Source organism: Archocentrus centrarchus, chromosome 11 (genome assembly GCF_007364275.1).
Source record: "Archocentrus centrarchus isolate MPI-CPG fArcCen1 chromosome 11, fArcCen1, whole genome shotgun sequence".
Taxonomy (NCBI): Eukaryota; Metazoa; Chordata; class Actinopteri; order Cichliformes; family Cichlidae; genus Archocentrus; species Archocentrus centrarchus.
Genome location: NC_044356.1, coordinates 25,284,650 through 25,406,574, shown reverse-complemented (window position 1 = coordinate 25,406,574; position 121,925 = coordinate 25,284,650). Strand labels below are relative to the sequence as shown.

General features: G+C 41.6%; 6 protein-coding genes and 1 pseudogene across 6 annotated transcripts; 4 read left to right on the top strand and 3 right to left on the bottom strand.

Moving 5' to 3' along the window:
• Positions 1-7,678: 7,678 nt before the first annotated feature.
• trak1b (trafficking protein, kinesin binding 1b) lies at positions 7,679-28,824 on the bottom strand. Its single transcript, XM_030741487.1, has 18 exons — positions 28,672-28,824; positions 27,718-27,912; positions 19,313-19,389; positions 19,067-19,183; positions 18,889-18,989; positions 18,626-18,731; positions 18,458-18,536; positions 17,070-17,200; positions 16,891-16,965; positions 16,643-16,780; positions 16,488-16,564; positions 15,134-15,382; positions 14,721-14,998; positions 12,778-12,896; positions 12,254-12,461; positions 12,028-12,133; positions 10,614-10,739; positions 7,679-10,356 (listed from the first exon to the last, which is right to left on the bottom strand). The coding sequence occupies exons 3-18, from the start codon at positions 19,361-19,363 to the stop codon at positions 9,762-9,764; spliced, it is 2,556 nt and encodes an 851-aa protein (XP_030597347.1). The 5' UTR covers positions 19,364-19,389; positions 27,718-27,912; positions 28,672-28,824; the 3' UTR covers positions 7,679-9,761.
• Positions 28,825-37,375: 8,551 nt separating this feature from the next.
• Positions 37,376-52,502, top strand: LOC115788283 (solute carrier family 22 member 13). Its single transcript, XM_030741254.1, has 10 exons — positions 37,376-37,702; positions 38,866-38,969; positions 39,534-39,688; positions 48,839-49,007; positions 49,168-49,282; positions 50,465-50,571; positions 50,678-50,889; positions 51,005-51,113; positions 51,197-51,409; positions 51,573-52,502. The coding sequence occupies exons 1-10, from the start codon at positions 37,376-37,378 to the stop codon at positions 51,673-51,675; spliced, it is 1,614 nt and encodes a 537-aa protein (XP_030597114.1). The 3' UTR covers positions 51,676-52,502.
• Positions 52,503-55,198: 2,696 nt separating this feature from the next.
• On the bottom strand, positions 55,199-63,890 carry LOC115788465 (digestive cysteine proteinase 1). The gene is made up of 11 exons (XM_030741499.1): positions 63,722-63,890; positions 63,060-63,119; positions 62,883-62,975; positions 62,325-62,497; positions 60,823-61,084; positions 60,543-60,738; positions 60,239-60,432; positions 60,042-60,133; positions 57,472-57,633; positions 56,334-56,523; positions 55,199-56,242 (listed from the first exon to the last, which is right to left on the bottom strand). Exons 1-11 carry the CDS (start codon positions 63,765-63,767, stop codon positions 56,055-56,057), a joined length of 1,656 nt encoding a protein of 551 aa, XP_030597359.1. The 5' UTR covers positions 63,768-63,890; the 3' UTR covers positions 55,199-56,054.
• Positions 63,891-68,704: 4,814 nt separating this feature from the next.
• Positions 68,705-80,023, bottom strand: LOC115788456 (SH3 domain-binding protein 5-like; annotated as a pseudogene).
• Positions 80,024-82,397: 2,374 nt separating this feature from the next.
• mturn (maturin, neural progenitor differentiation regulator homolog (Xenopus)) lies at positions 82,398-88,752 on the top strand. Its single transcript, XM_030741614.1, has 3 exons — positions 82,398-82,845; positions 87,193-87,315; positions 88,313-88,752. Exons 1-3 carry the CDS (start codon positions 82,687-82,689, stop codon positions 88,418-88,420), a joined length of 390 nt encoding a protein of 129 aa, XP_030597474.1. The 5' UTR covers positions 82,398-82,686; the 3' UTR covers positions 88,421-88,752.
• A 2,051-nt stretch (positions 88,753-90,803) lies between these two features.
• On the top strand, positions 90,804-98,208 carry LOC115788223 (E3 ubiquitin-protein ligase znrf2-like). The gene is made up of 4 exons (XM_030741170.1): positions 90,804-91,516; positions 92,966-93,061; positions 95,364-95,469; positions 97,296-98,208. The coding sequence occupies exons 1-4, from the start codon at positions 91,210-91,212 to the stop codon at positions 97,351-97,353; spliced, it is 567 nt and encodes a 188-aa protein (XP_030597030.1). The 5' UTR covers positions 90,804-91,209; the 3' UTR covers positions 97,354-98,208.
• A 1,888-nt stretch (positions 98,209-100,096) lies between these two features.
• On the top strand, positions 100,097-107,942 carry txnl4a (thioredoxin-like 4A). Its single transcript, XM_030741281.1, has 4 exons — positions 100,097-100,246; positions 100,457-100,636; positions 102,714-102,817; positions 107,451-107,942. The coding sequence occupies exons 2-4, from the start codon at positions 100,484-100,486 to the stop codon at positions 107,620-107,622; spliced, it is 429 nt and encodes a 142-aa protein (XP_030597141.1). The 5' UTR covers positions 100,097-100,246; positions 100,457-100,483; the 3' UTR covers positions 107,623-107,942.
• Positions 107,943-121,925: the final 13,983 nt, after the last annotated feature.

Below are 121,925 nucleotides of genomic sequence, written 5' to 3'. Positions count from 1 at the left end.
GAGAGGCGGGGTACACTCCCGATGGGTCGCCAAGCTCTTAGCTAACACAGAGAGACAGACAACCATTCGCTCTCATAGTCACACCTACAGCCCACAGTTAACCTAACCCATGCATACCTTTGGACTGTGGGAATAAGCCAGAGCACCTGGAGAGCACGCACACATACGCAGGGAGAGCATTTGAACCCAGGACCTTCTTGCTGTAAGAAAACATTGCTAACCACTGCACCACTGTGTCACTGTGCCACCCTTCTAAGTGGAATTTACCTAAATAAAATAACTCATTGCCTCATTTAAGCAAAATGAACTTGAGATATTATAGCTGGTATAATTTATTTTGAGTTGCAATGCTTAAAGTATTAAAGCCCATGAAAGGTGGATGCGGCCACTGTGATGTCACACTGGTTTTTTTGGACTCACATTTTGAAGCTGCCTCAATGTTAGTTTCAGAAGTTGCTATATTTAGTGGGTTGTTATCAGCTAGCTACATTGGATAGCAAGCTACATCTATATACTCTGCAGGTGCAACACGCAGACGCCTGCTAATCAGTGCACAGCAATGGATTAACTAACTACTAATGAAATACTAATTACTCACCACAAGAGAAGTATAAACTTCTTGGATGCTCTGCACTTTACAACAGGCCATATTATCTGTCAGATAATTCCACTGAAGTTCTTCAAAGGGCACAAATGTCACAAAAAATGATGGAGAGGTCCAATTCAGTGCCTCGTCTTAGCGGAGGTCAAACCTGCTACAGCTGCCTCTCAACCCGTGTCCTCTCCCCTAACTCCAGAGTTTTAATAATGGGGATGACTTACTCACTTACTCAAGTGCAGATTGTGGCTCTTCATTTTTGAAGAGCCAAAGGTTGGAACTTGAACAGAGAGATCAATGAAAATACAAGTAACACAAACTTAATACACTATTCCAAAGAAAGCAAGCTCTACTTAATGTACTTAATACATAGCAGTTTAACTGACTCAACGATCAATCAACTTAAAAAAGACTTCATTTATTTATTCTGCGCTACATGGCGAGAGGCAGGGTACACCCTGGACAGGTCACCAACCTATCGCAGGGCCAACACAGAGCAATTATAACATTACTAAATTAAATATTTGACCTTAAAGAGAAACAGCACTGGAAGTCTTTTCAGTTGCCAGTGTGAAACTGCCCACATTCAGGAAAACAAAGTATAAAATTATTAAATGAAACTCGGCAGGAAAAAGTACATGAGTCAGTGTAAGCAAGTAAAGTTTAAATATTAGTGTAAACTAAGTTTAAAGCATTACAAACAGGGTAATTATTTCATTTATAGTGCATTTTTACTGAAATGGGAACTTTCAGGATGAAATAGTGGAAGTGAGTCCCTTGGAGTTGGTGATACAGAAAGACAATGATGATTCTGCCTGGAGAAAAAAAATACACATCACAACAAGGCTGCAGCGATGGCCGTGGTGTGAGGGGTGGGGCTGAATAAATCAAAGCTGGGAGTCTGGGGTCTATCATTCCCCCAAAGTGCATTAAAATTTCTGCAAACATTGGCTCATCTCTTTTTCTAATATATGCTTTTATTATCAGACTTTGTTCTTTTTTCACTGTACTGCTCCCTACTTACTTTTCTCTGTTTTCTTGCTCATGATGAAACTCTCTGTGAATGAAAGCTGGCTGCAATAAAGCTGCTTGCACTTTCAAAACTCTAACAATTCTGTCTATTATAAGCAAGTGCAACTAAACAGTACACTATATGAAATCTACTGTTAATTACATAAATTACACATGCAGGGCAACATAAATAATCAGACTTAATGTCCCCTTTCTGACACAAAAGCCTAATAAATCAAATTATCTATGGCCTCTGACAGTGGACTCATTTCTGTACTTGTCCTACTAGACCTCAGTGCAGCGTTCAATACTGTTGAACACAATATTTTATTAGATTCTATTTACATTACACATGCTTTCATTGCTATGCAGATGATACCCAGCTTTATCTATCCATGAAGCCCAGTGACACAAACCAATTAATTAAACTGCAGAAATGTCTTAAAGACATAAAGTTCCGGATGACCTCTAATTTACTGCTTCTAAAGCAGGAAATTAGATTAAATTATTAATTATTGTAGGGTCTTTACAATATAAAGCACCTCAAGGTGACTGTTTGTTGTAATTTGGTGCTATACAAATAAAATTGAAATTGAAATAAAAATTCAGATAAAACTGAAGTTATTGTACTCAGCCCTTCAGGAATTAGAAACATCATGTCTAACCAGATACTTACTCTGGATGGCATTACCTTGGCCTCCAGTAACACTGTGAGGAATCTTGGAGTCCTTTTTGAACAGGATATGTCCTTCAGTGCACATATTAAACAAATATGTAGGACAAGTTCATGCATTTATTACTTCTAGGCTGGACTATTGTAATTCATTATTATCAGGCTGTCCTAAAAGCTCCCTGAAAAGACTTCAGTTGATCAAAAATGCTGCAGCTAGAGTACTGATGGACCAGAAAGAGAGAGCATATTTCTCCCATATTGGCTTTTCTTCATTGGCTCCCTGTTAAATCTAGAATTGAATTTAAAATCCTCATTCTAATATACAAGGTCTTGAATAATCAGGCCCCATCTTATCTTAAAGACCTCATAGTACCATATCACCCCAATGGAGCACTTCACTCTCAGACTGCTGGCTTACTTGTGGTTCCTAGGATAATTAGGAGTAGAATGGGAGGCAGAGCCTTCAGCTTTCAGGCCCCTCTTCTGTGGAACCAGCTCCATCTGAAAAATATATATTATCAACTGGTTGTGAGTTGTTGCTGGCTGTGCAATAAATTGCTAAAGCACCATTCAAGAAAGCTTAGAGAATGGTTAGTGACCCCCTGGGTCACCTGGGAGAAGTTTGTATCCTGCAACAGGTTGGCCAGTTGTTGTTGGAGGTTGCTGCCAGTTGCAAATGTGAAACTGGACACAAAGAGGTATACAGTGCTGGACCAAAACCTTGTCATGATTGCTTTGGTCACTAGCAGGTTTAGAAGTAATAAATGCATGAATTAGTTTTTCAGCAGCAGTTTGCATGGAAGATGCCAACCTGGCTGCAAACACTCGTCAAGCAGTAGCGAAATGGAAAAGTGTAGCGCTTACTGGAAATGGAGAATGTTTGCCTTTAAAGTAAATGTTGCACTGATAAGGCACAACTTTTACTTTGAAGGCAAACATTTTCTGCTTCTGGGTTCCACTCCACTTTTTCAAGTTTCACTACAGTTCAGTGACCGCGGCAATCCGCTAGCAACCAAAGCAAGGAGGTGCTTGGCGTAGCACTCTCTTTGCAGCCGATTTCATCCAGGAACTGCAACCTCTAGGAACCACACGACAACTTGTCCGTGAATACATATTTTTCTCTACCAACCGGAGGTTGTCAAGAGGGTAACAGAAAGGTGTCTATTATTCCCCATTCGGTTCAGTTGACTTTCTTTTTCATATTTATTTTTGCTTTTAACAAATGAATTGTGTTAATGTAATAAAACTTCACTCTCACATCACTGTTATTCAAACGGAAAGAGAGGTGTATTGCATGTATTGTATAATCCCGCTAACACCGAGGTCATCCTACGCAGAAGATAAAACAACTTGCTGGAACACGATGAGTTAACGATGCTGGCTTAAGAATATGATGAATGGAAAGGAGAAAATGTCTAATGCTGAGAAAAAGGGAGAGCTTGGAGCAGCCCGAAAGAGATGAAAGTCAGTGAATGCATCATTTAGGGAGCCAGCTGGAGAATGTTCAAAAATATCTTCAAAAGAACAGCAAGATAATTATGAGCTTTAACGTCTGCGCTAAATATTGAAATGGCTTGAAGCGTCAGGAGAAACTGATATCGATTGAATTATTAAAGCAGGTTCAAATCTAAATCCTAATAATTGCTTTTGACTTCACTTGAGAGGCAGGAATGGCTTTTGGCGCATCTGGTATAGTTTGGTGTGTGATGAAAACAATGTACGCAAAGAGAAAAGTTGATTTGATAACTTGGTATTGACATTTAGCCTCATTGTTTACTTCAGTCTACTTGACATTTTGGTTGTTTTCTTTGAAATTATCTTTGACGCAGCACTAGCCAAAGCCAGCGGTTACAAAAGGTTATAAAGTTCAGCCTGTAGAAAGTATAAGCAGAGACAATAACCAGAGTGGTGTTGAATTGTAATGAATGATGCCCATTATGCTGCTCCTGACTGCGTGTGTTAAGTGAAAGATGTGTCTTTGTGAGTGAGAGGTGGAGAGGACGATCAATGAACAAAGCAGGTTTGGTGAATTATTCAGAGAAGGGGGTTTGGATACCCTGGGGGGGGATGAAAGTTTGGTTTTGCTGTGTGAGTATGTGTGTTTCAATGTTTGTGTGTGTGTTGGGCATTAAAGCCACTAGCTTGGACTGAGGTCGCACATGAAGCAGAAACCTACAGAGCCTTGAGATTCATAGTGATCCATGGGAATCGATTCAACTTTCTGTTTAAAGCGCTGAGGCCAAAAAGACTACAGAGGTTAAAAAAAGGCTTAGGAAAGGTTTAAAGGCTTCAGCGGAACAAGCTATAAATGTCTCCTTGTGTATTGTGCACGTGTGTGTGTGTGTGGTTTCAGAACAGTTAGTGCAAATAACAGGACAAAAGGCAAATGGATTGTAAACCTACCACATCTTACACAAAGCCATTCAAGCACTGCTATATGCATTAGGTTTTGCTTATGGGCAAAGCCACACACACACATGAAAGGAACAAGAGTGAGGCTGTAATGAAGTTCCAGCCACGGTGATGAGCAGATGGTCTGAGCTCTTCCTGAAACTGGCTGAACATGCTGTGTTTCATTCTGTCCCGTTTATCTCCAAACTTTCCCTTCTTTGACTTCAGATCTGTCATTCTAAATACGTTTAACGGGTGCCTAGAAGAAAAGAGCTTGTGGTAAAAGTAGGAGTCTTTAATATCTTTGATGTTTAGGACTGAACTCTAAAATGCTGCAATTCCAAGCATGCATAACAGAGATTCACCTAACAGCACCACCACCTGACACACTAGCAAAGACAGTGATGATAAAAGCAAAGCAGCGCATTTTAAACTGTTGGACAGATGCTTATTAGTGTTCTTGGTAGTTGGTAATACATGTGGCAGGGGCCAGTTAGATTTAACTGGAAATAGGACTACATTTGACCAAGCTCTTAGCTTTGAAAAACTTATTAATAGCCTTGTGTGATCCTGCTTTTTTCATTTTGCCCACCTCAGTCAAATGGTGTCCAAATCTGAATTGGAAATTATTATTCACGCTTTTGTCACCTCTCGATTGGACTACTGTAATTCGCTGTGCATTGGTCTCAGTAAATCATCTTTGGATTGATCTTTGGAATATATATGTAGACTCATGGCTTCATTTTAAGGTACACCCATTCAACTGCTCATTAGCACAAATATATAATTAGGCAATCACCAGACAGCAGCAGTGCATTAAGGCATGCAGAAATAGTGAAGCTGACTTACTGAGGTTCAAACTGAGCACCAGAATGGAGAAGAAAAAGTTACTTTGAATGTGCCATGCTTGCAGGCTGGTCTGAGTACTTCAGAAACTGCTGTAATACAACCATCTCCGGGGTTTATAGAGAAAGGTCTAATACATAGAAATAATACCTAGTGAGCGGCAGTTCTCTGGGTGAAAGTGCCTTGTTGATATCAGCACTCAGAGGAGACTCGCCAGACTGCTTCAAGCTGATAGGAAGGCAACAGTAACTCAAAATAAGCATTTATTACAACAAAGGTTTGCAGAAGAGCATCTCTGAACACACAACACGTCAAACCCTGATGCAGATTGGCTACAGCAGCAGAAGACCACACAGAGAACAGGTAACTGAGGCTACAATTCCCATGGGCTCATCAAAACTGGACAACAGAAGATTGGAAAAATGTTGTCTGGTCTTGATATCTGCTGCAGCATTCGGAGGGCAGGGCCAGAATCTGTCAGCAACATGAAAGTATACCCTTAGTACCAACTGAGCATCATTTAAACACCACAGCCTCACTGACTATTGTTGGTGACCATTTCCATCCCTTTATGACCACAGTGTACCCATCTTTTCATGACTGCTTCCAGCAGCATAACGCACCATATCACAAAGCTCAAATCATCTCAAACTGGTTTCTTTAAGATGAGAATGAGTTCATTGTACTCAAATAGCCTCCAGTCACCAGATCTCATCCAACGGAGCACCTTTGGGATGTGGTGGAACGGGAGATCGGCATCATGGATGTGCAGCAGACAAATCTGCTATCATGTCGATAATGATCAAAATCTCTGAGGAATGTTTCCCATCAATAAATAATGTCTTCACTGAAACCCAGGCACTGCACGTCTGCATTATTAGGGAGAGCCGCTGATTCCTGATATGCTCTGCAATGCCCCATTACTCCTGAGTATCGTCTTGTTTTTCTTTAGTTTTATACTTTAACATTTTCAGCCTTAATGTCAGCTTGTTGGTGATGTTTTTGAATCTATGCCACAAAGAATTAATGCAGTCCTGGTCTGGCCTGGTACTAGCAAGGTGTACAGTACCTAAAGAAGTGACTAGTGAGTGTATATGGTGTCGTATGCTATGTGTGTGTGTGTGTGTGTGTGGGTGGGTGGGGTTAAAAGGGACACAGGCGCAAGAAAAATATGTTTATTTAAATGTTTGTGATTCCGGGGCAATTATTGTATGTCCGGACTGCAAAGCACCAGAAATTGAGTTTTAGATGATCGTCAGTACATCATCGGGTTAACAAGCTGACTGTAGTGAGCTCCAACCACAGACCAGCATTTATAATGAGTACTACACACTGGAATCCATGGGCTACGCAACGAAGTTCCAGACAAATAATGCCGTACGGTACATAAAAAAAAATAACAAAAAAAACAAACAATCTTGAACCCAGCCTTTAACAAAGACTTGTGAGAGGAGTGTGGGTGGTATCTCAGGAGATCAAGGGTCAGTTTTGCATAACTGATTGACATGCATCTGTAGCAATATACTCATTTTTGCAGTAACAATAATTATAGAACATTTGTCAGCCAAGTCGGTGTCGAGATAAGTTACTGAGTGAAAATTCTGCTTGCATACAGTCATACTGTTGATACGTCCTGTTTAATATCACCTAAAATGAACCTGTCTGGTATATGACGGGTACCTAAACTCATCTCCTAGAGCTGTGTCATTACGGAAAATAAGATTGTCAAAATGTTTTTCTAAGATGACAAATATCCAACATGAACGTCGTCACTGACATTTGAAACCATTTTATTTTTTCTAATTAGACCCTCAGCCTGCCATTGTGACATTTTTTGGTTATTGCTCACCTCTCATTCATCTGTGGCCAGCCTAAGTTTAATAAGCAGCCTTCGTCATATCCCTCCATGAGATACAGATGGTGAATGGGTAATGGATTATGATTGTAGACAGACAGATGAGGGCAATACACAGCCTCACCGTGCGTCGAGTTATTTGTGAGCACCATCTGCTGGAGGAGGGTAAGTAATAATTTCCTGTGCGTGGCTCTTCTTCTTCTTCTTGTCATTATTGCCCCAGCTCTGAGTGAATCATGTTTTTCAAACTGCATCACACAGAAAGGAAAAATCCTATTATTAAATTATTGTTTGACTACTTTTTATTTGGAAAAAACCCTGATTACATGCTCACCCAGATACTTACAGTGATGTGTGGTTCTTGGTTAAGCACTACACGTAACGGTTTGTCTTTACATGTGCCATTACAGACATTACAGTGACCATGGACAGTATATATATATATATATATATACAGTGTGTAAGACAACGGTATATTTATGAAAAATTGCTTAAATTCAGGATAGGATTTTAAAAAATAAATAAACACAAGTGCAGTTTATGGTTGCGTGAGCTCCTTCACACCTGCATGACAAACAAAAACCATTAAACAAAAAAAGGCTGAGGCACTATATTGCTTCATTTCTCTGATAAAACCATAACGAAAATAGCTGAAAGCTTCCAACCACAATAAGCCAATCTCTCAGCGTATTGATCTCTCCAGTTCAGTGGAACTGGATCCATCAACTTCCCCGGCTAACGTCCATTTAGGAAATGAAACTGAAGTACCTTTAATACTGACATGAAATCTATTCAGTGATTTAGTGAAAGTGACTCGTCAGACTCACACTTGGTCCCTACGAGAAGGATTAATATGAGGCGCAAAAGAAAAAGGGGGAGAGAGTGAGGGTGGCAGGTTTTATGTATATGGTGTAAAAATGTTTTTTAATGTCTTATGAAATCTTAATCTGGTAATATCGAAGAAGAAAGGCATGTTTCAGTGCTACAGTGACTACAAATAGCCAGCCAGTGCAATGGAAGATTTAACAGAGTGCACCTGTGTGCGTCTGGATGTGCGTGGGATCCTGTGGCTGTGTTTCAGAAAAGGCAAGAGTGGGAGTACTACATCTAGCCAGCAGAGTCAGTCTCCAAAGCAGGAATCTGAGTGATATTTCAGTAGTTCGCTTTCAGTATATTCTGTTCTTAATGGGTCAGTTCATCCATTTATGTAAAATTAAATGACAGAAAAATGAGTTTGTGTGTCCAGAATTTTAGATATCTGAATATCAGAGTGATCAGAGTTTACAGCAGCTCGGTGAAGAATGCTTTGAACTACACGCTAACAATGATGAGGAACAACTTCTAAATGCTCAGGAGCATTTGATGTGGGGGCGCTTGTGAGATCCATCCATCTTCTTCTGCTTATCCTTTTCAGGATTGTGGGGGCCCTATGGTATACTCCATCCATCCATCCATCCTCTGCCACTTATCTGGGTCCAGGTTGCCGGGGCAGCAGTCTTGGCAGATGATGGGGACCTCCTCCCAGTATTATAGGGCCTGTTAGAAACACCTCACCTATTAGGTGCCAAGGAGGGATCCTAGTCTGATGCCTGAACCCCCTCAGCTGCTCCCTTTTGATGTGGAGGAGTCCCGCCTGAATCCTCACCCTCTTTCTAAGGGACAAACTAGAAACCCAATGGAAGGACACCAACCAAGCTCCAACTGCATTTATCCAGGGACAGAATAGCTGTAACAGCACATGTAGACATGTTGATCAAACTCCTGCGACTTCTTAAATATTCCTGAGAGGATAAGGAGCTGGTCCAATGTTCCACAACCAGGATGAAAACTGCACAGTTTGCTGTAGCCCCAAAAATGTTAGATTTGCAGGATGAACATTTTTCTTTTACAGGAAATGTTTTTGACAGAAGGGGTTGAGTTTCAGCTTTTGACTGGAATAAAATACCTTTCTTCAAGCATTAAGGTAAGATACTGGACCCCGAGTTGCTCCCGATGCATTCATCGGTGTGTGATTGTGTGTGTGAATGTTAGATATTAAGTGATTGTATGAATGTGGGTGTGAATAGTTAAATGAGGAATGCTGTGTACTGTAAAACTCTTTCAGTCTGTTTACCAGCAGATTTATGTCAGAGAATATTTTGTTGTAGTTTGGATGAACTAACCCTTTAAGTTATTCAAACATGAATCACCACTGAAAAGCACTATAGAGTTGTAGTATTCATGTAAAACTGCAGCTGTGATTATAAATAGGTCAGTAGTGCCATGTCGTTGTTGTACAGTATGAACATTATTAGTCCTCTTTTGGGCTCCTGGTGACTGATCTATAGCCAGTCCTTGGCCCTGTTGGGCTCCTACTTGTCTACCCTCTTGGCCAGCAGCAGTCCAGACTACTCCTGGGGCCCTGGGGCTTTCATGGCCATGCTGGCGCCAACCATACCTGGATAACTCCGGTTCCTCCTCATTCCATCTGGCCCAAAAGGGGAGCCAGATCTACGCAGTCCACCCAGAGGCCCCAAGATGGGACCAGTACTCATTGCTCTGCCTCCTGGAGCTCCAGCCACACCCAGCCGCTTCACCTTGTCTACTAGATTCAGACTGTGGACGGTCACACTAACGTCTGTCTGGCTTTCGCAGTCCCTCCCTCTCTGTCTGCCTCTCATCCCCCCCGTCACCTCCTTCAGGATGGAACGGGCCGGTTTGGAAGCCAAGAAGTTCTCATAAGAAGGACTCTTGAAGTCAAAGCCGGCAGAGTTTGGCACAGCTGAAGCCCCCTGTCTTGTGGGGGAGTTTGGAGGGGTGGAGGGGCGCAGAGGATCAGGAGTGAGTGTTCTGTTGGGGGCAATGGTGGTGCTTAATAGGACTCCTCCGCTGCCCTTACCCTGCTCCAGGCCCTGGCTCTGGTGATACATGGCTGCTGAGATTCCTCTCTCCTGGAGAAGACGTACTAACCCCAGGGAGGTGCTGGTGGTGCGTGTTGCATCTCTGCACGGGGATGAGACAAAATATTCACATAATCTGCTTTTTTTAAAGGAGCACTTCACTCCTTCTGCACAATGATACAGTGGTAAAGTGCAGAGCAAACTTACTTTGGCTAGCTTTGAGGAAAAAAAAACAATACATACATTCAATGTGATATGAAATACAACAATTAGCTGAAAGAAGCCTTTGATTTCCCAGTGTAGCAAGATTTTTATTTTTTTTAAATAACAGGGAAAATGTCAGAATATGCAGCGTCTTGCCTGAGATTAGTTGAAGATTCAGAGGGCCTGAGACTGAGCCTGCGTGATGTGCAGGGAGTAGCAGCAGGAGTACCCAGAAGAGTGCTGGTCATCACACAGGAGGACGATGCAGGCACTGGGTTTAAACTGGAGGGAATGAGAATATTTCGGGTAGGTAAAAAAATACATAAATAAATTCATACTTTCAGGCCGTCTCATCATTAAAACCAGAACTGCAGCAGGTGTTCGAACTATAAGCAGTTGCATGTATTATTCAGCAGCTTCCCACTGTCTATCAGAAAACTGACTAAGTGTTCCTGCAGAGACACGTCCTGCGAGATTCAGTCAAATTCAGACTGAGTGCACATTTAGCACTCTTTAGGCTTCTAGGAGCATGATATATCTAAATAGCACATATCAAATTAAGTTGCATATTGTTTTTAAACTGCATTTGCATTTGTCCCTTAATTTTTATTGTGATTACAGTGTAAGAAATGTCATTAAGTGCACTTTTAACTTTTTAAAACCGCACACTTCTCAAAGAAAAACAGCTGGTAATTCTTACAAAAATGTATTGTTTCTAATAAATGTTGTAACAGCTGTTCATATAAGGCTGTTTTTTAGCAGAAAAGCAAAACTCTGCAGTCAGGGCCACTCTAGATTGAAAAAAAAAGTGACATTTCCATTTGGTGGCATAGCACAGCAAGGCCCTCAGCTCAGAGCAGAGCACCATCATTGATAACTGATAATACTGATTAAGTCAAAAACAGCATTTAAAGGATATGCTAGGGTGAAAGTGGGCTGCAAAGCGGCTTGCAAATACGCAGCAGCTGTAGGCAGGCTAAAGCAGCTTTAACAGCGTGTCTATTATGAGAAATGAAGCTTAGGCGTAGGTTCAATAAGGAAGATCTGTTTTCACTCCTCTGTTGGCTTTCCTGGGTATTTGGCTGCTAATTTATTCTTCACATCACTTCTGCTTTTCCGTGCTGTCAAACTCAAAGCTGACGTCATTGCTCTGGTCCAGCTGTCTTTCTGCGCACGTACTTCAAGCCAATCAGATTCCTCCCATCTTCACCTCATCCAAATCACTAAGTGCGCCATCCAAGCCTCCATCTTTATCTTCACCACCACCAGCGTCTCGTCTTCACTCTAATTCCTGGGATTCCGTTCTGATTCGATAGGCCATCGGAGATAGCCGCCAATTAGATTAATTGAATTCCGTATATCAATAAAAAATGTTCAACTTTTCAAAATGATTTCTCCTTATTGAACTGCCAGTTGAATGTGTAGAAAGGTATCAGCTGAGCCCTCAGCTGAACTGCTGGGATCACGGCTGAGTTTCCCTGAACTAACATTATTTGTGACATCTGGTGAATCAAATAACAGCAAAAAGTTATCTCTGATCACGGGGCAGAGACTTAGTGATGCTGCTCACCTTGGCGTAACCCGCGTCTGCTCATCAGTTGGATGGAGGATCCGACAGGTTGTAAAGGTGTAAGTAGAGCTGGTGTGGGCCATGCATTTACCTGGGTAGTACGCCGCTGAAAGCCAAACGCACACAGGCCATCACTTTAAATTACAACAATGTGGCGTTTTAACAGATTCAATAATGTGAAAGTATTCATACAGACAGTACATCTAAATGTACTATATGTCCTCACCCAGAGCATCAGTGTTGCTGAGGTGTGGTGACGGTGATGGAGAGGGTGGAGAAGGTGGAGCCAGGGTGACTGGAGGCTGTGTGAGGTTGGCGTCACCTGTGCTGGAGGTGAGGGACACCGCCGGTGAGGCAGAAGCTGAGGAGGTGGGAAGATTCTGGAAATATTGCTCTCCTGGTTCATCCTCCTCAAAACCGCCCCATGGATACACCTTAACACACACAAACAGTGATACGAGGATGGTTGTTTATCACTTCACCTCTTGACTTGTTTTAGTCAATATGTATCTTATGAATCACTTTTTTATTTGAACTCTCCTCCAGCTAACAGAGATGACAGATGGCAGAAAGCTATTTGATAATATGACAAAAACAATTCTTGCATTTTACTGCCATCTGGTTTGATTACCTTTACGGGGAAAGAGGACAGTGAGCCTCTATCAAAACCAATGCAGTTGCACATATAATCAACAGAGATTCTTTTGTGTGAACATAGTAGATATACGCTGAGAAACCTCACACACAGACCTGCTCCAGCTCTAGTTCTAGGGGTCTGTAGCCCTTTGGCACAACTCCTGGCCTTGCATCCAGGATCACACCCAGGTGAGGCTGGGCCAACTGCTGCCAGTGGTGCAGGGTGGCAGAGCCTGGTGAAGAGAAACTGATTTAACTGCAATGTACTTAAATGCACCTACACGATCTTTAGATTTAGAGGAATTTTAAGACATTTTAACTGGTCAGCTGATTTTTTTACACGTCACTGTCCTGAAAATACTTGTTAGTATTGCCTAGTTTGGCTAAGGCTTAAACGCCCGGCCCACATTAATAGGTAAAGAATTATAAGTAGTACTTATTATAAATGAGGAGTAACTACTTTTGCAATAGAAGTGCAGGATCAAATGGGCAAAAGCATGACAAATAACCAATAAATTCATGCATTTAAGGACAAAAATATATTTTCAATCTCTCTCTCTGAAGATGAACGTATTAATATAAGTGAACAGGATGGCAAAGAAAGATGAACATAGAGACAGTAAAAAGCAACGGATGGCAGAGGAATGATATGAAAAGGAAATGAGATGAAAAAGCAAATCAGAATGAGAAACTTTTTATTAATCAGCCACATGGATTAATGACAGTTAAACAGAGGCAGCAAAGAAGTGGCAGAGTGAAGTGAAAAAAAAAGAGAAAAACCATAAAAAACTGAAAGACATGAATGAATAATAATGAATCACAGACAGAGCAATGCACATACATAACTTATATAATAATGCATATAAACAAATGTATGTAAACAACAGCAGGGCTTCTATATGCAATCTAGGTGTTTGCAAGGTGAGGGGTAGATAGAGTTTAAATAAAGTATAAAATATTACCAGCAGAGGGCAGCACAGGCCAAAGCAGCCTGTTTTGAGGCTTCCCCTTATTTTCTGTCACATGCAGAGTACACTGTTACAGTAGTGGCTGCTCATATTAAACATGGCTAAAGCTTTATATAAAGACATCAGAGTATGAGCAAACTCAAGCTTCAGACTGCTCTCAATGGTCAGTTAGAGCAGACGTTCCTAATATCATCCACTCAGTTTTAGACCTTCTGTTTGTGAGGGACAACCAATCAGAGGAAAGGTGGCTTAAAAGAAGTGGGGATGGAGCCACAAAAGGACAAAAGGTACCAAGGTTCAGTAAAAGATAAACAAAGTTATTTTGAACTGAGAATCATGTAAAGCTCATCTATACCTATAATAAATATTTCGCACTGAGCTGGGAATGAGCACAATCTCCTTTAAGGTTAAATCAACACAGAATCACATGATGTATGATACAATGCAGGTGTGACTTTCTGTGGTCAAATTGAAATCAACTGGCCACGCCCTCTTCAGTGAAGTGACACCAGCTCTCAAAGTGTCAAAGTGTACACTACTGTGTGGATACCACTGTGTCTCTATCATACTGCATTGACCCAAAGGTCAGTTTGTTTCCCTTTTAGCTCAAAATCTGTTAATGAGTAGCAGCAAATAATTTGGACAGACTATGCTTTTTTTTTTCCTCCACGTAGTGCGTGAGTGCCTACAGCCACCCTCTGGGTTGGGTTTCTTTGTAATAGGTGTGTGGAGATGCAAAGCTGCCTGACTTGTGATGATGCATCAGAGACCAGAAAGAGTTGAAGAGCATCAGGGACAGGGGCTTCTCTTTCCTCTCTTGTGCACTCCTCATCTTCTTGCTCCCAGCTCTGTCTCTGGCCCACCTCCTTCCTCTCTCCCTCTCTATTACAGCTCCGGTCTTCCTCACCCATCCCCACACTCTCTCCCTTTCCCCCTCAAACATTCGCGTGTGTAGACCATCATGCCTCTTCTCCCCGGCTGCTCCCAAGCCCCGCTTGCTCCCTTTTTTTGTCCCGACCCCTTGGTGCCTCTCTCCTTCCCAGTTCCTCCCCGCCTTGCAGCTCGTTTCACGCTCCCTTTCTACCTCACCTTCGAGTGGTTTGACGATCTGAAGTTTGTCGGGGAGGTAGGGCCCTCGTGAGGCCCAGAGGTGGAGGTTTCCGAGGGACATGATGCTTTCCGATGGAGTTAAGAGAGTCTCCTGGCCGAGGGCATCGTGGAGCCCAGCATGTCCTCCCCGCCGCCGCTCTCTCTCTTCTTCAAAGAAGCGCCTTTCACTCAAATTGTTTTGCCGGCGCAGAGACAGGCGGCGCAGAGCAAGCCGCAGGTCCTCAGCCCCACTTGTCTTCTTCTCTGGAGCCTCCGTGCTGTTGACAGAGCAGGGTTGAAACACGAATCAATCAAAATGTTTCAAAAGCAAATAATTTGTGAGAAAAGTGACTTTGATTCATGTAGATGACAGCAGCTGTTCTCAGTCTTAACAGGTTTCCTGGTTGGCTCACCTGTCCTGATTGGATGCTGTCTCCATTAGGATGCTCTGTGTTCGGTTATCAAGGGCTACACTTTCTCCACAAAGGTCACCACCGTATATGCTGGAGTGGGGTGTGGAGAGGCCACTCGATTGGGGTGATGTTCGAGCTGATAGGGACTGGTTGGAGCCCGGGATGTTGGCGTTGGTTGGAGTCAGAGAACGCTGACGAACTGTCTGGTTAACATTCTTGACTGTCTCAAACACACGTTTCCGATGGATCCTGCACACAGCCAATCACAGGAGGATTACAGTGGCTCTTCTACAGTGATTCTCAAACTTTTTAATCTAATGTACTCCAAAATGCTACCAGACAGACTCAAGAACCTTCATCAATATTACATCTCATGTTTGAATTTTTTTTTTTTCCTCTTACCATTGAAGCCTTTAAAGTGACTAACAGTGGGAGTAAAGAATACCATCCATCACAAAATCTTGTGAAAAAGAAAGTTGTCGTGTGATGCTATGGAGTCCTGTGAAAAACTAAGCACTCCGCATGATTCAACAGCTTGTAGAGCCATCTGCAATATCTTGAAGCAATTGTTTTCTGTATGACATTATCAGTCTCTCAAGTCGCTGTAGAGGAATTTTGGCCCACTCCTTTTACAACATTGCTTCAGTTCATCGAGGTTTGCGGGCACTGATTTATGCACAGCTCTACAACATTTCAATTGGGTTGAGGTCTGGACATTGACTAGGCCAGTGCAACACCTGTCACTGTCCTGTTGCATAACCTAATTTGCACCAAGATTTAACTGTTGGCCAGATGGTCTCATATTTGACTTTGGAATACTTTGGTATACAGAGGGGTTCACGGTCGAGTCAATGACTGCATGGTGCCCAGGTCCTGGGAAATATGGCCAAACATCGCCACTTTGGTCTAATCTATCGAAAGGACGTTGTTTCAGACATCTTGTGGTTTGTTCAGATGCAAATTTGAAAGCCTAAGCTATGTTGCCTTATTCTTCACCTCGAGGTGAGCTCCTCCTGGGAGCTTACCAGTTATCAGTTACGCTTGTAGAAATATCTCAACCATTTATCCATTACTATTTACATACTATTTTAGCCAGTCTTTGCCTACCTTTAGCTACTACTTTATTTTAAATATATTCATTAAATTTAACCGTTATTGCTAACAATTTTAACTGTTAGCAGTTTAGCTAATATTTCCAACTTCCAGCTGTGTCAGATCTGTTATTTAGCACTAATCTATTTCTGTCGCCTATACATTGCTTATTGCTAACTGTTGACTCTTCTGCTCAAACAGTTCCTAAACTTGTACCCCTGGTTGGGAATTGTTGCTCTGCTCTGCACACATCCATACGTACTTCTGTTCTTCACACTCTGGGTCATCAAGACTCAGCTCCTTCCTCATCGTTCCCTCAATCTCAGCTGCCAGAGAGTCCTGTAACATAAAAACTTTTTTTTTAGGAAGGCACACACAAGCAGAGAAACGCACACACACATTTTTGTTGTAGCTCACCATCGGGAACAGCCCCAGCGGGTGGTAGCGGCGTGGGGTTCCTGCGGGGTAGTTTCTGTTCCTCAGGTTCTTCAGCTCCTCCTGAGCTTCATGCAGCATCTCAATGCACTCAGAGTACTTCTCCTCTAACTCCTGGAGCTGTTGTATTATCGACATTGCAATTAAACTTTGTAACCAGCACTCGCATTCACGGTATTTAGGCAACAATCTGTGATTGGAGACAAGCTTGCCAAGCAAAGGGAAGTTACCTCTGCTGTGAGCTGCCTTTGGGCATCTTTAGCTGCCAGCAGGTGTTGAGAAAGCTCCTCATTTTCTACAGCATACTAGACACAAACATGCAGCTTTGAGTGAGCAAACAGCTAAGTAGGACTATAATATAACAGTAAAAATATAAGTGAAATCTTTTCCTGTGTGCTTATATACTCACAGATTTGGCTTTCTTTTGCAGATCTACTATCTGAGACAGGAGGTGTGTGATCTCCTCTTGCTGTCGCGATGCATCTTCAGTCTTACGGGCCAGTTCCTCTGCTATAGCAGAGATCTGGAGACTGGACAACTCTTAAAGTTTGAAAGGAAGTTCAAGAAGAGAACAGAAAAGGGTGAGAAGAAAAACTGCTGAGTAGTCTAAGAAATGGAACCTTTAAAATCTATATTTAAGTAAAGTAGGTCAAAGAAGTACTGAAAGTTTTTTATGGGCTTTTTTGTTCTGTTTTAAATAGGTGGACATTTTGACTTTGTCACCACTAACACTTTGCCACTGTAATTCAATTCAGTTCAGTTTATATACATTCACAACAGCTGCCTCAGGATGTTTTACATTGCAAGATACAGACCCTACGTTATTATATTGAAAACCCCAGAAATCAGATGGAAAAACTCCTTTTTAACAGGGAGAACCTTTACCACAGTGCCGTGCTGTTGAGTGTCATTTGGTATTAAATAAGGAAGGCCTTCCCTGAAAAATCATCATCTGTATGTGTTTATTCAAACCTGCAGCCTATATAGCATTTAGTATTAAAGGTGCCTTCTCAGATATACATGTCAAAGTTACCATAGAACAATTCTTTGCAAATTTACTTTGAGAAATGCTATTCTTAAACTTTTGAACTATTTATCGATACAGTTTTCCATAAAAACCAGTGAACCCTTCCCATCTTTAAAAGTAAAAGCTGTGATATTACTAATTAACCGTTACATTAACAATAACATTCTTCTGCATCAATAAGATATGATTTCAAATGATTCCCATCATTGCCTTAGACAGTAAAAGAGGTGGAAGTAGCTACTGTGATATCACCCGCTGGCTTCTGAAGTCCCATTTTAAAACCTCAAGATCAGCGTTTCCGCCATCATGGTTGCAAAAACCAGGATGTGATGAAGAAAATCAGGTCTGACTGTGTGACCTACAATCACTGGCTGACGACTTGGCAGGACATGACAAGATGTGACTGCCAGTGAGTGTGCAGTTTCATACCAGAGGTAATTCTCTATTTTGAATCACAGTGTGACTGAGATTTGCAAAACAGACTTAAGTTTTTAATTCAGTACGACCCAAACTGAATGAAACTCCAGACACTTTCTCAGAGCAGAAGTCTTTTTGCAGCCACAGCTATCACCATCTGGTGGCCTGCGGCTAGAATACAGGTTTAAGGCTCCTATTTTTTTAATCTGGAAGCTAGCCCATGTTTATCTACATTTTCCACAGCATACCAACTCTTTTTTTTATTTTAAAGGAGGTTTTGAAAATAAAAACGCATAATTGAAAATTGTATGTGTATGCATACACAGAGGAACGAGTGGCAAGACAAGACTCACTGAGCTCCTTGACACAGTCGTTCACGAGCTGCTGCTCCTTTTCTTCATAGGTTTCAGTCTCTGACTTCAGATGGTTAGCCTACAAGCAGACGTCCACAGTTAGACAAAATACCTGGAGCCCTTTTGGTTTCTCACATTCCATGTTGGTCCTATTAATGTGTGTGATACCTCTGAGCGGAGTGACAGGTTCTCCTCTTCCAGCTCTTTGAGTTTCTTCTGGAGTGTGTCACTCACAAAGCCTCCTGAAGCTGTTTCCACTTTGCTTTTCTTACCCCTTTGGAAAGATAAACACAAAGTTGGCAAGAAACTTACAGCCAGAGGGTCTAGTTTGGTTCTAGGATTTTGGTTATATTTTTACACCTGTGAAATGGTAAATGGCACTATTCACAGACTTTAGGAGTGACATTAAGTAACAAAGACAGGAAACTAACGTTGGGGAGATGCTGGATTCATCCTCGCTCTCTTCAGCTGCATTGGTGTAAAACTGCAGCAGCTCATCCTTCAGGTTCAGCTCATGGTGCAGCTGGGCCACCTGCAAGAGGACAGGTACTATTCAACACTTAACCCTAACGCAACATTTTTGTTGATCTAAAGTTCTGTGAGCCACACCTCCTCTGTGATTTGCCCCACTTGTTCCTCCAAATACTCGTTCTGTTCTGTGAGAGTTCGGTTCTTCTTAAGAAGCGACTGGCCAATCTTTGCAGCCAACTCCAGATCTCTCTCTTTCTATTGGTTACAATGCAGGAAGAAGAGAAGAGAAGAGAAGAGAAGAGAAGAGAAGATTCATTATGATTTGGTTTCATAAAAAAAAAGCTAACTTACACTCATAGAATAAGCAAAAATAAAGCACCTCACCTCCTCCAACAAACGTGTGACAGCATCAATGTCATTGTAGGTCTTCGTCATCTGGCCCACTCTGTCAGCACACAGCACTGTGGAAATAACAAAAACATCCCAACCGAGTGTCAAAATGACAAAACTGCAAACGACCTTCTCATCATCCCATCACTTCAGCTGTGATCTGTGAACATGTATGATTGCATGCAAAAACAGCCACATTATGTAACACAATTTTTTCAAACTCAGTGGTCATGTATAGTGTGCAACACTTCCATCACCACTGATATGTTTGTATATGAACCAGCAGGGGTTAAAGGGGAAAGGGTCGTGTTCCATGGCGCACAGCATGTGGCTCTGCTACCCTCGGGGTGACAGTAATTATTGACTTCAGAGCTCAAATCGATGACATGCTGTACAAAGTTATTGAATCCATTATGGTAAGCCTCTGTAATACTGTTACTACTCTAACGAACACACAATAATTTAAATAAACTCCCTGAAATGTCCCATTTCTGAAAGTAAATTTAGGTAACAGTGTTGAAACTGTGATCCAGTTTGACTCACACATGCACAACAAAGAACCATGGGAAGTGGCATGTGGCCATGTGACATGTTAGCGAGGAGAACAAACTAAGAGACAAGTACCAGAGCAAAACTATCAACCAGAAAAGACACAGTTTCGAGCCGGTTTTCTGCATTAGTGGAGCTCTGAAATAACAAGACTGCAACCTGTCATCTACTGCAGTCAGGAAGCAAAATGTAACAACAACCTTCAATGTGCTGTGAACAAAAATCAAAGCACTAGAAAGAAAGAAACACCGCAATAATTTGATTGCATCTCAAGTCACATTAAGCAGACCTCTCTTTTCTGATTTTCACTTTACGTTTCTTGTCTTACTTACAGCAGCATTCCTCCAGCCCACGTTCATCTCTTTCTAACCTCCCTATCTCGCTCTTTCTAATATCCATATCCTCCACTTGCCTTGTTGAAAGTCGATGAGCGCACACGACCACTGGTCCAGACACCGATCCATTCCCTTTCTGCCTCTCTCACTGCCACTGTTCAGCTACTGTATGACAGGCTCACAGGCTATAATACCCTCCACCCACACGGACATCCCTGTGAGTGAGCGTGAGGTGGGAAGAGAGATGAGAGCATCCGTTTTGGCTTTGCAGCTGCGGAGGTGAAGTGGAAGTTGTGTTGTGATTGGGCAGGAGAGGAACCAGGATGCAAGATAGAGCCAATAGAGATGACTCCCACTTCTTTCTTTACCTCTCTTCCTACTCTCTACCACCCATCATGCTGCTAACAGCTCCCTAACACAATAGACTAGGAACCTGCGAATGAACTTCCTCCTCACTCCATACAGTAAGTTCCTCAGTAACGATTAAACATCTGATCTCTATGTTCAGGCGTCAGAGCTGAAAAATAACACACAGAAATCATTAACTCATTCACTCAGAGCACAATGCATTTAAGAAACAGAGACATCCTGGCTACAGCTGAATAGTTAATTTTGCTTAGGAAGGTGTCACAGGGCTGGATCTTCGACTTGGGTTTTTGAGTTTCTTGGAATTTTTTGGATTCTTGTTTCTTATTTAGTGGGCTCTGCTGTTTTTCATTCTTCTTTTTGCTCTTAAAATAGATGAATATACTAATGTATTAAATCACTGCTATTGGTACATCATTACCACAAACCCTTCTGTAACCTACGCAGTGCAGCTCCCTGGAAATGTAACTAACATGTTGCGTCGGTTCAGCCCACAGCTGTTCTGAATGGCTTGTTCAATGCTGTCAACTCCTTCTGTGCCTTTCTCGTTACTTTTTTTTGCAGCACTTTTTGAATTTGTCAGCGAGAGAATAATAATAACTACTGCCTGAATATAAGGACTCATAGATGTCAGCAAACTCCTTGAGGGAGATTGCCTAAACTATCGGAAGGGATGTGAGGGAATGTACGAAGAAGTGGGAAAAATTATTGTGGCACTGCCACAATAATTAACACATAATGCACCATGAACATGCATGAATGGTGGTAATGGCATCAGCCACTTGCGTCGATTACACCGTAGGTCTACAGCAGTGACGTGCGGTGAGGGTCGTGACTGGTGAGGCACTGACGTCATCACATCAGATTTACAAACATATAGCTTATTCACCATTTGATTGGCAACAGTTGTTTTGTTTAACATTAACATAGTCTGAAGCAAACCTTTTAGCTCCGGTGTTGGTCTTCCTTTAATTATTATCTTCTGCTTCGATTGAAAGTCCAGTTTAGAAAATTCTTTCAGTTGAGTTATGTAATCTTCCATGTTGAACATAAGGCCAAGCAACAGGAAAAACTAACTGGCCTTGCTAACTGTTTATGGTAGCTTGCCGCCGAGGAGTCGTAGAGTCCCTGGGATCACCAGCGCCCCCTACCATGAGGCACGAGAACTGCGTGCCTCACCTAGTGTCTCTTCGCAGCAGTTTCATGATCGCTCAACACAAGAATGCATTACACACACATACAGTTGTTAATGAAAAAAACAAAAAATAAACTGTGCATTATATACACCAGCTAAAATATGGAAATTTAGTTCATATAGTAAAAGTGCAGTGAGACCGGAAAGTAATCCGGTCTCACTGCATAGCATGCCAGCACAGTTAGTAGTCATTGGCAATGACTATACTGAGCCGCACCACGGATTGCGCAATCCGTGGTGCGGCTCGCCGGGCTGGTGCCTCACCGTTCGTCTCTTAGTATTTGACCGGCAAATGCGAAAATTCAGCGATTTTGAAAAAACTAATCTAAAAATGGTGTAGTTAAATGGAAAAGAACTTTAAAATACAAATCACTGAATGAATACAACCATTTAATTTATTTTTTAATTTTATATTTCCACGATGACAGGTGAGGCCGTGCCTCACCTGCCTCCCCTGACTGCACGTCACTGGTCTACAGAGACAACCCCCCCAGACGTCTAAATCAGCTGTTAGTTTTCACTCATGTTTGGGCCTTTTCTTGCTGCTTTGGGAGTCTATTAGTTTAGTGTTTGTTAATTAGATTTGGTTCCTCGATCCTTGTGTTCTGCTGTTATAACCTTCGTTTAGTTTTTGATAGTCCATTATGTTTACAGCACAGTATTTGGGTTTTATTGCATTTAGGTTTCAGATTACTGGTTAGTGTTGGTGTTTAGTTCTCTCTGTGTTTTCCCTTTAGTCTTCCTGTGCTCATCTTAATTTCGGTTTCTAGTGAACAGTCTCAGGTGTGTGTTCCCTTGTGTGTGTTGGTACCAGGGTTATTATAGTTAACGAAAACGAACGAAATAACGAAAACTGAAATTGAAAAAACATTGTCGTTAACTGAAATAAATAAAAACTAAAATTAAAAGGAAGAAACGACAACTAACTAAAACTGAATTGTGAGTTTACAAAACTAACTAAAACTAACTGCAATTATAGATATTGTTATTTTTTCAAAAGTCTTGTGGATTGATATGAAATCATTTTTTTCTCTCTCCGAGTTTAAGCTCGGAACGCCGTCGGGCAAATGGGTGCGCATGTGCGTGCGTGCGCACACCGCGCTGCTCCTCAGAGAGTCCCATGTGGTGTTTTTTTTTTTTTTTTTTTTTTTACTATGATAGCACAGATAGCAGCGAGTGTCTTGTTGTGGATGATGTTGTGGATGATGTACGGAACACTTCTTAGTCAGGAAAAAAAACACCAACATCAAAGTAGACCTGAGAAGCGCACACAAGGCAGCTACGGAAACCGCTCTCATCCTACAAGGCAACCTGGCCTCCACCTCCAGAGAAACGTGACTACTCGTCGGGTCAACGCAGCCCACAACGTTGTGTTTAGTCCTTTTGCGTTTCCGGCTACTTTATCAGTCAGATAATAACAATCAGGACTAATAATCAAAGCATCAATATAAGGACTCACAAATGTCAGCAAATTCCGGGAGGGAGCTGCTGAAACTATGGGAATGGATGTGAAGAAATGAAGAAAGTGAAAAAACAGGGACAAATATGTTTGCACCCTAAAAACTGAGCACAAAGAGCAAGGACCAAAAAAAACCCCCCAGCACACAACCACAAGGTAATTAACACACGCAATCCAGCTATACATGCATAAATGAGGTCGGACACTTCCGTAGGCTACATAGGCCGCAAAGACCCTTCAAGTCTAATCAGCGAGCATCTAACCAAGCTAGCTCCAAAACAGAAGCAGCATCAGGTGGAGAGAACATCAGGATGCAGCTGGATTTGAGCTTTGACTCCTTCAAGGAGTTTGTTTTTGTCAAACACCACATGTAGCTGTTGTTAATCTGCTGCCCTGAGGCTGAACTTTATTGGGAGTTTATTGTAGAATTTATCGAGTTTTGGAGTTCATATTGTTAGCAGTTTCTCCCTGTTGATGTTCATGTGTGTCCTTAATATTACACACATTTAGCATGTAGTTCTGCTGTCTGTGAACAGTTGGTTGCTGAATTTATTTCTTTAAAGGGTATCTTTAAAGCGTACCTGATTAAGTATGAAAATACTAAAACTAATACTGAAACTAACTAAAACTAAGCATAAAACCAAAAATAAAAACTAATAAAAACGAGCAAAACCACTCTGAAAACTAATTAAAACTAACTGAATTAGAGAAAAAAAAGTAAAAACTAACTAAAACTAAACTATAATGTAAAATCCAAAACTATTATAACCCTGGTTGGTACTTTGAAGGTTGAACTGCGGTTTTATTTTCTGGTTATTCTGTGGTAACTTTGCTCCCTTGTGATACTTTTAAGTATCTGCTTTCAGTTGCTTCCTGTCTTTCTCGGGATTAGTTCGCTCTTTCTGGTTTTTATCTGGTTCTCGGGTTCAAGTGTTGGTATTCAGCATAGTATTAGTCTTCTTTGGCTATTTCCTGTTTTATTTTGTAGATTCGTTTTCTGTAGTGTCCTGTATTAGTTTTACTTCCTGCCTGTGATTTGCTGATTGGTCCTCTTACTCTCACAAGTTATGACAGAAGTTTGCTGCCATACACAACTTTTAAAAAAAATCTGCTTGTTATGAAGGCGGGTCCTTGTGTGAAGTCCTTTGTAAATAAACATAATTAGATATTTTTAAGTGATTACGGTTAAATGGGGGTTGTGGTGTAATTTATGTCTTGTTTTATCAGAATTTAGGGATATCATTAATCCATTTGGCTTCAGAGATTATGACAGCTGTAAGAATGGGAGAGTAAAAGTGGAACACCTCTTCAGCGGGAAGAGAAAAGATGAGTGGACAGCTGGGTGAGCAACATTTACCAACTTCTGACTGGTACGTTTTAATTCCAGTCTTACTAATGAGGAGATATTTTGCACTGATTTGTTCAGGTTTATGTCCAGCCTGCATCAAACAACAATAAAATTACACAGCACTCTTTAAAGTCCATCTTTAGGAGATTATAGTTTCAACACTACAGGCCGGGCAACACCTAACGTGCAAGTAAGCCTTAAAGTGCAGTCAGATTCTTTCTCTCTTCCTAAGGCTTAACGAATTCTCCTTCACATCTTTCCTCAGGTTCATGCAGTTTTCCATACAGGGCAAGAAAAAAAGTTATTTAGAAAATAACAGAAATATTAATTTACTATTGAACCACAACCTCAAGCCTATCAGTATGAAAGTACAATCCAAACTCCAAAAAACTTTGTGATGCTGTGTGAAATGTAAATAAAAACAGAATGCAATGGTGTTCAAATCTCATAAACCCACATTTTATTCACAGCAGAGCAAAGAAAACACACCAAATGTTAAAACTGGGATATTTTACTATTTCACAAAAAAAATATTAGCTTATTTTGAATTTGATGGCAGCAGAGTCCTGGAAAAATAAGTGGTACAAAAAGAATCAGCTGGAAGAACATTTTGGAACTAATCAGAGGTCAGGAACATAACTGAGAATAAAAGTTTCTGAGATGTAAAGGTGGGCAGAGGCTCAAGAATCTGTAGAAAAAAATGCACCTACAAATTGTGGAACAATTTCAGGATAATGTTCCTCAATCAGAATCAGAATCAGAATCAGAAGGTTTTATTGCCATATGGGTGAACAGGTTCACAGCATTAGGAAATGTAAAATTGCAAAGACTTTGAATATCTCGCTATCTACGTTTCATATTATCACCAAAAGATAAATCTCTGTGCACAAAGGACAAAGCCAAAGGTCTGTATTGGATGCCCGTGATTTTCAGTCCCCACTTTATTTGAAACGTGCTGCTGCTGCCATCAAATTCAAAATGACCTTATTGTTTTATTAAAATGGTGAATTTTCTCAATTTAAACATTTGATATGTTTTCTATATTCTATCTGAATAAAATATGGATTTACAGTGGGTAAAATAAGTATTGAATGTGTCACCAATTTTCTAAGTAAATATATTTCTTAAAGGTGCTATTGACATGAAATTCTCACCAGATGTCTGTAACAACCCATCCAATCCACACGTGCAAAGAAATCAAACCGCAGATGTCCATAAATTAAGTTATATATAATAATGAGAAATGACACAGGGAAAAAGTATTGAACACATGAAGAAAGGGAGGTGTAAAAAGGCAAGGAAAATCATGACACCAGCTGAAATCTACCAGTAATTAAAAAACAATCCTGCCACTTAGTGCAAATTAATTTCAGCTGATTCAGTCCCAACTGATGGTCTATAAAAAGGTCTCTCATCACCAAGAAACATCTCATGATGGATAAACCCGGTGAGCTCTCGCAAGAGCTTTGCAACCTTATTGTTGCAAAACATACTGATGGCATTCGCTACAGAAGAATTTCTAAACTGCTGAAGGTTCCAGTAAACAGTGTTGGGGCCATAATCCAGAACTGGAAAGAACATCATTTCACCACAAACCGGTCACGACCAGGTGCTTCCCACAAGATTTCAGACAGTTGTCCAAGAGCCAAGGACCACTGGTGGAGAGCTACAGAAAGACCTGGAATCAGCAGGTACAACTGTTTCAAAGGAACTAAGTAACGCACTCAAACACCGTGGCCTGTATGCACGCTCCCCACCAAGACTCCACTGCTGAAGAAAAAGCATGTTGAAGCACGTCTTAAGTTTGCTGAACAACATTTAGACAAGCCTGTGAAATACTGGGAAGATATAGTCTGGTCAGATGAGACCAAAAGTGAATTCTTTGGCAGGAACCCAGGAAACCTTCAGGATTTGAAGAGGGTTTGTGTGGAAGAATGGGGTAAAATCACACCTGAGCAATGCATGCGACTAGTTTCTCCATACAGGAGGCATCTTGAAGATGTATGAACTTCACAAAACATTGCATTCTGTGTTTATGTTCATATTGACCCCACTTCTTTCAGAATTGGGTTTGTAGACACAACCATGTGGGTGAAGGCTAAAATCTCAGCTTTGTCTACACAGGCCAAACTAGACTCTATCAGAATAGAAAAGAAACAATCCAACAAATGAATTCAAATATCTCACAGATGATCACTCTACTCAAACGTATCTGATGATGTTTTTTCTTCTTTCAGCTGCTTTAGGGGTCATCACAGTGGATCATCTGCCTCCATCTCACCCTATCATCCTTATCAACCCTCTGCATGTCCTCCTTCAGGACATCTTGATGATCCACATGTTTGATTTCGCAGAGATTTTAAGCCGGATGCCCTTGTTGACTCAACTCTCCCCTGGCTTGTGGCCCCACAGTGGCTGGGTTATATCAAAAATTCAAAGCAATATGTAATGTGCTGACAGCAAGAGTTAATATTAATGTTTAATGCGAGAAAGCCTCTGCAGACAGTGCTGTCCTTACTCTATAAACCTCTTCTCCTTACTCATAAAGCCTCTGCTGGGTCGGCGTATTAAGCAGAGTGCTGATATGATATATGGGGAGCACAGCAATTATCTTGAATAAACAAAGATGCATGCATGTTTCAGGGCCAAACAGAAATAAAGGGTTTGCTCTCAGGTTACAAAGTATCCAGACGGTTTTATAACTTAGCTCTGAGCTTTGGATTTAAAGAAACATATTCACTCAATTTGAACGAGATGTCAAAAAACGTCCTTAAAGACTATTTGAGACAGGCTGTGTTCAAAGTTTAAAGATGAATCTTCATCTTCCTGAGGAGGGGTTCACAAATCTTTTGGGGACAGGAGCCCATAAGGGTGAGGAAAAACTCCCAAGTACCTTTTTAGAACATCAACCCCGTTTGAGTATATGCCCACTCCCATTTGTGCCTTTAATTACCATTTGAAATTTGGTTATTAAATATGGTAAATACCATGTTATTGTATGTAACATGGTGAGAACCAGTTGGAGGATTCTGGTGTAAAATCATCCGCTTCTGAAGCCATGCCTTCAGCAGTGTTTCCTTCTTATTTTTACTCTGTCTGAATATGAAACAAAACAATCGAGGCATCGGGGAAGTCAGGCAGACTTACAGAAGTATTTGAGTGTCTCTTCGATCTGCTCGGTGGTCAGGTCGAGCCTGGCCTCGGGCGCGACGAGGGGCGTGTGGAGCCAGTCGTCATGGTCGTAGCCGTAGACGGTGTCAGCCCGCAAGCGGTACACTGGCAGCTGCTCCTCCAGAAGACTGATGATCTCAAACTCGGGCAGGTCAGTGCTATTGCACACATCTGACCATTACGGAGAGAGAGGATGAGACAAGAGGGGTGGATGTATTCTCTGCTCACTCGCTGTGAGACAGCAGCGAGTCAGGTTTGTGATGCTGACGTCAGTTCTGATTATACATTTAAAAGTAAGCTTAAAAAATTGACAAGACAAAAAAAATGATGCTGAAACAATCTGAATAATTTAAAAATTCATATTTTTTCAAAGAGGACCTTTGATGCTTTTCCTTATTTTATGTCAGATTTATCCTGTTACACTGTTTATATTAAACACAGCCAGTGTTTCAAATAAAAAGATCATTTCACGTAAGACTGTGTTCAGACAAAACCTCAGGTTCCTCTAAATCCTCAGATTTAAACAGGTTTTACTCTACTTGGCTCTATATGATGTTAGTGAGAGTGGAAATCTGTAATATGGTCATCTCAGGCACACAACTCTGGCTGTGAGTGCAGAAGCCCCACCCACCTGCGGGTTCAAATCTACCATTTACGAGGAGTAATCAATCAGATGAAAAGTAACTATTATTTTGAAAACTATTTTTAGCTCCACATTTAAAATATATTTTTTTAAGCAGAAGAAAAAGCATTTTATCATTGCTAAAATTACAAAAAAAGATCATTTATTATTCTTATTTATTACAACAATAACTACCACACTATAAGCAGACAATACTAAATACTGAGTTGCATAATGAAAACTGAATGTATATTTGGATATTTTGATATTCAGAGCTCTTCTAAGGATATTTCTACTATGAACTGCACCTGTGATGGTCTCGGCGTCCCTGCAGTCGGGAGGCGCCAGGCGTGGGTCAGGCTGGTTATACTCGCCCTCGCTCACATACTGCTCCTCGTGGATGTGCAGTTGATCAGGCTCAGGCTCTGCCTCTGGGTCCTGGAGCAAGGAGGGGGCTGGGGAGGCCAGCTTGGCTCACCTCTCACTAGTGGAGAGAGACGGGGTCCATGGAGCTGGAGCTCCACTGTTTTAACAGGTCCACGTGGCAGAGAAGAGACAGCAGATACAGACACATGAAGGGGACAGAAGAGAGGGGAAAGGAGGATGGACAGAGGGAGAGAAAGAGAGACGTAGAGACCTTTACAGAGCTGTAATCCAAAGTCTGCTTCAATCAATGTGTCTCTCTCTTTCCCTAAAGAGTCTTTAAGCACAAGTGCTGCTGCTGACTCTGCACTGTGCTTCCTGCCAACAAGCTGCATAAACCACAGTGTACCCACTGCACACACCAGTTTTCATAAGTAGCAAGACAGCAGACCATTTATACTTTGCTCTATTTTCTGTTTTATATATATATGCTGTCAAAATAGTGGATGCTCATATTAAACATGGCCAAAGTTTCAAATTATGAGCTCAGGATATTTGCAATTAATCTCTGTTAGCCGAAAGAGGTTCAAACCTCTCTGTTGTAAAAGAGATTCTAAATCTCAAAGGGATTTTCTTGGTAAAATAAAGGTTAATAAAATAAACTCTCCATTTCTAACATTTTTCCCCCCTCTGATTGGTGTCAGTGAGAGTGGACATCCTTAATACGATCATCTCAGGCACACAGTTCTGGCTTGGAGAGCAGAAGCTCCACCCACCTACTTTTTAAACCTTCCGTTTGCAAGGGCGAGTCAACAAGAAGAAAAGTGGCACAAAGGGAGCTGAAATGGCTTGAGAGAGAGTGCATGAGCTGATGGGCTGCACCAAGGCCCAGTATAAGATATTAAAATATTATTTTGAACTGTAAATCATGCAAAGCTACTCCAGTGAAATTAAAAAAAATATGGAGCTGGAAATGTGCAGAAGAGGTCCCCTGCGCAACTCTTCATAACGACTTTATATTGGAGAACAGAAGTAAGCAAGTTCTACTAAATCGATCCAGGAACGTTAAATTAAAAGGACAAACCTTTTATCCTCTAGCCAGCCTCTTCCTCCTGACCACACAGTCACCCGAGAAGGCCTCTTTCGCAGTCACCCACTGTATTGTGATCCCTGTCTGAAATAAACACACCAGTGCTCACTCATGGTGACCTTGTACATCTCTGTCTGTATCCTGCAGGGATCAGTGTGTCGAGGCAGACGCACAGCAGGGCATGATTTGAAAACACACACCAGATGAAACAAATTTCACCTGAGTCTCAGATCAAACAGACAGTGCTGCAGCTCGGGGAGCAGGACAAAAATAGAGCCACAATAGAAGTCTCTGTGCATATGCATGAGAGTTTGTGTGAGCCAGTTGTATGAATAGTTGGTTGCCTCTGAAGCTGCATAAGAAAGACATCTGGTGCACAAAGTGGACTTATAAAGTCCTTGTGTGACCACACAAGACAGAAGTGCAAACATGGGTCTCTGTTATCACTGTAGCTGCAACCTTGGGATGTCTTTCCCACTGCAGCAGTGTGAAAGCTGAACTCACACAACTCAGTGTTAGATCAGCATTTTATGGGAATTTTCGAGTTTAAAATCTTTTCATAAAAAACACATAATAGGGGTGTGTGTGTGTGTGTGTGTGTGTGTGTGTGTGTGTGTGTGTGTGTGTGTGTTCTAATTTGAACTGACATTGCACACATGCAGATTTGGGATAAAACACACACACACACACACACACACACACTGTAAGCATCCCAATCACTGCCCCCCCCCCCAACCTGTAAAAACCTCCTCAAAGAAAAGATAAAAAGCACGAGCGTTTGGGAATAAGAGCTACTTTTTCATCACATATCTATATGCGATATCTCCATATTTTCATGCATTAAACCAGACAAGAATGAATGAACTCTAATACTGAGGAGGGGAAACATGAGCTGCTAATTGGATGTCCTGCAGGCCCAAATATTACATCGCTGACAGCTGCTCCTGCTGACTGTGCTGCAGTAAATAGGCCAGGGTTCATTCATGCATGGGGCATGAACAGTGTTATTAAAAGGCTGTCTGAGGGCGTGGCCTCGTCTACATCAGCACCGGCCGCAGATGCGAATCTTGGTTTTTGTAAATCCCGTCACCTTACAAGTATGTAAATAAGAAGCCGAACCTGATCAGCTGACCTTAGGATGTACGGCATCACCATTAAAACCATTTATTCGTGACAGCAGCGTATCAGCCCCTGTACGGACACTCACAGTGACCGATCCAAGTATGCTTCCTCTTTCAATGATCCAAGAAGGACTCGGGTGCAGCTGAGCAATCCCGCACCTAGGAAATAGGCAGACAGTGAAAATGTTCCCAGGATGGGCAGCCAAAGACGGAGCCTGTCACACAGTCCGTGCGCAGGCCGGGCGGAGCGCTGTGATGGGCGATTTGGGCGCTCTGGACTCTCCTTCCACTGCGCAGACACCTCTGGATTATCAAGGTCACCTTAGACCGGTTTCCAAACTCGCTCCTGACCTGGTCCACCCCTTCTTCCCTTCAGCCATCTCCCTCTGTTCGCGCTGGTCTCTCACTTTCCCTGCGATGAGCCTCCCTCACCGCCGTCACGCCACACAGCAGGAGAATAACAGGACTTCTGGCCTCGACCTTCAAAATAAAATCTTTACGAGTAGAAAAAAAAGTGTGAATTTATATTCTGCATTTCCCCCGTTCTTCTGCATTTTGAGGGAATATTTTTCTTCGGAAAAATAAATAAATAAAGCCAGTGTAGTACGTAGGCGACTGTAGAATACAGTGAAAGATGGATAATGATCAACTTAAAATCAATTTATATTTTCAGTTGATGATTTTATTATTTATGGTTTACGTGCATTATAATTATGCACAACTTTCAAATATTACTTATTTTATTATGAAATTTTTAGAAAAATGCGTTCGTGCTTTTAATTGCACGGCGGGGCTTTGTTTCCTGCGTAACTGTAACTGGCTTGACTTTTTTTTCCCCCAAAGGAGGCACCCAACCCGATCCGGACCACACATTAGTGACGTCACACGCACCTAACAAGAAGGGGTTGGAGCGGTCATTGCAGACAAGATTAAATTAGAGGACCTTTAAAATCTTTATAGGACTATTTTAATTGCATTTTCAATCATGCAATAGCCTACATATTTTCACGAACAGATACTTTTTTACTTTAATGTTGATTGTTCAATTCCCACCGATCTTCAGTGCATTCTTTCTACTTGACCAGCTGTACGGATGAGACGGAGGCTGCTGTTGTCCAACTAATTTAATACAAATCAATTCAGCTTCATCCTGAACTGAAAGCCAGCTCCATCAGTGCAAATGAGCTGCTCTGAGACCTGAGGTGTGGATAAACCAGGGCCCCCCCCCCCCCCCCCCAAAAGCACAACAGATTCTGTCATATCAGTGCAGCCATGGGTGGAAATTACAAGGGGGGGCAACTGGGTCCAGGCCCTCCTGGTGCCATCCTATTTTAAAATATCTTATAAACACTCCTGCCATTAAGAGAAAACAGGCATGGCTAAGGGCTCAGGTTGGGCTACAGAAGGTTCAGGCTGCTGGGGGTTTTCTTCTAATGCGCTCATCCACCCTCTTTTAAATCCCTGCGTGTTTATATGCCACTACTGTACATCATTAACATTTGTCTCATCTTCCTGATTTTTCTTTTTTGCCCTGTTTATTTATGATCTCTCTGTGCTCCTCTTTTTTCTGTTCTCTGTTCCGCAGCAGGTCATGGCAGTGTGGTCCCTCCCCGAGCCTGATTCTGCCTGAGGGTTCTTCATGCTAAAAGGGAGTTATTTTTTCTTGCTGTCACCACTGCTTGAGAGTCGAGACGAGATAAGATAAAATAAATCCCTTTATTAGTCCCACGATGGGGAAATTCAGTATAAAGTCAGCAAAGATATAGTACAGAGTGCAAACAATAACTAAGATACAATAAAAATAAAAATAGAAAGTATAAGAGTTAAAGTAGAAAGTAGTAGACTACTTCTATTTCTGGAAACAGTGCTGGTTAAAAAGTCTGACTGCTGCAGGGAGGAAAGACCTGTGACAGCACTCCCTCAAACATTTTGGGTAAAACAACTTATCACCGATGGAGCTCCTCAAAGCTGTCACAGTGTCACACAAGGGGTGGGAGTCATCTGAATACATTAGGGATCCTCACATCCAGACCTCGAGAGCCGGTGTCCTGCACGTTTTAGATATGCAGGACACCGGCTCTCAAGGCCTGGATGTGAGGATCCCTGGACTACATGAAGGGCAGCCTTCCTATCATCCTCCTCTCCATCACCACTTCCACATTGTCCAGGGAGCAGCCCATGACAGCTGGCCTGCTTGACTGCACCCCAAAGGACTTCAGCTTCCTGAGCAGGCAGAGTCTGCTCTGGCCTTTCTTGTAAAGTGTAGTGGTGTTGTATGACCAGTCCAATTTATTATTCAGGTACACACCCAGGTACATATAAGATGTAACCCTATCAATGTCCATTTCCAGGATGTTTACTGGTGTGGGAGGGAGAGTATCCCTGCAGAAATCCACCACCAGCTCTTTGGTTTTTCCTGATTTGATCTGGAGGTGGTTCCTTTGACCACCTCCTTTTGGTTCATTTGCTTGTCTCTCTAATGCTGTAGGGTCTTTACCTTTCAATATAAAACACCTTCAGATGACTGTTGTGATTCATGCATCTCCTCTGTCAACAGAGGCCCATCAAACGACAGGTGGCAGCAGAGAGCCTCTCCAGACAACGCGCACCGTGCTTGCTGCGAATTGAGAGCAGAGATATTGTGTTGAAGGCTATGTAACAACTGAGAGGCATACCTACATCCACACAGTGAACGGCAACACGTGCAACGGAAGTTTAAATGATTTCCATATTGAACAGCTTTAAATCCGTTGGGGTGTGTAATCAGTGCGCCTCAGTGGTGCTCTGTGATTGTTACATTAGAGCGTTTTTTTATGAGACATATTAACGATGCTATGGCTCTTCCCCTGTAAGTAACGGATACGTAACATCACACGCGCTCCCCGCTGCCATAATGTGCAGATTTTGTACCGTGAGGATGCACGATTTTACTCACTTTATAATATTTACAGTGAAGGATTAAATGTGATGTTTTTTGTTTTTTATTTGATGCACTTGTTACTTGGTTTCAGACAGAAAAACTTTGGCCGCGCGTCTGAGTCCTGGAGTATTTTAATCGATCTGTGTGAAGCCTCATTTGCAGACAATCGCTGGGCGCAAGAAGGTGGGAGTGTGTTTGCAGGAAGATGACGATGGTGACTTTGGCCGATACTTTTCTTCAGGCCGTTTCAGAATAGTTAAACAACACATGGACTGACCACGGTAGCGCATGGGAATTTATCCTGTTTATCTCCAGAACATCATAACGCAACAGACACCGCTTCGGTATCTGGTCGGTATATAGAGCCAGCCTTCCGCCTCCATCTCACTCCATCCATTCTAATAGAGCCAATTTGACCTATATTTGAAATGAATTTCGACCAGGTCCTCTCTGCCATTGGAGGCTTTGGCAAATACCAGAAAATTTTGTACGTATGGATATGTTTACCCCAGGTCCTCCTCGCCTTCCACATGCTGGTGAGCATCTTTACCGGAGCCACGCCGCCTTATCAGTGCCGCCAGGGCTCAATAGCAGGGAATCAGTCACTTTATTCATTCACCCTGAACTTCAGCCTCTCCAACTCCTCCTGCTTCCCCTCGGATGTCCTGCTGCAGGGCAACGGCACTGAGCGCGTCCCGTGTGGTCACGGATGGGTCTACAGCAAGGAGACTTTTGAGAGCACCATTGTCACCGAGGTACAGGAAAATGATGTCATCAAAGGTCTGTTCAGTAACATAGTAATAGTAACTTTAGTTAGCAATGAAAACATTATTGCTAATGATTGATGATTTTATTATTTATGGTTTACGTGCATTATAATTATGCACAACTTTCAAATATTACTTATTTTATTATGAAATTTTTAGAAAAATGCGTTCGTGCTTTTAATTGCACGGCGGGGCTTTGTTTCCTGCGTAACTGTAACTGGCTTGACTTTTTTTTTTCCCTTAAAGGAGGCACCCAACCCGATCCGGACCACACATTAGTGACGTCACACGCACCTAACAAGAAGGGGTTGGAGCGGTCATTGCAGACAAGATTAAATTAGAGTACCTTTAAAATCTTTATAGGACTATTTTAATTGCATTTTCAATCATGCAATAGCCTACATATTTTCACGAACAAATACTTTTTTTACTTTAATGTTGATTGTTCAATTCCCACCGATCTTCAGTGCATTCTTTCTACTTGACCAGCTGTACGGATGAGACGGAGGCTGCTGTTCTCCATCTAATTTAATACAAATCAATTCAGCTTCGTCCTGAACTGAAAGCCAGCTCCATCAGTGCAAATGAGCTGCTCTGAGACCTGAGGTGTGGATAAACCAGGGCCCCAGTTTTTTTTTTTTTTTGTGCCCCCCCAAGCACAACAGATTCTGTCATATCAGTGCAGCCATGGGTGGAAATTACAGGGGGGGCAACTGGGTCCAGGCCCTCCTGGTGCCATCCTATTTTAAAATATCTTATAAACACTCCTGCCATTAAGAGAAAACAGGCATGGCTAAGGGCTCAGGTTGGGCTACAGAAGGTTCAGGCTGCTGGGGGTTTTCTTCTAATGCGCTCATCCACCCTCTTTTAAATCCCTGCGTGTTTATATGCCACTACTGTACATCATTAACATTTGTCTCATCTTCCTGATTTTTCTTTTTTGCCCTGTTTATTTATGATCTCTCTGTGCTCCTCTTTTTTCTGTTCTCTGTTCCGCAGCAGGTCATGGCAGTGTGGTCCCTCCCCGAGCCTGATTCTGCCTGAGGGTTCTTCATGCTAAAAGGGAGTTATTTTTTCTTGCTGTCACCACTGCTTGAGAGTCGAGACGAGATAAGATAAAATAAATCCCTTTATTAGTCCCACGATGGGGAAATTCAGTATAAAGTCAGCAAAGATATAGTACAGAGTGCAAACAATAACTAAGATACAATAAAAATAAAAATAGAAAGTATAAGAGTTAAAGTAGAAAGTAGTAGACTACTTCTATTAACAGTGCTGGTTAAAAAGTCTGACTGCTGCAGGGAGGAAAGACCTGTGATAGCACTCCCTCAAACATTTTGGGTAAAACAACTTATCACCGATGGAGCTCCTCAAAGCTGTCACAGTGTCACACAAGGGGTGGGAGTCATCTGAATACATTAGGGATCCTCACATCCAGACCTCGAGAGCCGGTGTCCTGCACGTTTTAGATATGCAGGACACCGGCTCTCAAGGCCTGGATGTGAGGATCCCTGGACTACATGAAGGGCAGCCTTCCTATCATCCTCCTCTCCATCACCACTTCCACATTGTCCAGGGAGCAGCCCATGACAGCTGGCCTGCTTGACTGCACCCCAAAGGACTTCAGCTTCCTGAGCAGGCAGAGTCTGCTCTGGCCTTTCTTGTAAAGTGTAGTGGTGTTGTATGACCAGTCCAATTTATTATTCAGGTACACACCCAGGTACATATAAGATGTAACCCTATCAATGTTCATTTCCAGGATGTTTAATGGTGTGGGAGGGAGAGTATGCCTGCAGAAATCCACCACCAGCTCTTTGGTTTTTCCTGATTTGATCTGGAGGTGGTTCCTTTGACCCCTTTTGGTTCATTTGCTTGTCTCTCTAATGCTGTAGGGTCTTTACCTTTCAATATAAAACACCTTCAGATGACTGTTGTGATTCATGCATCTCCTCTGTCAACAGAGGCCCATCAAACGACAGGTGGCAGCAGAGAGCCTCTCCAGACAACGCGCACCGTGCTTGCTGCGAATTGAGAGCAGAGATATTGTGTTGAAGGCTATGTAACAACTGAGAGGCATACCTACATTCACACAGTGAACGGCAACACGTGCAACGGAAGTTTAAATGATTTCCATATTGAACAGCTTTAAATCCGTTGGGGTGTGTAATCAGTGCGCCTCAGTGGTGCTCTGTGATTGTTACATTAGAGCGTTTTTTTATGAGACATATTAACGATGCTATGGCTCTTCCCCTGTAAGTAACGGATACGTAACATCACACGCGCTCCCCGCTGCCATAATGTGCAGATTTTGTACCGTGAGGATGCACGATTTTACTCACTTTATAATATTTACAGTGAAGGATTAAATGTGATGTTTTTGTTTTTTATTTGATGCACTTGTTACTTGGTTTCAGACAGAAAAACTTTGGCCGCGCGTCTGAGTCCTGGAGTATTTTAATCGATCTGTGTGAAGCCTCATTTGCAGACAATCGCTGGGCGCAAGAAGGTGGGAGTGTGTTTGCAGGAAGATGACGATGGTGACTTTGGCCGATACTTTTCTTCAGGCCGTTTCAGAATAGTTAAACAACACATGGACTGACCACGGTAGCGCATGGGAATTTATCCTGTTTATCTCCAGAACATCATAACGCAGCAGACACCGCTTCGGTATCTGGTCGGTATATAGAGCCAGCCTTCCGCCTCCATCTCACTCCATCCATTCTAATAGAGCCAATTTGACCTATATTTGAAATGAATTTCGACCAGGTCCTCTCTGCCATTGGAGGCTTTGGCAAATACCAGAAAATTTTGTACGTATGGATATGTTTACCCCAGGTCCTCCTCGCCTTCCACATGCTGGTGAGCATCTTTACCGGAGCCACGCCGCCTTATCAGTGCCGCCAGGGCTCAATAGCAGGGAATCAGTCACTTTATTCATTCACCCTGAACTTCAGCCTCTCCAACTCCTCCTGCTTCCCCTCGGATGTCCTGCTGCAGGGCAACGGCACTGAGCGCGTCCCGTGTGGTCACGGATGGGTCTACAGCAAGGAGACTTTTGAGAGCACCATTGTCACCGAGGTACAGGAAAATGATGTCATCAAAGGTCTGTTCAGTAACATAGTAATAGTAACTTTAGTTAGCAATGAAAACATTGTCCTACAGGAAAATAAGTGGAAATGGAAATAAGGGATTTAAAAAGGTGTCAAAAAAGATTATTACATTATTACTTATAATAACTATTATAATAACTATTAAATACTAACACAGAGAGACAGACAACCATTCACACCTATGGGCAATTTAGAGTCACCAGTTAACCTAACCCCAGTAACTGCATGCCTTTGGACTGTGGGAGGAAGCCAGAGTACCCGAAGAGAACATGCAAACTCCACACAGAAAGGCTCCAGCCAGATGGTGGATTTAAACCCAAGACCTTTTTTGCTGTGAGGCAACAGTGCTAACCACTATGCTCACTCTACTGTGTGTGTGTGTGTGTGTGTGTGTGTGTGTGTGTGTGTGTGTGTGTGTGTGTGTGTGTGCGTGTGTGTGTGTGTGTATTTATTTATTTATTTTAAATTAAAAAGTAATTATATAAATAAGTTAAAGGAGCTCAATAAGGAAAAAACAAACAAACAGCAACAAATAAACATAAAATACAATAAAAGTCAAATAAGTAAAAACTTAAAAGAATCTAATAATGTTAATTAGATTTAGACTTATACCTTTAATGATCTAGAACAGAAATAAACAAACACTATTGTAACTTCAGTATCTGGTCATCTGCGGTACAACACGGCTGCCAGTTTAGATAAATTAGGGCTGAATTAACTGTGTTTCCTGGGAGGTTACAGTGACTCTGCAGCTTTTTTTAAGGGTCCATTTGCACTTGGAACCTTATAACAATGTTTCTGTCCAACTAGCAATCCCAGTTTGATACACACTACAGCTTCAACATTAGCAAAGAGCAACCCAAACACACAAGCAAATGAACTTTCAAAATACACCATATGGACAAAACCACACCTTCCACCTCCAGGAGTTGCTCAGCCAGACACCCATGCCATGAAGCACTTGGTGCACTTTGCAATAAAACCACTTTCACGGGGACTAAAAACACCTGAATTCACAGATTCACCTATTGTGTGTGTGGCATCTGCATAGCCGTCCGTTCATAAATAAAAAATAAACATATGCATGATTCAGCGACTGCACAGAGATTATCTTCTTTTTCCATCTACCAGTGGGACCTGGTGTGCAGCAGAGCTGTATTGAACAGCATTGGCTCATCTGTCTACATGTTTGGCCTGCTGGTGGGATCGGTGGTGTTTGGAGCCATGGCTGACAGGTAGGCTTTCTCATTCAGCCTGCAGCCCTGAACCTCTGACGTTGTACTGAACAAACTGCCAGATCCTCATGCATCAAATCATAGCTGTAAGGGTGGCCACGGCTGGAGGCCTTGGCATGCGGTGGCTGTGTGTAAGTGGAGCAGTTGATTCATTTAATTCAGCACAAATACAATAAAGCTGACTAGACTTAACTGTGTGACACTAAAAATCACCCATACTTTTAATATTCTTCGAGGTGTGTTGGCAGGTGTAGGTGGCTGTCATGCAGTTTTCTTAACTCGCCATGATTTTTTTTCCCAGACACCTTAGAAGCAGCACCTCCTACATTGTGAACCATAGAATCTCTTTGCCCCTATGTTCCACATGAGACTTTGTTTTTGTTTGTTTGCTGTTGTTGTTGTTTTTTTAACCTTTTTCTGTCAAGTGGCACTTTACACTCAAACATTCAAGCTTACTGTATGAGTGAAATCTCCACTTCTGTTTCATTCAGATTTGTTATTAGTTCAAACCTTTAATAATGAGGGCAAACTCTCATTAATGTCTCCTCTCTCTGTCTGCCCAAGGTATGGCCGGCGCCTCGTCCTGCTGCTGTCCCTCGCTCTCCAGACTGTGTTCGGCATCGCTGTAGCTTTTGCACCCAACTTCCCAGTCTATGTGATTCTTCGTTTCATAGTTGGCGCCACAATATCTGGTGTTATCATCAATGCTTTTGTACTTGGTAGTGAACACACACGCACACAAACCCACGTCATGTTACACTATGAGAAACAAATATCTCATCATAATCCTTACCCCTAAAATATCAGGCCCTGTCACAGACAAGTTGCATAAATGAAATGAATTTTTTTGACATGTAGTATTTTCCTATTGATCAGGTGACACTGATTGTATAAAACATTGTTTTTTTTTTTAGCCAAGCCAACTTTATTTATATAGCACTTTAAAAACAGCGGCTGCTGACTAAAGTGCAATAACAATCATCTGTAGTGGATGTTAAGCACAGAATAATGAACAGGCACAACATGTCCTCATATGAGCGTTTCCAAAATGAGCAGGTCACCTACTAATCAGAAGGTTGGCTGCTCTAGTCTCCAGTCTGAATGCCAAATGAAGGTACTCGTCATAAAATGCGCCTGTAAAAACTACCTATGAGGTTGTTTTTTAAAGGAGGACAGGCTCCACAGGCACTTATATAGTTATAAATTCATCCAATTATCCAAATTTTAGAGATCAGCAAAAATTCTGGACAGGTAATGTACATTTCCAGTACCATGTCCCAAAAGTCTATGTTCTAAAAATTTGTTGCTACTTCATGAAATGTGGTCATATTTACTTTCAGTGCACATTAACAGGAAGACGCCGACTTGTTTCCAAACACGTGGTAAGTACTAAATGTAGCGTCCCGGTTGAAAAGATGGTCTCTTTAACTGATGGTTCACGATCCTTTTATTTGAAATGCCTTGCACGTGAACACACCGTAAGAGCTACAAAATATACAGAATAAATATACATTAATAACTCAAACAGTATGTTGCCTTTAACCTTTTCCTTTGCTTTAAATTACAACCTTTTAACATTGTTTTCTATTATTTCCTGCACCATGAAACTAAAACGAGATATGCCATGTTCCAACATTCTATGACTTTACACAACACAACACCGAAGCTTGTAAACCTTAGCATGACTAATTTACATGAGCACCCTCTAGTGGATGCGAACGTAATTGCAACACTTAATAGCAATCTGTATGCTTCGTGAACTATAATTATATATGCATTGACACAACAAAATGCAAATACCAACCTTGTTCCCTCATCAACCAGGTGCTGAGCAACCATTTACAACTTAAAATTATGCCTTAACAATTCTTTTCTCCGTCCTTTACCGTGGAGTGCACCTTCTCTCTGTACACTGGACTTCGCGCTACTGCTGCAGTTTGCGACAATCGATTTACGGCCTTGTCGTTCTGAGCCTTTCAAAATAAAAGCATTAGCGGCGTTACTGCTGCAGCAGAATAACAAACACTCATTAATCAATTTACCATAAAGAAAATATCAGGTCAGTTACACTCCCACCAAATCATTAGAACTTAACTGGTAAACAAATGGAGCGATAATGATTTCCTAATGAAGAAATGACCTGTAACCTTAACTCTATGAAAACACATAGCACATAAGAAAGAACCTTAAACTGTAAATTGTAGTTAAACAGTCTCTAATAGCAGAACCAGTTTCTGCACCGGGCGTTCCACTATGGAAGGTTTACTGGAACACTGTCCTTTCTCCATCTTCCTTTCTCCAAAGCGAATCTTTACCTTCCTTACAAGTCCGTCTTTGTCAGTCACTGTTTCCATTACACGTGCTAGTCTCCATTCATTGCGAGGCAAATCATTCATCTTCTCCATGACAACATCTCCAACCTTCAAATTTCTCCTTGGAGTGTGCCATTTCTGTCTCGTTGCAATGTTGGAGAGATACTCCCTTTTCCAACGTGACCAAAACTGTTCTGATAGGTACTGCACCTGCCGCCATCTTTTCCGTGCATAAATGTCCTCTTTGATGAATTTACCTGGTGGAGGCAAGGCTACCTTTGACTTCATAGTAAGCAGGTGATTTGGGGTCAAAGGCTCGGGGCTGTTTGGGTCACTGAGGTTGTCCACTGTAAGAGGCCTGCTGTTCACAATCGCCATTGCCTCATAAAAGAATGTCCTTAATGATGCGTCATCCATTCTGCCTAATGAAAGTGAAGCTGTTGAGCGCAGAATGTTTCGAACTGTCCTGATTTGCCTTTCCCATACACCTCCTGTATGGCTTGAATGAGGAGTGTGCATTTTGAAGTCACACTGTTTCTCGGCCAGAAATGTGATAATGTGATTAGAGTCCACTTGTTTTAGGGCTTCCTGCATTTCATTTTTTGCTCCAACAAAGTTGCTTCCTTGATCGCACCTTATCTCACTGACTGCTCCTCTTATAGCTATAAAACAGCGGAGCGCATTGATGAAGGCGTCTGTTGTCATGTCGTCCAACATTTCTATGTGGACTGCTCTGCAACAAAGGCATGTAAAAAGAAGTCCATAACGTTTGTGCACTTTGCGAGCTTGTTTGGTTAGAAAGGGACCGAAACAGTCCATTCCACAAAATGTAAATGGTGGGGATGGCTCTAAGCGCTGTCTTGGGAACTCGGACATTTTCTGTTCCTCTGTGCCTCTTCGGAGTCTGCGACATTTTACACATTGGTGTATGAAGTTTGCAACAGCTTTGTTGATGCCTGGAATCCAAATTCCATTTGACCTGATCTCATTGATTGTCAATCCTTTCCCTTGGTGATGCACTTTACTGTGAAAATGAGCTATTATTAGTTGAGTGACATGGTGACCCTTTGGAACTAATATTGGATGTTTCAGTGCGGAGGAGAATGAAGCATCTTGGAGCCTTCCTCCCACCTTAAGGAGTCCATCACTATCAAGAAAAGTGTCCATTTGAAACAGTTTGCTTTTGAGAGGAAGTGCCTTTCCATTCTTGAGCAACTTTATCTCCTCTGCATACTCAGTTGCTTGTACATCCTTTAGAATAACACATTGTGCATTTTGTCTTTCCTGTACTGTACTGTGGCCTGTTGTTTTATCTCTCTTGGCACAGCGAATCAGTCGAGCTATGGCTTGAGTGGCTTTGTGCCATGAGGAAAACTTTGTCAACTTGTCTGATAAACCTTTCTTCTCTGTTTTGAGCGTGTTTAGTGCATGTACCCTTTTAACCTCTGGATCTCCGAGTGGTACGTTCATGTCAATCTCTGCAGCTGGTGAGATTTCTTTGTTCCACAGAAACTGTGGCCCCTTGAACCAGTCTGATGCAATGAGCTCACTTGCACTTGAACCTCTGGAGGCAATATCTGCCGGATTTTGCTCAGATGAAACATATCTCCACTGCTGGGGGGCGCTGTTGAGCCTTATCTTTTGAACTCTATTGGAGACAAATGTGTGAAAACGACGTGCTTCGTTATTGATGTAGCCTAAAACGACCTTAGAGTCCGTCCAGAAATACTCGTCAATCTGTGTCAATCCAAGCTCATCCTTTAACATGGTGCTTGCAGTAATGGAGACAACAGCAGCTGTCAGTTCGAGTCTTGGTATTGTTGTTACCTTAATAGGAGCAACTCTGGTCTTTGCTGTAACTAAAGCACAATGCACTTTATCATCTTTGCTTATATGTCTTAAATATGAGCACTGACCATAACCGCACAAGCTTGCGTCAGAAAAATGATGCAACTCTGTTTTTGCTATTTGGCCAAAGTCTTTAGGAACATAACAGCGTGGTATTGTGATTTTCTCCAAATTCTTTAAGTCAGCTTTCCAGTTATCCCACAGTGGCCTTAGTTCACTGGAAAGGGGATCATCCCAGCTTGTGCCTTGTTTGCATGCCTCTTGAAGCACTCTTTTGCCTGTGAGTATAAAGGGGGAAATTAATCCCAATGGGTCATAAAGAGATGCAACCATAGATAGGATGCCACGCCTTGTAGCAGGTTGGTCGTTGGGAAGAAAGCGAAACCTGAGTGTGTCTGAGTCTATGTGCCAATGAATGCCTAGTGCTCTTTCAAGTTTAGAGTCATTAAATGCCAGGTCACATGCTTGCTGTGGGGAGGCACGTTCTGATGGTGGAATGCTTTCCAACACTGTTTTGTTGTTACTCACAAACTTGTGTAGTCTGAGGCTGCCTGATGCACAGAGTGTCTGAGCCTCCTGAGCTAGCTGAATAGCTTCCTCGATGCTTGCCGTGCTTGTTACACCGTCGTCCACATAAAAATCCTTTATTATGAACTGAGATGCAAGGGGAAACTGTGTCTCATTTTCTTTTGCAAGATGTTTTAATCCATAATTGGCACACCCTGGTGAGGATGTGGCGCCAAAAAGGTGAACCTTCATTCGAAACTCCTGAGGCTCAGTGTCCAGGTTGCCATCTGTCCACCATAAAAATCTTAAATAGTCTCTATCTGCTTCATACACATGAAATTGGTGGAACATTTTTTCAATGTCACACAACAGTGCAACTTGATGCCGTCTGAATCTGATTAAAACACCATTTAGACTGTTCAACAAATCTGGCCCTGACAGCAAGTGATCATTGAGACTGTTACCTTTGTATTTTGCTGAGGCGTCGAAAACTACTCTGAGTTTGTCTGGTTTTTGGGGATGATATATCCCGTGGTGGGGAATATACCACTTTTCTCCTTCCTTTGCTTCACTGTGCACTTCCTCAGCATCACCCTTCTCTGTGACTTCACTCATAAATTTTACATATTGCTCCTTGTACCTTTGGTCTTTCAACAGCTTGTTTTTGAGGCTTTGAAGTCGCACAGTGGCCATTTGCTTATTGTCTGGTAAGTGAGGTCTCTCCTTAAATGGAAGTGGCATTTCATAATGTCCTTCATTGTTTTGTAAATGCCTTCCTTCAATGTATTCAGAAAGAGAATGTCATCCTGAGACACTGATCTGTTATCCTTGGTATCATCCTTAAAGTCAGACTCGAGAACCTTGAGTGCATCAGCTGGGGTCATTAAAGGAAGCTCTTTGACTGTGACTCTGTGACACACAGCAGACATGGTAAAAGAGTCACTGTGGGATGATGTGGGTCCTACAATACTCCAGCCCAGTGCTGTTCGGACTGCATAGGGTTCGTTCTCTCCTCCTAAGATTACCTGCCTTGGAGCTAATGCCTTGGAGCAATTGTAGCCAATTAAAAGCCCAACTTCACATTCTAGTTGTGAAGGAATCTCGTTCACTATTACCTTAAGATGATTCCACTGTCTTGCCGTTTCACAGGAAGGAATGTGGGAGCGATTAACTGGTATACAGTCTTTAGTGTAAGCAGGAGGGAGTTCAATCATTTCTGAGGAGTTGTAGCCTCTCACCTTAAGACCTAAGACACGTTCACTTGGCACAACAGCCTCTTTACCAAGCATTGTAGTGAGCCTTAACCTTATTGGGGTGGACTTAGCCTGGAGATCATTAGACACATCTTGGTCAATGAACACCGTGTCGCTTTGGGTGTCTAAGAGTGCATAAACAAGCCTTTCTTTACCTGGTTGTTGCTCTGAAGAAACCCATACTGGTATGATCATGGAAGTGCTTACACATTGTTCATTGGTTTCTACATTGAGTGACAGGGTAGTTGCAGCCTGTTCTGTGTTGGTCTGAATTGGGTTTGTGGCTGATTTAGCATTGTCGTAGTTGAAGTCATGCAGACAGGTAGGGTGTTTTTTCTTACACATTTCACATTCAAGTCTGTAACGACAGTCCTTTGCACTGTGTCCGGGCTTGAGACAGCCGTAACAAAGCCTTTTCTCTTTTACATATTTCCTTCGTTCCACAAGTGATTTGCCTTTGAACAGGGGGCAGTTGTGAAGTTTGTGTCCGTTGTCTTGACAGAGCATGCATGGTAATTTAATGTTTGACCTTTGTTTTGTGTTTTCTGTCTCTGTTACCACCTGTGTGTGTAGAACACTGGAGGTGAGCCCTTTTCCTTTCTGGTAACTTTTACCGGTGGTTTTGGTGAAGTCTGTAGAGTGGAGAGCCTGAAATGATGTGATTGGATTGCATAAGATCTCTGCTTCAGAAGACATGAACTCAGCAAAGTCCCTTAAACTTGGAAACCTTCCACTTTCTTTCATGCTCTGAGTGGCTTGACGATTCCACCTAGCTGCTGCCCAGTTTGGTAACTTCTGAACAAGCTTTTGGTTCTCCTCACAATCATTGAGAATGTTTAAACCTTCTATGTGGGGCATAGCTTCATGACATGTTTGAATGAAATCAGCAAATGCTCTAAACCCTGTAGAGTCATTCGTTTGTATCTTTGGCCATTTTGCGAGCCTTTCTCTGAACGCCTTCTGTACAACAAATGGATGTCCATACCTTTGGTTGAGGCGTTCCCAAGCATCCTTGTATGCGTCACTGTCGTTTCTGTAGAAGATGCCATCAAGCATTTGTCGAGCTGAACCTCCTATATATTTCTTTAAGTAGTGCAGCTTGTCTGCGGGTGAGATGTTCTTTTTATCAACGAGTGAAATAAATGAAGCTTTCCACTCGATGAACTGTATTGGGTCACCTGTGAACGTGGAGGGCTCTGGCATTGGCAGTCTGTTCATGGCGACACTGTCCTGTAATGCTTGGGCTAAGTAAAGGATGTTTGCTTGTGGACGTGAGTCGGATACAATGTTACTGTTAGTGACTTGAATGGGAGCAGAAACTGTGGGGGCCTTCTGAGCTGCTCTGCTACAGTCAACATGAACACTGCTCTCACTCTTTATCTCCTGATCATAAGTTATCAGTCTAGCTCGTGCAGCCTTTAACTCCCTTTCAGACTTTAGTCTCTCTAACTCACGTTTCTGAGATTCAAGCTCCTTTCTCTGCCTTTCCTCTAAAAGTTGAATCTTTTCCTTTTGTTTTTCTTCTTCTAATAACACCTCATACTCTGCTTCCTTGGCTGCTAATTCAGCGGCAGCCTCTGCTCTCTTTACGGCTACTACTGACCTTGAAGAGTTTGACTTACTGGCAGATGAGGCTTTACTTGAGTGAGTGACCGATGAACTGTAAATGGATTGAGCATAGTCTGGTTCAAGAAGCTCGCGTAGGCGTGTCTTCACTTTGCCGCTGTCATAGTCATCTATGCCTGAGAGTCTTTCATGTGCAACCTTGATAATGTCTTTTGTGACTGCTTCACATGCATCTATAAGTCGCCTTGTGTCACTAGAGGGAGTAATGCTTTCCCTAATTTCTGCATACAGCTTTATGACATTGTCTCTTTCTTTCTCTAAGATGTCCATGAGTGAGGCAATTTCACTGTTTGTTATGTCTCCTTTTAACTGCTCTCGTGTTGTACGTATTTGTTTTTTCCATTGATCATAGACTTTCAGAAGTCGTTTTCCCCTTTTATGGGCCTCCTCCTCCTGATATACTTGCATTTTTTCTGTAGGCCTCCTTTGACGAACGGAGCATGGAGGCTCCTCTTCCTTGTTCACCTGGAGGTCCTCTGTGGACTCTGTTTCCTTTTCAGATATTTCCATGCTGAAGATAGGGCAATACAGTTGACCATCAGATCCCAGAAGACGTTGATTGAAGCCGTGGAGCTGGAACCTTGTAACAGCTTTCGCTGGGACCTCGGTGCTGAGCGCGGGTTGAGCTCTTCTCAGCTTGAGGCGAACTCTCACTCAGCTTGGGTCAAGCTCTTACTGTAGCGTCCCGGTTGAAAAGATGGTCTCTTTAACTGATGGTTCACGATCCTTTTATTTGAAATGCCTTGCACGTGAACACACCGTAAGAGCTACAAAATATACAGAATAAATATACATTAATAACTCAAACAGTATGTTGCCTTTAACCTTTTCCTTTGCTTTAAATTACAACCTTTTAACATTGTTTTCTATTATTTCCTGCACCATGAAACTAAAACGAGATATGCCATGTTCCAACATTCTATGACTTTACACAACACAACACCGAAGCTTGTAAACCTTAGCATGACTAATTTACATGAGCACCCTCTAGTGGATGCGAACGTAATTGCAACACTTAATAGCAATCTGTATGCTTCGTGAACTATAATTATATATGCATTGACACAACAAAATGCAAATACCAACCTTGTTCCCTCATCAACCAGGTGCTGAGCAACCATTTACAACTTAAAATTATGCCTTAACAATTCTTTTCTCCGTCCTTTACCGTGGAGTGCACCTTCTCTCTGTACACTGGACTTCGCGCTACTGCTGCAGTTTGCGACAATCGATTTACGGCCTTGTCGTTCTGAGCCTTTCAAAATAAAAGCATTAGCGGCGTTACTGCTGCAGCAGAATAACAAACACTCATTAATCAATTTACCATAAAGAAAATATCAGGTCAGTTACACTAAACGATTGGTAGTAAGACCAGAAATGGAAAATGTTTGCCTTCAAAGTAAAGGTTGTACCTCAGTGCTACGATCAACACATTTCAAAAAGTGCAACTTTTATGTTGAAGGCAAGTGGCCTCCATTTCCAGTTTGTGTGGCACAAGCTACGGGTGACTGAGGCAACCTGCTCATAACCAAAACAATCTCGAGGAGGTTTTTGCCAACCTGTGTACACATTTTGCCTAGTGACCAGTGGTTGCCAGGGTGTCACTGACAGGCTCTAGGCCTGGGTGACTGGGTTGGCTGCTTTATCAATTGATTTCACAGCAACTGACATCAAGCTCCAGCAACCACTCACCAATACTCAGTTGACCTTCATCACTGGTGGTTGCCAGATTTCCGTGGACTTGCCTGTGCGACTGGAGCCCGATTCACTAAACCTTGTCACACATCCAAAGGGCAGACAGCTTAATGTCACATGATTAGCAGTCATGTCATTAGTGGTGACGCAACTCAAAACCTCAATAGACTACCAACGCACTACCATGCCCGATATTTAAGAGCTTGTCTGGCTGGTCCAATGTCTGTACAACCCCATACAGTCATTTTTGTACTGATTAAGCAAACAGTAGAAAGTTGGGGGCTTCATATTTGCCCAACATAAATGACAATAGTATCAAACTTCTAACCTACTGCTGAGTGTACTGGGGAAGACGTTTTATCAAAATAAAATCTCACAGTTTGGAGAAATGTTCTTTGTATTGGATAACAAGAAAGGAACATATTTATAGTAGACATGAATACAATCAGCTCATTTTCATCAGACATGCAATACAGTGGTTGAATGATGTTTTTGCAAACCCTTTCCTCTTCCTTAACCACTGAACCTCCACCTCAGGCATGTTTAGTACCCATGATTCCTCTCCTCTCCTCTCCTCTCCTCTCCTCTCCTCTCCTCTCCTCTCCTCGCATTGTTCTTTGTTCTAAAGGTACTGAGTGGACATGCACCAAGAGACGAATGCTGGCTGGTATCATCACAGACTTTGCCTATGGCCTGGGTTATATGCTGCTAGCAGGAGTAGCATATCTTATAAGAGACTGGAGAAAATTGCAAGTAGCTATATCAGCCCCGGGCTTCCTGCTTAGCTTCTATATATGGTGAGAAATTCTACTGCCATCTGAATATTAAACTAAATAAATTGATAATACATTCATATATGAATGAATGCCCTTTTTTCTATTTCTTGCATGTTTCACCCCTCATTTTCTTTTCTTCCTTCTCTCCATTGCCCTGTTTGATGTCTCGATCGCATATCAGGGTGCTTCCCCATTCAGCCAGATGGTTGTTGGCCAACGACAGGAGAGAGGAGGCCATTGCGCTCCTCCGCAAGGCTGCACTCGTTAATGGTCGGGTCTTACCTCCCACCATAGAGGTGTGTCTCTCAGCATCACGATCAGATGGTTAAAACTAATGTTTCTGACAGCGCTATGCTGATTTATTTTATTTATTTATTTTACAGTTACTTTTCTTGGAACTTTTTGCTATTTTCTCCAAACTGTTAATGCAAACTTCTCTCACAAAATCTCAGACTACTCCTGCAACAAACACATCAAAATGTCTGCGCACAAAAGTGTGTTTTCAGATCATACACCAGCTGGTGAAAATAACAACTCTACTGCACATTCATTACACTCTACATTAAACCAAAGGAAAACAGTGTTCAGGGCATGTTTACTCCTTTCATCCTCACGTAGCCTCGCGCAGTTCGACAAAGAAAATCCAAAAAACAATCATAGCGCACGGTTGGCTTCATATCAGCAGTGTGATATATCTGCATACAGTAAACATGATGAGCTCAGAAAAGTTTATTTTGTTTTGCATAATTTTTTAACGTAGCGTTTAATGGATGCTGCTATTTTGGCTGTGTGTGGGATCTGGAACGCTGCAGTAGATTTTCTTTGTGGACAGGCTGCTGCTGATTCAGAGATTTACTGCTCCTTGTGGATTTGGCCAAATGCATTCAACAAGATCTAAGTAGTTGTTACATGAGCCATCATGACTGCTTAAAGCCAGGGTGGCTAAGAGTGGACTCTGGCTGATGAAACTTAATAGCATCATCAGCTGACAACTGCTACCCTTTTTCTAACCTAACAGTGAGCATTAAGACCGCAGTCTTTCCCTGCACCGTTACTGTTAACTGCACCACAATGCTGCAAACTGACCAGTTTAACTGCAGTGAAATGTCTAGTATTTTCATACAGCTTTTGAATGCACAAAATGATTATAATGAAATCTGTTGTTCAAGATGTTTTTTTTTTTTAAAAAAGAAACATACCTCTGTTCGCTATTTCTTAAAATCTCATAAAAGTCTGAAAATCTTAGGTTGTAGGGGATCAAATACTTATTTCACTCAATGACACGCAAATCAGTTTCTTTTTACTGGATATTTCCTTGCTGCTCTGTCTCTCTCCATTAAAATGAAACTACCATAAAAATAGACACTATTCATCTCTTTGGAAGTGAGCAGACTTACAAAGTCAGCAGGGGATTAAATAATTATTCCCCCCCCACTGTATGTTCGAGGTTTCTGAATCACATGTCGTGTCCACATCAGGTTGAGAAGTGTGAGGTTGAAGGTGAAGGGAAGAGGAGTCATTCGGCTGCTGATCTCGTACGCACGCCTCAGATGAGGAAAAGATCACTGATCCTGTTTTATGTTTGGTACGACTGCTTTGTCATTTCATCCTCATTTTAAGTAGAGACAAATTCTCCGTAGCTTTTTACCACCCTCTCTCTTTCTCCTCCCGTTTCCCTTTTAAAATCACAGGTTTGTGAATGTGCTGGTCTATTATGGCCTCTCACTGGGTGTGTCCAGGTTGGGGACAGACCTCTACCTGACCCAGTTTGTGTTCGGGTTGGTTGAGATCCCAGCTCGTTCTCTGGTCCTCTTCGTGCTGCCCCTTAGCCGCCGACTCTCCCAAAGTGGCTTCCTGGCGGTTGGAGGCCTCGCCTGTCTCCTCATGCTTGCGGTCCCTGCAGGTAGGATGGAAACTGTATATTTGTACAACTTTGAACTTTGGTGGTTTTCTTCCTCAAATAACTGATGTTTAAATTTATTTGATTACTTGCATGATTTCCCTCCTTCTGTCTGCAGATCATCCCAATGTCCTGAGTGGTCTCGCCCTGGTAGGGAAGTTTGGTATAGCAGCGTCCTTTGCTGTGATCTATGTCTACAGTGCTGAGATATTCCCCACAGTGCTGCGGTGAGACTTCTCTTTTAATCATCAAACAATTATCTCAATGATGCATTCCTGACACGGCTTCTTTTTCCTATCTGTGCCAAAAGGCAAACAGGAATAGGTGTATCCAGCATGTTTGCAAGGATGGGCGGTGTGCTGGCACCCATAATCAACATGCTGCATAACCACAGCCCGGCCACACCCCTCGCCATTTTTGGTATCTCTCCACTACTGGGAGCTGTCCTAGCCCTGGCCCTTCCTGAAACTGCAGACAGACCTCTTCCAGACACAGTGGAGGATGCAGAGAACTGGGACAACAGGTATTAAAAAACTGCTTGCTTGTGAGCAAAATAAAACAAAGAACTTTATTAAGTTTTATTAAGCTCTTTGAACAGCAAACTACATCAAATTTGTCCTGCTTGTTCCCACATAAACCTTCTTTACAAATAGGTGTGTCTGTCTTTTATTCTTCCTCTCCTGCAGGTTACCTCCAACCAAGGAAAATTCAGAGATGTGTGAAGATGTTAGCCAATCAGGAGGCAGCATAGAGAAGCAGGAGTTACGTAATTTAGCGAGGCACACCTAATGCACCTTTTTTACAGCCTCAGCTGTACACCAGATATACTACTTCTCACAAATTCCTCTATGCGGTTACATGTTGAGAGTCTGATTCTGAACAGAACACATTTCAAATGGCAAAAAAAAAAAAAAAAAGCAGCACACCGAGGCCAAAAATCAGCCAAATAGTCAGGAAAACCTGTGTTTTACAGTCTTGTGCATCCCTCAAAAGTTTCCATCTTTTACTCCAGGTTTGAATGTGGGTAGGAAGAATAAGTAGTTTCCATTAGGACTTTGCATATTTGTATATTTTCATAAATACATAAGAGCAGTCATACATCACTGCCCTACCACCAGAACACCTCTTTTTGGGTGCAAACAATCCCTATGTGCTGGCTCCCAATTTGAAAAGTTGGTGACACTATGCCTAAAAGTTGCTGAATTCTGTTCTGTAACATTAATTATGTGTGTGATTTAAATGTCAAATTCAAAAAGTAAAAAGTCAAAGTAGTGAATTCTGCTGGTTTAACAGACCAACATCTTGAAAAGCCAGAGAAATTCTAATTCATTCTTAGGCTGTAACTAAGCTAACTAACATGATGAGCTGGTGAGAACAGTTACCAAGTAAAGCGACTTCCTCTCCCTGCTTCTATGACACTCATTAATTCATTGAAAAAGTAGGTTTTCACAGGACTGACTAGAGTCCTGTGAAACCCTGCGCACTCTATGATTCAACAACTTGTAGAACCACCTGTGATGACTTGTGTAGCTGCCTAATTGTTTCCTGTATGACTTTATCAGTTTTTACCAGGGCCAAAATTGCTCATTGTGGAGCAATGTTGGCCCACTCTTCTTTACAACATTGCTTCAGTTCTTTAAGGTTCGTAGGCATTCGTTTATGCAGCTATCGTAACCCTTTAATAGCGGGCAATTGCCACTGATACACCTGTTACCTGCCCATACTTTCCGTGATCAGCTGGTTATCACTGAGCGTATCACCGCTGAGATGTCTGATCAATCACTTTGAATTATTACCCGGCCGTTTGTCCTACTGGAAAAATTCAAATGGTTTCTGAAATCTGAGAAATCACACCCAACATAGGGTTATTAAGGTAATTCAAAAGTGCTGCTGCGAATGGCGGTACTTTTTAAGTGGTAAATAAAGGGTTAAGGTCCCGCCACAGGATTTCAATCAGGTTGGGGACTGGGCCATTGCAACACCTCGATTCTTTTCTTTTTCAACCATTCTGTTGTAGATTTGCTGCCATGCTTGGGATCATTGTCCTGTTGCACGACCCAATTTGGGCCAAGCTTTAGCTGTTGGACAGATGGCCTCACATTTGACTCTAGAATACTTTGGTACACAGAGAAGTTCATGGTTGACTCACTGACTGCAAGGTGCCCAAATCCTGTGGCTGCACAACTAACCCACATCATCACCCCTCCACCACCGTGCTTGACAGTTGGAATGAGGTGTTTGTGTTGATATGCTGCGTTTGTTTTTTTTGCCAGAAGACATTGTTCCAGAAGTCTTGTGGTTTGTTCAGATGCAGATTTGCAAACTTAAGCCATGCTGGCTTTCTTCTGCTAAACTCTTCCAAACAAACCACACTTGTTCAGTTTTTGTCTGATTGTACTGTCATGAACTTTAACATTTAACACGCTAACTGAGGCCTGCAGAGTCTGAGATGTAGTTCTTGGGTTTTTTTGCAGTTTCTCTGAGCACTGCATGTTCTGACCTTGGAGGGAATTTGCTGGCATGTCCACTCCTGCTGGAATGTGTTAATACACATCTGAATGCTCCAGAACAGCAAACGTCTGCTTTTATAGAGGTCCTCACAGTTGCTCATGATCGGTTAATCAAGTGCATTTGATTAGTAGCATCTGGCTGCTACTTACCCTTTTAATTCTTGGAAGCAGTAAGGGTGTACTTAGTTCTTCACAGGGCTGCATGGAGTCCAGTGAAAAACTTTCACATGATTGTAACAGTGTTGATTGTTGATCATAACTCATTTGTTTCCATTCAAGAGGTGTGTGCAGGGCAAAATACCTTCATGTGCTGCTCTTATTAATATTGGGGCCAAACACACAACTTAATGTGATTTGAAGACTGGACAGGAACTCTAGCAGACTGCCACTTCCTTCCTAATGCAGTACTAATCTTTTTACTACATTTTGAGCATTTTTATTAACAAATGTATATGGTAGTTTTGTATGAAAGTGTTCTTGAACTGTTTTGGGGATGTGTTTGTCTTCTATTTTACTGTCTCAAGCCAAGAAAAATGAAACTAGTGAGACTGCATGGACTAATGTAGCCTTTTTGGCCAGACTACTGTATTTAATAGTTGTGTGGAAAAACCAAGATGTGACTGTTATTCATTCGCATGTGAAGAGATATTTGATTTCAGCATCGTTTTTTTCAGGTTTGTTCTCCGTTTATTGTACTGAAATGCAAATGGACTGTAGCTGCAATAGTGATGTTAATTGAGGAAGACTTCATAAGCAATTAAGGGCTCTTATTGTTATGAATTATAGAAGAGATTCAAGTTATATATCAAATGCACAGGTCATGCAATATGATGCCATATAGTGCTGTGAAAAAGTATTTGCCCCCTTCCTGATTTCTTAGTTTTGTGTGCATTTGTCACACTTAAATGTTTCAGATCATCAAACAAATTTTAATATTAGTCAGAGATAACCCAATTAAATACAAAATTACTAATTACATTTCATCATTTTAAAGCTATTTACTTGGTTTTTCCTTTGTCCAATATTAGAATTTGTTTGATGATCTGAAACATTTGTGACAAATATGCAAAAAAAAAAAAAAAAAAAAAATCTTGAAGGGGCCAAACACTTTTTCACAGCACTTTGTGGCTGTGCAGTTCCTCAGGCACAAGCTTTTATAAACCCAAAAAAGTTGTGATACTGTGTAAAATGTAATAACTCATTGATAACTCATAAACCCATATTTTTATCACAATATAATATAGAAAACATATGAAATGTTTAAAGTGAGAAAAAAAATGTCTCAAAAAAGTAGAAATGGGGCGTGTTTACCCCTGTGTACCATCCCCTCTTCTTTTAACAGCAGTCTGTAAACATCTGCTGGACTTTTGGAAGAGGAATTTGTCCAGTTCATATCTGATATCAGGATTCTAGCTGCCCATCTTTACTTCTGAGGAACTCTGACTCTCTAAGTTGATCTTTTTTATATCCAGTCATGTTACTGACCTGTTGCCAATTATCCTGATTAACTGCAAAATGCTCCTTCAGCTTCTTTTTAGTACCACTTATTATTCCAGCCTTTTTTTGTCCCCATCTCAGCATGTCTCAGTTTAAGCATTTCATATGTTTTCTGTGATCTATTGTGAATAAAATATGGATTTATGAGACTGGCCAATCATTGTGATGGAGCTTTTTTGTTGTTGTAGATTTTTCAAAACCTATTTGTCCTATAGCAAAGAAATTTAAGAAATCTATTACATAAATGTAGACATGCATGACTTGAGGAAGCATGCTTTACTGCTGGTGAAAGATGTGATTTTAGATGTCGTGCAAATGGAAAAACTTTTTTATTGCAGGAATAATTTGTAAAGGACGAGTAGAAGTTTGTGACAACTGAAATAAGGGCATTGTGACAGTGTGCCTCAAGAAGTAAAATGTTGTTTAAAAAGTGAACTTGTACTGTGTGTGTGTTAGTGTGCAGCTCACTTAAACACTATTTAAAATACAGCAACATTTGACACAATATTCTGAGGCCACTTAAGACTCCATCCCTCTGCCAAGGCTGAAAACGCCCTCCTCATCATGCATAGTGTCAGTCACTGAATCCAGAAATCCTTCTGGATCTGCATACGGTTGTGTTTCCTTAACAACACGCATTTGTGAAGATATGATGCAAAATGTTTAATTTTGCACTATTTCAAAAGAGCAGGATTGGGACTGAAAAATGTACTAAAATTTTGTTTAAAAAAAAATTCTGACTTCCAGCAGCAATTGAAAAATAACATCATACAGACTCAATGATTATCGTGACAGTAATGCACTTTGTTTCACAGGTTTGGCTTGTTATAGATGCAGATGCTGTTTGTTGACTTTTGTCCCTCCTTTAAAGCCCAAACTCTCTCAATCAGGCTGTTGTGTTTAGTTCAGTCCAGATTAAGCTTAAGGAAACCCAGTGGTACAAAAACCTTTCAATAAAAGACTTGTATTTCCAAAGTCAGTGACTAACCACATTAAACAATCATCATCTTACCATTGACTTAAATAACTGTGATTGGATTGATTTTTTTCCATAACCAAGCTGCCCTAACACGACAACATTAAGTGTAATTTAGCAGTCATGAATTAGCATCCACAGGAACTGAAAGGCATTAACATAAAGCTTTACAAAGATGATACAGTCTATGCCAGTGTAACGTATGTAGCATCAGTGGCAACACCACAATTGTTATCCTTCATAGACATGAGGATGTAGCCATCATTGCCCCAGTACGTGGACCAGGAGTTCTTGATCAGCCAGTATTGCTCTCCTTTCAAGGTGCCATATCCCACTGCAAGCACAGCATGGTCCAAATCATCCACGGTGTTACCTGAAAAACACAACCAACAGGTTGTGAGAATGAAGCACAGTTGTAAAAAGGGCATCGAGGTGATCAAAAGAAAGAAAGAAAAAGAACTCACCACAGGCTGGCTCATAGTAGACACCGTGGCTGTAGAAAACAAACGATCGATGTGATGCGTCAATACTGACGGCCACGGGGCCGTTTTTGTAGAGCGCCAGCTTGAGGGCTTCTTGATCACCGGATGTCACATTAGTGTAGCTCTGGATAGTCGCGATAAGCTGGGTTGAGTTCAGGTGGCAAAATCCATTCTGCTCAGAGAGAAAAAAAAAACAGATTATCCATTAAAAACAACCCTGGAGTTCAGGGAGGGAGACCAGGAGTAAAAGCTCCTGCAAAGTTTACACCAGCGCAAAATCCTCTTTATTTGTCAAAAATCCACTGTTCATAAAGAATTTTCAATGCTAGATCAGTGCAGGAGGTCAGAGATTCCCAGTATATACAGAGCGAGATGTTGCAACATCTTGGAAAATATAAACTCTACAATTTCTTTGCTTCCTGTTCCCACTTCTTCTGCTCCAACACCAGCACTGATGGGGAGGTTTTTTCTAAGTGGTGACATCTATTCTTCAGGAGAATACTGCAATGAGTTTGGTGCGCCCTCAGCGCTGGGGCTGTGATGACATCACTGTTCGAGCATGACACAACCGATGTGGTGACCACAAATAAGCCATTACAAGATGCACACAAATCATGGCTGCACTGCAGGAAACAAAGTGTGTAGGTGAGCTGATGAGTTTGCAGTGTTTCCGATTCTGAGTCACTTTCTAAAACAAGATGAAAACTTTACTCAGCAGCACACACACAGAGCTCTGCAACATCACAAAATGATGTTCATGTAGTTTGTTTTTTCAATACTTCATTTTAGTATCAGATCTAATACATATGAAACATCCACCACTATAATTTTGCTATTTATGTAACTCGTTAGAGCATGTTAAATTAATGACTGAATCTTGTAACATGCTGTTCGGGTGTCACCCAAAATCAGTGACACTGTGATTTTCCAGATGATAATTGATTGTTGCCCACAGGTGGCTTTAATTCAGAGACTTTAATAAGTAACACAAGTGATAGTTAATTTATTTAAAATCATAGCAAACAACTACAAAAGTATTTTAACTTTTTTAGATGCTTTCTATCATTTAAAAAAAAACAAACTATCCAGTTATTTTTGTTTCATTGTGGAATCATCTCACCATTCCCATGTAGGCTCCGTATGTTTCTGTTGTGGCGATGCCTCCGTGTTTCATGATCCACTCGTATGCTCTCCACTCCTCCCCTCCGTCGCAGCCATTGTTGCCGAAACCCCAGGAACAGTCAATCAGCATCTGCTGGGACAGAACCTGCAGGGAGCCCGTCTGAAAGACAAGAGCAAAGAGCATGCTGACACTCGGCATGATTATTGGCAGCCTATCCCTACCCTGCATTAATCAAACTCTGAAATCAAATGCGGACATTTTAATGGGTTTGAATTTTTATGGCATTGTATTATATGAAAGAAATCAATTCTAAGGGATTTGGAGGGAAAAATAAGACAAACAGAACGGCTGAACATGCAGACTTGAGGACACAAGTTTATAACGGACATTTCTACACCATTTCCACTCCAGCTGCTATCTACAGGTTCCTAGGCAGATGCTGTGAGATCAGGAAGGACTAAATTCAAAGTCTGCCCCCTACAGAGTAGTTCTGTTTATGAACCTGCCCGTGGGGAAAGGGTCACTGCATCGCTCAGGTTCAAAGACGACCTGCTGGACCCTCGCAGCGGTGCTTCCTCCCAGCCAAACCAAGCTGTTCTTGGAATTATTGCACAGCAATTAGCAGTTCATGCAGCTTTAACTCAGTGAGAAATCTTTTAAGGAATCTAAAAAAGACTGATTATTATGTAAAGATTATTACATGAACTGAATCCCTTACATTTATATATTATAGATTCTTAAGGAAGAAGAAGCTACTCAGACCAAACCCGGACTCTAAAACATGCTTTGATGTAAAGTTGGACATTTTAACATAGAAGACAATCAGAACCACAGACAGTGTAAAACATGGATGTAGCTACCAGAAAGTTATCCACTGGATTGTGAAATCCCACTGTGACACCATCTTGGTGTTTTGAACCACATTGGATAACGAGGGGTGATGTGACTGTGAAACATGCTTGTTGCCTAACCACTTCTAAGTCACAAGTTGGTGCCATTGAGCACGTCCTGGATAACCCTCCATAGAATGACTTACATTTATAAATCGGATGTAATGTTTTATATAGTATGACTGAAATGAGCAGACGAGCCCATAAACTCAGCAGGAAAGTGTTTACAGAGCCCCAGATGTTGGTGCTCGCTAGGTACTCTGCATTTTCCGATCAGTAATTTAAAACAAGCTCAATTAATAGATTTTATTGTGTAAATAAACACTGGGATCCAATTTTTCTGATCCGTAGTTTCCAGCAGTACATGGGTATTAGTACTGCAAGTACCTTAAGAATACTGTAATGCAAAACATTTGCACTTGAGTAAATGTTTAAATGTTGTTAGTACACAGAGCAGGAGCTTTAACTGAAGTATAAGACCTGAGGGGCAGCGCACAGAATTAAGAGTCTTGTATGTGAGGGAGAGAGACAGAGTTTGGTCACTTCGGTGGGGGGCCGTCAAGTCCCAATAAACTGATCCTATGTTTGGATCAAGTTGCTAGGCAACACGGGATAAGGAATGCCTTTGAGCTCAGCTTTCTACGAGGATGGAGGCAGCCCCGAGCTGACGTTCACTCAGATTTATCCATTCACACAGACGCACACACAGTAAAGTCTGTTCAACATGAGTGAAAGTCACACAATGAATCTTCCTATGGACCTGCTCCCCCCGAAAGGAGGGCTTCACTTCAGAGAGAGAGAGATGTTTTTTTTTTTAGGTCAAAGGATTCAAACAGCAGCACTTTGCTGAATAAATACAGACTGTCACGTTTTACAGAAGCATGACAGGATCATTTATTTCTACATACAGAAGCTTTTATTTTTTTATAGTAGCCTCTCACCCTTGCACAAATGTGAAAAATAATTATATTTTCCTATTTATTTATTGTACACACATATTTCTGTATTATACCTTCCTGCAGCCGTTTCTAAGACTTACATATGCATTATTTATTAATCAATTTGAACTGCTCTTTGCACAGTCTGAGTCTTATTTCTTACCCCTCTTTAACCTAATTTTTAGGTTTTATTTTCTTTGTTTTTTCAATCGCTGTTGTGTATATAAAGATTTTGCACTACATCACAGTATAAGGTCCTCACTATGTGCCTACTGTAACTTTTTTATTGTAGACTCTACTATTTTTATTCTTTATCCTGCTGCTGTAACACAATAATTTCCCTTGTGGGATCAATAAAGTATCCCTCTATCCACCTATCTCATTTATAAATCGTAATTTATAATTTTTCGTATTATTCTGTTGATTTTGTCAAGGATGAATCTACAGCAGTCCTGCACCTGGTATTTTATTTCCTCTGCTGTATTTTTCTGCCTACATGAGCCACTTCGATACAACAACTATTAAAATAAAACCAAATGTTTCCCTAAAACATCAGAAAGATGAGAATAATACATTTACACCAAATAAAACTGCGATGCCAATAAACCCAAACAAGAACAGATGAAGCATCACGCTGAGCATCTGCAGCTTCAAAGAGCATAGAGAAGGAGACCCATTAGTCAAAAACACTGGAATGGGGCCAGCAACTGTGCAGCAAGCTGCCTTGTATCCGTTTTACCTTTAAGAAGAGAGCGCCCTCTACTGCTCCAGTGGTGGCAAAGCTCCAGCAGGAGCCACAGATGGCCTGGTCCTTTACTGGGGTCACAGCACCTGGGAGGGCAGAGTTAAGGTAAAATAAATACATGAAAAATAAAAATAAAAAACAGGCTTTCTGACAGATTGCAGCTTTGTTAAACATTTAAACCTTATACATACCATAAAGCCTCCAGTCAAGTGACTCAGGAACTTTCACTCCTTGATAAAATTTGGAGGGGAAGGGGAGCCCTCTGTTTGGGGTCTTTCCCCGTTTTCCTCCCCTCATGGTTGCCAGCTCTGACATGGTGCGATCTGACAGAGAATTTAGAGCCAACGAGAATGACAGGCCAGCTCTGTTCTTAGAGTGAACGTACCTAATAATGGTAACAAGAAACGAGTCAGACAAACCACTGAAAAAATCCTCTACATCTGTTCTACTGGTAAAGTTTTAGTGTCACAAGTCAGTATTAAATGCTTCTCTCACCGTAGATTATGAACAAAAGCGTGCTCCCTCTTCTCGTGCTCCCTTTCGTCGCTGTACTGCCGCTGGAACTTCTCCTTGAAATGGCTGAACATGCGCTGTGAGTGGCCTGATGCTGAGGTGTGTATGAGATCTTTCATTGGATTGGCCAACATGTGGTGCTCCACTCCCGGACCAGGAAATCCACCACAACTCATGCCTACATGGAAACACGGCAGAAGGAGTGTTTGACATTTTTGTCCTTTGTGTCTCTAAATGGTCTGTCAGGCATATATTTACAAACCTTCAGGCAGCAAGAAGACTTTGGGGTCCACTTGATTGCTGAACTCCTTATATTCCACCAAGTACTTGTCATAATGGGACCCCAGCAGAGTGTTGTATCCCATCATCTCATAATGAATGGGAATGGGAGTGTCCTGTCGTCCATCTGCACCTCGCTCTGAACGCGCCACCCACAGTGTGTAAGTGTTCTTCTTGTATCCCACAGTGGTCACATTCTGCCAGACTTCACACAGGGAACCCCTGTAGTACTCCACCCTCAGGAACTAAGGGGGGGAAATGAACATCAGACTTGTCAGAATACAAAGAGAAAAGAATTTAATTAAATGTGCAAATGAGGTATAATTATTCATGAGTGGTAAATGTTTATTTTCCATTGAGACTTCTGTGTCTGATTATGTTTGGCATTAAGTATTTGCATCAGTGCAAATGTAAAACTGTAGAAAAGAATCATTAAGTACAACGAATTGAATCTCATGTAATAAAACTAAAATGTCTTTTACAGACTGACACTGACAGCAGTTAACTGTACAGCTTAACTCTCAAAGCTGGAATGGTTCAAACACGTTAACACAAATGTGGCAGTTTAAGAAGCAGCAGTTAGTCTGGTCTCCAGACTGTACATAAAAGATGGCTGTAACCACAGTGACATCATGCCCTGCGTTGAAGCCTTGATTTGAGTAGTCTGGCCCCTGACATCTAGGGCTGTCAAAAAACTCAAACACTAATCAATACTAAAAATTGCTATCGGATTAGATATTCATTTGAAACAGTATCGATACCAGCATTGCCGTCTTCACCTCGTCCAGCTGACACTTCACACAGCACTGCTGCAGACAGGTACGCAGCCCCTGCCCTCTCACTAGCAGCTGAACACATGAATGGGAGCTGATTGCTCACAACACTGAGCAACACTTTGTGAGGAATTTCGAGAGGTCAGTATAAAGCAGCACTGAAGTATTAAACAGTTACCATCAATGTTAATTTGGCCAGTGCACACGTTAGCCATTTAACGATTACCAATTACCCAATAACCAAATTAGCCATCTGTTTTTGGTAGCAGCTAGCAGCTATGGCTAATAATACAATGATGATATTAATGGTGAGGGTAGGCAGCAAACGTTAACATACCTGCCCATCTGTGGCTTTGATAGACAGTGTGAATTCAACAGAATAACACAATTATTTGAGAAAAGTGTTGTGTTTTTCTTGAAGTTCCAGACTGAAGCTGAGAAAAGTCTACCAGCAACTACACAGAAACTGTTGCAACCAGCTAGCAACCAAAGCAATCACTGGGAGGTTTCTGGTGCAGCACTTTCTTTGCAACCAATTTCACCCAGCAACCTCCAGGAACCACATGCAATATGGTGGAGGACTCTTGAGCGATGTGTGCATGACCTACCAGGTACCATGCAGTGACAGATGAGCAACTTCAGTTTATTTATGGAGATAAGACTAATTTTTAAAAAGCTGAATAAAAATAACTAAAATAAATAAAACACACACCTGGAAGCCCTGGAGATCGGGGAGCGCAGCCTGCGGTGTGACCGTTTCGTTCTTTGTTCCGTTAATTTGGAAGCACTTAATCACATTCAGCTCCTCTTCTGTGGTCTCAGGTGAGATCTTATAGGCAGTGCCAAACTGCTGCTCTGATGCCAACTGGTAGGTCAAAACCTGTCCTGTTGGTGTTAGAGGCTGATAAATTAGACATTACTGACTTCTCTACGGCTATGCACATGTCAAGATGACACTTTGTTTAGTGGAAAAACAGTAAAGAGAAGTTAAGTTTTCACGGGTAGGTTGACACCAACTGTCAGCAGCACTGTAAGCATATAAAAACATAATTTGGGGAACATAATGAAAGTTAAAAGTCACATGAGTCATCAGACCATGTTCATCACTTGTGCTTAGTCTTTCTTTTTCACTTCTTTTTTAAAGTGATAATGTTAGAGTCTAGTATCTTTTCTCTTACACAACAGGTATTCAATTTCAAATTACTCAGTAGCCAAGCAGGGGAAACACAGAGTCTGCGTTATGAAAAACAACTGAAGGGGATTTTCTCACCATGGTAGTAATCTATCCGGCTTGACTTTGCAGGCAAATTTAACCAGGCTTCAAATGGTTCCTCAATTTCAGCATAGGGCAGAGAGATCACCCCTGAAACGTAAATACCTAATGAAAAATAACTTCCAAAGAGGCCCAAAAATATTGCGTAACCCCTTCGATAAGTTCACAGCTTACCTTTGACATGATAGCTCGTCCCAAAATCAGGAAGGGTAGGGACTGCCTTTCCCTCTGTACCTGAAAATGAAGAAAAATGTGAGGTCAAAAAAATCGTTTTAGTAATATAACTTCAGAGCTGTGTGCGAATACATTAAGAGTTAAGCTATGAGTACTGGCAGCTATCCTAGGATATTTGTTGTAGCAGGGGGTTCTTTTTGAAGCCTACTGTACAAAAGATGTGAAATTTACACACGGAGCAGAGGATAAAGCAGCCTTTTAAAACAACTATGTAGTGGCAATGTAAGTAGAATTAGTCGAGTTTATCATACCCATAACTCTCCCCTTTTAAGTTATGAAGCCCACTTAAGCAGAAAAGGACAATAATAAAATAAGTTTGATGTGTCCCGAATTAAAGAGAGGTTAGTGGCTCCCATAGTTAGCACTTTTCTCAAGCTAAAACAGGAAGACTAGTCTGAAAGTAGATAAATAGCCCATGTAATCCCCTTCTGCTGTACTCACACCCAAAGGCAGCCTTTTATTTAGCAACCTGAGCGCTAATGTATGTAATATTAACTTTTATATATGCATGTAACACCTCTGTAACAACAGCTCCGAGGGCTAGTTGCTTCCATGTCACGCTGGCTGACTGTAAACAGCAAAAAACAAATGTTGTTGCTTACCAGTGGCTGCCCAGCAAAGAACAGCTGCAATGCACCAAAGCTGCATTGTTTTTCTTCTGTAAGCTCACAGAGACGGGTGAGAACAGCAGTCAGGCTAAAGCAAAACCACACAAAGACACACGACTCTGCAGTACAGTCCGTAAACCCCAAAACAATGATTAAATCACGAAGAACGGTGCCTGCAAACTCACCGCCCTGTCCACCAATCACAGCGCGGTGAGGAAGCGTCTCCTCCAATCACAATTTTATTTGCTCTCATCATGTGAAGTGTATCATATGACTTCAGTTAACTCGATTGCAAGAAAACAGTGCCAAACTACAGCTATATATCACTCATTTTGAAGATCTTTTCTTGACTACTTTAATAGAATCAGACAAAAATATTTTGATTAAATAATTATGTCTCAGATAACATTTACAACAGGATTAGTCAGAGTTCTTTCGAGGGTTTTGTCTGATATAGGAGGGGTTGCTTTTTGTAAAACTTTTCTTTATATATAGGACTGTGAAAAAGCCTCAGCTGGCCCTCATTTCTTTACATATTGCTCCCAAGGAGCCAGACTTTCTTAAAATTTTTAAAGTGTTGTTGAGAAAAACTTCTCCAGGCTTTCTGAAGGTCTTTCAAAGTTTGTCTTTGGACACTGGCTTCTTTTTCACTCATTTTCAGTCCAGTATTGTACCTGAACATTTTCAGAGTTTCTGTTAAGCCACTCAACAATGACCTGTGAATAATTCAAGCATAAAAAAAGGCACCTAACTCAAAGGATGAACACATAACAGACAACTTAACAAAGAACCAGTTTTAAATGATATTTTTAAGCACTTTGTTAGTAGCAGCCTGTTGCAAGAGCAACAGGCTGCTACTAACTACTACTAACTAACAGGCTGTTCCCATTTCTTTAGCAAAATCTGCAAAAAGTGCCAAAGCTAACACAGATTGACAGGCATAAAATAGTTTTGCACCAACAAGGTGATCCCCAAAGAGCTAAAAACTTGGACTATCTTTGCATGGAGGGCATAACAAGACTTAATTAATTTTGTGACATTTTTCAAAATGTTTCATTTTCATGTAGAAAATCAAGGTCGATAAAGTCACCATATTTGGTTCCTTGCCTGTAAGTGGTAAAAAAAAAAGGAGCCTTAGCGCAGATTCATTATAACTTGATACAACATTATTATTATGCAGTGGATGGTGACTAGGTCGGGCTCGAACCTGCTCCGTCTGCACTGCCACGCAGCATATGTGGTTGCCTGCTCAACTGCTGAGCCACCCTGGTGCCCCAGCTTTATACAACATTAGGCCATTTCTTCCTGACCACATGCTTCAACGCCACATGCTTCTTAACCTCACTGAGGCGTGGGATGGGTGTCATATAGAAAGTGTGTGGAAATGACCAAAAATTGTCACTTGACTGATAAAGAGATAAGGAAGAGAAACAGGGAGAAAAGGAGGAGGTATGCCAAATTACACAAGAACTGGACTAAAAATTAGTGGCAACAGGTTTGAAAAATGTGAAATTTTTTGTTGTTGTTGTATCAGTAAGTCAGGAGAGAGGTACTACAGTGAATGTCTACAGACATCTGTAAAACACAGTGGAGACTCTGTCATGTTGTGTCAGTTCATCAGAATTGAACAAACTCTGTATTTCACTTTTAATTTGTTGCAGAGTGGTTGCAAAAGAAGACATGATTTTGTGGGTGAGTCTGCACGTGACATGACATATGCAGAAGTAGTTTGGCTTTAAGCATTGTATGAAAAACTAAGCACACCATTACTGCTTCCACAGGTATTAAGGGTATGAAGGGTATGAAGCACTTGTTTGATGGATCATCAACAAGTTTGAACATCCCTATAAACATATATGTGTATCAAAACCATGCCAAGGAGGAAAGATATCAGAAATGATCTTAAAGAACTAATTGTTGCCACCCATCAATCTAAGGAGGGTTATAAGGCCATTTGTAAACAATTTGAAGTCCATATTTCTACAGTGAGAAAGATTATTCACAAGCGGGAAACATTTAAGACAGCTGCCAATTTTCCCAGGAGTGGACATCCCACCAAATTCACTCCAAGATCAGACCGTGCAATGCTCAAAGAAACTAAAAAAAGAACAAAAAACAAACCAAAAATGCAAGAGTTACATCTCAGACTCCACAGGCCTCAGTCAGCATGCTTAATGGTACAGTTTAATTACAATTATAAAAAAAAATGAACATGACTTTTTTTTGGAAAGGTTGCCAGGACAGAGCCTCTTCTCTCTAAAAAGAACATGGCAGGATGGCTTAGGTTTGCACTGTTTCATCTCAACAAATCACAAAACTTCTAGAACAATGTCCTTTGGACAGACAAGCTCAAAGTGCTGATGCTGCACCACAGTTAAAGAAAACCAAGCACAGCATATCAGCACAGATGGCTCATACCAACTCTCAGCACAGTGGTGGATAGGTGATGATTTAGGGTTGTTTTGCAGCTACAGGGCACTTTGCAGTCATCGAATCAACCATGAACTCCTCTGTACACCAAAGTATTCTAGAGTCAGATGTGAGGCCATCTGTCCGATAGTTAAAGTCTGGCCCAAACTGGCTTATACAACAGGACAGGCACAGCAGCAAATCTACAACAGAATGACTTTTAACAGAGCTGCGCATAAACGAATGCCTGCAAACCTCAGTGAACTGAAGCAACATTTTAAAGAAGAGTGGGCCAAAATTCCTCCACAACGATGGCAGAGACTGATAAAAATCACACAGAAACCGATTCATGCTCAAAGAGGTTCTGCAAGCCATTGAATTGTGGGGTATACTCAGTTTTTTTCACAGCACTGCTTCTGCATTTTGGCTTAAATTTTATCAAATAAATAATTAAAGTGTGGAAAATGTTGCGTGTTGTTTTACATCTGAGATCAAATAATTTCAGAAGCTTGTCACTAGATGTCAGTATGTGACCGAGAGAAACCTCTGGAGTTAATCTAGCACAGATGGAGAGATCACAGGATCTTAAATAACTGAAAGTTAGCGAGCTCTCAGGAGCCCGTGCAGGCAGAAGAAAGACAGGCAGGACCGTTAAGAGTGTGAAAAGTTGTTCTGTTCGCAGCTTTGTCAGTCGGGAGTCTCACAGCACTACCTGAGGTCACAAGGTTACACTTTGAACCGCTGAGCAGACAGCAAGACCTACAAACAACAAGTAGGTGTCCAGTGCACAAAAGACAAAACAAAAAAACAGCTGACTGAAAAAGTAATAGTCAGCAGAAAAAGTGGGAGATTATCTGATGGTAAATGCAATCAATATCCTCATACAAAACATAGAGAAAAATCAGATTCAGCAGTACCGGTCACCCTTATTGTGCACTAGAAGCTGTTATTCTAGGAAACTTTTACTGCACTAAGCTGCCAGCTGCAGCAGTAAGAGACAGCTGTTAGTGCATTTGATGACTCAGGTCCCCGGCTGATAAGACAAGTCTTTAACTGATGGCACCATTTTAGAGAAAATAACAGACCCACCACTTCCAAAACAGACTACAATGATCACTACTATGATAATCAATAACCTCCATGGCTAACACACACTATAAGTCACTGATGAGTTAGATGAAGCACATGTTTATTGCTTATTTGGTGTTAAACAATTACAACAATAACCATACAACATTGTTCATATGCAAGAATACAGGAGTATAAATATAGAATATCTGTACTACAGGGTAGAATTTGTCAAAAACACAACAGACACACACACTTTCAAAAAGTCACATGCGCACATCCACACAAACGGTAACGTCAGAGTGTGGTGTGCACTTTGCACTCAACAACGCATTCAGTCACTCACTCATAAATCCAAATGGAAGACCATTTATGTCTCAAAAGTCTCTTTAGTTTAGTGTTCGGAGCGCTGCCTGCACTCAAGGCTCATCTGCTCTCCAGAGTTGATGCCGTCGTTCCTCATTTGGAATTAACGGGAGTAGAAGGGAGAGGTTCAAAAACAGCGGCAGTACGAGACGTAATCCTCGTCTCGTCTTTGTCCCATTTTGACCCTCAGTTAACGGGGACCCATTACACTTTTCCTTGTTTTATGTCACATATACTGTTACAGTGGTGGGATGAATATGGCCAAAGTTTCAAATAATGAAGTCAGCTTAAGTACAAGTAATAGCCACGAACCAAAAGCTCAGGCTTCAGACGACTTCAAGCGCTCCATTTAAGACAGTTTTTTCTTGGTTCAGATCTTTATGATGTCACAGAAAGGAGATTTCCCTTTAGACCCACAAACTGTTTGTTCTGTGGCAGCCAATCAAAAAAAAATAAATAAAAGCTGTCTTAAAAGGAGGGCAAAGGCAGGTAAAAATGAGGATGAACTGAGGGGCTGCTCCAAGGCCCGGTATCTGAACTGTGAATCAGGCAAAGCTACTCTAACTCTAGTCCCAGAATAGAAATATGGAGTAAGAAATGAGCATATCAGGTCCCACTTAAGAGGCTCGCTGTTCACAATAATGAAATGTATGATACTGGTGTCAACAGTAGCATGTTAACATCAATTAAAGTTTACGTTGTTGCTTTGGATATATCACTGCATACTTGTGGGCAAGTTACAACACAACTGAAATCACTGACAGCTTCCACAACTGGACGGGAACTTTGTCACACTGTTGTACAACACGAAGAGATCTTTTGGCACAAACTAAGAAGAACACGGTCTTCAAGCAAACACAGAGCAGGAAGTCAGGGGGTTCAGGGGAAATGTAGCCCCGTCAATGAGGCTAACTCTAATAGCACAAGTGTGAAACAGAGTCATCTGTGCCTAATTTCATTTGTTTGCAGTGAATGATGTTAAATACACTGCATGTAGCACCTCCCATATGACAGCGCTGCGCGGCGATGTTTAGACAACATAACAAATGAGCCATAACTTCATGCGGGCGTGCAGCTTGCTGTCTCACTCCTTTTGGCGGGCGCTCTGCTCTGCTCTGCTCTGTGTTTTCTGCCGGTGAATCCATTCTGAGGTTTAAAGCCGAGCACGGTGAGCGTTTTTAACGCTACGACGGACGCTCATTACGCGGTGCTGAGGAGCAAAATGGATGCGGCGGAGGTGGCAGATGAGATTTCAGGGTTAATGTAACGGGGGTCTCGCCAGAGTCCTCATCTTGTTCTTGTGCTACAGTTAAAGTTAGCTTGTTCAGACCGGTCTCTAGTGTTGCCTCTGCTCCCTCTGCTCTGTCACCTGGAAAACAAACAGGAAAAAAGAGCAAGAACAGGTTAAATTAAATCAGGGAAATCCATTTTTTTTTATCCTATATAGGATTTTCCTGCCTAGATAAAAATATGAGGCAGCTGTTCTTCAATCTGATACTTTTTTGTTAAAAGAAGCACAATTTATTCAATAATTTCAGGTAGAGTTACTTTTAAGACAAAACATATAATCAGCTTCAAAAATAAAGATTTACTGCCATAGAATAAATTTGTGAACAGCTTATAAAATAGATAAAATGAGACAAAAGTTAACAAATATGGTGAAGCAGCCATTTTTTTTTTCTAAATTAAGAGTCCTTTACTTTTGATGCCTAATTCCTCAGTCACTAATTTCACTTTTTTTTGTCAGGAAACTTCCTCAGTGCTCCACTACAAAATGGATCCACTTTCACATCAGTGGTCAGCGGGACACACACCTCTCTCCTGGTCGCAGTCCGGAGAGGACGCTCCGCTGCACTGGCTGCGAGGGCCTAGGAGAGGTGAGGCGTGCCCAGAACTGCACACTGAGTCAGGGTCATGAGAGCTACAGGGGCTCGCTTCGTCCAGGCCATCAGGGCAGGAGGAGGATAGGATGGAGGAAGAGGGAGAGAAGGAGAGATAGGAGGAGGGGGTGTAGAGCGAGGAGGACGGGTAAGGGCGGGGCATGTTGACGAGGGTGGAAGCGGAGGTGGAAGGAGAAGAGGGGACTGCTTGGGGCGAAGAGGTGGAGCGCGAGTCGGTCTCCTCCTCTGAGCTGCTATTGTGACTGCCCTCGTCGTCAATTGATACTGACACCACTGAAACACACACACACACACACACACACGCACACACAGATATGAGCTTTAAACATGCAGACACACAGATACAATGACTCAATAAAAAGAAAGAAATGATAATGTGGGTCGATGAGGTGGGTGACTGCTGATCTCCGAGTGTTGGTCGTACTCACTCGACAGACCATCTGATTCCATTTTGAAGTTGGCGATGTCATCGTTACCGCCGTCTCCCTCCGCTCCAACGCCTCGCTCCCTGGTACCCATGGCGAGGGAGCGCCGCTGGGCGTGGATCTCCTCTGAGATGCTCTCCAGGTTGCGTAGTGCTGTGCGGTACTCTGCTTTGGCAACCACAACTTTGGCCTGAAGCTCGTCCACATGTCGCTTTAATTGCTATGAGAAATCAATTGGAGTTTCTCAATTGCAGATACCTCATAATAAAATGAATACATATGAATTTAATACTGCTCATGTTACTCCTTGGAGTTTATGAGTAGATGATAAATACCTCCAGCTGTAGGTAATACTTTGCTTTGAGATCAAAATACGGTCTGCAGGGGGAGAAGAAAAAGAAAAAAGTGAGGGGGGGGAAGAGAAAAATTTTGCCAGCAAGAAGAATAACCCTCCTCTGTGTGCAGTCACATTCCATAACTCTTACAGAGGGAGCACAACCCAGCATTACACAACCAACACGCAAAACATCTGGACTTCATCAGGTTACAGAAATGTCGCTCCCCTTTCTTGCACAAAACCACACTCACATAAGAAGTTCAAGCAGTGGGAATCTCATGGGCGACATTTCCCAAAACACAAGCACAGACCTAGATTTGTTGATGGAGCGTTTAAGTTTCTTCTCTAACTGCCTCATGTGGCTCATGCAGGAATTGTAGTTGGCTGCTGTTTTTTTGTGCTCTGCTTCAGTGCGTGTTCTCTCCTGCTCTGCCTCCATCACCTGAAACGAGAGGGAGGAAAAGCAGCGTAACGTTTAACCGCTTGTGAGGATGGATTGTTTTGGCTGTGCTGCTTTATATACTTACTCTTTGTGTGGCATGGTTAAGCATTTCCTGCCAGGCGGAGTCAAACTGGCGGGTGTCCTCCTCGAGCAGCCTCTCCTCAGCCAGAGCGATGGTCTCCTTGGCTGCCCGCAGGATCTCAACTGACCGCTGGAATTCCTGAGTGGCCTTTTGGTCTTCAATCTGGGCCTGGATTTCAGAAAAGGAGAACCAGCAGTCAAACTTGTGAAATCAGACTGGTAACCAAATGTTCCCCCTGAAAATACAATTCAGCATTCAGGTGGTAAACATTACTGCTTCAGATTTCACTTACTTCTGACAACTAATGAGTGTGAAGAATATGACCTGCTACACTCATTGCCAGCTCCATGTTTTTCTCTACTAGAGTACGTTGGCTTGGTTCACAGTTCAAAATAATGCTCATTTATCTTCTACTGGGCCTCGGTGCAATCTGAAAGAAGCTGTTTCAGCTCCTTTCCCCCTTCCTTTAAGCCGGCTTTCTTCTGATTGGCTGCCCCTAACAAACAAAAGGTTTGAAGAGCTGTATACCCAAAGTTGTATATAAAAATGGACAAAATATCTGGGTCTTAAAAATGAAGCCAGTGCATGAATGCCTTAACCCTGCCGTTTTCTTCCCTTTGGCCAGTAGCTGGAGATTCCTTCCGGGAGGAAGGCTAATTCAGGGCATGCTCATTGGCTAATGATCTGTCAATCACAAAACATTAGCCAATAAGCGTGCAGAGTCCCACAGTTTCACAGTTGGATGCACCCGCATCTCATCTTGTCCAGTTTCAAAACATTTGGGCCGAGGCTTCACAACAGGACTTCACTAATCAGTGGGTGATGTCACAGTAGCTGCTTCCATCTTTTGAATACAGTCTTTGAGCCAGAGCTCTGTGCCCGAGATGACCATATTAGGAATATCCTCTTTATATGACATCATAAGAGCCAAGACTAGAAAAATTTATCTGAAACAGAGCTTGCTGAGACCATGTTAACCATGTTTACTATGAGTGTCCACCACAGCAACAGTATAAGTATGACAGAAAGTAAGGAAATTAAGGAACAGCATAACAGATCCCCTTTAAATCATAGCACTGTGACAGTGAAAAACTGCTTAAAATTCCATATGTGGTTATGAAACAGGAAATTCACCCAGTAATTATTCTTACATTGATTGAAGCAGGAGTCTTTGCGCTGCCTGTGTGTTTAATCTATAACCTATATTTTCTCATTAAGAACCATGGCTGATTCGTTATGGCAGCCAAAGAGGCCAACACTCATACAGAAAGACAACTGAGCCTTGATCCAATAGACAAACAGAATCTTTGTCACTGAGGAAATCTGACACAGTCAGTGGGCTCTTCCTGCCCACAGTCGCAGTCAATAGGAGGGTTATTCTCATCACACTGAACATATTTGGACCCACTCTCTCCACTCAGATAGGCATAACTCCAAGGTCATTGTATTGGCTGAATACCAACATGAAGGCGTTACAGTAACTCCAACTGGACTTCTTTGCAAAAGACTACAAAAAAAAGAATCAGAGAAATGTGGCCTTTTTGTTCATAAAAACTTGCTTAAGGAAAAAGCAACAGTAAAAAGAATTTACAAAAGCTCTTATACATGCTCATGTATTCCACACATATTGATTATGTTATTACATTAAACAACTTCCTTTTTCTGCTGCACGCCTTGAAGATGGTCATTTTAAGACAAATAAGTTAAAGTAGACAAACAGTCTGATGCATTTTATATTTGCATAAATCACCAAACTCTCCACAGAAACAGTACTTCAGCTGATTAGCATTTTAAAAGTACATTATGAGCAAGGCAACAGTTTAAAGGGACATATTTCATCCTGCCTGTCTGTCAGTGTGCTCCTTGTGCTTTTCTGACTCTTTTGCTTGTATTGACTGTCCACTACAATGGAACCAAACCTGCTCGTCTAGTTTGTGTTTATAGCTTTAAGTGTTTTCAATAGATGATTGTTTAAACTAAATGGTTCATTTTAAACTAAGAAATAAAGCCATGCATTCATGGTAACACTAGCATTCAAAGTTTTAAATGTCTATTCTTTGAAATCCAAGTGCAGTTTCTGTACCAGTGTTTTCCAAAAATAGTTGCAGACAGAGAAGAAACCTAAACTGAAGTTGAAATGCATGCAGTGTGGTATGTGATTATTATCCTGCTGAGATGATGTCAAGGATGTCATTTCTAACACATAGCCTACACATTAAAGCCTAAACTGGTATTTTTATTATAGAAATGGTGAAAATAGTTATTTTTATTGTCTATTGTAGAGCTGAAATGTAACACAGTAACACCAAAGTTACTGTCACTATACACCATATGGACAAAAGAACCAGGCCACCTACACAGGAGCTGCTCGGCCTGCCGGTTAATGGCAGGTGTGGAACTCTGCAGCCACTGAATCAGCAGCAAGTTGGTGACTTTTACACAATCTGTGCCTTTGATACTTTAGCAAATAAGTATTTACATCTGCATTCTTTTTTGGCCTCCTTCACACCACGCAACATCTGTACTTGTTGGGCAATTATTTAGTGTTGTGTCTCGTATGTTTGCGTTGGGTCTCTACCAACTCTTGAAGGAGGTAGCTAACTACTTAGTTGCCAGTAGCTACATGTTTTCACCATAAACTGTAAATGAACAATTGAAGTAGCCATTAAACCATACCCTGGTTTGACATCCTTTCTGACTGTAATAAGGACCATGTTTTGTTCAGTAAGACCTGAAACTAGCAACTGAGAGCATAAACATGTCAGAATAGAGTTTACTGAAGTCACAGAGAAAGGTAGCGAGAGACATTTTCCAAGAGACTTCTACACAAATAGAACTCAGTAGAGTCGCCCTCTGCGGACTATTAAAAAGATACAGGCTTATTTTTATATTTCTGCATTGGCTTCTTTTTCAGAGCCATAAGCTACAGCCATCTTTTTTATACAGTCTGTGTTCCCCACCAGCTAGTTCCTCTCTTTGCATGTTTACTGACTGCTGTTTACTAAAAAAGTAGCATAAGATGTGTTATTCAGACATTTTTTGTTAAAAAGAATACTTTCTGTGACTGAAAACAATGTGGATAATAGTGGTATCAATGAACTACAAAAAAATATTTGTTGGTAGTATTAGCCAATAGAGGCAAAAACTCTCCATTGCACTAAGCTGAACTGCATAATGTGGGGATTTTCTGTGCCCTTGTCCCTGGTAGCAGCACATTTCACATTAAACATCTTTAACATTGCAGACTCCCTACAGGTCAGTGTAGTTACACAATTTGTTAACCCCTTCAACATGACCCCTGCTACTGTCAGCCATGTTTAAGATAAAGCCTCCAGTGGTGACGTGAGCAAGCAGATGTCTGCTTTGCCTCATAAAATATAGAAAATACAAAAGTTTCAGCATCTTCTGTCGTGATACTTTGGTACTGCAGTGGTTAGATATGCTATCCAGCGTTGTTAAGGCCTGTGAAAGGTGAAGAGAGAGAGAAAAGAGGAGGAAGATAGCAGCTTCTCATTGTAATCTGTTAGCTTAACAAACTGGGAAAGATAAATCCTTCCTCTTTGTCCCTCATCATGACCCATTTCCCAGGCTCTGAGAGGAGAGAGGTTGCAGGGAAACAGAAGGAGGGGTATGGATATTTAATGAGGCAAAAACAAGAAGAACAAACAGAAAAGGAACTGAAACATTAAAACAACATCAATCTTTTTTTGTGATGGGGTGAAGACGAGAGACACAGGAATACCAGAACTTCCCGGCCAGGGAAGCTTTTCTCATGCTTCCATCAAGTGTCAGCTCAGAGTGTAGTCACTGTCATGTGAGTTTCTCCCTTTTCTTTCCCTTTGCAAAAAAGACTGAGGACGCGTCTTTGGCACCCTCGTGAATAATGTGTCAAAGCTTGAGAACACAATTTGCCATTATCTTCATGGCATAAAAGCATGCTGAGCCTTTGACACCATGCAGATATTGAGCTTTGTTATCAGTTAATTAACTTGATGTCATAGAGCACACATCACATGACACTTAGAACCAAACAATATGGTTTTTTTTTGGTCTGAAAAACCCTGGCAGGCTGTGATATGCACCCCGACTGCTTATATCATCCTGCTATGAGTGCATATGTGTGTGTGACTGTGACTCATTTTTAATACCTTTCTAATGCCTCAGTCTCTCTAAATACAAATCCTATTTACAGTTTCCAAGGGGTGAGAGGGTTGGAGGGCCAGAAGGTGGAGGAAGGTGACTAAAACAGAATGTGGTAAGGGTGGGGTGAAGGGCGTGGACACAGACAGCCAGACAGGCAGTGGTGCAGAAGAGAATGCTGGGTAAAAAGGACAAAAGAGAGGACGGTACAGGCTAATTCCTCTACACCACCCCCTGATCTGTTGGAATGTAAGGGGGAAAACATAGGGGGGGTTTGAGGGGATGAGACTGGCTTATGGGTGGGGGTAGCTATAATATTGTGAATGTGTGTGTGTTTGGGATGGAGGGTCAGCGAGGGCAAGCATGAAGCCCTTTAAAGTAGGTCATGTATTAAATATTAAATATTTGTCTATAAATCATAACCAGACAATACGCCTGCTTAACTGGAGGCCGTTATCGGCTTTGCTCTATTTAAACCAACCAATCACACATACATAAATACACACACACACACACACGCATGCACGCACGCACGCACACACACACAAGTGAAAGAGGGATTTTGATCCTTTCACGTGAACGCAGGTCCCATCAAAATTCAAAACCTCAGTAATCCGCAGCCCTCACGTGTTAATGCCAGAAGCAGATGCTGCCGGCAGGTATTCTGTCATAGCACAACAGAGATAAGCAAGGACAAACACACACACACACACTTACAAGTACACAGTCTATTTCAGTTTGACATGCAAATGTCAGCCTTCTGATGCATGACTCATAAGCTCCTGTGTTGGCTAGGATGGAGGGGTGCTGGACTCTGGAAGCCTCCACGGGCTTTGACAGTAAATGAGACAACCCACCGGAGAGAGAGCAGCACAGGTTTAGCCTCCTAAGCTCTGGGGTAACTTGCACTGCTTTGTATCTACTTGCAACAATGGAGCAAACAAGACAAGTCCTCCCCAATCCAGCAAAAAGAAACAAGTCAGGTCATGCAAAATGTTGCAAGGCTATCAGATTGTTCTCCATGCAGAGGTGGTATGTGTGTGTGTGCGTGCGTGCGTGTGTGTGTGAGACACTGGCTTAAGATGGAGGAGTGCGACTGAGTTTAAACATAGACATCACGTGACTTTACTCCCTTTAAGCAGACAGAAGCGGCGCGCTTTAAACTTCTCATCGCTAATCCTCAGTAAGCCTGCCCTCACACTCTCTGTCTGATGACCTCAGGAGTCACTCCAGCTCTCTCTTGCTAATGTGTGTGTGTGTGTATATATATACCTGTCTTGCCACTTTGCGGGCCTCCCAGTAGGGTTTGGAGTCATCCACGGCTCTCCCAATCTTCTTCACCTGCTCGTCCAGTTTAACTGTTGCCTCCACGAGCACCGCGCGGAACCTCTGACGGAAGTCCTGCACACACAAACGCTCAGAAATGAGCACAGGAACTTATCAAGTCACACTATGAGGCTGCTCCAGGCTGGACATGGTAAAATGTGAGCACATTGTGCATGGCTCACTGTGAACATGTCCTGCTGCCCCCGTTATCCATACTCATATACATGCAATATAACACTCCAGTGGGTGTGTTTGCTCCCATTGTTGTTGAGGAGCCTTACATATAGTCTTTGATGGTGACCTAGTGAACGTGCGCGAGTAATGATGAAGCATTACTGAAGGGCCCAATATCCGTGTGCAATTGTATAGCTGCTTTTGTGTGTCTGTATATGCTGTAATTTGCAAAGCAGAGGCTTAAACGGCAGCAACAGCTGCATCCTGTTCATGGAGCAGACATCGGCATAAAAGCGAGGTTAAAGAGGGGAGAGGGAGAGGGTGCTACAGGAAACACACTTCCTGTGACATCATCACATTTCCTACGTCCTGTATCTGCAGTGACGTGTGACGCAGCACGGAATCCACAAGGTAAACCCTGTGAGCGAGCGACTGGTCTCACATACTGTGCGGAAAATAGTGTTGTAACTGTGCGTGAACATACACAAATATGTTGTGTTAACACCTTCAAATGTCAAATGTAAAAAAATAGGTTAGATCAAATGAATTCAAGACTTAGTGTAAACAATTGAAAACAGTGCTGTGCAAAAGTCTTGAGCCTGTCATTTCTTTATATTTTGCTAGAAAAGTGGGAAATAGTGCAGCGAGTTATTGAAACATTAGCAAACAGCATACAAGGCAAAAAAAAAGAGTTTGAATCATTCTAACAAGCCTGAAAGTCAATATTAGGCGTGACCACCTTTGTTCTTCAGCACAGCCTGAACTTTCTGAGGCAGCTTTCTTGTAAATCCACAAAGAGCAGTAAACCTCAGAACCGCAGTAGCTGTAGGTCAGCTGATCACAGCCTGCACACGTAGAACCCAAATTTACCAGAGATCAGAACAGAACTCTTTAGGTGACTCATTTCTACTTTGAGTCACCTTTTTTTTTCCACGCTGCACCGCTACATTGGCACCTGGGGTTCCCCCCACCTGCCAAATTCTACTTTAAGCCCTGGGTATGACCACCTTCATTCTTCAGCACAGCCTGAACGCTCTGAGGCAGCTTTCTTGTCATTTCTTTCAGTAGTTCAATTCAATTCAATTTTATTAATATAGCGCCAAATCACAACAGTTGCATCACAGGGTTTTATATTGTACGGTAAAGACCCTACAATAATGCAGAGAAAACCCCAACAATCAGACGACCCCCTATGAGCAAGCACTTGGCGACAGTGGGAAGGAAAAACTCCCTTTTAACAGGAAGAAGGGGGAGCCATCTGTCACGAGAGAGCCACGAGTAAGCCAGCAGTCTAAGAACCAAGTGCTTTATTGGGGTAATATGGTACCATGAGGTCTTTAAGATAAGATGGGGCCTGATTATTTAAGATATGGCATAACAGAAGAAGGATTCTGGATTTAACAGGGAGCCAATAAAGAGAAGCCAATATGGGAGGAATATGCTCTCTCTTTCTAGTCACTGTCAGTACTCTTGCTGCAGCACTTTGGATCAGCTGAAGGCTTTTCAGGGAGCTTTTAGGACAGCCTGATAATAATAATGAATTACAATAGTCCAGCCTAGAAGTACTAAATGTATGAATTAGCTTTAAAGTTCAGGAGTAGTTCTCCAGGCTTCTTGGAGGACATTCAAAGCTCTTCTTTGGCTGCCTGCGTTTAGGTTCAGACTCTGGGGGGGGGGACTGTGTGTTTTTCTATCCAGATATGCTTTTACTGCATTGACAGTGTGTTTGAGATCATTATCATGCTGAAGCTGTTGCCAGTCAGATGCTTTCCAGATGGTATTACATGGTGGATCAAAACCTGGGCTGCGCACCTGAGATGAGGCATACCTTATTTCAGTGACATCATACAGAGCCATGAGTTGAAATGCCTGAGTTTTTCGAGCCATCTGGCTCACAGGGAATCCCCTGGCACAATAATAAAGACTTATTTATCACTTCATAATAAAGATTAGAATATAAAAATGTGTTTAGTTTCTATAGGAGGTTCATGATGGCACCCACTGGTGCGGACACGGTCTCATATCTGTCAGACGTAGAAGAGGTTTAGCGTTGTGCTTGCAGGCAGAGTCTGAGCATGGATTCAACCTCCTTGCCCGGCCTCACTGAATCCTCTGAATCTACCGTACATCATTTTAAATCAACTCCAGAATGCAGAAAAAGCCTGCCAGCAGCTCCTTCCACATTCCTTTGCTTTCGTTTTGCCTCCTGATGCATCTATGTTTCATCTTCTGTTTGCTCATGTATTTATATCAATCACCCAACTCACACTGCTGTTTCTTAAAAACACTGGCAAGGCTGTGGGACCCCCCCCCCCCCCCCCCTTCCCCCGAGCTTTCCAAAAGGCAAAAAAAGGAAAAGAAATATCCAGAATTCAGCTGGAAAACATGGATTACAGGAAAATTCTCTAAGTTCTCTCTCACTCTATCTCTCTTTCTGGTGATACGTCCATTCCAGCTGTGGTTTGTTGGGTTTGGATGTGAGCGCAGGGCTAATGGGAAACAGAAGAGGCCTACTTTCAGGAAGGAAAAAAAAAAATGCGGCCTCACTCTGGAATGTTTTTAGTTTTGCAGAACAGTAACCCAACTAGCACACATCTGAACTGAAGCAGCCCTTTCCGTGTGCCGTCCTCGCTTGACTTTATATCCTTTATTCCTCTGTAACGTGTCTGATTTGTGTTTGTGAATGAAGCCTGTGAGTGCTACAGGGCAGTAGTGGAGTTTCAATAACCATTCCACTACTGTGTTTAAAACCACAGCTGCACTAAGACTTTATAATGAGCAGAATTACATAGAGGGAGGGACCGTTCCCGCTTCAGATTTTCCACGTATTCCCACAGACACATTTAGTAGTTTTCCATCTTTTGAAAGCTTTCTGTTTTAAAACAGTGGCATTGTTGCTACGCAAACCCCTGACAGTTTACTGGAAGTGAGATGAACTATGTTGCAGCACTGACAGCATTTCACACCAATTTAGAGTTAAAAAAAATAATATTTAAAGTCTGAAACGTGAAAGTCAGTGACTGTTGAGTGGGTGTTAGAGCTCAGCTTACACTCTGCTCGCAGTGTTTACCCCAGCAACGCAGGGCAATAACGCCAATGACAACAGTGTTTGTGGTTGGTCTTACCTCCAGCTCACTCTCCCAGCGGTTAATGTCATCTGTAGCCTGGTTCAGCTTCTCCAGTTCTCCCTGTTTACAGAAAACAGGCCAAAACACACACACACACACACACACACACACACACACACACACACACACACACACACACACACACACACACACACACACACACACAGAGAGAGAGGGAGGACTGTGATTAAATCACACTGGCTGTGACTTGTGTTAACCAAATTATTCAACTTGCAGTTCTCAGTAGGACATTTTGTATACAGTCAATAAATTGTTACACACACACACACACACACACACACACACACACACACACACACACACACACACACACACACACACACACCACATGACACTTTTTAACCCGGTGTCACTTCACTGTTAACCACATTTTGAGTCGATTTCCAAACCCCATCTCACCTGGATTCTGGGATCCACTTCTTCTTCCTCATCAGCGCCCTGCAGCTCATCCTCGCAGGTATTCCCATTTCGCTCCATTCTCGGGATTTCTGAAAATTTCTGGTAACGAAATGAGGGTCTTCGGCGCAAACGTGACCCCGGGGGTGCTGAACAGCACAGGGGCGTCCAGCAGGGATCCTCTAACCTTTACGCGGAGCGCGTCGCATGGTTGCCATTTTTAAAGGAGTTAGTGTGTTTAAAGGGCAGAGGAGCCCGGTCACCCGCGCTACAGAGGACCGCAACCTCACGGAGCCACAGCGGACAAGCTGTGAAGGAAGAAAGTATTAAACTATTCCAACGACTGATAAGACTACTTCCGGTTGGGACGTTCAAAATAAAAGCAGCTCCTGATGTTTAGGCTCATGTTCCGCCCTGCGTCCTATCACAGATTTATTATCTTAAACGTGAAGCTGTACAGTAGTTTAAACAGACTGTTTGTTGGATGATTGTTCTGAAGAATGGAAAACACTATTTAGACGTTTAACTTTAGAGTTATAATACTACTGTACAAGTCACATAAACAAGATACCTGATAAAGTAACGATAAACGTACGAATGGCACTTCTCAGAATCACATGCGTGATGTTATTGGATCATAATTATTGATTAACTAATGCATAATGTTTAATGTTAATTTATTAATGCAGTTTATCTGCAAAATAGCAAATAACCAAGACACTAAATGGTACAGCGTACAAAGTACATTACTTGCATCCATAGTTAGATTAGGTCCCCCCCCTCTCATTAATGGTCATGACTAGAGGGATGTTTACAAGTACAAGCATATTAAGTCTGTACTTCATTAAAAGTACTTGACTCAGTTTGGGAAGTTATATTCCCACTGCTCCTATCCATGGTCTCTAATCCACTGGTGCTGGACTAACAGTACTCTATCCAATATTAGCCCTATATTATTGGGTTACATCCATCATCTGAATTATGTTTATTAAAAATAATTTATGCAGGGAATGGAACAACAGCAACCAGAACAAATACCATGACATACACGGATTAACATTCAAAACAGAGGAAGACATTTTTAAACTTACACTGTCATTTATTTAATCTATTCTTTCATTTATTTCCATGTATATTTATTGTATATTTATTTTTTCAAGCCACAGCTAAGTCCATTTGACCATTAAAAACTCACAGATGCATTCACATGCTGAAATTTTAATTAATCAGTGAATATGTAGATTTTCTTATTCATCATCGATTTATTAAGCATTAGTGACTAAAGCCTAGGTGAACAAAAAGATTAGCAGTGATCACACATAGAGCGATGTGGTGATAACAGCCTGGAATTGCAATTTCAAAATGAATATGAACTGATTTTGATCAAAATCTACCGACGTTCCCAAATATGATTCTTTTATTTTGAAGAAACTTCCTCTTGGACGCTTTACAGCTTGGCGGAGCTCGGCATGGGAGGCACAGCTTATGGTTTTCAAGGGCTTCACCGCCCTCTGGTGGTGAGGACTCCGGACAGCAGGCAGTGTCAGGCTGGAGGAGCAGTAATGGCAGCGGGCTGGGTTCTTGTAAACACTGTAGACAGAGTGTTTATGTAGCAGAGGGTTTTCCCAGTACAGTGTGGGCTGAATGCCATTACAGTTTTTAGGGGTCAACAGTAAAGAGAAAGAAGAAATGGGGGTAGTTTTTATGGAAATATTTTACATTTGTTAAGGCTACCAGTGAAGCTGATATAGTGGTTATTTCCGTTCATTATTATAGCAAGAGCAATGCTTACCTGGAAGGTGACTTTTAAATGGTCATTTACTTCGTGGCTCTATTTGAGTTCCCTTTGTCTATGACAGACAGTGTGAAATGTTCAGATGTGATAATTATGGTTTAATAATTTCTATGCAAAAAATGAGTCAGTATCAGATGAGCTATTTTCATGATTTTTATGATCCAGCATACACAGTTGGCATATAAATGTCATAACTGACCCTATTTGGTCACTTGCATTGCACTTGCACGCATTTCGCTGCACCTGCTTTCAGTCACAAGTGGGAAGCGATGCAGCGATACCATGTTTTTACCATGGAAAAATCAGGGTTACTGCATAAAAATGATAGGAAACCATAGTGAATGTTCGTAAGGGATGTGCTTTTGTGGTTCCTTGCACACTAAAAAACGGTAAATATGTCATGGCAGCACTGGCCCATTAATATGTAATGACCTCATACTCTTCCCATATGGAGCTATGACAGGATTTCTAGGCTATTGCGCGCTGCACAGTTAGATTATATCAGTTCCCTGTGCTCCCGAATGATGTGGGCAGGTTTGGGTCCATGGCGATGTTATTCTACTGAGCCAGCAGTGAGAAAGTTGGGGTTAGGCTTATAGCGTCTCTGTTATGGACGGCTGCCCGGCTTCACTATTCGTCATCGCGTTTTTTCCAGCGTCCTCCTGCGTATGCATGTATGCGACCGACGGGCTGGTTTCATAACGTGAGGAGGAAGAGAGGAATGGGACTTTGAGCACGGATGAACGCCAAACCCCGCTAGGCTGTGTGCGCCAACAGCGTTATCTTTATTCCCGGACCATGCAGAAGGTGCACTGAGGGAGATGCGGTAGTGGAGGCTGCTGATGCTGCTGGCAAATCAGCTGTTAGGCCTATTTGTGTCTTGAGCATCATCGCCGCGACGGCCGAAGAGACAGAAACACCAGGGACACCGCAGACCGGATAACGGAGGATGGAGTTCAAGCATCTGGTGGAGGCGGCGGAGAAGTGGTGCTCCGGTAACCCTTTCGACCTCATATTCGCCGAGGAAGACGACGAGAGGCGGCTGGACTTTTACGCAGAGCCCGGCGTCTCCTTCTACGTGTTATGTCCCGGCGGCACCGACACTTTTGTAAGTGAGCCTCTGCAGGGCCTCATCTCTGTGTGAGCTGCGTGTGCTCTTGTAGGTGTGTCGAGGTTTGGCTGGAGTTGAGCTTGTCCCGCTTGGTCCCGGTTTTCTAGCTCATGGATGTGGGAGAAGAGAGGAAGGGATGATGTCATTTCAATTTAGGTGCACCCCCACCCCCGCCCCCCTCGTCCAAAGTATATATGTCGCTTATTCCTGCAGCATAATCAACTCCGATGACCATCTGAACCACCAGCCAGGCACCAGACAAGGCTTGTAACTTTCAGAATAAAAGCCATCTTTATCATGTCAATTTTACAACACAGAATAGTCTACTGAATTAGACATAAAATAAAAGCTATATTTATTGCTAATGTTTTTGCTTTCTCATTGATGGCAATTTTATTACACTATTTTTTATTAATTTACACTCATAAAGGCCAGTGCTTGCTGCCACCAATGCAAAAATCTTGCATCGGCCACACCAGTGAGAAACTTTCCCCCCAGTTCGTCCACTGACATGTGCGTTTATTTTGAAAGAATTATTACTGCTAGTTTTCAGGTTAAGCCCCACTCTTATTAGAAACGTTTGTCTAGACACAGTAAATTCTGCCTGTTATTTTTACTCTGTAAGGTGACCTTGAGTGTCTTGAAATGCGTGCACAACTTAAATGTGTTATTATCATTATTATTACAGTTCACATTTTATTTCTTACAATTGTTATGTGGCTGTTATGTTAAATTCATCTTCTTACATGATAATCTAAACAGCTGTGACTGAAGAAATACTAATTCCTCTCATTTTGCTGTTGTTTTCCCTGAAATGAGCGGGAATGACCGGGGGACAAATGTGCCTGGATCCCCTTTTTAAAGGAAAAACAGGGCTGTCCCCCTCAATGTGTCCTTGTGAACATTATTATATAATGCTAAATGCAAGCAATAAAAATGCTAGTTATAGATGCAAAACAATACATTTTTAAGTCTTTTTTTTTTAAATGGAGTCCCCTCATATGCCTCAAAGGGGTTCAGTCCCCTGACTACTGCTGAAGGATGAAGAGGTTTTCTTTTTCTTCTAACACACTTTATTTAGTTCCATTTCCTCATAGTTAAATATTGTGGTTCAAATCAATTGCCATATTTTTAGGGGTAACCACCACTGGTTTGGACCCCGTGCCACCCCATTTAATAAATCTTGGAGACACCCCTGCTAAAAAACCCATAAAACTCGAACCATACTGCACTACAGCTATGCTGTGAGCTCAGTGTCTTTGTAGCTTCGGCGCTGCTGTGATCAGCCACACGCTGTCTTGAAGCATAGCTGTATCATATATCAGTGTGCTGCAGTGGTGGTGTTATGAGTCCCAAAGCCCCAGAGGCCAGGCCCGCCCTCCTCCCTCCTCCTGCTCAGTGACAGGGGCCAACAGGGCGGGGAGCAGATGGTGATGACCCAGGAGCCAGGGCGTCTGCTCGGTCAATAACACATTATGTCACACAGTCCGTGCCTGCTTTGTGTGTTTACAGGCATCGTCTGGACTGTCCTGCAGACAGGAGAGCAGCATTAGAGCAGGGAGTTTTCCACAGCTGCAAATGAAAAACAGTGGAATTTATAGCCGCTGCACAATCAATTACATAGTCACACACAAGATGCAGGTGCTTAAATACATCTTGTGACTTGATGTCTGTTAGCAGCGACTTCCTTTTTTCCCCTCCCTCTCTCTCTCTCTCTCTCTCAACTCTCAGTTTTCTACAGCTTTTTAATCCGGTGCACGCCAACTGCTGCAGCCCTCTCTCTCTCTCTCTCTCTCTCTCACACACACACACACACACACACACACACACACACACACACACAGCTCTCTGTGTGCTCTGCTGTGCACATTTAAATAAGCTTGAATAACTTTCTGTCTCTCTGCAGGACTCTTGAGATCTAGTTACTCTCCTGCGATCAATATTATCAGCAGGACGTCTCACATGCTGTTTGTCTCTCGCTCTCTCTCCCTCTCTCACACACATAATCCTTGCCAGATTTTTCTTTTTTTTTTCTTTTTTTTTTTTTAATGAGCGCGTGCAGGGCATCAACTTGTCACCTATAGCTGCACCATAACAAAGATATAGCAGCCTCATCGTTATTTTCCCATCCCATCTCTTTAATTTCCCTCTGGGATTGATACAAAAGTTTTTATTTTTAGTAATCCACATCACCTGATGTAGTGTTCAGCTGCTGAAAAACAAGAACAATTGAATTTGCCGTGTGACTCTGAAGATGCCTCTGCTTATCGGACTTATAGCTGCTGCACGATCAATTAGAAAGTCACGCACACAGCTGGGCTGGGCGGTGGAGTCAGTGGAGACACGCGCTCACATGAGAGCCCGTCCAGCGGGGTCAAAGTGGAGCTGCATTCCCAGAACAGGCAGAGCCGAGGAGCCTGTTGTCAGCACAGTTTGTAACACTGTATTTAAATTTTCCCACCTTTTCACATGACTCTTACTCAACTCTGAAAGCTCTTACCTTGGATTTTTACAGATTCATCAGCAGTGATGACATTAAGATAGTCTTGATGAGATTTTAAGGGACTAATCAACAAATAATGAATTATTGATGATCATTGTTTCAAGGATTCAAATGCTACATTGACCAACCAAAAAAAAAACCCTCACAACTAGGTATAAAATAACTTTTTGTTTTACATCTGTTACTTTTTTTTTTTTTTGCCATGTCATTCTGCACATTTGACTCTGCTCCCCTAATTGCATTGTCTAATACATAACTTAACACTATGGCCTTTGGACTCCAATTAAACAATAAAAATAAAAAATAAACAAAATGGATCAGCTCCAATGGGCTTTCCAAGCCGGCAGTGCTTATATAACAATTCCCGTAATGGCTTTGAGGTGGCCGGCAATGTGTACTCACAAGGAAGCTTGTTTTAATCAAAGTAGAGCTTGTATACCTGATATACCAGTCATGGTGATAATGGACCATCACTGAATGCTCACCATAAACACTCTAATTTCCATTTCTGAGATTCATATGTGCATTTTTACTTAAAATACACATGAATCAAGCATCAAGCATAACAAAGGGACCCAACTCAAGGGATTAAGCGGTGTTGTGTCTACACATAACACACAACTTAGCAAAGAACCAGTTTTAAATTGTATCTTTAGACACTTTGTTACCAGTCACCTGTCCCATTTCTTTAGTTGAATCTATGAAACATGCCAACAGTATCACAGTTTGACAGGCATAAAATAATATTTTTGAACCAATAACATGATTCCCGAAGAGCTATTAACTGATAACCTGGCATATCTCGGCACAGCGTGAAGTATGTTATTAAAATATTTGAGAAAACTGGACAAGTGAAGGACAAAAGAAGTGTCAGACCCAAAAACTATCTGCAGAAGATGAACAGTATCTGAAAGTCATGTCCTTGAGAAACAGGAAAAAAATCCAGGAAAGACCTGAGACATACATGTGGCCCCTCAGTCGATCCAGCTACTATTCGCCGAAGCCTCATCAGAAATGAGAGGTGGCTCTCAAGAAGCCATCCTTAAGGAAATTAAACAGGGAGAAAGGGCTGAGGTATCCACATTACCCAAGAGCTGGACTGAAAATCAGTGGCAGCAGGTCTGATGGCATCATGAATCCAAATTTGAAATTTTTGTTGATTTTTGGTCCAACAGTGAGTGTCTACAGCCACCTGTAATGCATGGTGGAGGCTCTGTCATGGTTTGGAGCTGCACTTCAGCCGGTGGTGTTGGAGATCTTGCCAAAATTGATGGCACTTTCATCAGATTTGGATCCGCTGTGCAATACCAGGAAAGTGGAATGTGTCTGATTAGCAACTGCTTCATTCTTCAGCATGACAATGATCCAAACACACTGCCAAAGCAGTAAAAGCATACCTGGATAGAGAAACACACACATGAACACTATCAGTCATGGATTGGCCTCCCCAGAGCCCGGACCTCAACATTATTGAAGCAGTGAGAGGAACTAAAATTCAAAATAAAGTAGGAAAAAAGCAGAAGAAACAGTAAAGATTAAAACAACAGACTATGTATCAGCAATAAGATCATGACAATACCTCTTTATCAGGTTTAATTGCATTGCTCTGTTTTTTTCTGTGTTGCATTTCCTGTGACTCAGCTTTGCTTACTTATCCATTAATTAAGTTGTGTATTGCCCACATGAGGCTGCACCAGTGGAGGAAGTGAGCCATGTGCACTGCTGTGTTTAAAATGCATACATTGCCTGATCACACTTTTTGTGTGATGTAGGCAATGTTTGCACGTTTTCCTTTGTCCACGAAAAAGATTTTCAGAATCTGTGTGTTCTCCTGTGTGCAGCATGTGTGGAGCGAGAGCGAGGACTGCCTTCCCTTCCTCCAGCTGGCCCAGGACTACATCTCCTCCTGCGGGAAGAAGACTCTGCTTGAGGTGCTGGAGAAAGTCTTCACGTCCTTCAGGCCTGTAAGGAGACGAAGCGATGTTCCTGGAGTCGCATTTCACTTTTTTTTCCCTCCAGCATGCTGCATCAGCCGCAGCACTGTGAGCTCTTCTTGCTGCCTCTTTTGTAGCCCTGACATATTCTGTTCTCTCTCAAAAACATCACATCAAAGCAGACTCAGAAATCAGATATTTCACTGTCGCCTTGCTTATCACTTAAGGATACAAACCATGAGCAGGATGTAGACTATGAATTAAGGCCTTATTTGAGTTTGTGGAATATTCCTGTCTGTCAGGAATAAGAGGAATGGCCTTATTTCCCAAAATGTTATTCTGAAGGATTTTTGGTAAATAGCAATAAAATGTAAGAGAGTCAAAAGTAGCAATCAGTTTATAAAAGACAAAAATACAAAAATATATGTTACTTGATGGAGTACTGATAGTTGCAATAGAATAATCAAGGATTCAGAATATTACAGTACAATACAATCATGAAACCTCACCAACGTCCTCTCTGGATTCTGCAATATTTGGAGCCAAGTTTAGATGAGAGTAAATTACACAGCAGAAATAAGCATTAAGTAGTTCAAGGTAAGCAAGAAAAAAACTAAACTAAAATATTTAGTTAGAAAATAGATTTAACTGACAGTCGGGCTTGCTGTTTTCACTGTTTCCAGTCTTTATGCTAAACCAAGCTTCCTGCCTCCATCCTGTAACTGCACAGACACGTTCAGGCTATCATATCATATAACTCTTTAACTGAAAGCTGTGTTTTCAGTGGTGAATTAGGGAATAATTGAGCAGAATTGAAAGGATTTTTATTAGATGGAAGAGCGAGAACTAAACCATTAACATAACGGCTTCCTCTAAAAGGCACCGAACCTACATTTACTGGTAAACAAAACGTCATTAAACGACTTTCACGTTAGACACCAAAAAATGAGAGACAACACCAGGACACTTCACCATTTAACACTGCTTTCCCCCTCTCTCTCTCTCTCTCTCTCTCTCTGTCTGTTAGCTGCTGGGTCTCCCAGATATAGAAGACGACAGTTTTGAGCATTACCACGCTGACATGGAGGGAGAACCCGGGCCCGACCACCAGCAGATGGGGGTCAGCCAGCAGTGATAATCCCAGAGGAGAAGCTCAAGCTGGGGCTAGAGCTGCTCCAAAGCCCCAGGCCTCAACACATTAGCCCAATCACTTGATGACAAACCTTCATACATACTTAAAGTGATCTTGCTTTAAAAAAAAAAAAAAGAAAAAAAAGAAAAAGAAAAGAAAAAAATGCACCGCCATGTTCTTGAATGTCTCAGTGGCTTTGCTTCCCAAGGAGTGCACGCTGTTGAACTTTTTTAAACCCCCCCAAGCAAACAAGCAAACAAGTAAATAAAATAAACACACTTACACGTACATTTTGGGGCTAGGTGAGCTGTAGCCATGTACAATGCAAGTATCTTAATCATTCACCACCTGATTAGTTAAAGTTCCACTGCACAGCAATATAACATCAGCTTCAGCTGGCTTTCTTAGGCAGGAATACAGTCAGATTGCCCCCCCCCCCCCCCCCCCCGCCCCCACATACACACACACACACACACACACACACACTCCCGGGGAGATGAATGTTGCAGATAGCCTGCTTTCTCTACCTGACACATGAAGGGGTGAAAACGGTTTGTGGGAACATGAGGCAAATGGGGTGACGTAAAGAGGCGAGTCCTAGCAAGTAAATTTTCCACCACTTTTTTGGGGGGGGGTGGGGGGGGGGGTGGTACTGAGTGAGGACATGTAACGGCTCTCAACCTTTCCTGTGTTAAACGCACACTTAGAGAAGTCATATAGGAAACAGTTTAAAGACATTTTACACAATCGCTCCTCATGTGGAAGTCAAAGTGTGCAGCTTTACAGTAGCATGGAACATTTTTTTCCCCAGAGGTGTGTTTGTTAATGTTCCCAACGCAACACACCTCAGAGACTTATGAGTCACTTTATGAGGATGTTTTATTCAGTGTTCATGGTATGACCATCACAGCAAAGGCCCATGCTGCAGCTAAGCCCTTCCCCAGACTGGGTCCCCACCACCAGTTCTTGTATCCTGTAGTCTTCCTGGTTGTTGGTGGTTCACAGTTCGCCCTCTTTTCTCAGCACAATCTGAGGAGGTACCTTCTTTAAAGCTTGCCAGCCTCTCTCCTGCCTGTGTTGTTTTTAACTTATTTGGAGGTTTCTAATAATCATAAATGTAATAACGGCACAACTAAACCCCTGAGTGGTATCACAGGGAGGGGGAATTTGTTGTTTAGCCACCCTCAGCTTAGCCTTGTTATTTCTGACCTCAGTATTGTAGTGTCACATCTGATGCACTGCAACGCTTCAGGCCGCCCGCCCCATTCACCCACTCGCCCACCCACCCACCGCTGCCTTCAACCACTAGATCCACATGCACGACTCTTTCAGACCTTTTTTTTTTCTATTTACTTTGGCTTGTACAGGTTAGTCTTTTTGTTGCCTGGGTGTTCTTCAGTGTAACTTCCGTTTGTCCTCATGTGTGTGAAATTGGTCAATAAACTGTGTGAACAGTGTCCCAAGCAGATTTTTGTTGTTGTTGTTGTCATTTGTCTTATTTTTTTACATCTCAAAGGACACAAGTTAATGGAAGACAAAGTGCCAAACATGGGGGGTATTTCATACCACAGAGTGGACTGGTGACCTGCTGCTGTGCCAAAGGCCTGCTGGGGTTACTGGGGCTGACGTCACACGGCCCCTCAGGACCGCCTTCAGCTGGAGACTGAAAATAAAGGCTGTTCAAAAAATAAATAAAAAATTCACCCTTAAAAAAAAAAAGAGACTGAAAAGGGCCACTTACAGGAAGCGACGGTTTGAGTATTCAGATTAAAAGCATGGAAGGCGTGAAGGCGTCGCAGAGGTGGCTTTTCGATAATTTGAAGTTTTTGTAACGATTGCGCTCTTTATTCAGTGACAGCTTTTTGTATTTCACAGATTACGGTTTTATTATCGACAAAAACTGCCTATCAGCGACAAACTACAACGGCTTTTCACAATAATAGCCCTAGTATTTAAAATTCCCATCATACATACACATTAATTTTTCTGAGTACTTAAAAAAAAATACTACAAGCATGCTAAGCGACCTTTTGAAGGCATTTCTAGAGGTATACCTATAATCGGTTTTGAGGACATAGTGCAAGACACCATTTCTTTAGTAAAGGTTACTGATAGATTAGTCACCACCTTTTCAGCCATCAAGCTGATGTGCGGAACAGTGGCGTCACCGAATGGGTAATAACCATGTAATAAATTAAGGTGATGCAAGATGCCGTAGAAAAACTTGTGGTATGCTTTCATATAATAAAAGGAGTCGGTAAGAATAAACGCTGTCGCGTTGAATAATTGAATGCTTTTACTTTGAAAGAAAACTTACAATTAGTCAGAGAAGTTCAGTTAGGCTGACAGAGCTGCCTCCCCGGAAGAGGAGGGCAATCCCTGCTTATATTTTTCTTTCCAGACGCCAGAGTTGATCGCAAAAACAAAACCTGACGGGCTGCAGGCCAACACTTCTGCGTATATTCTCGTCTAAAGCGGAGAAACGCAAAGCCTGAAACTAAAGAGAATTTCTTTCTCTCGTTTTTTTATACTTCTGTTGATGGAACAAAAGGGAAGGGCTTTGGAAAAAAAAAAGAACCTTTGGAAATGAAGTTTTGCGTCAGTGAGTGCGCACTTTACGCACAGAGCGCACTGTGAAACTTTGACATGTTGAATAATCTCGGCTGTATTTCCTTTGTTGTTGTCGGCTCTTTGGGGCTTGCTGTGAGCATGTGTCAGGGCTAAAAAACAACAGCAAAACAAAACAAAACTTCTTTAAGAAAGAAAAACGCACTGACAAACCCCGAGGCAGCATGGGGGCCAAGCAGAGCAGCCCGGTGTTTGATGGCAGATCTCGAGCCTATTCCAGCTCCGATCTTCCATCTGGAAATTCCAGCAGAGGAGAAAGGTTTGCGGGGTTCAGGTACACCAATGGACCCGATGGCCCACGAATCCGGTTCACGAACGGAGGGCCAACAAGTTCTGGGCTCAACATACCGGCCGGCGGCAATCAGAGCCTCGACGGCACAGATGGTGACGATGAGGGCCAGCTTCCCCCCGAGGGACACAGGCTGCTTTTAGGGTCTCTGCCGGCCGAGCTGTCCTCTCGTCTGCTGGGAGGTAAGACACACATTCAAATAGGTGCACCTGGAAAACCCAGGCACATTATTGCTCGGTACATCCTTCAATTTTTAATGCACTGATTTCTTTATTGTACTCGAAGTACACTTCCGCAGTGTCAGTGAGTAAAGTTTTAATATCCATGTGTTTTATCTTCTGTAATATTATTACTCATTCCAGCCATCCACTTTCTGCAGGACGTAACTGCTGTTACTTTGTATCCAAGTTCTTTTGTTATGACTTAAGATTCCAATTGATGTAGGGCACCCCATAATTTTTATGAGACCTCCAAAGTGGTGTGCGTAATTTGCTGTCAGAGTTGCTTAGTATTTTTCCGTTTGACATGTGATACCTGGCATATGGTAAAAGCTGCCTGATGACTGAGCCCTTTGTTTAGCACTTCTGCATTTTTATTGTAGCCACAGGTGGCTCTGCTGCACCATGCTGCCCCCTCCTTTTTTCTTTCTTTTTCTCTCTTTCTTTTTGTTTTTGGAGAGTCTTTCTTCTGCTGCTGCTTCTTTGTTTTGCAAAACGAACCTGTTTTTCGCTCTGGCTATGAGAGGGAAGAGTGCACTATGTAGGTCAGCAGATAAGAGCTTCCTGCTGGTTACACATTGCCTGACAGAAACAGGCACACACACACACACACACACACACACACAACAAACTTCCTGAATCTGCATGTTGTTTCTCAACTGAAGGGTTGTCTCACCAGGCCGAACCACAACAAAAGCAGGAGTCAAACTAACATAACAAGACGCTCAGAGTCCTTTAACATCGATGTCACTGAGACCTCAAAAGCTGCTTAAGGATGGGTTAAATGTCTACAGCATCGCTCAATTGATGGTTTTCTCTTAGAGCCCTAAAAAGTGACACAGCCTTTGTCCTAAAGGGATCCATAAAAATAAATCTATATTCCTGCCTTCTGCTCTTCCTTTTCCTTACTGACATATAATTCCCTGATGGGGAAGTGTAATCATTAATCATGCCATCAATAACCTTTGCTCAGGAGAACCATGTGAGTTGGGACTCTGCAGGTCTCAGATTGTGTTCGTAGACTTATCTCGGGTCTGGAGCTGAGCTTATCTAAGGTCAAGCAGCACTTGGCCCATTCATCTTTGTGCAGCTGTGCAGATGGAGGGGGTCAGAAGGAAGCAAATTATCAGTTAATCACTTGATTTATAGATGCATTTCCAATAAATATCACATCTCTGTATGTGCTTGCAGTTAGTTTGCAGCTCTGCAGTGACATCTAAAATTGTGTGAGGTAAGCAGATTGTTAGATTATAGGAGACAGAGTTCATGCAGGCAATAGGTCATGTAGGTCATAAGATTAGGACCCAGCCAACAGTCCCACATCCTACCTTGTGTACATATCAGTAGCAGGTTATTAGAGATGCACTGTCACATCAGGGTCCCCAATGTTTCCTCTTTGTGTTTCCCCTCCAGGCTTCCACTGTCCTGTTTGCTCCAAGTTCATGGCATCGGATGAAATCGAGAAGCACTTGCTCGTGTGTTTCAGCAAGACGCGCCTCACCTACAACAGTAAGACAAAGTGCAAGTGGGAGATTCTGAAGGGCTGTTTGTTTTTTTAATCTACTGCTAATTATTATATACTTTACTCTTCAGTTTTACTTTTTAACTACATGTCTAATGACATGTGAAACTGAGCAATGACAAGGCAAGACCCTTTAAATTCTTTATTTAAGTAGCACCGCATTGTAAAAAGTGTTTAACATCTCACTCTGCTTTCTGTGGTGACAGATAACTGTGATATTCAGAATGTTAAATAATGATATGGTGCCAATAATGAGTGCACAAAACACTTTGACTGACAGATTGGGGGGGTGGCGTGGCTCGCACTGTCACCTCACAGTCAGAAGGTTTCTGGTTCAAACCCTGGCTGGGGCCTCTCTGTGTGGAGCTCCCCTGTTTCCTCCAGGTACTCCAGCTTTCTCCCACAGTCCACTGGTGATTCTCAATTGGCTATGGATGTGAGATAGACTAGGTGCTTGAAGAGTACAGAATAAAGCGCTGTATGGTTAAATGAGACTTGTAGTCTAAAGTGCTTTGAGTGGTCAGTAAGACAAGAAAAGCACTATATGAGTACAGATTTACTGATGATTTTTATTAGCGCGATAATTGCAATGAAAACCTGATATTGTGACAGCTCTAGCTAGTTACAGGTGCAACAGAGTCCTCTTCAGACTGCAGTTTGTCCCAGTTTTTGTAACCTTTTTATGTTTAGTAAATATAAATGCTAGAAACAGACTGATATAGGATTTTCAAGACTGATGCCGATATTTCGCGATTGAAAAACCCAACATATTGGCCAATATGCGTTTTCATTTGGGCACACAAAAAAATAGACAGATTTCCCTAAAATCTGTTATGTGTAGTTATATAAGATAATATAACAAGGCAAATATATTTACTTTCACAAGCTGTGGATTACTTGTATACGCTCTGCTGGACGCTGCTTGGATCGACTGATTGCCACATTTCCATTCCAAACATGCTGACAGGGAATTTGCAGAGCGCCCTGCAGTGGTTGCAGGGTGCTTCTCCCGTCTCTTCTTTATTTTTTCATTTTCTTTTAGCAACTGGGCCGATAAAGATATATCAGCAAATAGCCAGAATATTGACACATTGGTTGGGTTCGAATAAACGCCAACTCTTAACCTCTTCACTTAAGTTGAGTCCTGCACTCAAAAGTCTAAACTTTTTCTTTAGTTTTTGTTTCAGCAATTTAATCATCATGCAGTCTCTATAAGCTTTACATGGAGCCCCTTTCCTACATTGGAAACCACTAAAATATATCATTATACTGGTCATTACTGTGTAAGTAGCAATTAAAAGGTGTAAGTTATTACAATGGGTTAATTTTGACTGCTACTTTATTTCCTGGTGGTTAGTTTAATTTGTATCAGTGCATTTTATTTTCAAGGATGATCATAGATTTTTCTGAGTAAAATCTTAATCTGTAATTTAGAAATTACAATTATACTCAGAAGAATACTCAGAACATCTGTAATATATATATAAATATATACTAAAGTTCATACATCAACAGCAGTGCACCTGCAATCGAATGTTACACCAGAAACATCAAAGCAAAAGCAGCCCTACATCTACATGTCTACTCATCTGCATGCAGATTGTTTGTGTGAGCACCTGCATAGTGCAAATATGCACAGCAACACCTGTGTAGTGTACACACAGGAACGGCAAATGCATCTTTGTGTGTCAAAAACAACCATAAACATAGAGTTTGTGCATATGCTTTGGACTAGAGATTGTTGCAGATAAACAAACAAAAGTGTGTAAGAGCAGGCTTTCAAATTACACACATCCTCAGTAGCATGCATCTTACTCATAAATGTTTATATGCTGGGCACAGTTTATTAGCTTATTGCAGGCGTGCAGATGTCTGTTTTTTTGCGTGTGTATTTAACTGCAAACGTTGCCTACAAACAACAGTTTCTGATTTCTTGCAGGCATTGGCACTACAACTAATTATGCAGGCTGTTATGCAACATAAAATCATCATTTCTTAATCTCAGGCTAATCTGAGGCTCAGCCCCCCCCCCCCCCCCCCCCCCCCCCCCCTCATTAACGTACAACTTCACATTTACAAAGGAACAGGGAAAAAAAAGTTAAATTACATTCCTGCCAGTCCCACCGGACTGGCAGCACATTTCCGCACAGATGACAGCAGCAGGTATTCTGGTATCAAAGGTTAAACAGATGGTTGTGCGGGATTCTGTGAAGTGAACATTTGATAGAAGGTTTGGTGTGCGAAGCAGTTCTTTGCTCATTTGGTCTCTGTCTGTATTGTCTTTCTCAGAGGACATCCTGTCCAGAGACTCTGGGGAATGTGCCATCTGTTTAGAAGAGCTGGAGCAAGGAGACACCATTGCCAGGCTGCCTTGCCTCTGTATCTACCATAAAGGGTAGGAAACATGCACATACACACAGAATCAACCGGCATGCATACAATGAACTTAAAACCTGTACAGTGTATATACACGTTATAAATATTCATTCTAATTCATACTTAAAAGGGTACTGAAAACAGGGTAAAACTAGGCTATGAAACAATAGTGTACTTTGTAAAATACTGTACCCATAAAGTATTCTAGAAACTATTACCATTTGATACACACAGTGTATAAAGCAGAGACCTTGGTAGGCTGATGATGTTACCTTTGAACTGAGCCCTTGGGCTGCACATAAAAAGAGGAAGTATCATCTGAGTGTTGCTGGCATACGTGCCTAAATCTGCATTTTTGCTAATAGCCATAAGGGGGCGACTCCAGTAGTTGCAAAAAGATTTCAGGTTGTACAGAAGTCTATGGGAAAACAACCCACGGCTACCTCGCTCTGTGGCCACAGTAAACACTTTATTAATGAGTTTGTGGGCTCAATTGGAAGTGATTAGTGATTAAAACATAGAGTTCATTTTTTAAATTATGGTTTCAATTAGGGTCCAGAAGTCAGGCATGATTTACCTTGTGATTGACAAGTCCCTAGATGAGCGAGCAGTTTCAAAGTCAGATCTGCTGTTCGCTCGTGGTGTGTGCTTTCAAAAAACTGAGATGTCGATAGAATAAACGCTTTGTCAAACAATTAGGGATGTCTTAGTGGCTAGTAGCCAGTCTAGCAATTTCACCCTGCTTCTAATCTTTATGCTAAGCTAGAGTAGTCCTAATTTTACTAGTATCAACACTATCTAGTGTATTTGATTATCTGTGCAAAGCACTGACAGGTTTGTCCATCAGCAAAAGAAAATTATCAGAAAAATGTGTAAATGCAAAACATCTATTGTTGTCTCATAGAAATAATAAAAAAAATAATGACGGAGCTCTTACTAGCAGCTGATAGCTTAGATTAACATAAAGTCTAAAAACAAGGAAAAGCAGCTAGTCTGACAATCTGTAAAAGTAAACAATTTGATTAAGTAAATCAAAAGTAAATTTGATTTAATGTCCTTATTAGTGAGCTTTGGAGGTGTTCTTTTCTTATGATTGACTAGAACCAGGCTAACTGTTTCTGTCTTTGCACAAAGTTATGCTGACTTGCTGCCAACTGTCGCAGAACACTGCTCTCTAAAGGTCCTCACAAAACACTCTACTTGAGTCATATTATTATTATTTAATGCAATCCAGCAGACAAATAGCAGACGGTTCAAGGAGATACTATACAAGTGTTTGAGCTATTTCACATTTGGCATTTCCTGACAGCAGACTTTTTAATATAGTCTGCATTTTAGCACTTTTTCTATATGTGCCACTATTACATTGGGTACAGAAATCTACATATGTGGAATGTATATGGGATAGCATGACCTGTTTCATGCAGAGGCTAAACTGAGGGGCTGCGTAATCAACAATATGATATAAAGTCAAGTATTTGAACTGGGAATCATGCTAAGATAGACTAGTGGAGTCCCAGAATAAAAATATCCAGTTGAAACAAGCATAATGTTTACATTACCTTCATTGGATCTAAGTACAATAATCACAGCTTTTCTGTGTCGATCGTTAAAAAAAAATAATGCAATGACAGAACCAAAACAATAGTGAATGAAACACAAACACATCGGCATAAGTGAATAAATCTCCTTCATCAAAAAAATGTAGTTCTTTGTTCTTTATAATTGTCTGTTGTGATAATATTTAACTGCATGGTAAGTTAGTCAATATGACTACAGCTCAGTTTTTGGCTTCCTCCAACCACCTGAAACAAACCTCCCTGTTCTCCCCTGTTACTGTTCCAGGTGCATAGACGCGTGGTTTGACGTGAATCGCTCCTGTCCGGAACATCCCGGCGACTAGGAGCTGCAAAAGTCCGGTATCAGTCTACAGTGTCGCTGTGATCGACTGTCTGCCCTGACCTCATCCCAACACTGTCTTTTCTAGTCGAGCATCAGTGCTCCTCAGGGATTATAAGACATTATTGTATGCAGATTTTTTTCATATTGCCTCACTGAGCAGAAATGGACTTTGGATATGGTTCCTTAAGTGTGTTCAAGGAACCGCGCTGGTGGAGTCATTTCAAAATATGTGATATTCCTCGCGTCACCTACTGGCCTAAAGTGGGTTCATGCAATTTAGAATCTGAGCTGAAACGTTTTGTTGAACTGGGCGTGGTTTTATAGGAGAGGACCTCAATGCCAAACACGGTGAAGACTCGCGTCTCCTTTCAGCAGGGACTGAGGCCAACAGACTGTTCAGAGACATGATGAGAAGGCTGATGTTGTGCAATATGAAAGACAGCCATGGGGAATGGAAAAAAAAAAATGTTTTTTCAGCTTTAAGGGATGATTGCAGTGTTGGTGTAAGGAAGTAGATCTCAATCCTCTTGCAAAATTGGCTATCAATATTGTTTGTTAAACAATCATGTGTCATAGACCAGGTAGTCTAACGTGAAATAGACAATTATCACTTGGCCGTTTAGAACCACTTTAATGTGATTGTGTAGTTTAGTGGTGGTTTAAAGATGGGTTGTAACATATCTAATGGTGATTCATTCTGTCTCTCTCTTTCTGAGGAGTGCCATAATATGCTGCTAAGTAATAGACTGGAAAGTTTTTCTATAACCTTTGAACCTTTGTGGTCATTGTTCATTCTGTTTGTACTGTGATGAGTTGCACAACAATAAATGTTTTGTCTTTGTGTCTTTTTCCTGCATGACAACTGTTGTGTACTTTTATGTGTCTTTGAACTCGTGCATCAATTAAAAACTTAGCGAGAGTGTGAAGTCTGCATCGTGGCTATCTGACACGAACGGATCAGCTGAAGATGAAATCGGAAACTCTAAGAATGTGTTTTTAAAAGACAAATATACACCAGACTGCAGTGTAGAACATCTGCATTTTAGCATTTTACTTGTCAAGACAAACTCTTAATGCACCGTTATGTTTGAAAAACAAGACAGCAGATACTGAAACTATCAGCCATGAAAATGCAGGGGTGATGTGTAATGTCTATTTAGATGTGGGCATGCAGGGGCATGAAGTGCCAGGTGTTATTTTTTGTCTGAGGACATGCAATCTTCTCTTTGGCAACATGGTTTTTGGTAATTAAATGTGTATGCGTGTTGCAAAAGGTATTTCCATATTGGGAAAAATGGTCTCTAGCAAAGGACAACAAGTGTAAATATGACAGGACTTCCTGATGATAATAGTTTGATGCTATCAAGATGGGGGTGGGTGGGTGGGTGGGGGGCTGTTGGACAGCTTTAAAAGAAAGTTCTCACCACAAAAGTTTGTAATTAGAGAAATGCTGAAGCCTCCTTAAATGCATTTGATATGATAATGCAGCTCCGTCTTTGACACAGGAAACAGCAACCAACTGTAATTTTTCCATAATAAAAAAAAAAACTATCAAATCAGAATCAGAAATACTTTATTGAACCCAGAGGGAAATTTCAGTAAAATAAAATGCTCCCAGCTATAAAAACATGAATACTTTCCACAGCCCATGTGTAAAACAACAGGACCAAAATAGATGGGAGAAAGTTTCAGGAATTAGCCCACAAACGGAGTACTTCACATCTTTCTCATTCTGTAATGTTCTATAAATGCTCCACTGGGTAGATCAGCTTAAATTAAACTCTTCTGAACCGTAGATCAGTGACTGTATAAAAGTACATATACTTGTGTTAAAAATGCTCTGGTAAAACCTGAAGTACTGATTCAACTTATTTACTCAAGCAGAATATAACAGCACAGGCTCTGAAATGAAGTCAATGTACAAAAATAAAAAGTAGCTCTTGGGATTTTTTTTTTTCCAAACTAATTGAAACATTTCATATTAATATCAATATAAACTTAATGCAAATGAATACAAACATTAATTCAAATTAATTCATTCAGTTTGAACATTTGTTATTGCAGAACACAAGCAGCAAAGTACTAAGGGAATTTAAAAAAATGCTCTATTTGCATTACCTTAATTGTAGATGGGTGAGTATAGTCAGGGATTAAATTTTAATATGTGCATGTGCATATCCTGCTCAAAAATGTCTCCAAGATTTCTCACAGTGTTACTGGAGGCCAATGCAATGTCATCCAGAGTAAATATCAAGTTAGACACGATGTTTCTAAGATTTGTGGGGCTGAGTACAAGAATTTCAGATGTTATGAAGTGGGATTTAGCAGGTGTGGGAACCCTTAGATCAGCTGATCAGTTGTAAGAATCACTTAGAAATAAGTCATAATAATCTCTGTTGTGAGATACAGATACTAACGTGTGCAAATTAAAATCAGTATCACTCATTAGATTTTCAACCACTTTTCTTTTTTTTTGTTTGTTTTAATGTCTGATAGTTTTCTGAAATCCCATGGACCCCCTGTGCCACTCCATTAAAATAAATCCTGGAAATGCCCCTGCTTCCAGTCCATATTCCTAACGAAATGATTCCACGCTGCACTTGGAATGGACGCCGTGTTTTCCTGGAACCTGATTTTTAAAGTGATATTTGCAGTAAAAGAAAAATAAGTTGCCTAAAAGGAGGTTGCAGTCGCAGACTAAAACGGATGTGACGTAAACACGTCCCACACTGGCTTGATGACGTCGAGCGTATAGAAACTTACCGTGTGCGACAAGGTACACATCTCCAGCAGCATTATTCTACAAAGTTTCTCTGTCTTGGACTTACGAACTACATTTTTGCCACTAACGCTATATACTTTGCCTAATAACACGGGTTTGTTTATTTTTTTAGGTAAGTGTTTTCGAATATTTTGTCCACTTCTTTCTAGTCAAGGTTCATTATTTATCCTTCCAGATTTTTCCTTGCTAACTTCAACCCAAACTGCCTCCGCCAGCAGGCTTACTGCATATTCTTAGTAACACAATGTAACAACACAAAGCTTTTATTGGGTGTAATTCTGACTTTTCTTTTACTGTTTTAATGAAACGTGTTTGTTTGCAGCTTAGAAAACAACCACTTTGGATCAACATGTCGTACATGCTACCACATCTCCACAATGGCTGGCAGGTCGACCAAGCCATCCTGTCCGAGGAGGACCGAGTCCTTGTTATCCGCTTCGGTCACGACTGGGATCCGACATGTATGAAGATGGACGAAGTTCTTTACAGCATCGCTGAAAAGGTTTGATTTCATAAACCGCGGCTGTTAGCTAGCTTATGCTATCTAAAGTCATATAGAGGGCGCTGTTTCTGCGCTTTAACTTAAATCAGCTGCAAACGCTCTATTGCCAAAAGTGTTCATTCGTCGGCTTTCATAGGCATATGAACTTGAGTGACATCCCATTCTTAAACCATAGGGTTTAATATGAAGTCGCCCCACCCTTTGCAAATATAACAGCTTCACCTCTTCTGGGAAGACTTAACACAAGGTTTAGGAGTGTGTTTATGGGAATTTGACTTCTTCCAGAAGCACATTTTTGAGGTCAGACACTGATGTTGGATGAGAAGGCCTGGCTCACAGTCTCTGCTCTAATTCATCCCAAAGGTGTTCTGTTGGGTTGAGGTCAGGACTCTGTGCAGGCCGGTCATATTCTTCCACACCAAACTCACTCATCCATGTCTTTATGGACCTTGCACTGGTGTGCAGTCATATTGGAACAGGAAGGGGCCATCCCCAAACTGTTCCCACGAAGAAGCATGAAATTGTCCCAAATGTCTTTGTATGCTGAAGCATTAAGAGTTTCACAGGAACTAATGGGCAGAGCCCAACTCCTGAAAAACAACCGCACACCATAATCCCCCCTCAACCAAACTTTACACTTCGCACAATGCAGTCAGACATGCACCTTTCTCCTGGCAACCACCAAACCCAGGATTGCCAGATGGAGAAGTGTGATCTGCCATTCCAGAGAACATGTCTCTGTTGCTCTAGAGTTCAGTAACAATGTGCTTTACACCACTGCATCCAACACTTGGTGATGTAAGGCTTGGATGCAGCTGTTCTTGAACTAATCTGAAGGCCACATGAAGTTTGAAGGACTGTGCAGAAAGTTGGTGACCTCTGTTTACTCTGCGCCTCATCATCTGCTGACCCCGCTCTGTCAGTGGCCTACCACTTCATGGCTGAGTTCCTGTTGTTCCCAATTATTTTCACATTGTTATAATACCACTAACAGTTGACTGTGGAATATTTAGTAGTGAGGAAATTTCAGGACTGCATTTGTTGCACAGGTGGCATCCTATCACGATACCACGCTGAAATTCAGTGAGCTTCTCAGAGCGACCCATTCTTTCACAGATGTTTGTAGAAGCAGTCTGCATGCCTAGGTGCTTGGTTTTAAATGCCTGTGGCTATGGAAGTGACTGGAACACCTGAATTCAATGATTTGGATGGATGAGTGAATACTTTCGGCAATATAATGTATTTTATGGACTAGCTCTTATATAGCGCTTTTCTACTCAGTCAGAGCACTCAAAGCGCTTTACCATGTACTGTAATGTTTAAATAAACTTTCCCTTTTTTAATTAATGAATTGAATCAATCAATTAATATGTTCCTTCACATCTGTTCAGATAGTTTTGGAAATCTCCCTCCAGGAATTTACTGACATATGTGAGTCCATATATTGAGGCAATGATTGTGACAGGATGACGACCTGGACAGGGTGTAACCTGCCTCTTGCCCTATGACAGCTGGGGTAGGCTCCAGCCTAGATTTGACAGAGGTATAAATCTCCTGTTGAGCAGCCACTTCGGCTACAAATCTGGTAGTTATTTTGGAGTCTATTGGAATGAATGGCTCAGGAGGTACCAGCTGGAAGGTTGGTGGTTTGATTCTCTGCTCGCCCAGTCTGCATGTCTGGGTAAGATGCTAAACCCCATATTGCCTCTGATACGTCCATCGGCGTGAGTGTGTGCAGAAAGCACTTAAAGGCATATGAAACAAAGTGCAGTGTGTGAATGTGGCTTTGAGTGCTCAGATTAGAAAAGCACTATATAAATACAAGTTTATTTTCTAAATGCACTGTCCCCAGTCTGTGCTTAAACATTTTTGAAAGCTTTATTTCCCCCTGCATGTTCTTCCAAAGATGCAGAGAGTAACACTATGACGTTATTTTCCAGATGAAACTTTGCTACCCAAAGCTGTTAAAGCTTAAAGAGAATCCTAGCCTTCAGAGCTTCTCTTGTGTGTTTTTTGTCTGTAGTTTGCATTTGCTTTTCTTTCTGATCTAATGCTGTCCATATCTGTGCTTTGACAGGTGAAGAACTTTGCTGTCATTTACCTGGTGGACATCACAGAAGTGCCTGATTTCAACAAGATGTACGAGTTGTACGACCCCTGCACTGTCATGTTCTTCTTCAGGTGAGGCTGTCAGTGTCTGTCCTGCACACTCAGTGTCAATGTTATTTAATAGACTGGCATTGCTGGAATGCATTCAGGTCAAAAGTTTTTTTAAGTGCAGTTGTTTGTTATCCCTACTGAAATGAAATATTCCATCCAGCTGGTTGTTTACAGAAGTACTCAGTCAGTTCTTGACTTCAGTCTTCATATCAAACCGACCACACATTAAATAAACAATTATGATGGGCACGGCTGGGGGTAAATCTGACACTTTACCGGAGCAAATTTACACAGGATGTTAGCAGGTTTTCTGCCACAGCAGTTGTGAGACCAGAGGGATGTACTGGGAAGGTATGAGGCTGTCCTTTTACTGGGGGGGGGGTGAGCATTTACAAGAGGGCTCGTCCCATGCACCACCATCCTGAGATAAAATTAGCTGAGCCAACTTTTATATTGGATCTACTGAAAAACCATCCAACACTGGACACGCTTAGCTTGACTAAGCTACCTCCTAATTCAGAGCAAGCTAATGGCTCAGTCACACGATTGAAAATAGGACAGCAACCTCTTTGCATCTATAAAAGAAATCTGTGGCTGCCTGGTGATTGTCATAGAACTTTTTCACATTCTGTGACCAGTTGCAGCTTGTAGTTGCCAAGCACTGTTTGCACAGTCACAACCACTTTTGATTGCAGGGTCAGCTGATAGGAGGCAACCTTTCTTCTGACAGCTGGATTCTGACTTGGACAGAAAGCAGTCGCTCTCAGAGAGACTGTCGAAGGTTTGCAAATAATTGCTGTCTAACTTTAAATGCAGACAGATTGCCAACATGTTGCCATCAGTCTTTGAGTCTTTGTCAGTGAGCACAACTCGAGGGAGCTCGCCTCAACTTGCTGCCAGCTGGTTGTATTCTGGTTATATTCCTATAGGACAGGAAGGTTGCTGAGTGCAAGTGTAATAGGCCCATTCCACACTAAGTGCTCCTGAATATAAAGTTAAGTTATTTCTTAGGGGCAAAGGGGATTTCTTTTAGTTATCTGTGATACTCAAAGCTTAAAAGTTTCACTGCCTCTGTATCCACAGCTGCTGAAATGTAATACAGTTTTCATGACAAAGATTTCTAAAAAAACAATACTACTTGTAAGCCAGTGAGACATCGGGTTACTTTATGAAAACTTATGACATTTATGACTATTCTGGTACCTCACACCCTGATTTATAGAAGTGACATTCCAGAGCCAAAATGGCACTGATGCAAACTGGATAAAGAAATTTTTCCATCCTCATGTGACGCGTAATACAAAATAACTTTCTCACTGAAGACCAGTGGAAACTCAGGTTGATCATAATAAGCCTTTAAAGCTAGGGTAAGTGTACAAACACAGTTTTAGTGCCATTTATGCCAAAAGCTTTCAACTTTACAGAAATCACATAACTGAAAACATTGTGACACACGTAACGTTACGTGTGTCACAACCACACCTTTTTTTATATATATATTTAGAACTTTGAAATTTTTTTTTTGTACCTTTCTCTGAATCATGTGAAAAGAAATCTGTTCAAAATCACTTGACAACTTAGAGAAGTCATTTACAATTCAGTAAAAAAAATGACAACATAAAATATTTTAAAAATGAATGAACCCCCTTTTTATTTGTGACACACTTAATGCTGCATGCTTTCATCTCTGAAAACTGAAATTGTCAGCAGAACAGTTTTATTTATTTATTAATGACATCATTACTCCCTAAAGACGAGGTTGGAAAACAAAAGTGGAATCTATGATGACACACTCCACAGAATTTTAACCTTTTAAATCATTTCAGTTTTGTCTAAATGTGAAACACATAATGCAACATATTGCTGTACTAAAAATAAATAGTGATTAAAAACGATTGGTACTCAGATGGTTACATTTCAGTGTAAAAGGTTTGGTTAAAGACCTTTCCACAACAGAACTGTGGCAAGTCAACTATAGAAAACTGAGTCAAAACTGTGACACAAGTAATGTGATATGAGCCAATGGCTTAATGTGAATTTCTGTCTATGTAACAGATGTGTGATTTTTGTGGATTTATCACAGTTAATTGTTGTATTATCGGAAACAGATTGCATGTAATTGCCAACTTGACCCCAATAGCAGACTGACTCTGTCTTATGGCAACATTTATGGCAGGTTTATTGACAGTTGGTATGCTTGACAATCTCATTTAGCAGCAAAATAATAACTGGCTTTATTGGATAAAACAGATATTGACAAAGTTTAACTTTGAGGACATAATTTTCAGTTTAGAAAAGGTGATTAAATTATTGGAATATATTAATTGCAATGATATCATATTGTGAGTATTGTGATAATGTCGTCGTATTGTGGGGTGTCTGGAGCTTCCATCTACTTTTAGCCTGGTTTGGTCATCATAATAACTAATGCTGAATTGTAACAAGTTAGTTCCAGTTTAAAATAAGCTGGAAGCATTATACAAATGAATATTTGATATTGATTGCTTGCTTAAGGAAAATGTTACTTGCATGCACCGTTAAGCCACATCTTAGTAACACCAAAGGGAAGCCGTGCATTAAAATGACAGCAGTGTAAAAGGTGCGACATAATCACAGGAGTTTACACACATTCAGCTGGTAATGCAGAATATACTAGTACGTCTCAAAAGTAAGGTTGGTTTGATGATTGCTGGTTGAACAGTGGGATGTCCTCCCACAGCACTGTGTGACCAGCATGAGGGTTGTACTGGGAAGGTATGAGGCTGTCCTTTTACTAGGAGTGATTGTATAGACTTTTTTTTTTTTTTCGCATTCTGTGACCGATTGCAATTTGTGGTGTAGTTGGTGACAGAATGCACCACAAGTTGCAATCGGTCACAGATTGCAACTTGTGGAAAATGGTTGCTCAGAGCTTGAGGGGGCTGCACGGTCACAACCACTTTTGATTGCAAGGCGATTGTGCAGGTCAGTTGATAGTGTGTGACCAGCATGAGGAGGCGGTGCCAGACCGTTGTGACTGTGTATGGTTCTTCCACATGTTTCTGAATAAATTTAACAATTTATTCGCTTTTGTAATAAATTGCTAAATTACCAATATGCCCTGCTTCTTCAGACTTCAGTCATCCAATAAACACCAAAGCAAGAGTCAATAGCAGAATAAGCTGTTTGACACGGGCAGAGAAGATTTGTGATGCATTTTAAGGAGGAATAAACAGACTTTTATATGATTTATTGCCAAGAAGCATTGTTACAACAAATAAATCAGCCAAACACAAATTTCCTTACTACTTGTGCTAAGTTTATATTGAGTATATGTAAAGTGAACAGAAAAAGTGTTTTTAATTTTGATGATTGTGGCTTCTACCTCTGAAAGGTGTTTTCGTTTAAATACTCAAACACTTGCATCACTGTGGCAGGTTGCTGCAGGCTGCTTTGATCGTGGCTTTCGCTTCATCTGTATTTTTAGGTCAGATGTCTCTCAGCTTCCTCTTAACAATACCTCACAGACAGGTTGGGGGGAGTTTAATCAAGCGCTTTAATAACATGGTCATCAAACCATTTGGTAGTAGTTTGGTGCTGTGGGCAGGTGCAGGGTCCTGCTGGAAAAGGAAATCAGCACCTGCATGAATCTTGTCAGCAGCTGGAAGCATGCAGGGCTCTAAAATCTCCTGGTAGATGGATGATTGACTTTGGACTTGATAAAACAGCTTTGAACCAATCATCCCCAATGCCAGTAGATGATGTGGCATCTCAAATCATTACAGACTGTAGAAATGTCAGATAAGACTTCAACCACCTTGGACTCTGTGCCTCTCCACTGTTCCTACAGACTCTAGGACCCTGATTTCAAAATGAAATTCAAAAATGGCTTTCATCTGAAAAAGAGGACTGTGACCCACTGATTAACAGCCCACGTCTTTTTCTCTTTAGCCCACGTAAGACGCTCGTGATGTAGTGTGTGGTTCAGGAGTGGTCTGATATCAGGACTGCAACACTTGTAGCTCATTTCCTGAAGATGTTGATGTGTGTGCTGGCTCTGGATACACTTAATGTCAGCCTCAGTCCACTCCTCGTGAAGCTTGCCCAAGCTCTTGCATCAACTTTTCTTCACAATCCTCTCAAGGCTACAGTCATGCCTGTTGCTTGTGCATTTTTTCCTGCCACCCTTTTCCCTTCCAGTCAGCTTTCTATTCATATGCTTCAGTACAGCACTCTGTTTGTATGGGGCTGGGGATCAATGATCATCACCTGGACAACTGTCAGCAGTATTCCTGATGATTGTGGTTGTATGCATTGAACTTGAATGAGAGAAGTATGGTATTTATACTGCTTAAATAGTAACTTACTTAAAATTGAAATGAAATCCTAAGAGAATTTGAGATGTTTCTAGCTGTAAGCTGTAACTTTCAAAATTAAACACGAATACTTGAAATATTTCCTTCCTTCCTCTTAACAGGATTTCACATTGTCATTAAAAACATAGCTTAAAATGACAAAAAGAATTTAAGTTTTTTGAGATGCACTGCAAATATTAATGTTTGACCCTAAACAGAGAGAACCTGGTTTTAGTATTTAAATGTGATCAAAGGAACTCAACAGCTGAACTGAAGTTTACATGTAAAGACTTCTAACATTATTTTTATCCTGTTTTCAGGAACAAACACATCATGATTGATTTGGGCACCGGTAACAACAACAAGATCAACTGGACGATGGAGGACAAGCAGGAGATGATAGATATTATTGAAACGGTGTATCGAGGAGCAAGAAAAGGCCGCGGTCTGGTGGTGTCTCCTAAGGATTACTCTACAAAATACAGATATTGATTTTTTTTCTTTTTTCTTTTTTCTCCATCTTTGGACAGAGACTACAAATTGCAGAAGTCAAGGATCATGTTTTTCAGTGTTTTTGTTTTGCCAGTGAGAGAGGACGATATTCTTATTTTTGGTTGTGAATTTGTTACATTGTGCCACTTGGGTTTTTGTGTATAGGTATCAGTCTAACACAATTCTTTCATCACTGAGTTGTTGTTGTTGGTGTTTTTGTACATTTCTCTTCTGTGCGACAATTGCTGATCAGTTCACATTACACAGTGTACATGGCCCTTTATATTTAAAGATGTAATAAACCTGGAATTTTACACAGAGCAGGACATCTTTTTTTGTTGTTCGTTTTTGGAGTGATGTTTCTGTGGTTGGAAGAAAAAGAAGTCCAATTTCTTTTTTTTTACTTTTATTCTTTTTGTAAGGAATTTATCGCGTCATAATCTGCTTTCAGTAAGCAAGACGCATAGAGAGGCATCTTAGTACAAATTAGAATTCATAGTAATGTGTGTATAGTTGTTGGATGGCTTTGTGTTAGATTGTGTAAGATGATGTTAGACTGTAATCTCAGTGTTTTACATGGAGGTTTATCAAACAAAAACCTGACTAATTGGACAATAAGCACATCTTTTAAATAGTTTTGCTGCTGTACACTACCACTGAGTATTTTAAATCAAACAGCCAAGATATGATTGAAGTGCAGACTTTCAACTTCCACTCTCCACCATGTTTGACAGATGATGTGTTTGGATCATGAGTTGTTCCTTTTTTTTTTTTTTTTTTTTTTCTTCCTAAACCCTCTGAATTAAAGCTGGAAGCTGTGTGTGTTTGTTTGTTTTGTTAGTTTGTTTTTACATCCACTGTGATGGTGTACAGACGCAAAATTAAAAAAACGTGTCGCTGTCCAAAAAAAAAAAAAATGTGTGGACCTAAACTGGTACACAGACACAGCAATTCCCCGAAAACTCCACTAGATGGAGCCAGAGCTATTTTGGCAGCAGACTCCCATCATCTGACTTGATTGTTGTAACAGATTCAGTCTTACCACTGAACACTGGCCAAGTGTGCTATCACAATGACCTACTTCCAGTCTGACCTCACACACCCTCCCATTCAGTGACCAGTGGATGCGCACTTGGAGCTGCAGAAGTGGGTAAGGTTTTAAATGCAAGCTTAGGGATACCGTTATCTTTCTCCCACAGAAACGGGCGCTTCCAGTCAGGATCTGCTGCAGTTTTTCCTGCTGGTGAATATGTTAAGATGTCGTTCACCTACTGTGTTTCAGTTTCATTCAGATGTTTACAGCATTCATAAAATACTCCCACTTGTTTTCAATCTTTCCACTCTTTTTATTAGTATTTGTAACAATGATAAAAGTAATAGATTAATTTTGAAGCACCTTTTAAAACCATTTCCATGAAAAGGATTTCTTTGATTACTGAAAAGGTTTGTTTAAAATAATCAGAACTTGCATTCTAAGCGGGTGGAGTTTCTTCCTCGGCAGATAAAAAAATAAGTGATGCTTCTTTACAGAGTGTGGTTAGTAAATCTGCATCGGTGGAGACGCGGTGTTGGAGGGTTTTATCTATAGCAGCGTTTAATGTGGTGAACTTTCCATGCACACATGCAAAACACAGGAAAAATGATTAGGAGTGGATCTGGGGAATGGGGTCAATGTAAGGCAAAAATCATGCAACATACAGGGGGTACACACTGTTCAATAAATTATAACATTTTCCCCTCAGTTTCACGGTTTAAATTTAACTATGCAACATAAAATATTAGCAGACAGGAGCACAGCAAACAGATACTTTGTATGTACACGGGTATAAAAATCCTAAATTCTGCACATTTTACAAACATTGAACAGGACCAAGTTTATTGTAGTTAACCAAAACTGAAGCTACATGTGAAAATATTAGTTTACTGAAATAAAAAAATAAACATTATTGTGTACTTAAAGAAGCTAACTTAAAAAATTCAAATATGTCAGTTTTTTTTTTCGGTCTTCCAACACGAGTTAACAACCCCAATTCCAAAATGTGCTGTATAAGATATCAGAAACAGTGCAATTACAAATCTCATAAACCCATATTTTATTCACAATAGAACACATAAAACAAAGGAAACATTTAAACTGAGAAAATGTACCATTTTAATGAAACAATAAGATCATTTTGAATTTGATGGCAGCAACATGTCTTAAAAAACTTGGGTCGTGTTTGTCACTGTGTAGCATCTGCTCTTCTTTTAACAACAGTCTGTGATCCGGTAGCGGTCTTCGGTCTTGTCCCTCACACACAGAGATTTCTCCAGATTCCCTGAATCCTTTGATGATATTATGCACTGCAGATGTTGAGATATTCACAGTTTTAGGTTGAGGAACAGAATTCTGAAATTGCAGTTTTTTTTTTGCAGATTGCTGAACCAACTGCTGTGAAACTCTGTCTCTCTAAGATACTCTTTTTGTATCCAATCATGTTACTGACCTGTTACCAGTTAACAAAATTGCAAAATCTTCCTCCAGCTGTTTTTTTTTTTTTTTTTTTTTTTAAATGCCACTTACTTCTCCAGCCTTTTGTTACTGCAATCCCAACTTTTTTGAGTCGCGTTGCCATCATTTTCAAAATGAGGTTCATGGATGTAGTGAAGGCGGACATGCAGAGGGTTGGTGTGACAGAGGGTGAGATGGAGGCAGAGCCACTGTGGTGACCCCTAAAGGGATGAATGATGAGGTTTGCAAATCCTTGCATTCTGTGTTTATTTACATTTTAAAAAGCATCCCACCTTTTTTTTTTTTGGAACTGGGGTTGTACATAAAGGTTTGTCAGCCCCTGATGAATACCACAAATTATGATAATTATAATATATAGAATAAAACTAACTGAAACTAATAAACTGCGCTGTGAACAAAAATTCAAAATGAAATAAAACCTGATGGAGAAAAACAAACAAAAGTATAATGACACGAGGACACGTTCACATAGCTGAACTGTTTATGAGTGTGATGTCCTGTGGGAAGAAGCCGTTCTTGCGTCAGCCTGTTGTGGTGCTCGCTGCTCTTTAGCACCTGCCAGATTGGAGAAATCCACATAAGTTTTGGAGTGTGAAGTGTCTGGGATGGAAAAACAACCCTCAAAGGAGTCCTGTTTACCACTATAGGACTTTTTAAAGGATGTATATATCCACATTTACATTTTAAACCAAGCTATGTGTATCTTTTAAAATGATTAAAGCTCAGATGGGGAGTATTTTTATTAGAAGAAAAAATGTAATCTGTCTTCCAAAACAGCAAAGATCGTGTGTAAGACAATAAAGCTTCCACAGTCTTTAGTTTTTATCTCTACAGCATTTACAGAAGAGAAAGAAAACAGAGCAGTGAGGAAGACAATCTCATTAGTATCCTTCAACTGCCAGCTCCTTACAACTGGACATCGTACACTGTATGGGAGAATCCAATTTACAAAGTGATAGATGAGGTGAAAGGAGGCAAATTCAGTCCGTTTCATTTTATGTGAGTGTGTGTTTGGAGCAGAGGCACAAAGAAGAATCCTCTCCAGAGAAAATCACCTGACCTTTTCACCTCTCCTGAGTGAGAGGTGTCGGGAGTCACTCAAGATAAGACCTCTAATCTCAGAATCAGGATGTGTGTTCGCTTTCAGTTCACTGCACTGTATATTTCTGGTATTGAAATGCACCCCTGAGTTCACCCCCACCTCCCTCTCAGCCCCAGTCTGGTTGGAGCTGCCCCAGTGTGCTGGACAGAGGGAGGGATGCGAATGGCTGAGAGACAGCTGGCTGCTGAAAAGAGCCGAGCAAAGACCGAAAAGACCAATGACTGCTTTGGCTGCTGCAAAAACCGCTCCGACCGCATGAGATAACATCTTAAATATCTGTCTTTAAGGAAACAGAAAAATGCTGTGTTTTTAAGGCTGAGTGCTATTCATTTTTTAAGCATAACATTATGAAAGCTGAAGCCAAGAAGTAACCTCATTGCCCTGATTTGTGTACAGTGGCAGGCCCGAGCATATTTGCTGCTCAAAATAAACTAACATCCTCATACTAGTCCGTGTGTATAGACCACGTTGAGAATCTATACACACACCCTTAAGGCCTTGCATGTTCTTTCCACTTACATTAGCCTGGCATGGCTTTGTCTTTGTCTGGCCTGTCCCTGCAGGGCCCATGTACACCATTACTGTGCCACTGTCCTCATATGGAGCACGGGGCCAAAGGCCGCCTCCATTGGTCCATTATAATTCACATTATCATGCTTTGTTGTTCCCTGTAACCGTTAATCAGCTCACCCTCCGGGGAAAGTGGAGGGAAACTCCAGTCTAGACACATACACTGCAGAGCGAGGGAGTGGTTCCTCTTATGCACTATATAGTGCACGCACACACACTCAGCCCCAAAGCTGCATTAATCCAGGATCTGTTTTCAGCTGATAGTGTTTAGAGTGGATCTGCACAAAGAGGGTGCAGCACGCAGACCACGAGGATCATCTGGGTGCCAAGGGGGAAGACATGCTGGCATCTCTCCATCTCCTCTCTGCTGCTTTTCTCGTCTGACACTAACCATGTGGACGCACAACGTGGGGGGGGTGAGGGGCAATTGCCAATTTCTAGGACACCCCACTCCCCCCCAACCCCTGCAGCTTCCCCTGTTGGCAGTGATTCAGATGGACACTCATAAACAAATACTGAATTTACCCATCCCTTTTACTCTGTGACTGTTTGGTCACAGCCTAACCCAAATGTGTGTCACATGCCATTTTGAGCCACTGCTCTCAAAGTTTGCATCAATTGTCACCCTGAATGAGACACGTCTGACCCCTAAAGCTAAACGTGGGTTCACAGAATGAGTCAGCATGGCCTTTTCAACCAGATTAAAACTCAAAAGATTTTTGCAAGCATAAATGAGATTCTTTCTCCACAGATCTGCTGTGAAGTATTTCTGGTTATGTTTATATCCACAGGCCAAGAACAGTGAATGAGACGGTGACATTTTCTTTTCTTTTGAATTGCCTGTTAACTGCTGATTGTAGCAGGTTTGCCTTATGGATTATTCCATGTTAGCTATGTTTACTGTACACACTCCCAATTATGGCAAACTGCTACAGGATTGTATCCAGTGTGCGTAACCAAAAAAAAAAAAAAAAAGAATATTAAATGCCACAATTTGTTTCCAGTATTGTTGCCAGTGTCGTTTTCTCCATACAACAACAAAATAAAATATGTACAATCCTAAAATCTAAATGACCTTTTGTAGTACACCGTTTTCTGTTTTCTACAAAGCCGCTTAATTTTTTCATTTACCTTTAACCCTTTCACTTGGAATTACTCAATCAGGTCAAACAAGAAGTAACTACAATAAACCCAGATTATATTTGAAAAGGTGTGAACATTAAAACCTCTCTCTAGAAAAGTGGACATCACAGACCCAGACCACTGGGTCCTGCCATTCATATAGATGCTACCAACCCAAACGTTGTTGCAGGTCAAGCACACCCATGTGAGGCAGGTTCATTCACTCCACTGGACCACAAAAACTACCCGTGAACTCCATGACCTTAAAAGAATAGTTATTAAGTTGGCCTTTGAGCGCCACACTACCCGTTCGGGCAGGTGGATTTAAACAGAAATAAAGTTAGTATGTCCTACATTACTGTTTCTGAAAGTGTCATTTGATTTGATCACAGAAACAGCATAAACATAGAAGTAGCTTTTGGGTCTGAAAAGCGAAGGTAACGCGGAAGTGCCTTAAACCTGCATTGTTTTTAATGGCCAACAGGGGGCGATAGCTGTGGTTTCAAAAAGACTCATTGTCCTGTAGGAGTCTATGAACATCTGTAAACAGTTTCCTGCTGAGTTTATGGTCGCTCATTTCATAAATTTTGGTCATTCTAAGTGTCAGAAAGGAGAATTTTTTTTTTTTTTTTACAATTTTATGCTTTTTGTTGTCCAGTGATCCATAGAATTATGTTATTAATTACAAACATTTCTTTTGCTACTGCCACTCTCCTTCTTTGTTCACACATCTGTACACAATCATCCGGTCAGCAAATCTCCATCACTGCAAACCTGTGACCTTGTTCTCGCGTGTCCTTCAATTCACTCGTTCCCCGAACTCCACCTCTCCTTTTGGGTTATATCACAGCCTCTTTACATAACTGACACAGCAGGGAGCTTTATCATCTCATCTCCCTCCTGATAGCTTTAGTTCTCTAATTTCTTCAAGGGAAATGTCAATTCAGAGACCCGATGGAGAGATAAGAGGAGATGGTTCACTGTTAGATATTCTGAGGGAAGAGATGATGAGCACTGGCTTATCTCCAAACTCTGAATCAAGATCCTGTTTATTCATCTGATATTTTCTCCTCTTCTAAGATCTACTTATTTGTGTGGGCTTTAGGGTGGGTTTGAGTTTTGGCCCCACAGGGGAATTACTCAGAGTAAATGAACCATTGCCCACAGGTTGCAATAGATTAGCAAGCGGTGATCAGTCATACTGATTATACGCCGAAACAAACACAAACCCTACGCCATTAACCAACTCCCTGTTCATAGACGCTGACACACTTAGCAGCCAGCCGACTGTTGTGTTGGTTTAGTTCTCTCCCCCTCCTCGCGTCTGCCTTTTACTCCACTTAGGGACCTGTGACTAAATGGATTTGCATCTCTTTTTCTGCATCATTCCCAAAGGGGTGTCATCCCTCCTTATGGGAGGGTTTACTTAACTCAAGTGAAACAGATACCAGTGCACAGAGAGGAGGTGTATTTATGCAGTCTGTCGTAATGCTGACACACCTGATGTACTGTACACATGCTGACCAAACACAAATGGGTCACACGAGGCCCCCGAGCTCAACGCATTCGCTCCATTCATGGCAGGCACCTCCATTCAGAAGCTTCAGAGCCAATTAGCACCTGCACAGTCCTCACAGGAAGACCAGGCCTCCTGCTACATGGGAAGTGTGATGCTGAGAAAAGACCCAGCTGAACCAATGAAGCCGATGCACGTGCACACACGCGTGCGCAAACACTCTTACACAAGCAGGAGAGAGGAAAACTCCATTTTCTTATTTTCCCAAGAAGTGCATTCTGGGTAATATATAAGGCAAGATTTGACAAGGAAGAAGCAATCCACTGATTTTACACCTTAAGCTGTGCTCAGGTGTCACTGCTCAGGATGTAAAATGTTTTGGTAGCTAGGGAGGAGCTTTGAGATGTGCCAGGAATTAGTGATGTTGCAGGGGTTAATGCAGCTTGTGGATGGAGATTTCAAATTATGTTTTTATTGTCGTGAGCATCTAAAGGTGGGGTTTTTCTTTTTTTTTTTGACTGTCCCACAAAAAGGATGACATTGTTTCATTTTGGAGCCTGTTCTGCAAACCCGAACCTACCTGTTAAATGTGCTGGATTTTGTTAGCATGCAGATATTGCATCATCCATTCATATGAATGTACTTTTGGACATCTAAAGGCAGGATAAATTTCAGAGGCAATATTAGCTATCTTCATTGAGTTAGTTATAGTAGGTAGCGTCTAAACTGTGTTGTTTTTTTTTTTCTTCTGTTGAGCAGTGAGATACAAGCAGAAAAAATCTGTACAAGCCAGAAAATTGATTGACAGCTATACCCTCCTTTTAAAAATGTTTCTGTTTGCTTTCAAAAGCTCTGAAAGCTTCAGTTTAAGTCCTGTTCTTATCACACAATCACTGGCCATCTCCATCACTCCTTTTCCTTGTTCACTCCTTCCTAATCCCTGCTCCTCTGCCTTTACATCATCATCGCTCTCTCTTTTCCTCCGTTTGAGCCACTGTCCCCCTACCTGCCTGCCTGTGCTGGTACATCCCCTTCTCTCTGCCTTTGTCAATGTATTTTGCCCTTATAAGGAGAGAGCACAGGCAGACTGTACTAACCGCATGAGCTTGGTGGGGGTGTACCAGGGGCAGGAAGACCACGGTGACTGTAATGGCAGGGTGAGATTGAGGATGGATTGGGGGGAGGAGGGATCGAGCTACCACACTTCTGTCAATGACACCCCCCCCCCCCCCCCCCCCCCCCCCCCACACACACACACACACATACGCACACGCACACAAGTAAGATGACAGAAATAGGCACAAGGGAGGAGGAGGAGGTAGGATGAGAAAGAGGAGGATAGAGGCTGGAGAGAGCTGATGGTGAGGAAAGTCAGGTGGATGTATGTGGGAGTGCACATGCTTGCATGTCAGGTCAAGGCTTTAAGAGACAAAGCAAAGAGCTTCCCAACATCATTTACCTCTCATGTGAAAAGCCAAAGTCGGTCCACACTGATTATATACATTCACAAAGCTCCCATGTATCTGCATGATACCAGCTCACCAGCTGCCCACATACTCATCGATATAGAAGTCTAAAATTCAGCTGGTGAGAGTCATGGAGGGAGAGTGTGGGCTTCAGTGCGGTGCATGTCTGTATGGTGCAACGTGACTGATCCGGGCCTCAGATGTTCCCTGTTCTGATGAGAGGAATAAGGCGCCCTTTGACTGGGTGAACCTGATCATACTGTTGAGTGTGATTACACAACTTGATTATTCAATCTCACCCCAAATGAAGGCAGCGCATTACAGGCTGTCATATGTAGAATGTAACTGAGCAGCATTTTAAACAGTTTTCCTATCATTGGTGCATTCAATTTAGCTAGATTTCTTTTGGTAAGCATTGCATGACTGTGGGCGACTGGTTTTGTTCTTTTAGACACAAGAAATAGGAATATCACCTCTTCTTCCTCTTGCAAGTGACGAGAAATCAAATGCATCCTTCCTTAATTTAGTAGAATCAGAGGCTTTGCTGATAACCCCCCTCCTAGTCTGGTTTGACCAGAAGTTTGTGGTGGCTCAAATTAGCTACACACATTTCAGATTTTAAGTAGTGTTGCTATTCCTGTGTCACTGACCTCACTGAGGGAGTTCTCTGGATTAACAGTAGGTCTATTTTTGTACTTAAAGTGGACCTGTTTCCTTATTTTCTGTCATATATATCACAGTGGTGGATGTCCATAATAAACACGGCAAAAATTTCAAATAATGAAGTCAGCGCCCAGGTTTGGACTGCTATGAATACTCATTATAAGAGTTTTTTCTGCTTTTGGCTCTGTACCACGTCAGTGAGGAGGGATATGCCTAATATGGTCAGCTCAGGTCTGGCTGTGAGCACAGAAGTCCCATCCACCTTGGTAAATCCCAAAGATAAAAACTGTATATTTCCTATTATCTATCACTTCACATCCCAGACTGTGGATCTCACACAGGCACAGGGAGAACATGCCGACTCTACACAGAAAGGCCTTAGCCAGCCGGCAGATTCAAACCCAGGGCCTTCCTGCTGTACAGCGACAGTGCTAACCACTGCACCACTTCCTGTAATTTATTATCGCCTTTGCATTTTATTTTATTTGAAGAATATTTCATGGCTGCTAATTGCATAAACAGATACCTAGATTTCCATGTTTAATACCATGCTATGGCCTCCTAATTTCTTGAATTTTTTTCGACAGTCTTTTACTACTGATATTTCGAGTTTAATCTGCAGATACATTTATTTTTCCTTATGTGTTTTAGCCTCTTTTTCATATAGAAAAAAATCCTCTTCCATCCTTCTACCTAACTGTGCTTAATTGTAAGAAATCAGTAGAATAGCTTCCCAGAGCCTGTGTTCCTGTGAATGTGGATGCCACATCAGATGTTCTGCAAACCAACCCCATTCGCTGTGGTGTTTTCACACCTGCTGTTTAAACCTCCTCTCTGAGAGGCAGAAGAAAGTTGACTGGCTTCCTGAGTGGCATTTCAGGTGAAGATCCTTGTCAGGTGACCTGCTCGTTTCAGACAGCGGATGAACCGAGGAGCTGCAGCGAGGCTCAGTATGGGACAAACTGGAGCATAAAAGGTCCCTTCTAAAAACGAGTCTTTTATTTTAAATTGAAGACAACACAGTTTTTCTGTATGCTGTGACATCTCGGCATTAAAATCTCTTCAGCTCAGATTTCCTCATCACAAGTATCACCCCATGTGTTACACCTTAATGGGAGTTGTGCACTTTACCTCTCCTTATAATTCATGAAGCAAGCCTTTATGGACACTTAACTCAGACACCACAGCCAGTCTCTGTCATTCACGCAATAGCAAGCAAGATGGGGCAACTGACCCAAAAAAATAATAGACACTATAAATAATCCAAGCTGTTCCACCTTGTGTCAGTTGGCAATAATGCTCAGGTATTAATATTTCAGCTAAATAGACCTCCATATCTCTTTCTGTACATTGCAGGCTGAGTCTTGAAAGGACAGCTTGTCCTCTTTTTTTTGCCTTACAATCAATAGAGTAAAACAGACTGCAAAGGCTTTCGATTCCACGGGTGAACTGAACGGAGTTAAACACGGGGATTATCAGATGCACAGCTTCAAATACCTCTGGGCAGCTTAGCAAACTAACAGTAGGTATCTTTGGAAGCAAACTTTCCCTACAAGCTTATGCAAATTGACTTACTCATCATCCTCCCTCAGTATCCTTGGATACAAGTTATTTATTCATTTTGGTCTCCTTCACTGCAGAGCCGCTGCCTCTTAGAGCAACGCACGCAGATCAGGTGATGCTCAGCCAGGGACACACACACACACACACAGATGTGAGTGCACCCTTTTTCACAGTGTGGTGAGATTTGATTTTATCTTTTAGCCTGCGAGTTCAGCTGGTGAGGAGGGTTCAGTAGGAGGCCTCCCATCAAAGACAATGTTGATTAACAGACAACAGGCAAAACTAACCCTCCAATCCTCTCTTGTTTCAAAGAGAACATCTGCTCCTGTGCATATTTGAGTCATTGGGCCAGAAGGTGGTGGTGGTGGTGGTGGTGGGGCTTGTTGTAACTGTGAAACTGGAGTATTTCACTGTTTGAAAGCCTTCCAGATTCTGTTCATGAGTAGTCGGGAGTCTATGCTGGAGTCTTTTCCGAAAGAAGAAATTAAAGTGGCGGTGCTGATTGTAATATTAAGGCTAGACAATGAGGCATCAGAGCCGAGACCAGAGAGCCCAGGCCATCACGCTGACGCTGACACACGCCACCATCAACAGATGCTATTTTTGAAGCTTTGGATTTGAAGTGTATCCTGAGAACACTTCGATGTTTGTATTTTAGTCTCTGACTGCGATGCTGTATAGAAGAAACAGCTTAAATTCCCTGCACAACTCATTAACGTGGGAGTAAATTTCATTTACCTGAATGATGAGGGAAGCCTAATTCACGTTTAGAGAGCCAGACACTGTCACTAAATAAATCTTAACACACCAAGGTGCGTCATCATAACGAGTCTCACACCAGCTTCATAATAAAACCTCCCACTCAATGAGCTTGAGTGACTCATGAAAAACTGACGTTGATTCTTCTCCATTCTTGAGCCTCACAGGAGACAAACTCTCCTGTACTGTCAAGCTAAAGAGCTCACCACTAATGAGAAAATGAGATGATTCTTTAGCTAACAGGAAGGTTCCAGTCATTGCAGCCCCACTCCCATGATGAGGCCTTTTCTCTTTGGTGGACAACAGTACAGTATATCCTGGTAGATATGTGTACATTTGTTTGACAAGAGAAAGGACATTCTTCTTCCTCAAAACCAGTACAAACCCTTCAGGCAACCAGCAGCTTCAAACCAAACTCTCTGTCTCTGAGGTGACCGTTCCACTACATTTTGATTGTCCAGAGTTTGTACAAACGAACCCATTAGGCAACACACACTGAGACACATATAAATGGTATAAACGTCTTTCTACAGTACTGTGCAGAAATCCTGAGCCACCTCTCATGTCTTTATAGTTTGCTAGGAAAATGGGAAATAGAGGCAGTGATTTATTGAAACATGTGCAAACATCCATGGAATACAACTGAAGGGTCAGATGCACCTGTCATGTCTTTGGTGGGCTTTTTTATGTTTCTTAAGGGCATGAATTTCAGATACTGTTCATCTGCTGCAGATAGTTTTTAGGCCTGCCACTTGTTCTTTTGTTCTCCAGTTTCATCAGATCTTTTAAGGACACACTGCTGGGATACACCGAGTTTTTTCTGTAGATTCGATAAAAGGAATGAGAACAAATTATGGTTTCTTGTGACAGACTGCAAGTAACAAACTGGTACTTATAGTGCTTTTTTAATTTGAGCACTCTATACAACATGCCTCATTCACCCTTTCACACAAGCACTTCCATCTACAGCTACAGTAAGTGCTTTCTATCTAACATTGTTGGAGCATGAATGTTAGATAGAAAGCACTGAGCTGTAGACAGAGCAACTTGAGGTTCAGTATCTTGCCCAAGAATACTTTGGCACACAGACTGGAGCAGTCAGGGATTGAACCACCAACCTTCCAATCAATAGGTGACCTGCTCTACAGCCACCCTCTGTGTAGGGTGTCTACAGCATTCAAAGATACAATTTAAAATTGGTTCTTTGCTAAGTTGTCTGTTATGTGTCTTCAATGCTTATCCAATTTAAAACTGTCCTGTCTCAGGTGTCATAAGCCCAGACAAATGGAACGGTTGCATCAGGAAGAGAATCTGGTGTAAAAGATCCACTGTGGCTACCTCTTTGGAAATACAGGTGAAGCTGAAACTACCTTCAGTGATCTGTTTGGATATGTATATTTTAGATCTGAAATGAATTCATAGTTGAAATCAGGTTGAATTCAAGACTTTGTAACAGCCTGAAAAACAAAATTAATTTTCACCTTTCACTTTTCAAACAATTTCAGACATAAAGGGACAACATGGTCTGAGTTACATTTAAACCATCCTGCTAACTTTCATATCTGGTATTACATGGAATACTATATATAATGTTACTAATCTGTGAATATACTGTGAAAGGGAAGGGGAAGTTTAAAAAAATGTGCCTAATGCCTTTGTGTGATTGCACACTGCCAGCTCCTCACATGTTTAAAGTAGTGTCAGAGAATACTGGTTGATGTGAAAGTAGAAGTCAGGAGATCCACTTCTCAGAGAGAACCACAAAACAGGAAGACCCCTGTGCACTTGTTGGACCTTAAACTTATCCTCTGGTTTATATTTAGGCAAAAGGTGCAAAGCTTTGTTATATATTTACTGGACTAACTAATGATTTTTCCTTTGCACCAATGCAAAAAAAAATTAGAGGTATTTCAGAGTGTGAGGAGGACTTTAACTAGCACCACTTTGCTATGCTAGAAGGTGGTATTATTAGCTACTAGTATGCCACTTATGTGATATGTTTTTATAATCACACCTCCAATGTCAAATGCTTTTTTTTAAACTTTTCCTCTGATTGGCCAAGTCAAAGCTCAACGCACATTTTTTGAGTTTCCCTTCAAAACCTCTTTTAACCTCTTCCACCCTCGAGGCGCCTGTAACGGGTAGATGCCGCATCTGATGTGAAAATGCGTGCAGTGCCATTTTTTTGAAGGTTGCCAAGTGTGTCACATTCACCACAGAGGCCCACCTACATGCTTACAACAGGGGTAAAATAATGTCTATTCTTGTAACACGACAGCAACATATTGTAAAACTGTCATGAAGGTTCAGGTGGTCTACATAAGGTATAAGCTGCAAGGCTACAGATAAGTACGCACTGTCAAATTTGGAAGAGTGGCAACTGAGAAGTTCACATGTTCACTGTTATTTCCTCTCTAATTTATTACCTCTCTAATTTACAAGTTTAGTTATGTGGAACTACAGTTTTTAAAATCTCACTGAGAAGGATAGGAAGACAATAATTCTTTAAAGTGTCACTTATACTGACAAGAGGCTAAGTTTGTTCATTTTGGCCTCATAGTAAGTTTTACTGACTTTTTTTTTTCCAGATCAAAAAGCAAAATGCTGGCTTGAGGCTGAGGGGGTTTAAATAGTTGGATTTCTTCATGATTTTCCAAAGGGCTGTCACATGGCTATGTGACAGACTGGCAACCTGTCCAGGGTGTGCCCCGCCTCTCTCCCTGTAGCACCTGAGCTAGGCTCCAGCCCCTCTGCGACTGAGCTGGATAAGCAGAAGAAAATGGATGGATGCATTTTCAAAAGAAGTGAATGGACTCATTATGTAGTCTGATAGTATGTGAGTGTAAGCTTGTCATATTCAGACAACAAGTGGCCTGATTTGACCCATGAGTCTTTTAACTGTTGCCAACTGCGGCCACGATCAAAACATTAACAATGGCCACTGGTCAAATGTTAATCAGCTGCACCCCTCTCTGTCCCCAGATTCATTCACATAACCTGATCATCAGAGGGCAGCAGGTCATTTTAGCA

Bases quoted from the DNA above. Each gene is read 5' to 3' on its own strand.
- trak1b (XM_030741487.1), bottom strand. From the start codon at position 19,363: ATGACGAAGACCTACAATGACATTGATGCTGTCACACGTTTGTTGGAG. The intron at 19,184-19,312 runs GTGAGGTGCTTT...TGTAACCAATAG, and splicing joins TCACACGTTTGTTGGAGGAG to AAAGAGAGAGATCTGGAGTT. The intron at 12,897-14,720 runs GTGAGGTAGAAA...TCTCTTCACCAG, and splicing joins GATCGTCAAACCACTCGAAG to GCTCTGCCACCCTGCACCAC.
- LOC115788283 (XM_030741254.1), top strand. From the start codon at position 37,376: ATGAATTTCGACCAGGTCCTCTCTGCCATTGGAGGCTTTGGCAAATAC. The intron at 39,689-48,838 runs GTAGTGAACACA...TTTGTTCTAAAG, and splicing joins CATCAATGCTTTTGTACTTG to GTACTGAGTGGACATGCACC. The intron at 49,283-50,464 runs GTGTGTCTCTCA...TGTCCACATCAG, and splicing joins TCTTACCTCCCACCATAGAG to GTTGAGAAGTGTGAGGTTGA.
- LOC115788465 (XM_030741499.1), bottom strand. From the start codon at position 63,767: ATGCAGCTTTGGTGCATTGCAGCTGTTCTTTGCTGGGCAGCCACTG. The intron at 62,498-62,882 runs GTGAGAAAATCC...TAACACCAACAG, and splicing joins CCGGATAGATTACTACCATG to GACAGGTTTTGACCTACCAG. The intron at 60,433-60,542 runs GTGAGAGAAGCA...TACCATTATTAG, and splicing joins GCTTTTGTTCATAATCTACG to GTACGTTCACTCTAAGAACA.
- mturn (XM_030741614.1), top strand. From the start codon at position 82,687: ATGGAGTTCAAGCATCTGGTGGAGGCGGCGGAGAAGTGGTGCTCCGGT. The intron at 82,846-87,192 runs GTAAGTGAGCCT...TCCTGTGTGCAG, and splicing joins CCGGCGGCACCGACACTTTT to CATGTGTGGAGCGAGAGCGA. The intron at 87,316-88,312 runs GTAAGGAGACGA...TCTGTCTGTTAG, and splicing joins TCTTCACGTCCTTCAGGCCT to CTGCTGGGTCTCCCAGATAT.
- LOC115788223 (XM_030741170.1), top strand. From the start codon at position 91,210: ATGGGGGCCAAGCAGAGCAGCCCGGTGTTTGATGGCAGATCTCGAGCC. The intron at 91,517-92,965 runs GTAAGACACACA...TTTCCCCTCCAG, and splicing joins GTCCTCTCGTCTGCTGGGAG to GCTTCCACTGTCCTGTTTGC. The intron at 95,470-97,295 runs GTAGGAAACATG...TTACTGTTCCAG, and splicing joins CTCTGTATCTACCATAAAGG to GTGCATAGACGCGTGGTTTG.
- txnl4a (XM_030741281.1), top strand. From the start codon at position 100,484: ATGTCGTACATGCTACCACATCTCCACAATGGCTGGCAGGTCGACCAA. The intron at 100,637-102,713 runs GTTTGATTTCAT...GTGCTTTGACAG, and splicing joins TTTACAGCATCGCTGAAAAG to GTGAAGAACTTTGCTGTCAT. The intron at 102,818-107,450 runs GTGAGGCTGTCA...TCCTGTTTTCAG, and splicing joins ACTGTCATGTTCTTCTTCAG to GAACAAACACATCATGATTG.